The sequence below is a fragment of the Oncorhynchus nerka genome, linkage group LG13 (genome assembly GCF_034236695.1).
Source record: "Oncorhynchus nerka isolate Pitt River linkage group LG13, Oner_Uvic_2.0, whole genome shotgun sequence".
NCBI lineage: Eukaryota > Metazoa > Chordata > Actinopteri > Salmoniformes > Salmonidae > Oncorhynchus > Oncorhynchus nerka.
The window spans coordinates 47,855,142-47,999,320 of record NC_088408.1 but is presented as its reverse complement, the minus strand read 5'-3'; the positions used below and the strand labels follow the sequence as shown (position 1 = coordinate 47,999,320).

General features: G+C 42.5%; 3 protein-coding genes across 14 annotated transcripts; 1 reads left to right on the top strand and 2 right to left on the bottom strand.

The window, feature by feature from the left end:
• The first annotated feature begins 69,179 nt into the window (after window positions 1-69,179).
• Window positions 69,180-91,526, top strand: LOC115139608 (5'-nucleotidase-like). Its single transcript, XM_029677181.2, has 9 exons — window positions 69,180-69,549; window positions 82,864-83,086; window positions 83,572-83,760; window positions 84,867-85,064; window positions 86,470-86,624; window positions 86,716-86,824; window positions 87,008-87,157; window positions 87,377-87,577; window positions 87,962-91,526. Exons 1-9 carry the CDS (start codon window positions 69,217-69,219, stop codon window positions 88,126-88,128), a joined length of 1,725 nt encoding a protein of 574 aa, XP_029533041.1. The 5' UTR covers window positions 69,180-69,216; the 3' UTR covers window positions 88,129-91,526.
• Window positions 89,386-124,599, bottom strand: LOC115139605 (sorting nexin-14-like). 7 transcript variants are annotated; one of them, XM_029677165.2, is made up of 30 exons: window positions 124,368-124,599; window positions 120,948-121,097; window positions 120,607-120,727; window positions 120,365-120,441; window positions 107,417-107,495; window positions 107,294-107,337; window positions 107,105-107,192; window positions 106,824-106,908; window positions 106,539-106,695; window positions 106,207-106,282; window positions 106,011-106,055; window positions 105,842-105,922; window positions 105,466-105,580; window positions 101,684-101,839; window positions 101,381-101,505; window positions 101,168-101,226; window positions 100,730-100,756; window positions 97,254-97,383; window positions 96,779-96,953; window positions 95,124-95,219; window positions 94,865-94,965; window positions 94,526-94,637; window positions 94,195-94,235; window positions 93,868-93,987; window positions 91,799-91,922; window positions 90,984-91,148; window positions 90,657-90,752; window positions 89,831-89,922; window positions 89,689-89,745; window positions 89,386-89,539 (listed from the first exon to the last, which is right to left on the bottom strand). In XM_029677165.2, the coding sequence occupies exons 2-30, from the start codon at window positions 121,082-121,084 to the stop codon at window positions 89,495-89,497; spliced, it is 2,826 nt and encodes a 941-aa protein (XP_029533025.2). In that variant the 5' UTR covers window positions 121,085-121,097; window positions 124,368-124,599; the 3' UTR covers window positions 89,386-89,494. The 7 variants fall into 7 exon arrangements, with proteins under 7 accessions (XP_029533025.2, XP_029533023.2, XP_029533027.2 ...); XM_029677163.2 differs by lacking the exon at window positions 124,368-124,599 and adding an exon at window positions 121,249-121,437; XM_029677167.2 differs by lacking the exon at window positions 124,368-124,599 and adding an exon at window positions 121,249-121,437 and having other exon boundaries at window positions 95,124-95,207.
• A 684-nt stretch (window positions 124,600-125,283) lies between these two features.
• On the bottom strand, window positions 125,284-137,273 carry LOC115139606 (heterogeneous nuclear ribonucleoprotein Q-like). 6 transcript variants are annotated; one of them, XM_065026451.1, is made up of 13 exons: window positions 137,150-137,237; window positions 135,143-135,283; window positions 131,555-131,602; window positions 131,130-131,307; window positions 130,315-130,433; window positions 130,124-130,231; window positions 129,731-129,844; window positions 129,327-129,503; window positions 129,049-129,184; window positions 128,750-128,955; window positions 127,877-128,026; window positions 127,652-127,773; window positions 125,284-126,396 (listed from the first exon to the last, which is right to left on the bottom strand). In XM_065026451.1, the coding sequence occupies exons 4-13, from the start codon at window positions 131,305-131,307 to the stop codon at window positions 125,820-125,822; spliced, it is 1,887 nt and encodes a 628-aa protein (XP_064882523.1). In that variant the 5' UTR covers window positions 131,555-131,602; window positions 135,143-135,283; window positions 137,150-137,237; the 3' UTR covers window positions 125,284-125,819. The 6 variants fall into 6 exon arrangements, with proteins under 6 accessions (XP_064882523.1, XP_029533033.1, XP_029533034.1 ...); XM_029677173.2 differs by lacking the exon at window positions 135,143-135,283 and having other exon boundaries at window positions 137,150-137,207; XM_029677174.2 differs by lacking the exons at window positions 131,555-131,602; window positions 135,143-135,283 and having other exon boundaries at window positions 137,150-137,240.
• Between the last annotated feature and the right edge of the window lie 6,906 nt (window positions 137,274-144,179).

Below are 144,179 nucleotides of genomic sequence, written 5' to 3'. Positions count from 1 at the left end.
TCAAGTGTTTCAGGTAGCCTTCCACAAGCTTCCCGCAATAAGTTGGGTGAATTTTGGCCCATTCCTCCTGACAGATCTGGTGTAACTGAGTCAGGATTGTAGGCCTCCTCGCTCGCACACGCTTTTTCAGTTCTGCCCATAAATTTTCTATAGGATTGAGGTCAGGGCTTTGTGATGGCCACTCCAATACCTTGACTTTGTTGTCCTTAAGCCATTTTGCCACAACTTTGGAAGTATGCTTGGGGTCATTGTCCATTTGGAAGACCCATTTGCAACCAAGCTTTAACATCCTGGCTGATGTCTTGAGATGTTGCTTCAATATATCCACATAGTTTTCCATCTACAGTTGAAGTCAGAAGTTTACATACACCTTAGCCAAATACATTTAATCTCAGTTTTTCACAATTCCTGATATTTAATCCTCGTAAAAATTCCTTGTTTTAGGTCATTTAGGATCACCACTTTATTTTAAGAATGTGAAATGTCAGAATAATAGTAGAGAGAATCATTTATTTCAGCTTTTATTTCTGTCATCACATTCCCAGTGGGTCAGAAGTTTCCATATTCAATTAGTATTTGGTAGCATTGCCTTTAAATTGTTTAACTTGGCTCAAACATTTTGGGTAGCCTTCCACAAGCTTCCCACAATAAGTTGGGTGAATTTTGGCTCATTCCTCCTGACAGAGCTGGTGTAACTGGTTTGTAGGCCTCCTTGCCCGCACACACTTTTTCAGTTCTGCCCACAAATTATCTATGGGATTGAGGTCAGGGCTTTGTGATGGCCACTCCAATACATTGACTTTGTTGTCCTTAAGCCATTTTGCCACAACTTTGGAAGTATGCTTGGGGTCATTGTCCATTTGGAAGACCCATTTGCAACCAAGCTTTAACTTCCTGACTGATGTCTTGATATGTTGCTTCAATATATCCATATAATTTTCCCACCTCATGATGCCATCTATTTTGTGAAGTGCACCAGTCCCTCCTGCAGCAAAGCACACCCACAACATGATGCTGCTACCCCGTGCTTCAAGGTTGGGATGGTATTCTTCGGCTTGCATGCCTCACCCTTTTTTGTGACACAGTGAATTGTAAGTGAAATGATCTGTCTGTAAACAATCGTTGGAAAAATTACTTGTGTCATGCACAAAGTCCTAACCGACTTGCCGAAACTATAGTTTGTTAACAAGAAATTTGTGGAGTGGTTGAAAAACAAGTTTTAATGACTCCAACCTATGTGTACCTTGAGGATCTGTTTGGACAATTTGTACATTTGGATCAAAATTACTGTTAATTAATATCATCACCCCTTTTGAATTTCTTTGCCCATGGGAGAAATATATTTTCGCCCCCACAGTCCTTTTTCCACACAACTTTGTTGAATGAGTTTCCTGTAAACAATATATATTATATTCCTTCTCTTTTGGCCCGTCTTTTCTTATTATCTGCTAAGCCATTACAATTATAACTGGCTATACTTATTACACCATTTAACATAATGAAATACAAGTTTCAAATCGATTTTTCATCATATATGTTTGTAAACTCACCATTAAAAAGTACCATAGTGATTGAGTGTCCATATATCTATGCCATGATATATGCATTGCTACTAAGTAAACCTCCAACTGCTCAGATGTTCAACAGTTGTTTCCTCCCAGAGCCCAACTCAAGAAAGGCCTTGATTTAGTAATGCATATACAGTTGAAGCTGTATGAGAAGGCATGTCAAATCTAGTAAATATTTGCAAAAATGGGGAGATTTGATAACCATTGTCAAGTCCTAGGTGATGGAGATCAGATATACCCCCCTAGGTGATGGAGATCAGATATACCCCCATCCCCTGAAACACCCACACGCGGTCCCCCGTTGTGACCATATTCTCGAGCATCTCTGTGCAGTCAAACCTTTAATGATTTTGTGCCACCAGAGCCACAATAATATGCCCCCTCTCTGAATGTTCAAGTGTGACCCCCTCCCCATGGGTTACTGCAGCTAGTGTTGCCAGTACTGCCACTGCCTGGGTGGTGGCACCCCACCGAATTCCCCATCGGCTAGGTTCAAGGTCATCAAAGTTCTCATTAGGAGCTTTGACAATTTCCTGTAAGACCAACCCTGCCAGGCAGGCTCAGAATCTTGAGGGGGCGGTACTGCTTTAGTGGGTCTCTGACCACATACATCTTTCTGATTTTGGCTGCGTATAGGCTACTTAAGGTAGCTGTGGTGACCTGTGGTTAAAAACATTTTTAAATCCACCCTGGTCATAGGCCTAAGCCGTGTCAAATGACGTATTATTGCAGGAAATGAGCTTTAAAACAGTCAAATGTTTCAGTCCCCCGTCTAGGGGTTGTGCCAGGGGGCAAGGAAATTCAAATAGCAAATCTCACTCCAAGCCTTGTTGAAAAGTTGGCAGGCCTGTTCCTATTCTATGCTCCAGTCTGGCTACAGTATGCCACCACATACCCGCGGTGGCTCCTCAGTCCTCACTCAACTAATTGAGGACATAGTAGAGCGCGGTGATATGGACAAAAATCTGTATTAAGATAAATTGACTGAATTATCACGATAATTATATATTTAACGATAAGTTTATTAATGTTATTAATAACATTAACACTGTTCTTTTTTTATATTAACCTTAAAACTACTACTACTACTACTTTAAGTGTTGTAGCTATCAATTGTCCCATCAACAATCACCCATATTAGCAAACTTTATTCATTTATACATCACATTTCTCTAGTAGGGCCCGATAGGTTATTTATCATAATGAACGATATCAGCTAAATGTCCACGATAAGTGGTAAGTTTGGTCGGTGTTAATTCATTTTGGTTCATCGTCCCAGCTCTAGGAGAGAGCACTAACAATGTACGCAGATATATAAATTAGACTGCTCAAGAACACAACGGCAGGGGAACGGTGGAGACTAGTAAAGACAGAGGCGGCATTCCAATAGCACCCTATTTTAGCATCAAAGTAGTGCACTATATATGGAATAGGGTGCCATTTAGGACACAAACAGAGCACTCTAACTGAATGGGGATGTGCCTGTAGCCCTTTCCTGCAGTTAAATTACCTAGTGGCCTCATGGGTTGAATGTTATTCATATTTTTCATAATTAATCAACTTCTTTTTTTTTTTACACAGGAAATACGGTGTTTCTATGTGAAACAATTTTGTTATATTTCAGTCTTCTGTGGTGTAATATTGGGATGCAAACTAAAAATTCAATACATTTCAACTATCTATTTTTTAAACCCATATCCATATGTGTGTGAGGTGTATTATTTTGTTTTAAGACTACCAAGAAACACTCTGTGTGACCCTGATTTAGGGTCAGAAGTGTACTAATTGAGGTTTATGGTTGGTGGGGGCATCCATGTCAACTTATGGATGTGTTTCACTTAGAGGTATTTACAGGTTGAAATGTTTATGAATCAGACGGATAACCCTATTGTTTGATCTCTACAGTCAACCGCACAAACAAAAACATGGTATGGTAATTCAAAATAAGTTATAGCATCATACATGATAAGTTCTTTATGAATAACTGTATTATAGGTTGTATGTTGTCAAACCTGTGCATAGCCGCGGGAAGATGTTTTGAGTGCTGACCCCCCTCAATTTCGATCCGACCTCTCCCGTACACACACGCGTGCTGCGTACCCAACCTTCCATTAGACCTGCAGAAATTACTGCCTATAAAAACGGATCTAACTAATGGGATACACAAACAAGACAAGCTACATTCCTTGCCAAATCACGACACTTTTATCAAACATTCTAAATGGACTGGATGATTAAAGTAGGGAAATAGCTGCAGTTTTGGAGTAATAGCTGCATCTCGTCTCTTTTAGGCTTTTTGGCAAACTGCTAGTTGGCCATTTAGAATAGGTTACAACCCCCCCCCCCCCCCTAAACCTAGGCAGGTTCCAGACTAAAATATGCAACAAAAACATTTGTCTTGATGAAGGCAGATGGCGTATTCCTTAGTCTACTACTTTGTTTCATGTTTAACAGAAGCCTGCCCATCATATCACGTTTAAGCACCTAAATCAAACACAGGGCAAAAGAAAACACACGCCAAATGTGGGTATCTAATAGTTAAAAAGGGATGCATTTTTGCTTTTTAATGCTTTTAACTATGTCTCGACTACAAATATTAAGAAAATGACACCCTCTTAAATATCAAGTATATTTTCCCTCAACAAAGTATTTTTCAGCCAAGTCAGTGTTCCTGGGAAAACAGAAGTGGCTTTATTTTTAAATTTAAAAAAAAAAAAAAAAAAAGTTGTTTTGGGGGGGGGGTAGTTATTTAAGATACTCTTCAAAGAGCTAGGGTTTCAGAGGTTTTCGAAAGATAGGCATGGACTCCAATCTCCTGAGGGCCAAGAGACTAGAGGTGGGGGAACGGAATGGTCGGGTTGGGATGTAGGGTTTGAGCATAGCCTGAAGACGCAGACTCTGCATGGTATAGAATGCCAAATCATTTAGCCACACATGTCCTCAGGCTTTACCAGCAGCCCATCATTGATTGACACATCATATCTCAGCTTGCTAGATATCATCTAATTGAGATAACTTGTACAACAATGCATCTTGGAAATGTGCCCTTTGCTTGGCCCCTGCCTGGCAGACTGAGGCAGTGCTTGAGGGGTGAACAGGCAGGCTCAGGATGGGTGGGGTTTCTCTCACCTTCTCACCTCGCTCTCTCTCGCTCTCAATTCAATTCTCAGGGATTTATTGGTATGGGAAACATATGTTTACATTGCCAAAGCAAATGGAATAGACGATAACGAAAATGGAAATAAACAAGGGAAATAAAAAAATCAGTAAACATTAAAAGAATATAGACATTTCAAATGTTATATTATTGGCTGTTGTAACAATGTGCAAATAGGTAAAGTATGAAAGGAAAAATAAATAAACAGATACATATAGGTAGTATATACAATAATGTGTGTGCTTCACTAGTTGCCCTTTTCTCATGGCAACAGAACACAAATCTTGCTGCTGTGAGCGCACACGTCGGTATTTTGCCTAACAGATATGGGAGTTTATCAATGTTTGATTTGTTTTCAAATACTTTGTGGGTCTGTGTGATCTGTGGGAAATATGTGTCTTTAATGTGGTCATGTAATGATAATGTAATAATGTGCCCTCTCTCTCTCTCTCTCTCTCTCTCTCTCTCCCTCTCTCTCTCTCTCTCTCTCTCTCTCTCTCTATATATATATATATATATATCACTGAGCACCATATAAGATCCACAGCTCAGCAGCATCAGATCCACTCATCTCATAAAAAAATATTTGCTTCTCCAGCACCTAATAAATTCTTTGTCTCATTAGCCCCTCTTTTTATTTACAAGGGGCAGTCCTCTTTGTTCCCCCAGACGCCTCCAGCACCACAAATGAGCCCAGGCTACTGTTAAATGATCACAATCTTTCATGAGCCATTCTGAGCCAACAATGACAAGAACCACTTCAACTCATGTGTGTTCTTCTTTCATTCTGGCTGGCTGTCCTCTTAAAACCATGGTAATGTGGGGATATTTCTATAACAAAGTGCATTGTTATTGCGTTGGAGTGACACAAGAAGGAGTGAGCCACACCAGAGATCAGTCTCTTAAAGGCAGAAACTTACAGGAAACAAACCCATCAAGCTTACTCCATCATGACCATATCCCAAATAGCGTCCTATTTGCTTTATAGTGTACTTCTTTTGAAGGGTCCGTAGGGAATTGGAGGCCATTTACTTGGGGTTCCACAACTCTTCTAATTAACTCTCTGGTGAGAGATAAAAGATGGAATGTAATTTACAACTACTCTGATGTTGGCACTATCCCTTCATAATGACTTGCTGTGGAAAATAACCAACTTATTGGAATACATAAATTAATCATTAGTCTTTCTATTCAAGGCATTCTCTGTGTGGGTGGAGTATCTGTCCACCTATACAGAGAAACAGAGATTTACAGTTAATTTCCCTCAATCGAAAGTAGCTGCAACTGCAAACTAGTAATTGTGGAGCTGCTTATGCATTTCTTTATGGAGGACAGATGATACATTATCCCAATTGTAACTTTGAGCTGATTCATAATTACCATTTGAATCTGAGTTTGTGCTGGCTGAGGAGGACTTCTTCATGCATACAATGGGCCCATCCCAAATTATACCCTATTCACTTTATAGTACACTGCTTTTGACCAGGCTCATAGGGCTCTGGTCAAAACTAGTGCACCACATAGGGAATAGTGTGCCATTTAGGATGCATACCATGTGTCTCTCTGTAAAGTGACTGATGAGGAAAATCTCACTCTGCCTGTGGATACAGTTCCTTCCACAGCACGACAAAATGTCATAAGGGCAGCATGTACCCCAGGCTGTTGGGGAGAGCCCATCACTCAAAAGAGGCTCATATGCACGTAAACACACTTCAAAACAACACGGGCTATTGCCACTGCATGTGTCTGTCCTACAGTCAGACTTCAGTGTCTCTATCACATTCTGTCATGCCGCTCCCCAGAGTCCCTCCCTTTGGCCTACTCTCCTCACTGACAAGCAACATACTTCTTTGGCTCTAGGGAAGAGTGGGGTAAGTCGAGCCATTTTTTACATTCAGTATCTCTCCGTCAAGGGAAATATATAACTATTATTTCTAATAAAGATATCTACATATAATTCAGAATATTGTGTATTCCTGTAAAAATCTGAATTCATGTAAACATTACAGTTTTGAAAACATAGCTTGTTTCTTTGCACAACTTATGTGGTGTAGTTTGAGACATGGGACAGGGTAAGTTAAGCCACTTACACATTTCTATACCGAATTAAATATTAAAACTACTTTTTTTTAAACCATGTCTATCTTTATTTCCCAAACACAATTCAACACAATCACAATCGCTTTTAATCATTTTAAGCATATTTTAACACCACACAAACACTTTGTACTTTGCCCTGTTATTACCTCATATTCCAGCGATAATGCCTTGCATTATACCTAGGAAAAAAACACTTACATTTGCTTAACTTGCCATTGGCTCAACCATTGGCCCAACTTATGCACTGTCATAGTGGACCTCATATTGACGCTTATAAAGACCACAGTTGATGTACAGAACAATCTTAAAAGTATCTACTTCGGTGTAGATACCAACATCATGAAACCTCAACACAATCAATACATTTTGACTTGGTGAAAAGTGGTAACTTGCTTAGCACTTTTTCCATGTGGTTTCTTCCTTCACAGACTCACGATGACCTCTTCTAAATATTTGGTCAAACTATACATTTTGTGTATGGTTTCCGAGAAACAAGGTTGACTCACCTTACCCCACTCTACCCTACAACCTAATCAAATCCTGTAGTTTTGTGTGTGTGTGCTTGGTGTGTGTGCTTGGTGTGTGTGTGTTTCGGATGTATCCATCTCTTGTCTTCTAAACTTCACAAATTAATCAATCGCCTTGTGAACTTTAGAAGTTGGCTTTTGTCCAAATAAAAGAGTCGCGTATGTCCCTGTGGAGGCCATTGTGATTGAAAGAGTAAAAGTCAAATAAATAAGAGCTCCCTGCAGCTTTATCAAACGGTTTTAAGTCCATTTGAAATTGTGCTCATTTTCTATCTAGTGATTGGTCATGCTGTGGCGTCTCTAAGTAACAGCTTCATGAAATTCTTTGAGCGTTAGCCTGAGGGGATATGCCCATATTTCCCCTCCTCCTCAAGCAGTGACCAAATTGAAACCATTTTTCCTCAGGTTTTCCTAGAGGGCCACAAACATACTGACATCTCAAAAAGCTTTGCCTCCAAGTGATGACTAAATCACAGAGCTGAAGACGCAGTGTTGTTGCTATCTATTGAGAACATAAGGTGGGCGGTAGCTGTCTGCTGGTTTGCCACTCATTTCCCTCGGGCAGTGGTCACCAAACCTTTCTGAGTCGAGATCACTTTCACAGTCAAAAACAAGCAGAGATCTACCGCTCAGATTTGTTTCAAATATATAACAGAATTTTAAAAAACATTAACCTAATAAAAACAGTTATGTAGGAAAGAGGTTTGGGCAGTAGGCCTAAAACATTATCACAGCATATTGGCTATATGCCTAGCCTGCCAATATTGTTATTCTCACATCATATTATAGGCTATTTCAAAGCTCAGGCTTTGATAACAAAATAGATCGGTTGGTGTAGGGCTTGAGAGGCACTGCAGAGCATAATTTGAAATAATTAGCTTATTTATTTTACTGTACTGATGGTACCTGCATCTGATGGTCATGGTGCTTTCAAGACAACTGGGAACTCTGTGAGGGGGGGGGCGAGGTCAAATCATGACCAGTGATCTTCCGGTTGTAAAGTCGGTGCTCTAGAAAGATGCCTGAGTTTCCGACATGGAATTCCGAATTTCCCAGCCGGATCCCTTTCTTTTTCATTTTTTTTTTAGATCTCAGTTGTCTTGAACACACTGAAGTCGGAGATTTCCGAGCTCCCAGTTGTTTTGAACAAGCCATTAGTCTCAGTGGAGGGCGGGAAAGAGCAGCAGAGGGTCCACCTCTTACGGTCCCTGCTATCTCCTTCCTGTCCTCCGGTGAGAATGACCAGGACTGACTTGCTGCTTTCATGACAACTGTGAACTCGGAAAAATACAAGGTCCAATCACGCCAGCTTTTCCGACTTAGTTGGAGCTCTTTTTTTTCCCCTGAATTCCCAATTGCCTTGAACGCACTGAAGTCGGAAGTCAGAGATTTCCGAGTTTAAAGTTGCTTCGAGCGCAGCAACTGTCTTCCACTTGATGGCGAAACTCGAGTCGCACCACATCTGCCTCATGAACAAATTCATGTTGTTCCTATGATCAGAAAAAGTGAAATATTCCTTTCATATTATTATAGACAGGACAAGCTAACAATGATACAAATGCAGGGCTATCGATACACTTGGCTACTCAAGCAGGTTTTATATTTTGTAATAGTGTTGAATCAAAACTGTTGACAGTGTTGAATAAAAACTTAAACGTGAATTCACTCGTGAAAACAGCAGCTCTTATCTGATCAGTATCATGGTCATGGTTTTAAAAGTTGTTAAATCATACGCTAGTCACTTTAATTATGCCACTTTAAGAATTTTTGCATATCTCACATTACTCATCTCATATGTATATTCTGTATCCTTCACTATCTATTCTTTACTATCTATTGCATCTTAGCCGCTCTGTCACTGCTCATCCATATATTTTATACTTCTATATTCTTATCCCATTCCATTACTGGATTGTGTGTATTATGGTTTGTTGTGGAATATGTTAGATATTATGTTTTGTTTTGGAATTTGTTAGATATTGTAAGGGTTTTCCTGTGGTGAAGGAGAAGCGGACCAAAATGCAGCGTGGTGGTTATTCATGTTCTTTAATCAAGGAACTAGACATGAAATAACTAGCAAAACAACAAACGTGTGAAAACCTAAAACAGCCCTATCTGGTGCAAAACACAGAGACAGGAACAATCACCCACAAACACACAGTGAAACCCAGGCTACCTAAGTATGATTCTCAATCAGAGACAACTAATGACACCTGCCTCTGATTGAGAACCATACTAGGCCGAAACATAGAAATACCCAAAACCTAGAAAAACAAACATAGACTGCCCACCCAACTCACGCCCTGACCATACTAAATAAATACAAAAGAAAGGAAATAAAGGTCAGAACGTGACAGTTATTACCTGTTAGATACTGCTGTCGGATCTAGAAGCATAAGCATTTCGCTACACTCACCAAAACATCTGCTAACCATGTGTATGTATGTGACCAATAAAATTTGATTTTTACATAGGCTAGTAGCAATCTTTGCTTTGGCCGGTCGTGGAAGCTTCGTAGGCACAGTGATTTGAGCTATCTGATTGGCCAGCACAGTAGGGGCAATCGATTTATTCACAGATCTCCTGGTCCGCCGGGTAGGCAGAGTCATCAAATCTAATTTATTTATGAAGCCCTTTTTACATCAGCCTATGTCACACATTGCCTATACAGAAACCAAGCCTAAAACCCCAAACAGCAAGAAATGCAGATGTAGAAGAATGGTGGCTAGGAAATACTCTTGAGAAACACCCGTCTCTGAGGGGTGGCCAGGCCTCTTCTGGCTGTGCCGGGTGTAGATTACAAGAGTACATGGCCATGAAAGCCAGATCATTCTTCAAGATGTTCAACTGTTCATAGATGACCAGCAGGGTCAAATAGCAGGGTGCAACAGGTCAGCACCTCAGGAATAAATGTCAGTTGGCTTTCCATAGCTGAGCATTCAGAGGTCGACACAGCTGGTGTGCGAGAGAGAATGAGAGGGTCGAAAACAGCAGGTCCGGGACAAGGTAGCATGTCCGGTGAACAGGTCAGGGTTCTATAACCGGCAGGTGGAACAGTTGAAACTGGAGCAACGGCACGACAAGGTAGCACGTCTGGTGAACAGGTCAGGGTTCCATAGCCACAGGCAAAACAGCAGAAACTGGATCAGCAGCATGACCAGGTGGACTGGGGGCAGGGACAGCCAGGAGTCATCAGGCCAGGTAGTCCTGAAGTGTGGTCATAGGGCTCAGGTCCTCCGAGAGAGATATATGGAAGAAACAGAGGGAGCATACTTATGTTCACACAGGACTCCAGATAAGACAGGAGAATTTCACCAGATAGGAAAAACTGACCCTTAGCCCCCTGACAGACTATTGCAGCAAGATCTCCACCAGACGAGCCCGAGGGGTCGCAAGTGACTCAACCCACTCAAGTTGAGTGTAGTGAAAAAAGCCTGTCACAACGTGAAGTAACCCTCTTAGGGGCGGCATGGAATAACACTAGTAAGCCTGTGACACAGCCCCCTTAAAAGCCCCCTTTTTAAAATGTTCACCTAAAATGACATACCCAAATCTAACTGCCTGTAGCTCAGGACCTGATGCAAGGATATGCATATTCTTGATACCATTTGAAAGGAAACACTTTGAAGTGTGTGGAAATGTGAAATTAGTGTAGGAGAATATAACACATTAGATCTGGTAAAATATAAAAAACTAAAATTCCATCATCTTTGAAATGCTAAAGAAATGGCATAATATAATATCGCTATTTTAGGCGAAATTTAGATTATGGCTTGAAGATGGCAGCAGTGTTTATGCAAAGTTTCATATTGATCCAGTGAAGCGTTGCAATAATGCACAGTATTTTGTATCAAGTCTGCCCAAATGTGCCGAATTGGTCAATTAATACATTTTCAAGTACATAACTATAGAGAACATACAAAAATGATATGGTAATACAAAATGTAGGTTAATAACACACTCCCAGGAATGTCATACATGATGGATCATTAGCTTATACACTAACTTTCACACATCTAAGATGGCTGGACGGGGTGGGTGTAGAACCAGAGTCGGCAGGGGTTCAAACTGTTGAACCCAGTTCCTACATTTGAAAATAAAAATGAATTATATCAAACAAAACCATGCTACATTTTATTTATGGGACCCTCATGACAAATCAGAGCAAGATTACTGAATGTAAGTACATTATTTACCTTCAGAGGTGAATGTATCAAACCAGTTGCTTTCATAAAAGTTGTTGTTGTTGTGCACTCTCAAACAATAGCATGGTATTTCACTGTAATAGCTACTGTAAATTGGACACTTCAGTTAAATTCTTAATCTAAGCTTTCTGCCCATATAAGACATGTCTATGTCCTGGAAAGTTTGTTATTTACATCATTCTAGTCACATTAGTGCACGTTAGCATCAACCGTCCCGGTATAGGGACACCGATCCAGTTGAGGATAACAGGGTCAGAGAATCCCAGTTGAGAGGGGGGAACCAGGCAGAGATGGCAAGGACAATTCATCACTCCAGTGCCTTGCCGTTCACCGTTGCACCCCTGGGCCAGACTACACTCAATCATAGGACCAACTGAAGAGATGAGTATACAGTGAAGACTTAAAGGTTGAGACCAAGTCTGCATCTCTCACATGGATAGACAGACCATTTCATAAAAATTGAGTTCTATAAGAAAAAGCCCTGCCTCCTTTGATGTTTGCTTAGACATTCTAAGGACAATAAGGAAGCCTGCATCTGTGTATCCATAACGCACGTGTAGGTATGTACGGAAGGACTAAATCGGAGATATACACTACATGGTGAAAAGTACGTGGACACCCCTTCAAATTAGTGGATGTGCTATTTCAGCCATACCTGTTGCTGAAAGATGTATCAAATTGACAAAAGTCACCTTGTCCGAGAGAGATCTACAAAGGTATCAAAACGTCACACCAGGGTAAGCCTACATGAAACACTGTCCTTATTTTTTAAAGTTTTTCTAAAATCCCCTATGGAAAAAAGTAATGGTGGAAAAACCATTGGAACCATTTCCCTGTTTGACCACTAGGTTTTATGGGTATTATGACTCATACCGTGGTAGTTGATGCAACTGACTACACAACACCTTAGTAGAAATATACATGTTTCATTACAATTGTAACATCTACACGCTAGAAAGGTTCTGGGCCCATTAAAGGGAAACAGTGTATACAGATAAAGAACAAGGAGAGTTGATTAAAGCTTAAGAGTATTAGGTTTACTTCAAAATAACACATTAACAAGAGTACACCAAAACAACTTCTTAGATCTTACTTCTACTAGATAGCTTTCTGAAACAGTGCTTTCAGAGATTCAGCTGACCAAGTTCACAAGATGACCAAAAATAGTGACAAACAATACTCTACCTTTGATAGTAGAAATGAAACAGTGAACTGAATTTACAAACAACATATATTTTAGAAATGCAAATTACTTTACTTAAAGACAGCCACCTTATTGGAGGGTGCTACCAATAAACTGTCTGGACCTAAAACCATCAAAGTCTCTACAAACAAACCAACTGAAAATAAATGCAGTGATTTTACCTAATGCAAATCTTAAATATTGTCACACCTGAATAACTTACTGGTGGTCAAACTCAAAACAATCATCCACACCTTCAAGACAGCATGGTCACAAAAGGGTTTCTCACATAAATAAACCAACCACATCAACACCATACAGCTTATATACACAAATGACCTTCCAGGAAACAAATAATAATAATAATTACAAATATATATTAAAAAATGAAAAAGAATTAAACTAAATATAAAATTGTTATAAAAAATTATCTCACCTGAACATGCTTTTATACATTTTCTGCATGTCCTCCCCTAATAATGGTGCCCAGGGAAACACTGACCAAAACTTTGGTTCCTAGCCTGTCACAATATTCTTCAGTTACAACATTGTAATTGAATTAGGTTCAGGTGAGTGTTATGGTGATGCCCATCTACTGTGGGACTCAGGTTAAAGAGCAGGCCAGAGGCAGAGATACAGTTCAGTTTAAGAGTCTTTATAGATTCAGGTAATGGAGATGATTTACAGTTGACATGAGGCATGTCTTGAATTGAGACTTGGTTTGCTAGCTAGCCAGGTTTCCTGGGTAGTTTGAACACAGTCCGTGACGCGGTTAGCCCTTGTGGCATGATAGTCCAGGGCTTGGGTCTGTTTAAATCTCTGCTTTTTGTTGCTGATTTCATCGGCCCTGCGAGCTGGGCTGGAATTGCGTGGAGTACTTTTTTCTCTCCATGTTATATATATATTCAATAAGCCTTGAGAAAATTGAGACATGGATTGTGTATGTGTGCCACTCAGAGGGTGAATAGGAAAGACAAAGTACTTAAGTGCCTTTGAACAGGGTATGGTAGTAGATGCCAGGCGCACCGGTTTGTGTCAAGAACTGCAATGCTACTGTGTTTTTCATGCTTAACAATTTCCTGTGTGTATCAAGAGTGGTCCACCACCCAAAGGACATCCAGCCAGCTTGACACAACTGCGGGAAGCATTGGAGACAACATGCGCCACCATCCCAGTGGAACGCTTTCGACCCCTTGTATAGTCCATCCGATGAATTAAGGCTGTTCTGAGGGCAAGGGGGGACTCAATATTAGGTAGGTATTCCTAATGTTTGGTATACTCAGTGTATGTAGTCTTAGATATAAAGTTAATGAAGTCAATAACTTGCTAACATCTGGCCATCTTTGAAATTTCCTTAGATAATTATTTGATGATACAGCAATAGCAATACAAGGATATAACATCTACAGAAAAGACAGGAATGCCTATGGGGGAGGTGTTGCAGTACATGTTCAGAGTTATATTCCTGCAAAGCTTAGAGAGGATCTCATTTCAAATGTTGTTAAAGTATTGTGGTTCACCTGCACCATCTAAACTTATTATGGGGTGCTGCTATATGCCACCAAGGGCTAACAGTCACCATTTGGATAATATGTCTATAATCAAATCAAAAGTTTTTTGTCACATGCGCCGAATACAACAGGTGTACACCTTACAGTGAAATACTTACTTAGAGGCCCTTAACCAACAATACAGTTAAGAAAAATACCTTTAAAAAAGTACAATTAAAGTAACAAATAAATTAAGAGCAGCAGTAAAATAACAACAGCAAGGCTATATACAGGGGGGTACCGGTACAGAGTCAATGTGCGGGGGTGCCGGTTAGTCGAGGTAATTGAGGTAATATGTACATGTAGGTAGCGTTATTAAAGTTACTTTATTAAAGTATAATGCTTAACAGATGTCTGTTTTCTGGGTGACCTGAACATTGACTGGTTTGCAACTAGCCGTCTTCTCAAGAGGAGGCTTCTAACTGTGACTAATTCCTGTAATATGACCCAGGTTATCACTCAACCAACTAGAGTGCATACCAATAGTGTTGGATATGTGACATCCATTTGTATTGATAATACAAAATTATTTCTCAGGACTCTTTTGATGAAGATGTAAAACAAATTATGTGGGTCTGATGTGTATGAGGAAGTGAATCCAGATGCAGCCCTGGAAGTATTTGTAAAATGATTCATGCCAATTGTTAACAAGCTTATAAAATCATTTAAATGTTGAAAGATAATGATGAAATAATTCCACTCTGAAACCTTATAATTGTATGAAATTGATTAGAATCATAAAATGATTAATCTGATGATGTGTGTAGTTTTAGTCAGAATTAGGGTAAAACAATATATCTGTATAGTGGAAAAACTGTCTGAGCAAAATTCGGTGCTGACCTGGCTAGGCTGCTGAGAGACTTGGGAGAGGACAGGGAGTACTTCTCAAGGTCTCAGGTCAGCTAGGCCTCTGAGAGATTTGGGAGAGGACAGGGAGTACTTCTCAAGGTCTCAGGTCAGCTAGGCCTCTGAGAGATTTGGGAGAGGACAGGGAGTACTTCTCAAGGTCTCAGGTCAGCTAGGCCTCAGAGACTTGGGAGAGGACAGGGAGTACTTCTCAAGGTCTCAGGTCAGCTAGGCCTCTGAGAGATTTGGGAGAGGACAAGGAGTACTTCTCAAGGTCTCAGGTCAGCTAGGCCTCTGAGGAACTTATGAGGGCATAAGGAGTACTTCTCAAGGTTTCCCTAATCTCGGGGGAATGGAACTGTCAGCTGGGTAGTGATACAGTATGTGCGTAGGATACCTACTGTTTGTGTGTGTAGGTATGTGCATAATGAGCCAGTATAAAATGGATGGTTTTGTACAACGGGGGGGGGAGGGCGCTCTCATTAATAAACATTTTGGCTATTGTAGCTGGGCCTCTGTTTCATTCAACCAGAATCTTACAAACTCTGGGCTGCAGACTGAGTAGTTTAATTTAAGTGGTTTATGAACATTGAGAACACACAAGCATGCTCCTGTTAAGAAATGAACTGTGAAAACTGTTACAGCTCTCTGAATTGATGATGAATTGAACAATTGTGGTTCAAAGAAAGTATGCAAAAGAGGTGGCAAACAAGTCAGGCTGCTCAGCTGATTGGTTGACATAGTGTAAATTGAGACATTTCATGACTAAACTTAACAAAAACAATAAGAAATTATACTACCAACAAAATATAAATTACATAGAACCCAATGGAAAAAGACTTTGGAGTACCTTAAATATCAAGGGCAGAACACCCAATTAATCTACATTGTTCATTGAAGTTGATGGTTCATTTGTAACAAATTGTTTTGATATTACCAATCATTTAAATAACTATTTCACTAGTAAAGTGGAAAAGCTCAGAAGTGATATTGTAACATTGAACCATCATATTTGTGTATAAGATATTTAATAATGAAAGATATTGAAATTTGGTCAAGTTTGTGTGGGAGAGATGGAAAAGCTATTGTTATACATAAATAATTCTAAGCCGCTAGGTACTGTATAGACAACCATGATGGGAAACTATTGAGAATGGTAGCAGACTGTATTGCCACTAGTGCTGTTGCGGTGACCATATTACCGCCACACCGGCAGTCATGAGTCGTGACCGCAGTAAAATTCTATGTGACCATTGAGTCATCATAATTTCCTCTTATGCACTTTGGTCTTGCATTGGTAGTACCAGCCACTAACGGCCTGGTACTCAGGGCTCTATTGTCCCTCCATCAGGTCCTAATGGCCTGGTACTCAGGGCTCCATTGTCCATCTAACCACTCTGACATCAATGCAAATGAATGTAAAAAATCACCTAAAAAAATTCATCAAAACAGGGCCTCCCGGGTGGCGCAATGGTCTAAGGCACTGCATCGCAGTGCTAGCTGTGCCACAAGAGACTCTGTTTTCGAGCCCAGGCTCTGTCGCAGCCGGACGCGACTGGGAGGTCCATGGGGCAATGCACAATTGGCCTAGCATCGTCCGGGTTAGGGAGGGTTTGGCCGGTAGGGACATCCTTGTCTCATCGCGCACTAGCGACTCCTGTGGTGGGCCAGGCGCAGTGCACGCTGACCAGGTCACTAGGTGTATGGTGTTTCCTCCGACACATTGGTGCAGCTGGCTTCCGGGTTGGATGCGCGCTGTGTTAATAAGAAGCAGTTGGGTTGTTTCGGAGGACACATGGCTCTCGACCTTCGTCTCTCCCGAGCCCGTACGGGAGTTGGAACGATGACACAAGACAGTAACTACTAACAATTGGATACCACGAAATTGGGGAGAAAAGGGGGGGATTCATCAAAACAAAATGTGCTTTTAAAACTGTGATTGATACATTTGAATAAATGATTGAAACTGAGTGGAAAACATTGCCTTTGTGGGTGTTGTTTCAAAGCCTAACACAACAAAATGGACAGCGCTTTCTATGGTGATGAATAATTAAAAACACCCATATATATGCATAAGTATGCATATGAGCCCAAGCCCCCCCCAAAAAAACTGAATTAAAATAATGATTGTGTACAAAAGCATACAGCATAGCATGGCATAAAACAAAACTGATTTAAGATCTCATAATTCGTCTAGCCTATACTCCAAAAGCTACAAAAGTAAGTAAATAGCCGTATTAGACTGAAATATGTAAAGGTAATTTAGTCAAATTTGTGAGGCTCTCAACGCTCATTAGTTGCTCATTCAACATATTTGCTGCTCCTGTTTTAAATGTCTCCCATCCTAACTGTTTTATATTCCCTGAGACCAACCAGAAGTGTTTCCTTGGCCACATATTTCCAGATTTTCATAAAAACAGCCACACATGTGGTCTCTCCTTTCGAGGTCACCAAATTACACTAGAGTAAAAAGAATAGGCTAGGTGCTGCTGGTGCGCTTAAATCAGCTTGTTCAATGCAGGGTTGCAGTGCTGCAAGTGTCACTCCGCCACTTCTCACTCATCTGACTGCTACACCAAGATGGCGTAGCAGTCAGACGTCTTGTCGTGTCGTGTCCCTTGTATATATTGTTTTTTTTTTTTAACATATTTTTCTTCGCATATCTTTTAAAACATTTTGCTAAACCTCAACATCTAAATACTCTCCTGCAACCCGCCTCACCCAATGTAGCGTGGATCTGCTTTTTTTTCTAAAGTATTTATATTTACTTCGGATCCGGAACCCCTCAACTGAAGCTAGCCAGCTAACTACCAGCTATCAGTCAGCAAACCATCGCTAGCGGTCATCAGCTAACCTTTAGCTCTGAAAGCTCTTGCCAGTTCGAACAACGCGACTCTAACCAGAGCATAACGGACCTATTATTTTTATCCCCGGATTCCCACTGCAAACGGAACATTTTCATCTGGATCTTCACAACTAGCTAACCGCAACCCCGGATGACTACTCCTGGCTAGCGTTTCCATTCACTTAGCTTGAAGCTAGCCCGGCCAGAGCTCCTGTGCTACCACCGAAGCATACTCCTGGGCTACAATATCCGGACCCACGACCGGTCTATCGATGTCACCACATGAAGAGGCATAAACAGACTTAACCCCATCGCGACGTCCCCCAAAGGCTAACTTTCTAGCCCTTGCTATCTGCTTGCTTGCTAATTCGGCCTGCTAACTGCTAGCTTGTTTAGCCCCGGTCTGCTAACTGCTAGCTTGTTTAGCCCCGGCCTACTAACTGTTAGCTTGTTAGCACAGGGCTGCTAACTGTCTGAATCGCCGCCTCCCCAGCCAGCCCAACCACTCACTGGACCCATATTTACTTTCAATCTCTTTTCGATTTTTAATTTGATTATACCTTCCGGTAAGCCTCACCCAATGTGATACGGAATCGCTATTATTTTTAATTTTTAGAACACATTCAAGAACCTCCAGAAGCTAACCAGCTAACTAGCTACAAGCTATTTAGTCATTGTTAGCCACTGCTAGCGGCTTCTACCTTCTGCACAGCCAGCCAGTTTTTTTATCCTGGATAATACTCGCCAGTCTAGCTTCCCTGTCCCATCCACCGCTGCCCCCTGGACACTGTGATCACTTGGCTACATAGTTGATGCCTGCTGGACTGTCCATTAATCACGGTACTCCATTCTGTTTGTTTATGTTTTATCTGTCGGCCCCAGCCGCACTCAGGCGCTGTGTGTAGTTAATCCGACCCTCTCTGCCTAGTCAACGCCATTTTACCTGCTGTTGTTGTGCTAGCTGATTAGCTGTTGTTGTCTCACCTACTGTTTTAGCTAGCTCTCCCATTCAACACCTGTGATTACTGTATGCCTCGCTGTATGTCTCTCTCAAATGTCAATATGCCTTGTATACTGTTGTTCAGGTTAGTTATCATTGTTTTAGTTTACAATGGAGCCCCTAGTTCCACTCTTCATACCCCTGATACCTACTTTGTCCCACCTTCCACACATGCAGTGACCTCACCCATTACAACCAGCATGTCCAGAGATGCCACCTCTCTTACCATCACCCAGTGCCTGGGCTTACCTCCGCTGTACCCGCACCCCACCATACCCCTGTCTGCGCATTATGCCCTGAATATATTCTACCATGCCCAGATATCTGCTCCTTTTATTCTTTGTCCCCAACACTCTAGGCGACCAGTTTTGATAGCCTTTAGCCGCACCCTCATACTACTCCTCCTCTGTTCCGCGGGTGATATGGAGGTAAACCCAGGCCCTGCATGTCCCCAGGCACCCTCATTTGTTGACTTCTGTGATCGAAAAAGCCTTGGTTTCATGCATGTCAACATCAGAAGCCTCCTCCCTAAGTTTGTTTAACTCACTGCTTTAGCACACTCTGCTAACCCTGATGTCCTTGCCGTGTCTGAATCCTGGCTCAGGAAGGCCACCAAAAATTTGAGATTTCCATACCCAACTATAACATTTTCCGTCAAGATAGAACTGCCAAAGGGGGAGGAGTTGCAGTCTACTGCAGAGATAGCCTGCAAAGTAATGTCATACTTTCCAGGTCCATACCCAAACAGTTCGAACTACTAATTTTAGAAATTACTCTCTCCAGAAATAAGTCTCTCACTGCTGCCGCCTGCTACCGACCCCCCTCAGCTCCCAGCTGTGCCCTGGACACCATTTGTGAATTGATCGCCCCCCATCTAGCTTCAGAGTTTGTTCTGTTAGGTGACCTAAACTGGGATATGCTTAACACCCCGGCAGTCCTACAATTTAAGCTAGATGCCCTCAATCTCACACAAATCATCAAGGAACCCACCAGGTACAACCCTAAATCTGTAAACAAGGGCACCCTCATAGACGTCATCCTGACCAACTGGCCCTCCAAATACACCTCCGCTGTCTTCAACCAGGATCTCAGCGATCACTGCCTCATTGCCTGTATCCGCTACAGATCTGCAGTCAAACGACCACCCCTCATCACTGTCAAACGCTCCCTAAAACACTTCTGTGAGCAGGCCTTTCTAATCGACCTGGCCCGGGTATCCTGGAAGGATATTGACCTCATCCCGTCAGTTGAGGATGACTGGTCATTCTTTAAAAGTAACTTCCTCACCATTTTAGATAAGCATGCTCCGTTCAAAAAATGCAGAACTTAGAACAGATATAGCCCTTGGTCCACTCCAGACCTGACTGCCCTCGACCAGCACAAAAACATCCTATGGCGTTCTGCATTAGCATCGAACAGCCCCCGTGATATGCAGCTGTTCAGGGAAGCTAGAAACCGTTATACACAGGCAGTTAGAAAAGCCAAGGCTAGCTTTTTCAAGCAGAAATTTGCTTCCTGCAACACTAACTCAAAAAAGTTCTGGGACACTGTAAAGTCCATGGAGAATAAGAACACCTCCTCCCAGCTGCCCACTGCACTGAAGATAGGAAACACTGTCACCACTGATAAATCCACCATAATTGAGAATTTCAATAAGCATTTTTCTACGGCTGGCCATGCTTTCCACCTGGCTACTCCTACCCCGGTCAACAGCACTGCACCCCCAACAGCAACTCGCCCAAGCCTTCCCCATTTCTCCTTCTCCCAAATCCATTCAGCTGAAGTTCTGAAAGAGCTGAAAAATCTGGACCCCTACAAATCAGCCGGGCTAGACAATCTGGACCCTTTCTTTCTAAAATTATCTGCCGAAATTGTTGCCACCCCTATTACTAGCCTGTTCAACCTCTCTTTCGTGTCGTCTGAGATTCCCAAAGATTGGAAAGCAGCTGCGGTCATCCCCCTCTTCAAAGGGGGACACTCTTGACCCAAACTGCTACAGACCTATATCTATCCTACCATGCCTTTCTAAGGTCTTCGAAAGCCAAGTCAACAAACAGATTACCGACCATTTCGAATCTCACCATACCTTCTCTGCTATGCAATATGGTTTCAGAGCTGGTCATGGGTGCACCTCAGCCACGCTCAAGGTCCTAAACGATATCTTAACCGCCATCGATAAGAAACATTACTGTGCAGCCGTATTCATTGATCTGGCCAAGGCTTTCGACTCTGTCAACCACCACATCCTCATCGGCAGACTCGACAGCCTTGGTTTCTCAAATGATTGCCTCGCCTGGTTCACCAACTACTTCTCTGATAGAGTTCAGTGTGTCAAATCGGAGGGTCTGCTGTCCGGACCTCTGGCAGTCTCTATGGGGTGCCACAGGGTTCAATTCTTGGACCGACTCTCTTCTCTGTATACATCAATGAGGTCGCTCTTGCTGCTGGTGAGTCTCTGATCCACCTCTACGCAGACGACACCATTCTGTATACTTCCGGCCCTTCTTTGGACACTGTGTTAACAACCCTCCAGGCAAGCTTCAATGCCATACAACTCTCCTTCCGTGGCCTCCAATTGCTCTTAAATACAAGTAAAACTAAATGCATGCTCTTCAACCGATCGCTACCTGCACCTACCCGCCTGTCCAACATCACTACTCTGGACGGCTCTGACTTAGAATACATGGACAACTACAAATACTTAGGTGTCTGGTTAGACTGTAAACTCTCCTTCCAGACCCATATCAAACATCTCCAATCCAAAGTTAAATCTAGAATTGGCTTCCTATTCCGCAACAAAGCATCCTTCACTCATGCTCCCAAACATACCCTTGTAAAACTGACCATCCTACCAATCCTCGACTTTGGCGATGTCATTTACAAAATAGCCTCCAATACCCTACTCAACAAATTGGATGCAGTCTATCACAGTGCAATCCGTTTTGTCACCAAAGCCCCATATACTACCCACCATTGCGACCTGTACGCTCTCGTTGGCTGGCCCTCGCTTCATACTCGTCGCCAAACCCACTGGCTCCATGTCATCTACAAGACCCTGCTAGGTAAAGTCCCCCCTTATCTCAGCTCGCTGGTCACCATAGCATCTCCCACCTGTAGTACACGCTCCAGCAGGTATATCTCTCTAGTCACCCCCAAAACCAATTCTTTCTTTGGCCGCCTCTCCTTCCAGTTCTCTGCTGCCAATGACTGGAACGAACTACAAAAATCTCTGAAACTGGAAACACTTATCTCCCTCACTAGCTTTAAGCACCAACTGTCAGACCATCTTACAGATTACTGCACCTGTACATAGCCCAAACAACTACCTCTTTCCCAACTGTATTTAATTTATTTATTTATTTTGCTCCTTTGCACCCCATTATTTTTATTTCTACTTTGCACATTCTTCCATTGCAAAACTACCATTCCAGTGTTTTACTTGCTATATTGTATTTACTTTGCCACCATGGCCTTTTTTGCCTTTACCTCCCTTCTCACCTAATTTGCTCACATTGTATATAGACTTGTTTATACTGTATTATTGACTGTATGTTTGTTTTACTCCATGTGTAACTCTGTGTCGTTGTATGTGTCGAACTGCTTTGCTTTATCTTGGCCAGGTCGCAATTGTAAATGAGAACTTGTTCTCAACTTGCCTACCTGGTTAAATAAAGGTGAAATAAATAAAAATACAATTTTTAAATGTGGTCAACCTACCTGCGGGAAAGTGGCCTACATGATGACATGTCTTTTTTCCCCGCTGCCCCGGTTCCTGCCATTCTGAATGAAAACTATTTTTCAGACATTAGTATTTCCAAATTGAGTTCCAAATTGAGCAGCTGCTGAAAAATGAGCTCCTGTATATATTGAGATTTAAATGGTTTTTTAGAGTGAAGTACATCGAAAAAATCAAGAGAAAACTGCAAGACTCAATAGAAGACAAAACAAGGAACAAACCAAAAAGACAGGCTTTTGAAGAAGTAACTATTTTTCATAAAATTGTACAGTTATCTTAGCTAGCTGAATTGCTAGCTGAATTGTTTACTTGTTGCTAAGCAGTTGCTAGGGACTCTCCTGGAAGAAGCTAGCTAGCTTACAAAGAATAACAACAAAAAATATCTAGTTAACAGAAGAAAGGAAGACAAAATAAGGACAGAAGAAAAAGGAAAAGAAAAAGGACAACAAAGTGAAACCTCTAAAGAAACAAGAGACCATAATACAAGAAACAGCACTATAGAGAGATAGAACAACAACAACGCAGCCACTGCCAGCTAGCCTACTTCAGCAGTACTGTATCATTTGAATTATTTTAGTCAATAAGATTCCTGCTACGTAAGCAACTTTCTGAACATTCGAGACGTGTAGTCCATTTGTCATTCAATCTCCTTTGCATTAGCGTAGCCTCTTCTGTAGCCTGTCAACTATGTGTCTGTCTATCCCTGTTCTCTCCTCTCTGCACAGACCATACAAACGCTCCACACCGCGTGGCCGCGGCCACTCTAATCTGGTGGTCCCAGCGCGCACGACCCACGTGGAGTTCAAGGTCTCCGGTAGCCTCTGGAACTGCCGATCTGCGGCCAACAAGGCAGAGTTCATCTCAGCCTATGCCTCCCTCCAGTCCCTCGACTTCTTGGCACTGACGGAAACATGGATCACCAGAGATAACACTGCTACTCCTACTGCTCTCTCTTCGTCCGCCCACGTTTTCGCACACCCCGAGAGCTTCTGGTCAGCGGGGTGGTGGCACCGGGATCCTCATCTCTCCCAAGTGGTCATTCTCTCTTTCTCCCCTTACCCATCTGTCTATCGCCTCCTTTGAATTCCATGCTGTCACAGTTACCAGCCCTTTCAAGCTTAACATCCTTATCATTTATCGCCCTCCAGGTTCCCTCGGAGAGTTCATCAATGAGCTTGATGCCTTGATAAGCTCCTTTCCTGAGGATGGCTCACCTCTCACAGTTCTGGGCGACTTTAACCTCCCCACGTCTACCTTTGACTCATTCCTCTCTGCCTCCTTCTTTCCACTCCTCTCCTCTTTTGACCTCACCCTCTCACCTTCCCCCTCTACTCACAAGGCAGGCAATACGCTCGACCTCATCTTTACTAGATGCTGTTCTTCCACTAACCTCACTGCAACTCCCTCCAAGTCTCCGACCACTACCTTGCATCCTTTTCCCTCTTGCTCTCATCCAACACTTCCCACACTGCCCCTACTCGGATGGTATCGCGCCGTCCCAATCTTCACTCTCTCCCCCGCTACTCTCTCCTCTTCCATCCTATCATCTCTTCCCTCTGCTCAAACCTTCTCCAACCTATCTCCTGATTCTGCCTCCTCAACCCTCCTCTCCTCCCTTTCTGCATCCCTTGATTCTCTATGTCCCCTATCCTCCAGGCCGGCTCGGTCCTCCCCTCCTGCTCCGTGGCTCGACGACTCATTGCGAGCTCACAGAACAGGGCTCCGGGCAGCCGAGCGGAAATGGAGGAAAACTCGCCTCCCTGCGGACCTGGCATCCTTTCACTCCCTCCTCTCTACATTTTCCTCTTCTGTCTCTGCTGCTAAAGCCACTTTCTACCACTCTAAAGTCCAAGCATCTGCCTCTAACCCTAGGAAGCTCTTTGCCACCTTCTCCTCCCTCCTGAATCCTCCTCCCCCCCCTCTCCTCCCTCTCTGCAGATGACTTCGTCAACTATTTTGAAAAGAAGGTCGACGACATCCGATCCTCGTTTGCTAAGTCAAACGACACCGCTGGTTCTGCTCACACTGCCCTACCCTGTGCTCTGACCTCTTTCTCCCCTCTCTCTCCAGATGAAATCTCGCGTCTTGTGACGGCCGGCCGCCCAACAACCTGCCCGCTTGACCCTATTCCCTCCTCTCTTCTCCAGACCATTTCCGGAGACCTTCTCCCTTACCTCACCTCGCTCATCAACTCATCCCTGACCGCTGGCTACGTCCCTTCTGTCTTCAAAAGAGCGAGAGTTGCACCCCTTCTGAAAAAACCTACACTCGATCCCTCCGATGTCAACAACTACAGACCAGTATCCCTTCTTTCTTTTCTCTCCAAAACTCTTGAACGTGCCGTCCTTGGCCAGCTCTCCCGCTATCTCTCTCAGAATGACCTTCTTGATCCAAATCAGTCAGGTTTCAAGACTAGTCATTCAACTGAGACTGCTCTTCTCTGTATCACGGAGGCGCTCCGCACTGCTAAAGCTAACTCTCTCTCCTCTGCTCTCATCCTTCTAGACCTATCGGCTGCCTTCGATACTGTGAACCATCAGATCCTCCTCTCCACCCTCTCCGAGTTGGGCATCTCCGGCGCGGCCCACGCTTGGATTGCGTCCTACCTGACAGGTCGCTCCTACCAGGTGGCGTGGCGAGAATCTGTCTCCTCACCACGCTCTCACCACTGGCGTCCCCCAGGGCTCTGTTCTAGGCCCTCTCCTATTCTCACTATACACCAAGTCACTTGGCTCTGTCATAACCTCACATGGTCTCTCCTATCATTGCTATGCAGACGACACACAATTAATCTTCTCCTTTCCCCCTTCTGATGACCAGGTGGCGAATCGCATCTCTGCATGTCTGGCAGACATATCAGTGTGGATGACGGATCACCACCTCAAGCTGAACCTCGGCAAGACGGAGCTGCTCTTCCTCCCGGGGAAGGACTGCCCGTTCCATGATCTCGCCATCACGGTTGACAACTCCATTGTGTCCTCCTCCCAGAGCGCTAAGAACCTTGGCGTGATCCTGGACAACACCGTGTCGTTCTCAACTAACATCAAGGCGGTGGCCCGTTCTTGTAGGTTCATGCTCTACAACATCCGCAGAGTACGACCCTGCCTCACACAGGAAGCAGCGCAGGTCCTAATCCAGGCACTTGTCATCTCCCGTCTGGATTACTGCAACTCGCTGTTGGCTGGGCTCCCTGCCTGTGCCATTAAACCCCTACAACTCATCCAGAACGCCGCAGCCCGTCTGGTGTTCAACCTTCCCAAGTTCTCTCACGTCACCCCGCTCCTCCGCTCTCTCCACTGGCTTCCAGTTGAAGCTTGCATCCGCTACAAGACCATGGTGCTTGCCTACGGAGCTGTGAGGGGAACGGCACCTCAGTACCTCCAGGCTCTGATCAGGCCCTACACCCAAACAAGGGCACTGCGTTCATCCACCTCTGGCCTGCTCGCCTCCCTACCACTGAGGAAGTACAGTTCCCGCGCAGCCCAGTCAAAACTGTTCGCTGCTCTGGCCCCCAATGGTGGAACAAACTCCCTCACGACGCCAGGACAGCGGAGTCAATCACCACCTTCCGGAGACACCTGAAACCCCACCTCTTTCAGGAATACCTAGGATAGGATAAAGTAATCCTTCTCACCCCCCTTAAAAGATTTAGATGCACTATTGTAAAGTGGCTGTTCCACTGGATGTCTTAAGGTGAACGCACCAATTTGTAAGTCGCTCTGGATAAGAGCGTCTGCTAAATGACTTAAATGTAAATGTAAATGTAAAGACAAGCTTAAATTATGTGAAAATATGATCACTTTATGAGAGAAAAAAAAACTGTGTGTGCAGCCTGAGGTAAGGAACAGAGCAAGCTATTTTTGCGGCTTTCTCAAATCATCAATAGCCTAAAGTCGCATCATGAAGCCCATATATCTTTTGATTTCTAAGGCATTCTAAGGTTTGCATTATTCACAACTAAAGTTGCCAAACAACTCTAAATCTAGTTTAGGACTAGTTTCAAATGACCACTTTTATGCTCAACATAGCCACTTCATACCACTTCATACCTTGCACTGGAATGCAAAAAGAAAAATCCCTTTCTATTTCATAAATCTCAGTTAAATTACGTTCTTACTACAAAGTCATGTAATATAAAATAACGGCACAAATATACACATATCTTGTCTGCTAAATGAACACGCCTACAGCCTATGGCATGGCGCATAGCCAGAAAACATACAGTAGGCCAACTCATATTCTGTTCTTCTGAAATACATTTCCTTCATATCATATTGTTTCTTTAGACCTGCCTAAAATATATAATGGAATTATTGACTTTTTTTAAATGTAGGATGTTCCAAAGGCATGCATCAGCAGCTTGTATGCATGGAGGCCTGGAGATGCTACACGTGTTTACGTGAATTACAATTACTGTGAGACTTTCAGCACGTACATAGAGAAGGGCACTCAACTTGTACTACACGGACTCCGATGACAGATGATTGGTTAAAATAAATGGATAACAAGATGATAGTTGGAGCTGTATTGCTGGATTTCAGTGCAGCCTTTGTTGTTACTGATCATAAATTGTTGTTGAAGAAACTCACTTGCTATGGCTTTACATGACCTGCCATCACATGGTTGGAGATTTACTTGTCCAATAGAACCCAGAGAGTGTTCTTCAATGCAAGCTTCTTTAATATCAGATATGTATAGTGCTGTGTCGCTTAGGGCAGTTGCCGTGGGCCATTACTCTATTTTTACAAGTGATTCGCCACTGGTCTTAAACACAAAGCCAGAATGACTATGTATGTGGATGATTCCACACTCTACATGTCAGCAGCCAGTGAGCTCACCGACATTCACAATCAGGAGTTTACAGACAGTATCAGAATGGGTGATTTAATAATAAACTGGTCTAAAATACATCCACAACTAAAACCATTGTATTTGGTTTAAAACGTTCGCTAAGACCTAATTCTCAACTGGAGTGTATAAAGGATGTGACCATTGAGCAAGTTGACGAAGCTAAACTCCTAGGTATAACATTGGATGGACAATTATAATGGTCAAGTCATATTAACAAAGTTGTTGTGAAGATGGGGAGGGGTATGTTCTGCACACAAAAATCAACTGTACTAGTTGTTCAGGCTCTGGTCTTGTCCCATCTTGACTGTCTGGTAATATGGCCAAGTGCAGCAAAGAAAAACTGCAGCTGGCTCAGAACAGAGCAGGACACCTTGCCCTTAACTGCACATACAGAACTAACAACATGCATACCAGTATTTCCTGGTTGAGGGTTGATGAGAGATGAACTGCTTATTTTCTAGTTTTTATAAGAAGTATTACTTTAATGAAAATTCCAGATTGTCTGCATAATCAAATAACATTCAGCTCAGACACCCATACATACCCCACAAGACATGCCACCAGGGGTCTCTTCACAGTCCACAAGTCCAAAATAATTCACGGCAACGCACAGTATTATACAGAGCTCACTTCCATCTCCAATTACTCAAGCAAACAGCAAAATTACCTTTAAAAAAAGATTAAACAACATCTCACAGCAGGGACTGCGAGGGAACACATGTAAACACACGCACACAGAGACACACTCTAATACACATATTATATATATATATATATATATATATATATATATATATATATATATATATATATACACACAGTTGAAGTCAGAAGTTTACATACACTTAGGTTGGAGTCATTAAAACTAATTTTTCAACCACTCCACAAATTCCTTGTTATTAACAAACTATAGTTTTGGCAAGTCGGTTAGGACATCTACTTTGTGCATGACACAAGTAATTTCTCCAACAATTGTTAAAAGACAGATTATTTCACTTATAATTAAATGTATCACAATTCCAGTTGGTCAGAAGTTTACATACACTAAATTGAATGTGCCTTTAATCAGCTTGGAAAATTCCAGAAAATTATGTCATGGCTTTAGGAACTTCTGAAAGGCTAATTTACATAATTTGAGTCAATTGGAGGTGTACCTGTGGATATATTTCAAGGCCTACCTTCAAACTCAGTGCCTCTTTTCTTGACATCATGGGAAAATCTAAATAAATCAGCCAAGACCTCAGACAAAAAATTGTAGACCTCCACAAGTCTGGTTCATCCTTGGGAGCAATTTCCAAACGCCTGAAGGTACCACGTTCATCTGTACTAACAATAGTACGCAAGTATAAACACCATGGGACCATGCAGCCGTCATACCGCTCAGGAAGGAGACGCGTTCTGTCTCCTAGAAAGGAACGTACTTTGGTGCAAAAAGTGCAAATCAATCCCAGAACAACAGCCAAGGACCCTGTGAAGATGCTGGAGGAAACAGGTACAAAAGTATCTATATCCACGGTAAAACGAATCCTATATCGACATAACCTGAAAGGACGCTCAGCAAGGAAGAAGCCACTGCTCCAAAACTGCCATGAAAAAGCCAGACTACGGTTTGCAACTGCACATGGGGACAAAGATCTTGGAGAAATTCAAATGTTTTGAGAAATTAAACAAAAATAGAACTGTTTGGCCATAATGACCATTGTTTTGTTTGGAGGAAAAAGGGGGAGGCTTGCAAGCCGAAGAACACCGTCCAAACCGTGAAGCACGATGGTGGCAGCATCATTTTGTGGGGGTGCTTTGCTGCAGGAGGGACTGGTGCACTTCACAAAATAGATGACATCATGAGGTAGGAAAATTATGTGGATATATTGAAGCAACATCTCAAGACATCAGTCAGGAAGTTAAAGCATGGTCGCAAATGGGTCTTCCAAATGGACAATGACCCCAAGCATACTTCCAAAGTTGTGGCAAAATGGCTTTTGGACAACAAAGTCAAGGTATTGGAGTGGACATCACAAAGCCCTGACCTCCATCCCATAGAAAATGTGTCAGCAGAACTAAAAAAGTGTGTGCGAGCAAGGAGGCCTACAAACCTGACTCAGTTACACCAGCTCTGTCAGGAGGAATGGGCCAAAATTCACCCAACTTATTGTGGGAAGCTTGTGGAAGCCTATCAGAAACGTTTGACCCAAGTTAAACAATTTAAAGGCCATGCCAACAAATACTAATTGAGTGTATGTAAACGTCTGACCCACTGGGAATGTGATGAAAGAAATAAAAGCTGAAATAAATCACTCTCTACTATTATTCTGACATTTCACATTCTTAAAATAAAGTGGTGATCCTACCTGACCCAAGACAGGGGATTTTTTACTAGGATTAAATGTCAGGAATTGTGAAAAACTGAGTTTAAATGTATTTGACTAAGGTGTATGTTTTTTATTTATTTTATTTAACCTTTATTTAACTAGGTAAGCTGGTTCAGAACAAGTTCTCATTTGCAACTGCGACCTGGCTAAGATAAAGCATGGCAGCTCGACACATACAACAACACAGAGTTACACATGGAATGAACAAAACATACAGTCAATAATACAGTAGAAAAAAAAGAAAAAAAAGTCAAATAAGGGAGTTAAGGCAATAAATAGGCCATGGTGGCGAAGTAATTACAATATGGCAATTAAACACTGGAATGGTAGATGTGCAAAAGATGGATGTGCAAGTAGAGATACTGTGGTGCAAAAGGAGCAAAATAAATAAATACAGTATGGGAATGAGGGAGATAGATGGGCTGTATACAGATGGGCTATGAACAGGTCCAGTGATCTGTGAGCTGCTTTGACAGCTGGTTCTTAAAGCTAGTGAGGGAGATGGGAATCTCCAGCTTCAGTGATTTTTGTAGTTAGCTCCAGTCAGTGGCAGCAGATTACTGGAAGGAAAGGCGACCAAAGGAGGAATTGGGTTTGGGGGTGACCAGTGAGATATACCTGCTGGAGCGTGTGCTAGGAGTGGGTGCTGCTATGGTGACCAGCGAGCTGAGATAGGGCGGGGCTTTACCTAGTAGATACTTGTAGATAACCTGTAGCCAGTGGGTTTGGCGACTAGTATGAAGCGAGGGCCAGCCAACGAGAGCGTACAGGTCGCAGTGGTAGGTAGTATATGGGGCTTTGGTGACAAAACGGAGGGCACTGTGATAGACTACATCCAGTTTGCTGAGTAGAGTGTTGGAGGCTATTTTATAAATGACTTTGCCGAAGTCCATGATCGGTAGGATGGTCAGAGGGTATGTTTGGCAGCATGAGTGAAGGAAGCTTTGTTGCGAAATAGGAAGCCGATTCTAGATTTAATTTTTGATTGGAGATGCTTAATGTGAGTCTGGAAGGAGAGTTACCAGTCTAGCCAGACACCTAGGTATTTGTAGTTATCCACGTATTCTAAGTCAGAGCCGTCCAGAGGAGTGATGCTGGATGGGCGGGCAGGTGCGGGCAACGATCGGTTGAAGAGCATGCATTTAGTTTTATTTGCGTTTAAGAGCAGTTGGAGGCCACGGAAGGAGAGTTATATGGCATTGACGCTCATCTGGAGGTTAGTTAACACAGTGTCCAAAGAAGGGCCAGAAGTATACAGAATGGTGTCGTCTGCGTGAGCTCTATCAGAGAAGTAGTTGGTGAACCAGGCGAGGCAATCATTTGAGAAACCAAGGCTGTTGAGTCTGCCAATACAATGTGGTGATTGAGGTGGATTAGAGGATCACCAGCAGCAAGAGCGACATCATTGATGTATACAGAGAAGAGAGTCGGCCCGAGAATTGAACCCTGTGGCACCTCCATAGAGACTGCCAGAGACCCTGACTGCCAGTGAAGACTGCCAGTGAATACTATAGTATACTACAGCCATGTCTGCAAAAACACTATAGTGAATACTATAGTATACTACAGTTATGTCTTCAAAAATAATACAGTGAATACTATAGTACACTAAAGTAATGTCTGCAAAAACCCTATAGTGAATAATCTAGTATATAGAGTAAAGTTCGCAAAAACACTACAGTGAATACTATCGTATATAAATATAGTAATACTACAGTATTTAGACCATAGTATGCTATAGCATTTTTTCATGTGTTGTTTGATGTGGTACTGTTTTCAGGGCTAATATCATTTGGAAGTGGATGATTCCTTCAAAGATGAAGTCTCCATTCCATTCCATTCTCTCTATGGAACCTCTCGATGTGTGCTTGGAGAAAGTAAGTGAAGTAGTGCCAATACATCTTGGATTCGACACATACCAATGGCAAAATAACCGCAGAACAACAGTTGGAGCATGATATAGAGATTTAGTTTTATTGATTGTTTTTTCCCTTTGAAAATATGCATGCGGTCCTTTGGCCCAGGGAGAAGTTTTTCAAAGCAGGTGTGACACAGAGTGGAAAGAATTTAGAGCGTTCCAAACTCTGTTGTCGTCATGCGGCAAACTTTTTTTAATGACAAGGCATTTTTTATCAACCATTCTCTCGCAAAAGCCTGCGGTCACATGGCTGGAGAAGTACATTTATGCTGACTGATATTCCGAGTCATGGAAGTAAATTTCAATTTCATGACAGTTTGAGATCTGAGCTGCTCTTATATCAACGGTCCGCCATAAAACCAAGGTCAAACCATTCTATTTATTTTGTTGCTGAACAATTTATCTTTTGAAAGTTATTTTGACATCAGCTGATCTTTCATCTTACAGTTAAGTCGACATTAATATATGCATATTAAGAACGCAGTGTGTGTGAGGTGTTGTCACTCATCCACTCTAGCCAACATCCAACAGAAGAAGAATGACATCCTTGATTAATCAGTGCAATTGCTGCCGTGGGGAGATTGATGTGTCTTGTTTAGAATTTACCTTGGCTATAGCAGCACTTCAAAGATTCATGAGGGAAGAAGGGAGACGGGATCAGAGGGGCAATCAAGATGCTGGGGTCCGTCTCTATTGAAATAGACTCTTAGTATTCCAGCCACATCCAGACAGAGGAGAGAAGGCAGCGCCAGTGTCTGCACCCACCCATATGAGGGCAGCAAGCTCCTCTGATGAGCTCAGCCCTCGTCTGAACTCAAATCTGGGCTAAATCTCGTGGCCTCCACACAGGTCAGTCGATGACCAGGGGATGGGATGGTTGCAGTGACAACGAGTGTGAGGGAAACACTTTTTGAAGCCCACCGACCGACCGTTTGCTCTGAAATAGAAACGATTAGGATGATGCTTTCAGCAGCTGAGAGTAAAAAATGTGATGGTTTGAGACAGGTCTTTGCGTTTCTCCAGAACTACAGTGCCTTTATGAAGTATACCCCTTGATTTATTCCACATGTTGTGTTAAAGCCTGATATCAAAATTGATTAAAACATTTTTTTAACTCTCACCCATCTACACACAATACCCCGTAACAACAAAGTGAAAATATATTTTTAGAAATAAAATACAGAAATATCTCATTTATGTAAGTATTTACATTCACACCAGAGTCAAAACTTTGTGACCTTTGTCAGTGATTACAGCTGTGAGTCGTTATGGGTAAGTCTCTAAGAGCTTTCGACACCTGGATTGTGCGACAATTGTCCATAATTATTTTCAGAATTCTTCAAGCTCTGTAAAATTGGTTTTTGATCATTGCTAGACAATAATTTTCAGGTCTTGCCATACATTTTCAAGTAGACTTAAGTCAAAACTGTAACTCAGCCACTCAGGAACATTCACTGTCTTCTTGGTAAGCAACTCCAGTGTAGATTTAGCCTTGTGTTTTAGGTTATTATCCTGCTGACAGGGGAATTGATCTGCCAGTGTCTGGTGAAGAGCAGACTGAACCAGGTTTTCCTCTAGGATTTTGTCTGTGCTTAGCTCTATTCCATTTCTTTTTTATCCTGAAAAACTCCCAGTCCTTAATGATTACATGCATCCCCAGAACATGATGCAGCCACCACTATTGCTTGAAAATTTGGAGAGTGGTACTCAGTAATGTGTTGAATTAGATTTGCACCAAGCATAACACTGTATTCAGGACAAAAAGTTAATTGCTTTGCCACATTTTTTGCAGTATTACTTTAGTGCCTTGTTGCAAACAGGATGCATATTTTGGAATATTTGTATTATGTACAGGCTTCCTTCTTTTCATTCGGTCAACTAGGTTCGTACAATATTGTTGATTCATCCTCAGTTTTCTGCTATCACAGCCATTAAACTCTGTAACTGTTTAAAATCACCACTGGCCCCATGGTGAAATCCCTGAGTGGTTTCCTTCCTCTTTGGCAACTGAGTTAGGAAGGACGCCTGTATCTTTGTAGTGACTGGGTGTATTGATACACTATCAAAAGTGTAATTAATAACTTCACCATGCTCAAAGGGTTATTCAATGTCTGCATTTTTTTTTACCCATCTACCTATTGGTGCCTTTCTTCCCTGGTCTTTGTGGTTGAATCTGTGTTGGAAATTCACTGCACAACTGAGGGACCTTATAATAATTGTATGTGTGGGGTACAGAGGTGAGGTAGTCATTCTAAAATCATGTTAAGCACTATTATTGCACACAGAGCTGGGCTGGCCACTCATCAGGCAGGATTGGCGGCAGATTGACGAGGGCTGCATTTTCTGAGCTAAACTGACCAAGACGCACCTCCGACAACACATAAAACTTCACAGAATCCTGCCCAAAAACAATGACAATTTCTCTCAACCAGTGGCATATGGGCTTTTTAGATGAGTGCTGATGCCGTCCTGGGATACGCAGTGCCCACTTATTTATCTTGTCCATTCCCAGCGCGCCTCTCCAAGGTGCTGTTGGAGAGACACATCGCTGCGGTGCTCCACCAACATTCCGTCAAAAAAATGATCTAACATGAAGCAGATATAGCATATGGTAGAAAGAATATGTGGCCTTTTCTGTAGCCTACAGGCTGGAGATAAGATGTATGACAATGTAATAAGACGAAAACTTTTTACATCCAATCAAATAGCTCAACCTAAATGGCATCCAATCAAATAGCCCAACCTAAATGGCATCCAATCAAATAGCCCAACCTAAATGGCATCCAATCAAATAAAAAATGGACTGACATGGTCACAAACAACATATCCTAAAAACAGGACATGTCAAAGTTAAATGGACAGTATGAAATTGACAATCAGGCTACTCACAACTGAAGTCCAGGAGTTTCATCCCGTGGGCTAAGTTGTCATGATGAATGGTTTGAAGTTTGTTTCCGTACATTTTTTAAAAGCTGATCATAGCGAAAAAGAAAATACTTCTGCACCTCCCGCTGTGTAAACACATTGCTACTCCTACTGATAAAGTTGGATAGCTGATATTCAGAGCTTAAATAGCTAAATTGATTAGTCACAGGAATCAGGACTAATAAAGCCAATGCAATGGCTTATTTTACAGACGGTGGCCCTACTACATGGATGGGAATTCATAAAATTCCATTACGGCCGACATGGTAGTCTACACCCCTGTAAGCACGGACCAAATGTGAACCAGTGATAGACGTCTATGTTTAGTTCAGATTTTGATCGGTCTGGACCAGCCTTGATTTGGCCCAAACATAGACGTCTATAAATGACATCTTTTTAACTTACAGTCCTGAAAATAAGTATTTTCAATGTTCAGAAAATAGGTATGTTCAACTTTCATTCAGAACCAAAAATGTACCTGATTTCATCACCTGGAAAATACATATTTTCACCTTTCATTCAGTATCTAAATGAAACGTAACTTCAACATAATTTTGCTTACTGGGACTATTCTAGTAGTTGCTCAATTTTGGGGTCTCTCTAGAGTGGCAGAGTGGGCAGGACCATGCAACTTATGTGTTTCACATTTTTACTCCTAAACTTATTTAGGCTTGACATAACAAAGGGGTTGAATACTTATTGACTCAAGACATTTCATCTTGTTCTTTTTTATTCGTTTGAAAAACATAATTCCATTTTGACATTATGTGGTATTGTGCATTGGCCTGTGACAAAAAAAAAATCGAAATGTAATTCATTTTAAATTCAGGCTGTAACATAACAAAAAGCGGAAAAAGTGTGAATACTTTCTGAAGGCCCTGTATGTCTTCCTTCTGACCTCGACTTTGAGGAGGTCTGTAATGTTCCACTTTTCTTAGGATCCTTCTTTTGTTATGCACAGTGTCATGCTGGAAATCTTTAAAGGGACATTATCATGTAGTTCCAACTGTGGTAATAGGCACATTTTTGAAATAAATAAATGTTTCTTATAATCCCATGTACTGTTTGTTATTGTATTTATTTTCTGTTTATCAGTTGCAATTATGTACTCTAAATGCTTCCAGACAAATAAATAACATATTATAACTCAGGGGGATGATCGAACCAGCAGTGTTTGAGAAACATTAAGAAACATTTGCACAAAGTCTCTTTGTTTGATGAAGTGTTGATGTACACCCACTTCTCCAGTGAGAAACAACAAACAATCCTTCTGCTGTGCATCCCTGTTTATAATTGAATGGGCGACCCATAGCCAACATTAGAGCAAATAATAGGCGGTGCCTTGGTGAATTATGCCGTGGTGGTCTGAGAGGAACGGCTATCTGGACAGCTCAGGCCTGGCTGGAACAGACGGGGAGTTGTTTGATTGCCATGCTCTGTCCACAACAGTTGTCTTAATAATAATCAGTAGGGGAGCAAGAGCAGCAGTCGGAGAAGAGGCTCTTCCATCACTCAGGACTGGGAGGGGAAGGGGGAGGGGATGATAAGGACATCGTGTTTGTGTGGCTTGTACGGGTTCTGAATACACACCAGGCACCCAAGGAGTTACAATCAAGTGTTGGTGTTTTTCCTCATACCGAGAGTATCTAGTCATGCTTTAAAGCTAAAATCCTTAGGTTGCTAAATCGATTTTCGGACGGAAGGAACACCTTCCTAATATTGAATTGCAACCCCTTTTGCCCTCAGAACAGCCTCAATTGGTTGGGGAATGGACTCTGCAAGGTGTCGAAAGTGTTCCATAGGAATTCTGGCCAATGTTGACTCCAATGCTCCATTCCAAAGGTGTGTCAAATTGGCTGGATGTCCTTTGGGTGGTGGACCATTCTTGATACACACGGGAAACTGTAGAGCGTGAAAAACCCAGCTGCGTTGCAGTTCTTGACACGGTCGAACCGGTGAGCCTGGCACCTACTATCATACCCCGTTCAAAGGCACTTAAATATCTTTATTGTCTATTCACTCTCTGGATGGCACACGTACATAATCCATGTCTCAATTGTCTCAAGGCTTAAAAATCCTTCTTTAACCTGTCTCCTCCTCTTCATCTACACTGATTGAAGTGGATTTAACAGGTGACATTAATATGAGATCATAGAATGACCAGGTGAATCCAGGTAAAAAGCTATGTCATGGAAAGAGCAGATGTTCCTAATGTTTTGTACACTGAGTGTAGATTTGTGTTGACCGTGATTAGGGCACAGGAATAGAATATGATCTACTAAGCTAAATGAACAAACTAGGCATGCATAGCTCATCACGTGATCCTCAAACCAAAGACTGGCTAAACTCATGTTTCTACAAGTAAATTAACTAACCTAAATGACTATATAAATCAGGTACATAATTGTCTTAAGCTAACAAGGGGTAGCCCTATGCTTTTGGCCATTTTCCTTAACAAAAGCCAAGACCCTCACATACCCCCTCAATTCGAGCCCTGGTTTTAACTTAACACATAAACCAAGCCCTTCACTCACACTGAGATATGAAAGGAGTGCATGGAGACTGAAGGAATAATATAGATTATTGTGAGGTCAAAAGCTCTGATAAATGCAGTGCCTTCAGAAAGTATTCACACCGCTTGACTTTTTACACATTTTGTTGTGTTACGGTCTTAAATTAACATGTATTAAAATGAGATTTTTTTTTTTACAAATTAATGAAAAATGAAAAGCTGAAATGTCTTGAGTCAATAAGTATTCAACTCCTTTATTATGGCAAGCCTAAATAAGTTCAGGAGCAAAAATGTGCTTAATAAGTTACATGGACTGGTGAAGTTATTAATTACATTTTTAAGGTGTATCAATATGATGGGGGTCACCTTGGGGTCATGATAGGGGCTGCACCAAATTGTTGTATTAATAGAAGGGGAAGGGCTATAAGACACTCCCCCACTACATTCATAGGGTCCTGGACCACAGATTAGCAATATAGATTAATATATGCATTATAAATTAAACACTAAAGTGCCATTCACACTCAATCTACCCTCCACTATAGCCTATATATCCACCAACTTTACAGAGGAGGTGAGGGTCTGGGAATGGTGAGCTAAAATGTGACCATACGCTTCAATACATTTGTCTACTCTTTCTCATACGGTGTCTTATTTAATACTGTTCCACGGTTCTTTTCTAGTCTCTGTGTCATGGCCGTTGAAAGAAGAGGACCATGGCGCAGCGTGGTGAGCGTACATTCTCTTTTTATTAGAACAAGACTCAGAACAAAACAATAAACACTACCAAACAAACCGTGAAGCTAAAGGCTATGTGCCATAAACAAAGTCAACTTCCCAAAAAATACAGGTGGAAAACAGGGCTACCTAAGTATGGTTCTCAATCAGAGACAACAATATACATCTGTCCCTGATTGAGAACCCTACCTGGCCAAACATACAAATAATAGAACATAGAATACCCACCCCAAATCACACCCTGACCAAACCAAATAGAGACATAAAAAGGATCCCCCCTCCCCCACCCACCACTGGCTCACCCCGCTTTGGTGGCACCTCCGGTGCGGGGACCCTCATCGCCGACCCGGACTGGGCACCCTCGTTGCAGGCCCCGGACTGGGAACCCTTGTTGCAGGCCCCGGACTGGGAACCCTCGTTGCGGGCCCCGGACTGGGAACCCTCGTTGCAGGCCCCGGACTGGAGACCGTCGCTGGAGGTTCCGGTCTGGAGGCTGTCGTTGTAGGCTTCTTGCCATGGATCATCACTGAAGTGTAGAGACACACAGGAGGCCTGGCTCTGGGAGCAGGCACAGGACTCACCAGGCTGGGGAGACATACAGGAGGCTTTGTCCTTGGCAGAGGCACCGGATACACTGGGCCGTGGAGGTGCACTGGCGGTCTCGAGCGCATAGCTGGCACAACCCGTTCTGGCTGGATGCCCACTTCCACCTGGCAAATGCTGGACGCTGGCACAGAGCACACCGGCCTGTGAATGCTCACTCGAGACACCATGCGCATCACCCCATAGCACAGTGCCTGACCAGTCACATGTTCGCCACAGTAAGCACATGGAGTTGGCTCAAGTCTGAATCCTGACTCTTCCACACTCCCCGTGTGCCCCCAATTTTCTTTTGGGGTGTGCTGCCTCTCGTGCCTGCATCGATGGTTAGCCTCCTCATAGCACCGCCGCTCAGCTTTAGCTGCTTCCAGTTCCTCTTTCGGACGGTCGATATTCCCCAGCCTGCCTCCAGGGTCCTTTCCCGTCCAGGATTTCCTCCCAAGTCCATGAATCCTGAACACGCTGCTCTTCCTTACCACGCTGCTTGGTCCGTTTGTGGTGGGAAGTTCTGTCACGGCCGTTGAAAGAAGAAGACCAAGGCGCAGCGTGGTAAGCGTACATTCTCTTTTTATTAGAAAAAGACGCAGAACAAAACAATAAACAGTACCAACAAATACACCCAGTCACTACAAAGATACAGGCATCCTTACTATAACTGAGTTGCTGGGGAGAAAGGAAAATGCTCAGTGATTTCCCCATGAGGCCTGTAGTGACTTTTTAAAACAGTTACAGAGTTTAATGGATGTGATAGGCGAACTACATTATAGTTACTCCACAACACTGACCTAAATGACAGATTGAAAAGAAGGAAGCCTGTATAGAATAAAAATATTCTAAAAGATGCACTGAAGTAATACTGCAAAAGAAATGTGCAAAGAAATTAACTTTATGTCCTGAATACAAAGCGTCATGGTTGGGGCAAATCCAACACAACACATCACTAAGTACACTCTTCATATTTTCAAGCATGGTGGTGGCTGCATCATGTTATCGGTAAGCTTGTCATTGGCAAGGGAGTTTTGTGGGATAAAAATAAACAAAATAGAGCTAAAGCACAAGCAAAATCCTAGAGGGAAACCTGGTTAAGTCTGCTTTCAAACAGACATAGGGACACAAATTCACCTTTCAGTAGGTCAATAACCTAAAACACAAGGCCAAATATACACTGGAGAACACAGGAGGCTGCTGAGGGGAGAATGGCTCATAATAATGTCCGGAACGAGGCATATGGAATGGCATCAAGCACCTGGAAACAACGTTTGATGTATTTGATACCATTCCACTCGTCCTGCTCCAGTCATTAACATGAGCCCATTCTCCTCAATTAAGGTGCCACCAAGCTCCTGTGCTGGAGTTGCTTACCAAGACGACATTGAATGTTCCCGAGTGGCCTAGTTACAGTTTTGACTTAAATCGTCTTGAAAATCTATGGCAAGACTTGAAAATGGCTGTCTAGCAATGATCAACAACCAACATGACAGAACTTGAAGGAAAGAAAAGTATTGTATGTATGAGTGTGAAAAGCTCTTACATGCTGACCAGACCGGACACGTCGCGTGCGTGAGCGTCGCAAAATACATTTAGAAATTAATGTTATTCAATTATTGCACCCACACTGCTCACACGCGTCAACGAGCGTCTGCGATGCCAAGGGCTAAAATAGAACTCATTTCTATTTCTGACGCAGATTGCGCTGGAAGTCCTGCCTCTCCCATCTCCTCATTGGTTTATAGAAGCAGGTACCCACGTGCCATCTCCTCATTGGTTATACCCACGTGGGTGATTGAAAGACTAACTGTTTTGCCGGTAGTCGTGGTAATACTATGAAAGTTTAGATGCCAATCACTGTTTCAAATATTTTTATTAAACACACACAAGAATGGTGTATAGGTATACATGACAGGTATACAATTCTTATCTAAACATAAAAGAGCATACAGGAACAACAAGACCCAGAGTTCTGGGTGCAGAACAAATAATACAAAACACGACATACAAAACAAGGACACGTAGAAAGAAAGAGGGAAGATGTCCCCCCTATCTCCCCCCCCCATCCCCGATTCCCCAACCCCTCCCAACTGCTCGGGTGGCAGGGCCAGCACATGCTGCCCAAAGGTAGATTAAAATATTACAATTGAGAGTGCGTTAATAAGTACAAATTCACAGCGCCGACTCGTCCAAGTAGGAGAGGAAAGGCTGCCAGATTTTATCAAATGTTGATCATTTATTGTTCAGAATATATCCAATTCTTTCTAAGTGTACAGTGTTTGCCAATTCACTGAGCCATAATTTGGTAGAGGGCGCTTCCCTCCCTTTCCAAAACAACAAGATTATTTTTTTTGCCGAGATGAGACCATACGAGATTAGTTGTTTTTGGGGGTTGGTTAATCCGTTTAGGGACTCAGATACTCCCAGAATTATCAGAAGCGGGTCTGGATCTATTGAAGTCTCCAAAACTTCAGAGAGGATCCTAAAAATTCCACACCAATAACCATGCAAGCTAGAGCATAGGGCAAAGCAGTGGAGTAGTGTACCCTGCGTAGCCTGAAATTTATCACATGTAGGGGATGTGTCAGGAAATATCCTATGCAGTTTAGTTTTGGAATAGTGTAATCTGTGTAATACCTTGAATTGTATGAGACGATGTCTGGAATTAATGGAGCATGTGTGGATATACTCCAAGCTCTCTTCCCAGTCTGCCACCGAGATGTCAGTCCCTATTTCTTCCTCCCATTTTGCCTTGATGGCATCAGTAGAAGGTGTGCTAACAGATTGAAAAGCATCATATAGACGCGATATCAGTTTATCCGAGGTGGGGCATATTTTTATGCATCCGTCAAACATGGAAGGTTTAGCATTCCCAAATGTTGTGAGGTGTTTTCTAACGTAGTCTCTAATTTGTAGGTATCTGAAAAAATTACTTCTGGGAAGATTATAAGTTTCCCTCAGCAACTCAAAGGAAGCAAAGGTCCCTTCTATGTATAAATCCCCTATGGTACTTATCCCCAACTCTCCCCATCGCTCAAAGGTGTTATCAAGGTTAGAAGGGGCAAAGGAGGGATTCCTGGCGACAGGGAGCATGAATGATATTGGTCTAAGCTCAAAGTGGACTTTAATTTGTTTCCAGATTCGGACTGTGCTATGTATAATAGGATTGTTACAATAAAGTGACATCTCCAGATTGACAGGCGACAAAATCACAGCGCCAATAGAGAAGGGGTGACACTCCTCACACTCCATACTAAGCCAGCTGGATGCCGGGAGTACGTCATCCAACAGAAACGTAACAATGCGGAGGTTAGCGGCCCAGTAATAAAATAAAAAATTTGGGAGAGACAATCCTCCTTCCATCTTGGATTTACAGAGGTGTTTTTTACCTATCCTGTGTGTTTTATAATCCCAGATGAAAGGATTGATTATTGAGTCCAGTTGTTTATGAAAGGATTTAGGTATAAATACTGGGATGTTCTGATATAGGTAGAGCAGTTGTGGGAGGAAGACCATTTTAATGGCATTAATTCTTCCGAGCAGAGAAATTGGGAGAGTTCTCCAAAATAGTATGTTTGCTTTGAGTTTTTGTATCAGAGAGGGGAAATTCTCTTTAAATAGTAAGGAGTATTGTTTGGTAACTACAATTCCTAGGTAGGTACATTTTTCTGAAGATAACTTAAATGGGAGATGTTCTAGCCAGGAGGTATTTTGCGACCGTATGGGCATTAATTCACTCTTGTTCCAATTTATTCTGTATCCCGAGAAGGTACCAAACAAATTGATCACATCAAGAATAGCTGGGATACTAGCCTGGGGTTCTGTTACATAGAGGAGGATGTCATCTGCGTATAGGGAGATCTTATTTAGAGTATCTTTAGTATTATAGCCGTGTATTGCTGCATGAGATCTAATCGTCTGAGCGAGCGGTTCGATAATTAGGGCGAAGAGCATAGGCGACAGCGCACAACCCTGCCTTACCCCCTGTTGAGGTTAAATCGGGGCGACAATGATTGGTTAGTGAGTATTCTGGCACAGGGGTTCCTATATAAAAGCTGGATCCAATTTATGAACCTATCTCCAATATTAAATTTCTGTAGGACCTTGAATAGATAGGGCCACTCAACTTGGTCAAAGGCCTTTTCGGCGTCAAGAGATATGACGGCAAGGTCCACGTTGGGTAAACTCTGAGAATACATAATATTGAAGAGGCGCCTGAGATTGAAGAATGAGTTTCTGTTATGGATAAAGCCGGTCTGATCCGAATGGACCAATTTGCCAATTAAAGTGCTAAGCCTGTTAGCCAGAGTTTTTGCTCAAATCTTTTGGTCTGTATTAAGGAGAGATATTGGTCTGTATGACCCTACCTCTTCTGGATCTTTACCCTTCTTATGTATAACTGTAATGAACGCTTCGTCCAAAGTAGAAGGGAGAGCTCCATCCTCATTGGCCTGAATCAACATTTTGTGCAGATAGGGAGAGAGCATGTTGCTGAATGTTTTATAGAATTCACCAGGGTATCCATCTGGGCCCGGGGTCTTGCCACTCTTTAGAGATTTAATTGTTTCTCGAACTTCATCAAGAGATATTTCCTTATTCAGGCAGTTAGAATCTTCCTGGTTCAGGGCAGGAAGATTACAGTCCTCCAAAAATGTTTGCATAATTAAGGGGTTAGGATCCGCTTTAGATGTATATAGAGTCTCATAAAACTGCCGGAATCTGTCATTGATGTCTTTGGGGGAAGAGAGTAATTCCCCAGATGCAGATTTAACCCTGTGAATCATTCGGTCACTCACATTTTTTCGAAGTTGTCTGGCGAGTAATTTGTGTGGTTTGTCACCAAACTCAAAATATTTTTGCTTGGCATAGAGAAAAGATTTAGCAATTTTAGCTGAGAGAATCTGATTATATTCAAATTTTAAAGAGGTAATTTTTTATGTTTCTCCATAGATGGGTGGTTAGCATTCTCCCTATCCAGTAAGTGAATTTGTCCCTCTAGTTCTTCCAGTTTTCCTCTGTTTTGCCTACTCCTGGCAGCCTGAAAGGAGATGATACAGCCTCTCAGATAAGCCTTCAGTGTTTCCCACAATAATGCTGGGGAGGTCTCTGTGTTGTCGTTGGTATCAAATAAAAATGTAATTTGGTCTTTAAGATATTCACAGAATGTTGGTTCTGTGAGGAGCTGAGGATTCAACCTCCAGACCCTCTCGTTTGGTACAATGTCACCCAATCTCAGGGAGAAGGTGAGTGGACTGTGGTCAGAGATTATAATATCATGATACCTCACATTACAGGTATAGGGGAGTAGTCTAGCATCCAACAAAAAGTAGTCAATTCAAGTGTAAACCTTGTGAACATGAGAGTAAAAGGAGTATTCCCTACCCGTAGGGTTAGCGATCCTCCATATATCAAATAAGTTTATTTTTTATGTAGGTATTCAAGAATTTGCTTGAATAGGAGGTAGGGGTTCGCCGGGTAGAGGATCTATCCAAATATTGGTCTAGCACACAGTTAAGGTCCCCTCCAATGACCAGGTTAGTATGGGAGATATCTGGAATCAGGGCAAGGACTCTTTTGAAAAAAGAGGGGTTGTCAATGTTTGGCCCATAGATATTTAGTAGAGTTACTGGGGTAGAGTGGATTTCTCCTATTGCGATCACATACCGACCCTCTTTATCCGCAATAGTGGTTTTATGTAGAAAGGGAATTCCTTTCCGTACCAGAATCGCTGTGCCTCTCGTTTTGGCAGAGAAGTTAGAGTGATACACTTGCCCCACCCACCTACACTTAAGTCTGCTATGAGAGTTATTCTTCAGATGGGTTTCTTGCAAAAATATAATATCAGACGAGAGTGCTTTCAAGTGGGCTAGGACCTTGCCCCTCTTAATTGGTTCGTTTAAACCCTTGACATTCCAGGAAGTGAATGTAAGCCCCGCCCTCCTCTCGTTTGTAGTTCCTATGGTGGCCTGCATACCATGTAACTTGATAAAAGGTAAGAAAGCGCACTAAACCATCACGATCAGCATATGTAGCACCTACACCCGAGCAGTATCCAACCCACCCCTCCCCCTGCAAGCACCTTTACTTCGCACCCTGTTCCCCTAATTTCCCCAACACTTACCCCCCCATCAACCCACATTTAACAGGCATGTACAAACAGGAGAGAAAAAAAGGAAAAATAAAAATAATAAACACATTGTCTGGCCGATGCCAAAAAAGCACGGCGCGACCTCGAACAAGAGGTAAAACAAAAATAAAATCCCAACTATACGTTCACCTCTCACTATCCTAGAACTTCTACTAACATATGAACTGAGGAGGCTCCCGCGAGTTAAGTGTTCCGTTAGCATCTAATAAACCTAAACCGAATAAGTTGCAACTTAAACATATTGCGCATTTAAGCGTCATCCTGGGTCAATCCCAGAGATAAGCAAGATATAGCCTCAAGATTATATTGCTAAGCACTGCCGGTCAAAAAATAAACCATCCGCAACCGACATAGTCAGCCGTACCTTTACATACTGTGGGTCAGGAGATCGGAACAAGGATTTGTTAAATTAAACGTTCCCCCCATAAAAAAAATATGTTTAATAAAAAATTTATAAAAATACCTTATATATATATATATATATATATATATACACATATATATACACATACATATACATACATACATACACATACACACACATATATATATACATACATACACACACACATACATACACATACACACACACATATATATACATACACACACATACACATACCTACATATACATATATATACATACACACACACACATATACATACATATACATGTATGTATACATACCCTCACAAAATAATCATATATAAAAATATATATTTAAAGAATATGTATATACATCCATATGCACACATACACATACAAACATTCATACCCCAGAATAACAATCTACACTGATTTAAAATATACACATACATAATACTAAAATGCTAAGAGAAAATAGTAACAGAGTACAAATATTATTAAATACACCATCCCAAACTCGGGAAGAAATATAACTTTGCCCTGTGCTACTCTTCTCTGAGCATGCTATTTGATTGAGACCACTTGATATTGCGCACCCAGTAGAGAATCAGGAATGAGGAGAAAATGACATGACCCTCCCCTGGACTAAAAAAATTAAAATACTAAACGCTAATTGAAATTGAATAAGAATGACCACCATTTTCCTCTGGGAAACAATTGTTCACGTTTCGACCGCTCTCTTACTGTTCCCAATTAAAATATATAAGTATTCTGGCTTTCTGTAATTTCACTAGCCACATTGTCTTCAGTGAAGAGGCACTGTCACAGTGCATTTCCACATAACACGATCATTTGGAAAGCCACGCTAATTTCGGCCCTCATGTGGGTGCTAGCAAGCAGGCTATGTAGTGCAAGGTACTGTATCATCAGCCAATACAGTAGATGCTGGAAGCTATAGTAAGCTTTAGTGGAGTGCGGGTCAGCGGTTTGTCACCCGCACCTGCCCGCAGTTCCTAATAACCCATCCGCAACAGCCCAACTATATGCTCTAAAGTGAAAATCTGAGGCCCACACCCAACCCTAACCCGCAAATATAGAACATTTTAGAAAGTTAAAGAAAGTTTCTGACAGGGGGTGCAGGATTTTTGTTCTTTTTCCTGATTTAGATAGGTTTCTGCTTATAATTTCTGACATTTTGGTTGTCGATTTGTTAGTCAACTTGTCTATAATAGATACATGTAGCTTCTCTTTTGTCATTATACACTGCTCAAAAAATAAAGGGAACACTTAAACAACACAATGTAACTCAATCACACTTCTGTGAAATCAAACTGTCCACTTAGGAAGCAACACTGATTGACAATACATTTCACATGCTGTTGTGCAAATGGAATAGACAACAGGTGCTTCCTGGCTGATGTTTTGGTCACTTTTGAATGCTGGCGGTGCTTTCACTCTAGTGGTAGCATGAGACGGAGTCTAAAACCCACACAAGTGGCTCAGGTAGTGCAGCTCATCCAGGATGGCACATCAATGCGATCTGTGGCAAGAAGGTTTGCTGTGTCTGTCAGCGTAGTGTCCAGAGCATGGAGGCGCTACCAGGAGACAGGCCAGTACATCAGGAGACGTGGAGGAGGCCGTAGGAGGGCAACAACCCAGCAGCAGGACCGCTACCTCCACCTTTGTGCAAGGAGGAGCAGGAGGAGCACTGCCAGAGCCCTGCAAAATGACCTCCAGCAGGCCACAAATGTGCATGTGTCTGCTCAAACGGTCAGAAACAGACTCCATGAGGGTGGTATGAGGGCCCGACATCCACAGGTGGGGGTTGTGCTTACAGCCCAACACCGTGCAGGACATTTGGCATTCGCCAGAGAACACCAAGATTGGCAAATTTGCCACTGGTGCCCTGTGCTCTTCACAGATGAAAGCAGGTTCACACTGAGCACATGTGACAGACGTGACAGAGTCTGGAGTCGCCGTGGAGAACGTTCTGCTGCCTGCAACATCCTCCAGCATGACTGGTTTGGCGGTGGGTAAGTCACGGTGTGGGGTGGCATTTCTTTGGGGGGCCGTACAGCCCTCCATGTGCTCGCCAGATGTAGCCTGACTGCCATTAGGTACCGAGATGAGATCCTCAGACCCCTTGTGAGACCATATGCTGGTGCGGTTGGCCCTGGGTTCCTCCTAATGCAAGACAATGCTAGACCTCATGTGGCTGGAGTGTGTCAGCAGTTCCTGCAAGAGGAAGGCATTGATGCTATGGACTGGCCCGCCTGTTCCCCAGACATGAATCCAATTGAGCACATCTGGGACATCATGTCTCTCTCCATCCAGATGCACCACAGACTGTCCAGGAGTTGGCGGATGCTTTAGTCCAGGACTGGGAGGAGATCCCTCAGGAGACCATCCGCCACCTCATCAGGAGCATGCCCAGGCGTTGTAGGGAGGTCATACAGGCACGTGGAGGCCACACACACTACTGAGCCTCATTTTGACTTGTTTTAAGGACATTACATCAAAGTTGGATCAGCCTGTAGTGTGGTTTTCCACTTTATAATTTTGAGTGTGACTCCAAATCCAGACCTCCATGGGTTGATCAATTTGATTTCCATTGATAATTATTGTGTGATTTTGTTGTCAGCACATTCAACTATGTAAAGAAAAAAGTATTTAATAAGAATATTTCATTCATTCAGATCTAGGATGTGTTATTTTAGTGTTCCCTTTATTTTTTTGAGCAGTGTATGTTGCCCTAGAAGACTAAATAAACCCATACTCAACAGAATGTAATTGATCGATTGAATGAATGCTTCAATCTAGTTGACATTGGTGAAGTTTTCTCTGTCGTCTTTCACGAAGCAAAGATGTTTAGGGACAGGGGAGAAAATACAATAAAGCAACAAAAAAAAACAGGAAAGATTTTCTGTGCAAAATATCCAAATGACATCAGTTTTACAGGTTTTAAGGAAAAGGTAAGCTGTGAAAACGACCCAACGTGTTTCTGATCAAATATTCATCGAAGCCAAACTGAAATCTTATGTGTTTGAAATACTATTAGCTTTTATGATGCTTTTATGATGAAGACAGCACCTCTACAGATGGTATCTAACTGAGCATTGCATTCTCTCAAGATGCAGGGTAAGTCCCATCTTGTGACTGTCAAATATTAATAGAGCCTCATAATCATCACACATAACATCGCTGGCACTGCTATCATCCTCTTTTACCACTTCACCAAATCTTTTCCAAACATGACTTTTCTGGTCCTCCCTTCTCTTTATTTTCAACTGTCCTTTCACAGTTTTTATCTTATTGAATTCAACTTCGACAATGTCCTTTTTGTCTCTGTGGATTGACGTGAACCTTTTCTGCTCTTCCCAAAAGCCTTATATGGCCATTAGCAGTGTAGGCTACTTGGCAAGCGTACAGTTAAACCCTGAAGTTTAGGCTTATGCAGTAATACCAGATAGCCTGAAATAATGACAATGTAGCCTATATAAATTGCACAATAATTATACATTTATGGATTTTTTTTTTAAAGGTATTGTTTCTCTTTATTCAACCCACCCACCCTTCAGCCACACACTATTTAATGACCCTAAACACGTCCGCCCCGCAGATATAACCGCGGGACTGTGGGTTATGAGTCAACCCGCGCATCACTAGTGAGCTTCAATTGGTCAATAGTGTCGCAATATCGCAGAGTATTTGCATAAAGTTCAGCTTTCTCCAACTTTGGTCCCACCTTGTTCACGCTCTCTCGTCTATGCTTGCATTACCCAACAGCCCCCCCCGCCCACTTCGCTTCCCTCCATTGAAAATGAATGGCCTCAGTTGTTTCATCGCCCCCATCGTGTTATGTAGAAATGCACTGTCAGGGAAGAGCTGCGTTCTACCCTAAATCAATTGTCTCATGTATTTCTAGTCAATCCACCATTCATACAGTTTTGATCCACGGTAAACGCAGCGGTACAGATTGAATCGAGCCCTTAAGCTCTCACGGTGAGCGACAATAGGGGTCAGAAAAAAACAAAAGGGAAATAGGTGGATAGAACCACAGAACTGGAAGGAATATACTGTAACTTAGAACTCCCAACCCCAATGAAGAGATGCATAGAGCAAGAGAGAAATTCTCTTTCAGGACATAAAGGTAAGGCTATTTATCAGATGCTATTTCAGTCAGCATGAAACGAAATAATACCCTCCCGAGTTCAAATTCACTTTTTGACTAGATGAGAAAAGATACCAATATCATACTCCATTTTTACGTTGGCTTAGAAATGAATTTGAATCAACATTGTCATACGACTTTGTCTCAATCCTCATGTGTAAGGATTTATGCTTAGAATTGTTTAAAGTTTTTATGACAATGACAATAAAAATATGAGAGGGGGTAACAGGATGCTGTTCCAGTGGAGTTCTGAATCCTTTTCAATCACAGATCTTTCATTTTTAGGTTTCTGATAGCATTTTACTCTGGTTCCTTGAAAGTAATCCTGGGAGGTTTTATTAATGCTTTGAGAACAGAAATTATAGGTTATTTGGATAACTTCCTTAAAGTGTTTTAATAACACTGCTAGCTTTATGGGTTAACTTTTTTGACCCCCAAGCACACATGGAAATTAATTTCCTTAGGCATTAATCATGCAAACACATTTTTTAATTTTTTATTGTGACACAGCATCAGTGAGACTTGAACCTATAATATTTGTTCACTAGTCATGGAATTAGTCCACTGCACCACCAGGATGGAGACAGCATTCTTACGAATACAAAGCTGATCATTTTAGTCTAATCAAACAGACCCCATTTCAAAGGAAATAAGCACTAGTGGGTGCGGCCAACACACCTGATCACACTTAACAAGATAGAGTTTTGTTGATGCTGAGAACAGAAGGGATACGATTTTAAATATCATTCTTAGAACGTTCTCTGAACGATCTTGGAACAATTTGAGAACATGACTAAATAGAACCATGAGGAAACGTTATGTACTGAAAGTCCCACATAAGATCATTGTTTGCAGTTAATAAAACATGTTTTTACTGTAATTTTTGTATATTTCCACACTATGAGGTTGAAGTAACACTGAAATTGTGAAAATGATGATAATGGCATTTTGTGTAAGAGCTGAAACACCTGACATTTTCACCTGTGTGTGGGATTTAATTTTGGCCCACCCGGCGATCTGATTATAATAGACCAATTTAACATTCATTGTCTATTTACATATTCCCTCTGTTTCGGGTGCGGGTCCAGCCCAAAAGCAAGAGAGATTGTTCAATATGGCTGCCTTGGTACTGTATTCCATTCGAACAATCAGTTTATCTGATTTGGCTGTGAATGATTTTTCATAATCAACTGTCAGAGAAGTTCAGTCAAACCTCCTGTACAACACACTTTGAATCGGACTACATTGTAAATCAGGCTAGGTACATGTGAATTTCCCAGCAACTCCATCAAGTATCGCATGGATCTTAAAATCGGCAGCATCAGTAGCAACCATTCATGAAGTAAATGTCTAGATAGTTATTTTTCTGTTATAAGTGAAGGACATGCTATTCATGGGATGCATGCGTTGTCACAAAATTGCTTTGACCGTTCTCTTGAGGAGCAATAACAGAATGAATGTTCTCCTAGATACTCAATGGCATTCTCTGAGCCGCCATATGTTGATGAAGATTTGATCTCATGTGCATTATAGTGACTTTTCTAAAGGATGACAAAACAATGACATTTATAAAAGGAGGCAAATCATTAGTAGGAAAACCTTTTGTCATCACTGTGATGTCGCCAGATTGACTTTAGATGGAGTAAACTTTAGCTAGCTAGCTAAAATTGAGGGGCAGGACCGGATTTTAGCTAGCTAATTTATCTCCAGCTCTTCCTTCAAAGACTCAATCATGGACACCCTTACTGACAGTTGTGGCTGATTCGTGTGATGTATTGTCTCTACTTTCTTGCACTGTGTACTGTTGCCTGTGTCCAATAATGTTTGTACCATGTTTTGTGCTGCTGCCATGTTGTGTTGCTACCATGCTAAACTCAGAAAAAAAAGAAAACGGCTTTTTTTCAGGACCCTGTCTTCAAAGATCATTTGTAAAAATCCAAATAACTTCACAGATCTTCATTGTAAAGGGTTTGAACACGGTATTCCATGCATGTTCAATGAACCATAAACAATTCATGAACATGCACCTGTGGAACGGTCGTTAAGACACTAACAGCTTACAGACGGTAGGCAATTAAGGTCACAGTTTTGAAAACTTAGGACACTAAAGATGCCTTTCTCTACTGACTCTGAAAAACATCAAAAGAAAGATGCCCAGGGTCCCTGCTCATCTGTGTGAACGTGCCTTAGGCATGAAGACTGCAGATATGGCCAGGGCAATAAATTGCAATGTCCGTACTGTGAGACGCCTAAGACAGGGCTACAGGGAGACAGGACGGACAGCTGATCGTCCTCGCAGTGGCAGACCATGTGTAACACCTGCACAGGATCGGTACATCGGAACATCACACCTGCGGGACAGGTACTGGATGGCAATAACAACTGCCCAAGTTACACCAGGAATGCACAATTCCTCCATCAGTGCTCAGACTGTCCGCAATAGGCTGAGAGAGACTGGACTGAGGGCTTGTACAGTAGGCCTGTTGTAAGGCAAGTCCTCACCAGACATCATCGGCAACAACGTTGCCTATGGGCACAAACCCACCGTCGCTGGACAAGACAGGACTGGCAAAAAGTGCTCTTCACTGACGAGTTGCGGTTTTGTCTCACCAGGGGTGATGGTCGGATTCGCGTTTATTGTCGAAGGAATGAGCGTTACCTGTACTGTGGAGCGGGATAGATCTCACAGCAAGAACTGGCAAATCTGGTGCAGTCCATGAGGAGGAGATGCACTGCAGTACTTAATGCAGCTGGTGGCCACACCAGCTACTGACTTGTACTTGATTTTGACCCCCCCTTTTTTTCAGGGACACATTATTCCATTTCTGTTAGACACATGTCTGTGGAACTTGTACAGTTTGTCTCAGTTGTTGAATCTGGTTATGTTCATACTGTCAAGTGTCAGTGTGCAGCGGTGAGGACAGAGTCAGGCGCAGGACACAGAACGGAGTTAAAGAAAGAACTTTACTCGAAAAGAAACAACCATAAATTCCACGCAGGGAGAGCACACCAAACCACAGCAGTCTAACACTCAACAAGGAACAAACACACACAAAACATATTGGGAACCAGAGGGTAAATGTGGAAAATAATATTAACGTAATGGGAACCAGGTGTGTACAATCAAGACAAAACAACATAGAAAAAGAAACGTAGATCGGTGGCAGCTAGAAAGCCGGTGACGATGAAGTCATGACAGCACCCCCCTCCTGACGCGCGGCTCCAGCAGCGCGCCGACGCCGGCCTCGGGGACGACCCGGAGGACGAGGCGCAGGGCGATCTGAGTGGAGACGGTGAAATTCCTCCAGTAAGGAAGGGTCCAGGATGTCCTCCACCGGCACCCAGCATCTCTCCTCTGGACCGTACCCCTCCCATTCCACGAGGTACTGAAGAAGGCCCCTCGCCCGATGCCTTGAGTCCATGATGGCTCGCACAGTATAGGCCGGGACCCCTCGATGTCCAAAGGGGGCGGAGGAACCTCCCGCACCTCAGACTGCTGGAGCGGACCAGCAACCACCGGCCTGAGGAGAGACACATGGAACGAGAGGTTAATACGATAATCAGGGGGAAGCTGTAACCTATAACATACCTAGTTCAATCTCCTCGGGACTTTAAATGGCCCCACAAACCGCGGACCCAGCTTCCGGCAGGGCAGACGAAGGAGCAGGTTTTGGGTCGAGAGCCAGACCCGGTCTCCCGGTGCATACACCGGAGCCTCACTGAGGAGGCGGTCGGCGCTCGCCTTCTGTCGCCTGATGGCCCGTTGCAGGCGCACATGGGCAGTGTCCCAGGTCTCCTCCGAGCGCCGAAACCATTCATCCACCGCAGGTGCCTCAATCTGGCTCTGATGCCACGGTGCCAGGACCGGCTGATAACCTAGTACACACTGAAACGGAGACAGGTTAGTGGAGTGGCGGAGGGAGTTTTGGGCCATCTCTGCCCAGGGGATGAAAGCCGCCCACTCCCCCGGCCAGTCCTGGCAATAAGACCACAGAAACCTACCCACATCCTGGTTAACTCTGCAGCTGAACTGAAATGGAGGAAAACTCGCAAACTCGCCTCCCTGCGGACCTGACATCCTTTCACTCCCTCCTCTCTACATTTTCCTCTTCTCTCTCTGCTGCTAAAGCCACTTTCTACCACTCTAAATTCCAAGCATCTGCCTCTAACCCTAGGAAGCTCTTTGCAACCTTCTCCTCCCTCCTGAATCCTCCTCCCCCCTCCTCCTCTCTGCAGATGACTTCGTCAACCATTTTGAAAAGAAGGTCGACGACATCCGATCCTCGTTTGCTAAGTCAAATGACACCGCTGGTTCTGCTCACACTGCCCTACCTACCCTGTGCTCTGACCTCTTTCTCCCCTCTCTCTCCAGATGAAAATCTCGCGTCTTGTGACGGCCGGCCGCCCAACAACCTGCCCGCTTGACCCTATCCCCTCCTCTCTTCTCCAGACCATTTCCGGAGACCTTCTCCCTTACCTCACCTTGCTCATCAACTCATCCCTGACCGCTGGCTACGTCCCTTCCGTCTTCAAGAGAGCGAGAGTTGCACCCCTTCTGAAAAAACCTACACTCGATCCCTCCGATGTCAACAACTACAGACCAGTATCCCTTCTTTCTTTTCTCTCCAAAACTCTTGAACGTGCCGTCCTTGGCCAGCTCTCCCGCTATCTCTCTCAGAATGACCTTCTTGATCCAAATCAGTCAGGTTTCAAGACTAGTCATTCAACTGAGACTGCTCTTCTCTGTATCACGGAGGCGCTCCGCACTGCTAAAGCTAACTCTCTCTCCTCTGCTCTCATCCTTCTAGACCTATCGGCTGCCTTCGATACTGTGAACCATCAGATCCTCCTCTCCACCCTCTCCGAGTTGGGCATCTCCGGCGCGGCCCACGCTTGGATTGCGTCCTACCTGACAGGTCGCTCCTACCAGGTGGCGTGGCGAGAATCCGTCTCCACACCACGTGCTCTCACCACTGGTGTCCCCCAGGGCTCTGTTCTAGGCCCTCTCCTATTCTCGCTATACACCAAGTCACTTGGCTCTGTCATAACCTCACATGGTCTCTCCTATCATTGCTATGCAGACGACACACAATTAATCTTCTCCTTTCCCCCTTCTGATGACCAGGTGGCGAATCGCATCTCTGCATGTCTGGCAGACATATCAGTGTGGATGACGGATCACCACCTCAAGCTGAACCTCGGCAAGACGGAGCTGCTCTTCCTCCCGGGAAGGACTGCCCGTTCCATGATCTCGCCATCACGGTCGACAACTCCATTGTGTCCTCCTCCCAGAGCGCTAAGAACCTTGGCGTGATCCTGGACAACACCCTGTCGTTCTCAAATAACATCAAGGCGGTGGCCCGTTCCTGTAGGTTCATGCTCTACAACATCCGCAGAGTACGACCCTGCCTCACACAGGAAGCGGCGCAGGTCCTAATCCAGGCACTTGTCATCTCCCGTCTGGATTACTGCAACTCGCTGTTGGCTGGGCTCCCTGCCTGTGCCATTAAACCCCTACAACTCATCCAGAACGCCGCAGCCCGTCTGGTGTTCAACCTTCCCAAGTTCTCTCACGTCACCCCGCTCCTCCGCTCTCTCCACTGGCTTCCAGTTGAAGCTCGCATCCGCTACAAGACCATGGTGCTTGCCTACGGAGCTGTGAGGGGAACGGCACCTCAGTACCTCCAGGCTCTGATCAGGCCCTACACCCAAACAAGGGCACTGCGTTCATCCACCTCTGGCCTGCTCGCCTCCCTACCACTGAGGAAGTACAGTTCCCGCTCAGCCCAGTCAAAACTGTTCGCTGCTCTGGCCCCCCAATGGTGGAACAAACTCCCTCACGACGCCAGGACAGCGGAGTCAATCACCACCTTCCGGAGACACCTGAAACCCCACCTCTTTAAGGAATACCTAGGATAGGATAAAGTAATCCTTCTCACCCCCCTTAAAATATTTAGATGCACTACTGTTCCACTGGATGTCATAAGGTGAATGCACCAATTTGTAAGTCGCTCTGGATAAGAGCGTCTGCTAAATGACTTAAATGTAAATGTTCCCCCTAACCCTCCTAGGCTGATCCTGGTGGTGGCTGCTGTACATACCAAGCTGGTGGTGCAGGTTGTAGAAATGCTATAGCCTGATCTGTTTATTATGTCTTGCTAACTCCTTCTGTATGATAGTTGTCATGCCATGTTACCATAGCAGTTGGCTTGGCTATACACACAGTGCATTCGGAAAGTATACTGGGGAAGGGTACCAACATTTTTTGCCAGCATTGAAGGTCCCCAAGAACACAGTGTCCTCCATCATTCTTAAATGGAAGAAGTTCGGAACCACCAAGACTCTTCCTAGAGCTGGCTGCCCGGCCAAACTGAGCCATCTGGGGAGAAGGTTATTAGTCAGGGAGGTGACTAAGAACCCAATGGTCACTCTGACAGAGTTCCTCTGTGGAGATGGGAGAATCTTCCAGGAGGACAACCTGACAGAGATTGAGAGGATCTGCAGAGAAGAATGGGAGAAACTCCCCAAATACAGCTAGCGTCATACCCAAGAAGACTCAAGGCTCTAATCGCTGCCAAAGGTGCTTCAACAAAGTACTGAGTAAAGGGGTCTGAATACTTTTTCTTTGTACTAAGTTAGAAAAAACTTCAATTTTTTGTTGTTGTTGCTTTGTCATTATGGGGCATTGTGTGTAGATTGATGAAGAAAAAAATGATTTAATCAATTTTAGAATAAGACTGTAATGTAATAAAATTTTGAAAAAGTCGGGGGGGGTCGGAGTACTTTCCGAATGCACTGTATACTGTACCCCCCAGAGCTTCAGCTGTAAAACAATAACTTGAAAAGATACTTACATGCCATCATTATAACCTTGTTTACGATCAGCCAATCAGACTGTCTATGTAAATAACTCATTTCATATTCAATTTTGTTTCCTAATGCCCACACGATCAAACTGAGCATTTCAGTGGCCCAATGAGGCTCATGGAAATAAATTATTAAACATATATTTTGAAATTATATATAAAAAAAATAATCTATTAGTTATCTCTGAACTATTTGAGAACATTGGCAATGTCAAACCAGTTGGAAAAGGTTCCTAGAACATTACCAAAATAAATATAAATGAAATGTAATCCTGTTTGAGTTTAGGAAAACATTCTGTTAAAGTAAATGAAATACCAAGATTTTTTTTTTTTTTTGGCAAGTTCCTTAAATGTGCTGAGAATATACCAAAGCCAAGCAACTATCCTGCACCATTCCCAGAAAGTTGTGGGATGGTTGTATGCAAAATAACCATAGGACAACCATGCTCTCACCAAGCTCAAAGAAACATATCCCACTGGGCAGTGTGATTTCCACATAATTTCAACCCAAAAGATCTTTGTGATGACGTTGAATCAACGTGGGCAACTAATTGGATTACCAAAAATCCATCAACGTAAAGGGCATTTAGTCTTCTTTTTTTTTACCCAACTTTTAACCTAAATCCAATGACATGGTGAAATTATTTGTTGATTTCACGTTCAATTCATATTAGTTGACCACACAAATGTAAATCAAAACTTAGACGTTGAACTGACATCTGTGCCCAGTGGGATGGTTTTCATAACATTATGTACAAGCTTGGATCTGTGTACCAGAGTCTCACTGATCCATGCTGCTACCCACAAGGGCGCTTGTGGGTAGCAGCATGGATACACTTGGCAGGAGGATCGGGCAAGGCAAGAGGGCTGGTTTCCCACACCACCAGCCCTCTATTCTGTGGTTGTGATGATGCCAAATTCACTGCTTATTTTCTCAACCTTCAGTCAAACACTAAAAGTCTCAACTCAGTAATGATTTGAGAGGTCCAAAATCATGCAACGCTTATGGATTTGCTAACACTGTATACATTTACACCACCCATACGGTTGTGACCATTTCAAATTAAAACAGGAACTGTTATCACATAACTTCTCCACATTGCAAAAAAACAAGGCTACCTACTTGTTGTGTTCATCAACTCACAAGGAATCAAACAAAACTTCTTCCAATGGTTCCAAGCTGTAATGAAGTGTCATGAATGTCACAGTTGGCATGTTGAAAACATATTTTCAAATGCTTTCTTGAAGAATAGGCACTAAATTCCCTCCATTTCAATCCATCTAGAGAAGAAAATCAGTATAGAAAAGGTTGCCATTGGCATGTTTACACTTAATTGAGAGGCAAATATAATATTTTGATAAAGCTATTGTGCCAAAGGTTTTCAAAGAATTCTCAGTCTTTATGGGGGGGAAAAACAGAAAAAGGCAACACAAATGACTTCTCTTTTGGAATTATGAATGTGCCCCTCAGAACAAATTGTATAATAATAGATTTGTGTTTTCCCTTTGACGGCATCATGTTCCTTCTCAACTCCTCCTGTCTCAATCTCACACCTCGGTCCCCTCCAGCTATAATTTCTTGACAGTCTCAGAACCTCATCATTCTATCAATTCCTCCAACCCCCTTTACTTTTAGGTCTGGATGGAGGACAAGAACACGCAGTACTGGCACAGTAGGTAATTTTATCACTCTATTTCAACCCACAGTTCCCTAGGAGCCCAGGGAAAATGTCATTTCCCACCCAGAGCTCCTCATCCTTTGGCCTCATCAATCCCCATTCATTTCGAGCAGGTCCACTTCCTCACCTATTCAAAACAAGGTGTTATTCAGAGAGCATCTATGATTGAGCCTCTTCATGTCAATGGGTCCATGGGCTGCGTTCCAATTAACATCCTATTCCCTATATAGTGCACTTCTTCTAAACAGAGCCTTATGGGTCCTGGTCAAAAGTAGTACTCTATATAGGGAATAGGGTGCCATTTGAGATGTACCCCATGTCAACTACATGGGTCTCATCCGTGACTGAGGACATGCAACGGGCATGCGAGGATGAGAAGCCAGCTCTTGACTGATAAGCCCAGTCATGAGTGGCACAAAAGGCCATGACCAGTCATGTCTGTCGGATTGGATCCTTCAGACCCTTATCACCAACACTATCATCATAGGTATCATCATATTAAGCCTGGTGTATGAGGTTGGCCAATGGCCATCAGACATGAAATAGAAGAGAGTTGCTTCTAATGGAAGGCCTCCCTCTCCCCATGTAGTGCCTCCACTCTCGCTTTCAGCCTAAAAATGAAACTCACTCATGCAGGTCTACGGTATGTTGCGGACGTTTGTCATTGGGTGTTGAACGTGAAGTGGAAAGGCGAGAGAGATCGTCAGTGTGCTTTCCCCAGTTCAAGCCCACATAAACACAGAGATCCGCATTCATTTTGTGAGCAGCTGTCATTTAAAAAACAGAGGACTTCTCTTGAGAAGCTCTCAGATGTTCTGCGAAAAGTTTCATCCATTTCATTTTTCATCCAACCTCAGGCGTGGCTTTTATTTCAAATAATCAGTGAAGTAACTGTTACCATGTCTTATGGTTGGAGAGGTGCTGATACAACACACGTATTACAAGAACTGAGTATTATATTACTACAAAATACTGCCACATGCAGCTTGCCTACCTCCTCTCTGGGTATGGCTACATATCGCCATTATTTAATGTGTACTGCCCCCTTGTGCATCTAAGGTGTCCCTGCAGAATGTCTAACTAATGAGAACTTTTCACTCCAATTTTTTGAAGCATTAAAAACATACCAAATAAAGGCTTAGTAAATGTGTAATGAACAACCAAGAAAGAGGTAAAATACATGTATCACTGCTCAGAGTTCATGGGAATTCAGTGGACTTTGTGGAAGGATAAAAAAAAATCATATTTAAAACACAGGATTGTTATGGGAGCAATAATGTGAATTGACACTTAATTCATGGGAAATTCTCCTTCATATTACATGACTTTGAGTACAATGTTTAATTTGTTCAGCATTTCATAATCATACACTTTAATGGACCCTAGGGGTCAGATCCTCAGACAGAACTAAGCCCTATCTCTAGTCTAATAAGAATGTCCAATGGAGAATCTCCATTGAAATTGTTAAGGAAACTGGCCATAAATGTCTACCACATCGGGCCCTGAGGACAAATCTTCCTTGCAAAAATGAGCCTTTCCACGGAAACTACTAAATGTCTTGCTGTTCTCAGTTGTTCTAGAAAACTTGTACGGTACCTAGAAAAGAATGGATGACGACACCCACTTACATAGAGCTTTTAATGTGACGCTACAAATACTCAGGCTACTGTATGTCCCAAATGGTCACAGACATATACTGTGCAAGCATTCTGTAGACAGCCATGCTGTTATCGCCTCTAGCCCATTACTGGGCGTTCTGGCCCCTGTATAGTGTACACACTGCCAGCAGACATGAGAGTGAAATTGTTTCATAAGTGTAGTCTTTATCTCTTACGTTGTGGAACAGGCTTACGGCAGAATATACAGTGCATTCGGAAAGTATTCAGACCCCTTCCCTTTTTCCACATTTTGTTACATTACAGCCTTGTTCTACAATTGATTAAATTCAATTTTTCCTCAATCTACTCTACACATAATACCGAAGCGAAACAGGCTTTCGGAAATGTTTGCAAATGTATTAAAATTAAACACATTTACATAAGTATTCAGACCCATTGCTATGAGACTCGAAATTGAGCTCAGGTGCATCCTGTTTCCATTGATCATCCTTGAAATTTTTCTACAACTTGATTGGAGTCCACCTGTGGTAAATTAAATTGATTGGACATGATTTGGAAAGGTGCACACACCTGTCTATATAAGACACCACAGTTGACAGTGCATGTCGGAGCAAAAACCAAGCTGAGGTCAAAGGAATTGTCCATAGAGCTCAGACACAGGATTGTGTCGAGGCACAGATCTGGGGAAGGGTACCAAAATATTCTGCAGCTTTGAAGGTCCCCAAGAACACAGTGGCCTTCATCATTCTTCAATGCAAGAAGTTTGGAACCACTAAGACACTTCCTAGAGCTGGCCTCCTGGCCAAACTAAGCAAGCTGGGGAGAAGGGCCTTGGTCAGGGAGGTGACCAAGAACACTATGGTCATTCTGACAGAGCTCCAGAGCTCTGTGGAGATTGGCGAGCCTTCCAGAAGGACAACATCTCTGCAGCACTCCACCAATCTGGCCTTTATGGTAGAGTGGCTAGAGGGAAGGCATTCCTCAGTAAAAGGCACACGACAGGCCGCTTGGAGTTTGCCAAAAAGGCAGCTAGAGGAATCTCAGACCATGAGAAACATTCTCTGGTCTCATAAAAGCAATATTGAACTCTTTGGCCTGAATGCCAAGCATCACATCTGGAGGAAGCATGCTGTGGGGATGTTTTTCAGTGGCAGGGACTGGGAGACTAGTCAGGATCGAGGGAAAGATGAACAAGCTTGAGAGGATGAAAGAGCTTGAAAGGTTCTGCAGCAAAGAATGAGAGAAACTCCAAATACAGGTGTACCAAGCTTGTAGCGTCATAGGCAAAAGTCTCAAGGATGTAATCGCTGCCAAAGTTGCTTTAGAGTAAGTGGTCAGAATATTTACGTTAATGTGATATTTGTTGTAAAAAAAATTAAAAACTGTTTTTGCTTTGTCATTATGGAGAGTATTGTGTGTAGATTGAGGGGGGAAAACAATGTAACACATTTTAGAATAAGGCTGTAACGTAACAAAATGTGGAAAAAGTCTAAATGATCTGAATACTCCGTGAGCAGTGATTATAGCCTCCTCCCTTTGCGGTGATGATTTCGCAGACTTTGTAGTTTTCTTCTCACTTAGTGTAAGTCAGGGGAAAACCTCCCTTTTCCTTCAAATTATTGGCAAACTATCTTTTGGTTCAAAACGGATGTCAAAATAGTCAGACTATTTTAACACAGCAGACATGGCACAGCGTATTTTGTGTTTGTGTGAAACAGAAATATTTATTGGGAGATGTAAATAAATAAATAAAACAAAGTGAAAGCTCTCTTATTCTCCCTGTACAACATGTTCCAAACGGTCATCTATCATTCGAAATGAGGATACCAGTAACAGCCCACACAGATACAGATGGGTTAGGGGAAGGAGAGAGAGGATTGACAAATTCCTCAGTGTACTTTGCTATCATCCAGTGGGTGGTGACTAAATTCAGCAATAGGGAGAAATGTCCTCGATCTTTATGAAGTATAATCATCTCTCTGTCTCTCAGCTAGCACATTATATGTTTCTTAGAGCTTGGTGAGAGTGTGGTTGTCCTGTGGTTATTTTGCAGACAACTTTCTGAAAATGGTACAGGATAGTCTATATAAGGCACTGGATGAAAAGGCACACCTGTCTATATAAGGTCCCACAGTTGACAGTGTATTTCAGAGCAAAAACCAAGCCATGAGGTCGAAGGAATTGTCCATAGAGCTCCGAGACAGGAACCTTCCAGAAGGACAACCATCTCTGCAGCACTCCACCCATCAGGCCTTTATGGTAGAGTGGCCAGAAGCCACTCCTCAATGAAAGGCACATGACAGCCCACTTCGCCAAACAGTTTGCCAAAAGGCACATAAAGACTCTCAGACCATGAGAAACAAGATTCTCTGGTCTGATGAAACCAAGATTGAACTCTCTTTAGCCTGAATGCCAAGCTTCACGTCTGTGCCAAGCTTGTAGCATCATACCCAATAAGAATCGATGTTGTAATCGCTGCCAAAGATGCTTCAACAAAGTACTGAGTAAAGGGCCTGAATCCTAACGTAAATGTGATATTTCCGTTTTTTTTACCAAACATTTCTAAAAACTTGTTTTTGATTTGTCATTATGGGGTATTGTGTGTAGATTGATGAGGGGAAAAAAAGATTGAATCAATTTTAGAATAAGGCTTTAATGTAACAAAATGTGAGAGAAAAGAAGTGAAGGGGTCTGAATACTTTCCGAAGGCACTGTACACTTCTTGAAGGATGACAATTAATTTAAGTAGAGCAGGAGAAAGCGGGTAATAGCATCTGCATTTAGGCTAAGCAGGACCTGAAACTAAAGTAACCACCGAGGAGGCTAACTCTGGGCCAAGCTGGATGATTCCTGCCAGTATTTTGTGCGAGTCTTTTAAACTCATTAATCTTTGAATTTCGAATGTGGTGCTTTACCTGCCTATATGGGTTAAAGGGGCTGAGGGGTATACCTCATATGGAGGAATATGAACGAGCCAATTCCCAGGGCAAACCTCCATTTGGGGTGCTATAGTGTTGAGAGATGAGGGGTCTCAACACTACATCACCCACAAACACCTACCCAAATGTCATTATGATCAAGCAATGATGGAAAAAGTACTCAATTGTCATCTTGAGTAAAAGTGAAAGTATTTGGTTTTAAATGTACTTAAGTATCAAAAGTAAATGTAATTGCTAAAATATACTTACAGTGGGGCAAAAACGTATTTAGTCAGCCACCAATTGTGCAAGTTCTCCCACTTAAAAAGATGAGAAAGGCCTGTAATTTTCATCATAGGTACACTTCAACTATGACAGACAAAATGAGAAAGAAAAAAAATCCAGAAAATCACGTAGGATTTTTAATTAATTTATTTGCAAATGATGGTGGAAAAAAGTATTTGGTCACCTACAAACAAGCAAGATTTCTGGCTCTCACAGACCTGTAACAACATCTTTAAGAGGCTCCTATTTCCTCCACTCGTTACCTGTATTAATTGCACCTGTTTGAACTTGTTATCAGTATAAAAGACACCTGTCCACAACCTCAAACAGTCACACTCCAAACTCCACTATGGCCAAGACCAAAGAGCTGTCAAAGGACACCAGAAACAAAATTGTAGACCTGTAGAAGCAGCTTGGTTTGAAGAAATCAACTGTGGGAGCAATTATTAGGAAATGGAAGACATACAAGACCACTGATAATCTCCCTCGATCTGGGGCTCCACGCAAGATCTCACCCCGTGGGGTCAAAATGATCACAAGAACGGTGAGCAAAAATCCCAGAACCACACGGGGGGGACCTAGTGAATGACCTGCAGAGAGCTGGGACCAAAGTAACAAAGCCTACCATCAGTAACACACTACGCCGCCAGGGACTCAAATCCTGCAGTGCCAGACGTGTCCCCCTGCTTAAGCCAGTACATGTCCAGGCCCGTCTGAAGTTTGCTAGAGAGCATTTGGATGATCCAGAAGAAGATTGGGAGAATGTCATATGGTCAGATGAAACCGAAATATAACTTTTTGGTAAAAACTCAACTCGTCGTGTTTGGAGGACAAAGAATGCTGAGTTGCATCCAAAGAACACCATACCTACTGTGAAGAATGGGGGTGGAAACATTATGCTTTGGGGCTGTTTTTCTGCAAAGGGACCAGGACGACTGATCCGTGTAAAGGAAAGAATGAATGGGGCCATGTATCGTGAGATTTTGAGTGAAAACCTTCTTCCATCAGTAAGGGCATTGAAGATGAAACATGGCTGGGTCTTTCAGCATGACAATGATCCCAAACACACCGCCCGGGCAATGAAGGAGTGGCTTCGTAAGAAGCATTTCAAGGTCCTGGAGTGGCCTAGCCAGTCTCCAGATCTCAACCCCATAGAAAATCTTTGAAGGGAGTTGAAAGTCTGTGTTGCACAACAACAGCCCCAAAACATCACTGCTCTAGAGGAGATCTGCATGGAGGAATGGGCCAAAATACCAGCAACAGTGTGTGAAAACCTTGTGAAGACTTACAGAAAACGTTTGACCTCTGTCATTGCCAACAAAGGGTATATAACAAAGTATTGAGATAAGCTTTTGTTATTGACCAAATACTTATTTTCCACCATAATTTGCAAATTAATAAAAAATACTACAATGTGATTTTCTGGATTTTTTTTCTTATTTTGTCTGTCATAGTTAAAGTGTAACTATGATGAAAATTACAGGCCTCTCTCATATTTTTAAGTGGGAGAATTTTGTCCTGCTAAGCATCCTGCTAAGCATTTAAATATAACGAGTACTTTGGTTGTCAAGGAAAATGTATGGAGTAAAAAGTACAATGTTTTCTTTAGGAATGTAGTGAAGTAAAAGTAGTCAAAAATATAAATAGTAAAGTACAGATACCTGTTAAGGGATTTTTATGAATAATGACTAAATTATGTATACATTTAAATTAGAACTATAACTTAACAGAATACTACTATGTTACTGTATGGATGTATGAATCTTATTATAATCATAATACTGAATGTAATGTGTGTAGTTTTTGTCAAGAATTAGAACAAGGACTTTCTGTTCCTTGTTAGAAACTAATGGAGCTATCGTCAGACCGGCTGGAATACTGTGTTCCTTACAGGACATTCTGTCCCCACCCAGGGAGGGGAGAGGCCTTGGGGTTGTAGTAGATTGTTTAACAGGTGGCAGACAATGTGGGAAGGCTTGTGAACTATACTGCCATTGTATCTGAGAGGAGGAGAGACATTTATGACGAAATATGAGATATATAAACTAATGTTCATGTTATTATGGGTAGAGCTCTCGAAAATAAATGCTACTGACTAATTATGAGACTGGTCTCTGTCCATTTTATGCAAATAAGTATCTTACAAATTCTTAGAAACGGACAGTGTTTCAATTGAACATATAGGAAAGAAATTCCTCTAACAATACCCCAAAAAACGACTTAAGTTATACTTTAAAGTATGTTTACTTAAGTACTTTACACCACTGCAAGCAAACTACAAGTTTTGCATGTGATACTATCAGTGCACAGAGCTATAGGCATGTGAATTCAAGTGGGAAATGGAATTTTGGATAAAACCTGTATCAAACTCATGAATATGGTTATTTTCCAGTTAAACTGTCAATGCAGTTCTGATGAAGCAATTAGTTACAACAAATTACTGGGGGCTATAGCAGCCACTCTAGACCAGGTGGGTGGAATTCAATGTCTGTTTTCATTTTCTAACTTGAAACATGTAATATATAACTTGAAACATGGAATAGGGCCATGTATGCACTTTGTATTCCAAGGACAGGGAGTAATACAGGAGTAATACACCTAGTGTTAAACAGAAACTACTTTGACCTGTTCTCTACTCTGGCGACCCTTCTTTGCATGGTTCTCCAAGATTGTGTCCCGTGTTCTCTTGTAAACCGGTTAGTTACGCCCACCTCACGTTCTCACAATAGGTGGCACAAGAACCTGCATATAAGCATAAGGTTCATTTTATAGTGTTTTGGTGGCCAGGCCACCGGTGCAGAGCCTTGCTATCATATGTAAAAAATTTAAAAAGAGCATTAAGCATACCTTCAGAGAATCACTCTTTTTCTAGTGTTTGAATGAGAAAATTGAGTACAACATTAACATCCGGTGACGTGTTCGTGCTCTTTGACAATGCACAGACACATTGTGCTGGCATGTAAATCGGTGTCAGAGAGAACGCAAGTGTTACATTTGTGTAAATGTTATAACTCAATTGAACAATCTCAAACTCATGAGGAATTTGGCTAAACACCAGAGATCGGGATAAATTCCTTTTCTGGATCTAGTTGCTCTCGTTCGACTCACCACAATCCAAAGCCTTCATTTTTGGGAAAACAGGTCAGTCTGTTGCTAACTTTGTTGCTGAATTTCGTGAGCTCTCTGAACATTGTGAGTTTGGGGCTGTTAGATGACATGCTCCGTGACAGATTAGTCTGTGGCATTAATGAGGACAGCATATAGTGCCGCTTGCTGGGGGAAGTCACACTGACTTTCAAGAGAGCATTGGAACTATCTCAAGGGATGGAGATGGCCACTTGTAATGTCAAAAATATTAGAAAGGCCAACAGTGTAAGTTGTGCAGTGCATCAGGTGACAAAAGCGATGGCAGGAAAAAGAGGAAAAGCAGTGGAATGTTTCAGATGTGGGGGAACACATTATGCAAACAAATTTAACTTCAAGGTTACTGTCTGTCACAATTGCAACAAAAAGGGACATTAAGATAAAAGAAATGCAGGGGTCCTAGGAGCCAGCCAGAGGGTGGGCAGGCTGGGCAAGGCAAGTTCACAGCAACGAAGCCACAGTCAACACGCACAAAGGCTTGTTCAGGTACAACCGCGTGGTTTTCGGATTGGCATCCAGACCAGCCATTTTCCAGAGGACAATGGACAATCTGCTGCAGGGGATCCCTCATGTACCAGTGTACCTGGACAACATCCTGGATACAGAGGAGGAGCACCTCCACCATCTTTGTTAGAGAAATTCTCCAGTCAGGGCTGCACCTGAAGCGTAGCAAGTGCACATTCCAAGCACAGAGTGTGACATACCTAGTTCACACTATCACAGTGCAGGGTCTGTGTCCTGTGGAGGACAAAGTCAGGGCAATCAAGGATGCTCCAAATCCCAAGAACGTGTGTGAGCTCAGGTCGTTCCTGGGCATGGGGAACTACTATGGTAAGTTCCCCCCGGAGCTGTCAGTGTTGACACCACTTTATCAGCTGCTTCACAAAGACTGTAAATGGAAGTGGGGGCCAGCTCAAGTGAAAGCACTACTACAATCAGCACAACTGCTTGTTCATTTTGACCAAGACAAAGAGATCATTCTGTCATGTGACACCTCGCCCTATGGCGTCGGGGCAGTCCTCTCTCATCAGATGGAGGACGGGTCAGAGAAACCCATTTGATTCACCACACGCACGCTGACGAGTGCTGAGAAGGGTTATTCACAGTTAGACAAGGAAGGTCTGGCCATAGTTTTTGCTGTGAAACGCTTCCATCAGTACCTCTGCGGTCGTCATTTCACCATATGCACTGACCACCAACCACTGATGAGCCTTTTCAGTGAATCAAGATGCATTCCTCCCATGGCTTCAGCAAGGATACAGCGCTGGGCCATCACACTGTCAGCTTACCAGTACACTATCGTGTACAGAGTGAGGAAGGACAATGCAAACAAGAATGCAGATGAATGCAGATGCGTTCAGACGTCACCCGCTACCAGAGATGCCCGCCACAACTGTGGTGCCTCCCGAGACAATTTTCCTAATGGAGAGATTGTCAAACTCACCTGTAAATTCCAAACAGATCAAACAATGGACAGACCGGGATCCTATCCTGGCCCAAGTGCAAAGATTCCTTATGCAAGGCTGGCCTCCTGTAATAGAGGATGATGGACTGAGACCTTATGCCAAGTGCAAAACTGAGCTGAGTGTGCAGGATGACTGCATACTCTGGGGGTACAGAGTGGTTGTTCCACCCCCTGGCCGTTCACTAGTCATGGATGAGATCCATGAGGCTCACCCGGGTGCCTCCCGGATGAAAGGTTTAGCCAGATCTTACATATGGTGGCCTAACATGGATAAGGAAATAGAAAACAAAGTGAAATCATGTTCTGAGTGCCAGATCAACCCTTTAGATGGCGCCACTACATCTGTGTGAGTGGCCTGATCGCCCATGGTCCAGGCTGAAAATAGACTTTGCAGGCCCTTTTGTGGGCCACGTGTTCCTTGTCATGGTGGACGCGCACTCCAAGTGGCTGGAGGCTCACACCATGAGCAACATCACAACGACCACAACCATCGAAAAGCTGCGTTTGTAACCTATGGTCTGCTTGACTCTCGTGTCCGACAACGCCACCTTTACCTGTGATTTGTTCCAAGAATTCATGCGGAAAAACAGGATTCGCCATGTCCGAGTGCGCCATTTCATCCGGCCTCAAGCAGCTTAGAGCAGGCTGTGCAGACACTGAAAGAGGGGCTCAAAAAGATGACTGGGGGAACCATTACAACTAAGCTCTCTCAGTTCCAGTACCGCATCATACCACAAACAACAGGACAGGCTCCAGCTGAGATATTGATGGGCAGAAAGCCAAAAGCTCACCTGGATGTACTATGTCCAGACATCAAAGCACGAGTGGACTGGAAGCAGGAGAAACAAAAAGAAAGACATGACCACCTCGTGAGGGAGAGACATTTAAAACCCAATGACACTGTCTACATCCGCAACTTCACAAGCAGCCAACGTTGGTTGCCAAGTAACATTCTGAGTCAGAGTGGCCCAGTCTCCTTTGTGGTCAAACTGACTGATGGTCGATTCATGCGCAGACACCGGGATCACATTCACCTGCGCTATGACAAAGAAAATGCCATGTTTTCCGACGGAACAGCTACGGGTGGTAGTATACAAGTGGAAACCCCACAGGAAACAGTTCACGAGGAACAGGGGCATTCAGTGGTTCTTGCAGAGGGTAATGGACTTCCTCTAACAAACACCCAACCAGCTCCTGTGGCCTCAGACCCAGCTCCACTGGGACACGGCCTACCCGTGTGTTGTTGCACACCAGGAGTACAGCGCAGATCACAGCGTAGTCACGAGCCTCCTGAAAGACTAACTCTGTAGTTGAGACGAAGAGGCTTGTGGTGTTAGTGTTTGTTTGGAACAGCAGACTTAGTGGAAAATAAATGAGGAATGTCAATTTTCGTTTGTTTACATTTACAGTAACACTAGCAGAAGTTCTAAAATGTTGAAAAGAAAACACTGATGGGGTTTACTTGTTAATCATACATTCTTTTCTCACAGGGGGATTGAAATTAAGGGGGGAGAAGTGTTATAGTGTGGACATTATATAAATAATTACATTGAATATGTTATTGTACTTACCTGCAATATAGTATGATTACTATTCATGTGTCCATGGTTATTATTGACATTGGCCTTGACGTTTCCCATTTGATGATGTCATCACCCAGAGTTGTACCTGTTCAATGCGATGGTTGAGTGGGCTGTATAACTTTGCTGTGTTTGTGCATGGCTGTACACCTTTTAATAGGGTGGAAGTAATTGAATTGCGTGTGGGCATTCCTTGTCAAGTTACCGCACACTGTAAACACATAAACCAACCCAAGCTATGTAAATGATATGCTACGATTGGAGAAGAACACCCCTTCTTTTGTCCACGCCTTCTGGTGCAGTCAATGTACGGGTGAACTTCTGTGTTCTAATACAGTGCGCTGATCAACGACAAGATGGCAGTGAGTGAGTCTATGAAGGGTCTTCTACTAAACCTCTGCATCTGTAGTTATGTTTCTACTGTGGAAGCGTGGGAACTCACCCTGCTTCACACCAACGACGTCCACGCAAGGGTTGAGGAGACGAGCAACAGTTACGGCAAATGCACCAAGCCTCCGTGTTTTGCCGGTGTGGCAAGGAGGTTTACGAAAATACAGGAGGTCCGGAGCCGGGAGAAGAACGTGATGCTGCTGGACGCAGGCGACCAATTTCAGGGAACCGTTTGGTTTAATGTATATAAGGGAGCCGAGGCTGCCTATTTTATGAATAAACTTGGCTACGATGCGATGGTAAGCAGTTCACATCATTCCAGTAGAATATTAATGTGGGCGACTGTATCATTTCATAACGGAGGATGCTCTCTGGGTGACCACATTTAAAATACCCATATGCGGGACAACAGAATGATTTGGCACATTCTCCGGACACTATCACTATTTCAAAATAGGCCATCATCACTGTCAATCGTGAATGATAATTCTTCACGTTTTACGGTGAAACGGCCAAACATCATCTGCATGCCAGTTTCATGGGAATATCTGCATTTAGAATTTGTGAGCAAATTAGAGCAGATGGTTTTAAACTTCCAGTATTTTTATTCAGCTATCTAGCTTAACCATCCTACAATCTCATAACTGAGGTGGTGTTTTTGGTGTAACAGTAACGTTATACTATGCTGTTAAATTTGTATCCGATATGTTGAATACTAATGAATCATTATGATCTTCCAAGACATTGATTCAGCTTTGATCAAACTTTACTAAAGGACCACAATGGACCACAATTGTGAGAAGTGGCGGTGCGACGCAACCCCTGCTCAGCTGTATTGAACGAGCTAATTGAAGCGCACCAAGACTAGCCTACTCATTTGCCTCGGGCAAAATTTAGTGACGCAGAATATTGACCCCATGTGTGGCTGTTTTATGAGAATCTGGAAATATGTGGCCAAGGAAACATGTTCTGGTTGGTGTTAGGAAATTATCATTTTCGGCAGGGTAGCCTAGTGGTTAGAGCGTTGGACTAGTAACCGGAAGGTTGCGAGTTCAAACCCCCGAGCTGACAAGGTACAAATCTGTCGTTCTGCCCCTGAACAGGCAGTTAACCCACTGTTCCCAGGCCGTCATTGAAAATAAGAATGTGTTCTTAACTGACTTGCCTGGTTAAATAAAGGTAAAAAACATTAAAAAACGGGATTGAGTGAAGTAGCGGGAAATGATGATTGATCAACTAATTAGCTACCCTCACAAATTTGAAGAAATGACCTTATATACCATCTTTCAGTTACTTAGGTAGCTCTTCGTCACAAGCACGCGTTTTGTAAGTATTATTGTTAGGCGGAACTGTCCTCTCCATGCGTAGCTGGAATTTACCCTGAAAGGATTTGAGAAATGTGATTGGTTGATATTGTCTGGCCTACCTCTCCTCTTGCACTTTGCAGGATATCAGATCTCAACAATGATTGGAAAAGTCTAACACAGCCTTTCTTAAAGTATGGGTCGCGACGTGTCATAGTACATGTATAATTAGTTAGTGAATTGATTTGACAAAAGTGCAACTGCGGTCTCTGTTCAGTGCGCTCACTGCTTAGCAGCGGTCTCTGCTCAGTATGGCAGCTGCCGGTGTGCTTCGCGGTTTACCAGATCTTTTTTTCTTGAGTGTTCTTGACGTTCTTTCCGTGACAAGCTGCAAGCGCTGTCGTTTAACAGCAGATGCGCTGTCAGCCACTGACTTGTCATTGCCACTCCCCAAATGGACTCATGCTAGCAACAAGTTCTGATTGAGCTCAATCGTCACGAAAAGGCAATACACTGATAAGTTTCTCTCTTTCATACAAACTTTGAGAATTAACGAGGAGATCCCTCAATGTGATTTGTGCGGGGAAGTGCTTAGTTACTTAATGAGTTAATGAAAACGAAAAATTCCAATAACGATACGTCCTGACTAAATATCCACAGCATGGCGGTATACCTAGGGAATTTCAGAACAGGGCAGAATGCGTCAGGAAACAGTGTTTCGACAGTGGAAAGTAGGTAAGCTAGCAAGGCATTGTTGTAATTTTATAAAAATGTGATGATAAGCAGAAATAAGGGAGTACTGTCTCAGTATATGCGAGTTTCTCTTTCAAACAGTCCCCTGGCCTTGTACACAGCTAATAGCTAACGTTAGGCAAAGCGAGTTAGCTAGCTACTGATAGATCAACCCTAAGTAACAGTACAACTGAAGATGAAAAATGATCAAGCCTACTGTACATCTTACTGTAGAAATTGTTGGAAACAAGTCTAGGTTGGATCCGTTGCTGTCAAAATACAAGTCATTTTTATTCTGAACTGGAATAAACTGATTGAAGCAAGATACTTTGAGGCAAACACAGTTCTGGGTTGTTCATCTACAGCAGGAAGCTGTCTCCTGCCTAACTGAGAAAGCACAAGATGTTCTGGTCCTGTTTGACTCCACATGCCTATGTCAGTCAGGGTTCTCAACATTACCAGTACCACATTCTTATGATACACTGCTCAAAAAAATAAAGGGAACACTAAAATAACACATCCTAGATCTGAATGAAAAAATTCTTAAATACTTTTTTCTTTACACAGTTGAATGTGCTGACAAATCACACAAATTATCAATGGAAATCAAATTTATCAACCCATGGAGGTCAAAAATTATAAAAATTATAAAGTGGAAAACCACACTACAGGCTGATCCAACTTTGATGTAATGTCCTTAAAACAAGTCAAAATGAGGCTCAGTAGTGTGTGTGGCCTCCACGTGCCTGTATGACCTCCCTACAACGCCTGGGCATGCTCCTTATGAGGTGGCGGATGGTTTCCTGAGGGATCTCCTCCCAGACCTGGACTAAAGCATCCGCCAACTCTTGGACAGTGTGGTGCAACGTGGCGTTGGTGGATGGAGCAAGACATGATGTCCCAGATGTGCTCAATTGGATTCAGGTCTGGGGAACAGGCGGGCCAGTCCATAGCATCAATGCCTTCCTCTTGCAGGAACTGCTGACAGGCTCCAGCCACATGAGGTCTAGCATTGTCTTGCATTAGGAGGAACCCAGGGCCAACCACACCAGCATATGGTCTCACAAGGGGTCTGAGGATCTCATCTCGGGACCTAATGGCAGTCAGGCTACCTCTGGCGAGCACATGGAGGGCTGTATGGCCCCCCCAAAGAAAAGCCACCCCACACCATGACTGACCCAACGCCAAACCAGTCATGCTGGAGGATGTTGCAGGCAGCAGAACATTCTCCACGGCGTCTCCAGACTGTCACGTGCTCAGTGTGAACCTGCTTTCATCTGTGAAGAGCATAGGGCGCCCGTGGCGAATTTGCCAATATTGGTGTTCTCTGGCAAATGAAAAACGTCCTGCACGGTGTTGGGCTGTAAGCACAACCCCCATCTGTGGATGTCGGGCCCTCATACCACCCTCATGGAGACCGTTTCTGACCGTTTGAGCAGACACATGCACATTTGTGGCCTGCTGGAGGTCATTTTGCAGGGCCCTGGCAGTGCTTCTCCTGCTCCTCCATGCACAAAGACGGAGGTAGCGGTCCTGCTGCTGGGTTGTTGCCCTCCTACGGCCTCCTCCACATCTCCTGATGTACTGGCCTGTCTCCTGGTAGCGCCGCCATGCTCTGGACACTACGCTGACAGACACAGCAAACCCTCTTGCCACAGCTCGCATTGATGTACCATCCTGGATGAGCTGCACTACCTCAGCCACTTGTGTGGGTTGTAGACTCAGTCTCATGCTACCACTAGAGTGAAAGCACCGCCAGCATTTAAAACTGACCAAAACATCAGCCAGGAAGCATAGGAACTGAGAAGTGGTCTGTGGTCCCCACCTGCAGAACCACTCCTTTATTGGGGGTGTCTTGCTAATTGCCTATAATTTCCACCTGTTGTCTATTCCATTTGCACAACAGCATGTAAAATGTATTGTCAATCAGTGTTGCTTCCTAAGTGGACAGTTTGATTTCACAGAAGTGTGATTGACTTGGAGTTACATTGTGTTGTTTAAGTGTTCCATTTATTTTTTTGAGCAGTGTATATTTTTTATTTTATTTATTTTTATTTCACCTTTATTTAACCAGGTAGGCAAGTTGAGAACAAATTCTCATTTACAATTGCGACCTGGCCAAGATAAAGCAAAGCAGTTCGACACATACAACGACACAGAGTTACACATGGAGTAAAACAAACACAGTCAATAATACAGTAAAAAAACAAGTCTATATACAATGTGAGCAAATGAGGTGAGAAGGGAGGTAAAGGCAAAAAAGGCCATGGTGGCAAAGTAAATACAATATAGCAAGTAAAACACTGGAATGGTAGTTTTGCAATGGAAGAATGTGCAAAGTAGAAATAAAAATAATGGGGTGCAAAGGAGCAAAATAAATAAATAAATTAAATACAGTTGGGAAAGAGGTAGTTGTTTGGGCTAAATTATAGGTGGGCTATGTACAGGTGCAGTAATCTGTAAGATGCTCTGACAGTTGGTGCTTAAAGCTAGTGAGGGAGATAAGTGTTTCCAATTTAAGAGATTTTTGTAGTTCGTTCCAGTCATTGGCAGCAGAGAACTGGAAGGAGAGGCGGCCAAAGAAAGAATTGGTTTTGGGGGTGACTAGAGAGATATACCTGCTGGAGGGTGTGCTACAGGTGGGAGATGCTATGGTGACCAGCGAGCTGAGATAAGGGGGACTTTACCTAGCAGGGTCTTGTAGATGACATGGAGCCAGTGGGTTTGGCGACGAGTATGAAGCGAGGGCCAGCCAACGAGAGCGTACAGGTCGCAATGGTGGGTAGTATATGGGGCTTTGGTGACAAAACGGATTGCACTGTGATAGACTGCATCCAATTTGTTGAGTAGGGTATTGGAGGCTATTTTGTAAATGACATCGCCAAAGTCGAGGATTGGTAGGATGGTCAATTTTACAAGGGTATGTTTGGCAGCATGAGTGAAGGATGCTTTGTTGCGAAATAGGAAGCCAATTCTAGATTTAACTTTGGATTGGAGATGTTTGATATGGGTCTGGAAGGAGAGTTTACAGTCTAACCAGACACCTAAGTATTTGTAGTTGTCCACGTATTCTAAGTCAGAGCCGTCCAGAGTAGTGATGTTGGAAAGGCGGGTAGGTGCAGGTAGCGATCGGTTGAAGAGCATGCATTTAGTTTTACTTGTATTTAAGAGCAATTGGAGGCCACGGAAGGAGAGTTGTATGGCATTGAAGCTTGCCTGGAGGGTTGTTAACACAGTGTCCAAAGAAGGGCCGGAAGTATACAGAATGGTGTCGTCTGCGTAGAGGTGGATCAGAGACTCAACAGCAGCAAGAGCGACCTCATTGATGTATACAGAGAAGAGAGTCGGTCCAAGAATTGAACCCTGTGGCACCCCCATAGAGACTGCCAGAGGTCCGGACAGCAGACCCTCCGATTTGACACACTGAACTCTATCAGAGAAGTAGTTGGTGAACCAGGCGAGGCAATCATTTTAGAAACCAAGGCTGTCGAGTCTGCCGATGAGGATGTGGTGGTTGACAGAGTCGAAAGCCTTGGCCAGATCAATGAATACGGCTGCACAGTAATGTTTCTTATCGATGGCGGTTAAGATATCGTTTAGGACCTTGAGCGTGGCTGAGGTGCACCCATGACCAGCTCTGAAACCATATTGCATAGCAGAGAAGGTATGGTGAGATTCGAAATGGTCGGTAATCTGTTTGTTGACTTGGCTTTCGAAGACCTTAGAAAGGCATGGTAGGATAGATATAGGTCTGTAGCAGTTTGGGTCAAGAGTGTCCCCCCCTTTGAAGAGGGAGATGACCGCAGCTGCTTTCCAATCTTTGGGAATCTCAGACGACACGAAAGAGAGGTTGAACAGGCTAGTAATAGGGGTGGCAACAATTTCGGCAGATAATTTTAGAAAGAAAGGGTCCAGATTGTCTAGCCCGGCTGATTTTTAGGGGTCCAGATTTTTCAGCTCTTTCAGAACTTCAGCTGAATGGATTTGGGAGAAGGAGAAATGGGGAAGGCATGGGCGAGTTGCTGTTGGGGGTGCAGTGCTGTTGACCGGGGTAGGAGTAGCCAGGTGGAAAGCATGGCCAGCCGTAGAAAAATGCTTATTGAAATTCTCAATTATGGTGGATTTATCAGTGGTGACAGTGTTTCCTATCTTCAGTGCAGTGGGCAGCTGGGAGGAGGTGTTCTTATTCTCCATGGACTTTACAGTGTCCCAGAACTTTTTTGAGTTAGTGTTGCAGGAAGCAAATTTCTGCTTGAAAAAGCTAGCCTTGGCTTTTCTAACTGCCTGTGTATAACGGTTTCTAGCTTCCCTGAACAGCTGCATATCACGGGGGCTGTTCGATGCTAATGCAGAACGCCATAGGATGTTTTTATGTTGGTTAAGGGCAGTCAGGTCTGGGGAGAACCAAGGGCTATATCTGTTCCTGGTTCTAAATTTCTTGAATGGGGCATGTTTATTTAAGATTGTTAGGAAGGCATTTTAAAAAAATATCCAGGCATCCTCTACTGACGGGATGAGATCAATATCCTTCCAGGATACCCCGGCCAGGTCGATTAGAAAGGCCTGCTCGCTGAAGTGTTTCAAGGAGCGTTTTACAGTGATGAGTGGAGGTCGTTTGACCGCTGACCCATTACGGATGCAGGCAATGAGGCAGTGATCGCTGAGATCTTGGTTGAAGACAGCAGAGGTGTATTTAGAGGGGAAGTTGGTTAGGATGATATCTATGAGGGTGCCCGTGTTTAAGGCGTTGGGGGGGTACCTGGTAGGTTCATTGATAATTTGTGTGAGATTGAGGGCATCAAGTTTAGATTGTAGGATGGCTGGGGTGTTAAGCATGTTCCAGTTTAGGTCGCCTAGCAGCACGAGCACTGAAGATAGATGGGGGGCAATCAGTTCACATATGGTGTCCAGAGCACAGCTGGGGGCAGAGGGTGGTCTATAGCAGGCGGCAACGGTGAGACTTGTTTTTAGAGAGGTGGATTTTTAAAAGTAGAAGTTCAAATTGTTTGGGTACAGACCTGGATAGTAGGACAGAACTCTGCAGGCTATCTTTGCAGTAGATTGCAACACCGCCCCCTTTGGCAGTTCTATCTTGTCTGAAAATGTTGTAGTTTGGAATTAAAATTTCTGAATTTTTGGTGGTCTTCCTAAGCCAGGATTCAGACACAGCTAGAACATCCGGGTTGGCAGAGTGTGCTAAAGCAGTGAATAGAACAAACTTAGGGAGGAGGCTTCTAATGTTAACATGCATGAAACCAAGGCTATTACGGTTACAGAAGTCATCAAAAGAGAGCGCCTGGGGAATAGGAGTGGAGCTAGGCACTGCAGGGCCTGGATTCACCTCTACATCGCCAGAGGAACATAGGAGGAGAAGAATAAGGGTACGGCTAAAAGCAATAAGAATTGGTCGTCTAGAACGTCTGGAACAGAGAGTAAAAGGAGGTTTCTGGGGGCGATAAAATAGCATCAAGGTATAATGTACAGACAAAGGTATGGTAGGATGTGAATACAGTGGAGGTAAACCTAGGTATTGAGTGATGAAGAGAGAGATATTGTCTCTAGAAACATCATTGAAACCAGGAGATGTCATTGCATGTGTGGGTGGTGGAACTAATAAGTTGGATAAGGTATAGTGAGCAGGACTAGAGGCTCTACAGTGAAATAAGCCAATAAACACTAACCAGAACAGCAATGGACAAGACATATTGACATTAAGGAGAGGCATCCTTAGTCGAGTGATCAAAAGGGGTCCAGGGAGTGGAGAGGTTGGTTTGGGGGTCACAGCGATTTAGACAGCTAGCCAGGACATCGGTAGCAAGCTAGCATAGGATGGAGGTCTGTTGTTAGCCACCTCTTGCGTTCCGTCAGTAGATTAGTGGGGTTCCGTGTGGTAGAGGGGATTAGTCCAAATCACACAACAAAAAAATAAAAACAATAGATATAGTTATAGAGGCCCAAGAAGAAACATAATAATAATAAAAATAAATAAATTGTCCGATTGTCTATTCTGAGAGCAGCCGGTAAGACAGCTAACGGTTAGCAGGCCGCAGATGGGCGTTCAGGTAACGTCGCGACCGAGGAGCCAGCCGGATCTCCTTCGGGTAGATAACGTCGGCAGTCCAGTTGTGAAGGCCCGGTGGGGCTCAGCGTAGGCAGTAAAACGGGTCCGGATAGGTGACTGCAGCCCAGGAGTGATTGACGGAGCTGGCTAGCTCCGGAGTAATTGATGTTTGCTCCTGAATCGACGAAAGCAGATAGACACACGGATAGCAGCCAGCTAGCTGTGAGATCCGGGAGTGAATGTCCAGAGAGCAGTTGAAATCCAGGGACATTGAGAGAAAAATTGGTCCGGTATGTTCCGTTCCGAGCCGCTCTGCGCCGTACAAAACTGGCGATAGATTTTCGAGCTAAAGGATAGCTGATGACCACAAACCGTGGTTAGCTGAATACTAACGAGTTGCCAGTAAAGAAGCTAACTAGCTTCTGATAAGCTTCTGGCTAGCTCCTGGCTAGCTTCTGGCTAGCTTCTTGGAGTTTCTGGCTAGCTTCTTGGAGGATTGCAGATTTGAGGTAAATAATACTTATTTATAAATATAAATTGGTGAAGCGGGTTGCAGGAGAGTGTATTGAAGATGAGTTGATGGAAAATAAAATGTATGTGAAAAAAGTTGTAAATAAATATATATATATATATATACACGACACGACAAGACGAGGACAAAAGACGTCTGAACTGCTATGCCATCTCGGTCAACCCATTTAAGCAATATATGGACAATATGTGGTATATGGCCAATATACCATGGCTAAGGCCTGTTGTCAAACACAACAGTGCCTGGATACAGCCCTTAGCCATATGCCACAAACCCCCGAGGTGCCTTATTGCTATTATAAACTGGTTACCAATGTAATTAGAGCAGTAAAAATGCATGTTTTGTCATACCCGTGGTATATGGTCTGTTATACCACAGCTGTCAGCCAATCAGCATTCAGCGCTCGAACCACCCGGTTTATAAATATTTTTAATATTTTTAAATTAAGTGGACACTTCTGATGACGTTTGACAAGTATACACTGCTCGCAAGGGGGCGAGGTAGGAAGGAAGGATTTATTTTTAAATGAACCACCCTTTGCCGGAAATTCACCACTCGTTCATCCCTCTGATTGCATTTTCAGCCACTGGTAACTTGCGCTACAGTCAATTATGAGTGCATGTCTACTTATATTAAATATATAATTATTAATATACGTATAACGAGCAAATAAATTAGCTAACTAACGTTAGCCTGCCCAGTTGGAACTTCTGAAGGAAAATGTTTTATTTCTACACTTTCCAAAAGATAACCAAACAAAAACAAACTTTTTACATAGTAGCAACATTTCTAACTTATTGGCATTCGTTTTTACTTACACTTGCATGTTGACTTCTCCATTGATGTTTAAGTTTTCGCAGACTTTTCTTAGCGGAGGTACCATTGTCGCGGATTGAATTATGGGGCGTTTCAGGCCCGGAGTGAACATAATTGTACACTCGCAAAGCCGACTGAAAACGAGGACTGAGGGGCTTACTTTGCAAACTTCCCTTGCTTGGCTAATCATTTGGACCACCCTCCAAGATGGCGATGGAGATTCCCCCAAGGGCATAAGGCGAGGGTAAGTGGGTGTGTCTTAAGTGTTTGGACCACAGCCCTATAGAACGTTAGTTTTCCAGGAACAGGGTTGGAGAGCCCTGGCCTACACGTTCTCATTTTGAACTTCTAACGCGGGTGGGATGGGTGTGGCTTTGACTTTAATGCAGGCAAACTTAAATCAGTTTTACCAGCATGTCACATGTGCAACCAGAGGGAAAAAAAAAAAAGATTACAAATCTTGACCTACCTTTACTCTACACACAGAGATGCATACAAAGCTTTCCCCCGCCCTCCATTTAGAAAATCTGACCATGATTCTATCCTGGTTCCTGTTTACAAGCAGAAACTTAAGGCAGGAAGTACTAGTGACTCACTCAATACGGAAGTGGTCAAATGATGTGGATGCTACACGACAGGACTGTTTTGCATAAATTTTACTTATGGGTGGTCCCGGGAATCGACAAGTGCGTCGTCCCCACAGTGACTGTAAGTAACATATCCCAACCAGAAGCCATGGATTACAGGCAACTTCCGCATAGAGCTAAAGGCTATAGCTGCCACTTTCAAGGAGCGGGACACTCATCCGGACGCTTCTAAGAAATCCCACTACGCCCTCAGATGAACCATCAAACATGCAAAGCGTCAACACAGGATTAAGATTGAATCTTACTACACCGGCTCTGACGCTTGTCGGATGTGGCAGGGCTTGAAAACTATTAAGGACTACAAAGGGAAATCCAGATTGAAGCTGCCCAGTGACGCAAACCTATCAGACCAGCTAAATGCCTTTTATGCTCGCTTCGAGGCAAGCAACACTGAAGCATGCATGAGAGCACCAGCTGTTCCGGACGACTGTGTGATAAGACTCTCGGTAGCCGATGTGAGCAAGACCTTCTGTTACGCACGCCTCTATGAGGGAACGCAATACCCTGCTACAACTCAACTCTCTGTGAAGTGAAAGAGGTATTGGCCTGTAGATGTGAGTAAGGATGACAAAAGGCAGAGAATTTACAGTTTACTAGGAATTTATTCCTTCACACGGTAATATGGGGAAAAAGGGCTGGATGGAACCAAAGCAAAGAAAGTAAATCTCAAAGCACCCTCTCCTACCTTACCTGCCTACCCACTACTTACCTAATTTGGCACCACCTGGTGCCCTACCAAAATACAGGGGGTGGTCCGCCCAGGTCTTACCTAGTGTGCCAAGACGGTGAATATACTACGGGTATATGTATGCCCGCAGGCTTCTTGCCTAAGCACTCCCTAGGTGCTTTCCCCTTCCCCCTGGGAACAAATGAAACAGAATATTAAACAATCCACTTCACAACAAAACTGAGAAAAAAATACCTCAGGCCATTAAAGAAGCTCTGACAAAGCAACAAACACACCAAAGCTGCTACCACCAACAACAACTAACATAGTACATACCAACGACCACCATGCTATAACCCTCAGTCATCAACCTTCTCTCTCAGCAATGATCTATATCACAATCAATCGCTCCCCTGAACAACAGAACACTGGCTTTTATAGCTTCAGAAGGCATTGGAAATTGGAGACAGCTGCATCCTGACGAGGGGGCGGGGGCAGCTCTCCAAATAATCGTGGAGTCGACCAATCAGCTGCTGGGGGATTTCAGGAAGCCGTCTCCTGAAACACACAAACTACAACACAGAAACTGGGGAACGTAACACCTTCAAACAGGTCAACATTCACAAAGCTGCAGGGCCAGAAGCATTAACAGGACGTGTACTCAAAGTATGCACCGACCAACTGGCAAGTGTCTTCATTGACATTTTCAACCTCTCCCTGACCAAGTCTGTAATACCTACATGTTTCAAGCAGACCACCATAGTCCCTGTGCCCAAGGAAGTGAAGGTAACCTGCCTAAATGATTACCACCCCGTACCACCCCGTAGCACTCATGTCGGTAGCCTTGAAGTGCTTTGAAAGGTTGGTCATGGCTCACATCAACAGCATCCTCCCGGATACCGCCCCAACAGATCCACAGATGACACAATCTCAATCGCACTCCACACTTTCCCACCTGGACAAAAGGAACACCTATGTGAGAATGCTGTTCATTGACTACAGCTCAGCGGTCAACACCATAGTGGCCACAAAGCTCATCACTAAGCAAGGACCCTGGGACTAAGCACCTCCCTCTTCAACTGGATCCCGGGCTTCCTGACGGGCCGCCCACAGGTGATAAGGTTAGGCAACAACACGTCTGCCACGCTGCTCCTCAGTACTGGGGCCCCTTCTGTACTCCCTGTTCACCCGCGACTGCATGGCCAAGCACGACTCCAACACCATCATTAAGTTTGCTGATGACACAACAGTGGTAGGCCTGATCTATGATAACGATGAGACAGCCTATAGGGAGGAGGTCAGAGAACTGGCAGTGTGGTGCCAGGACAACAACCTCTTCCTCAATGTGAGCAAGACAAAGGAGCTGATTGTAGACTACAGGAAAAAGCGGGCCGAACAGGCCCCCATTCTCATTGACGGGGCTGTAGTGGAGCAGGTTGAAAGCTTCCTTGGTGTCCACATCACTAACTAACTATCATGGTCCAAACATAACAAGACAGTCGTGAAGAGGGCCCACCAAAACCTTTTCCACCTCAGGAGACTGAAAAGACTTGGCATGGGACCCCAGATCCTCAAAAAGTTCTACAGTTGCACCATCGAGAGCATCCTGACCGGTTGCATCACCGCCTGGAATGACAACTGTTCGGCATCTGACCGTGAAGCGCTACAGAGGGTAGTGCGTACGGCCCAGTACATCACTGGGGCCAAGCTTCCTGCCACCCAGGACCTATATAATAGGCGGCGTCAGAGGAAAGCCCATAAAATTATCAGAGACTCCAGTCACCCACGTCATAGACTGTTTTCTCTGATACCGCACGTCAAGTGGTACCAGAGCGCCAAGTCTAGGACCAAAAGGCTCCTTAACAGCTTCTAACCCCAAGCTGTAAGACTGCTGAACAATTAATCAAATGGCTACCGGACTATTTACATTGACACCCCCCCTCCATTTGTTTTGTGCACTGCTGCTACTCACTGTTTATTATCTATGCACAGTCACTTCACCCCTACCTAAATGTACAAATTACATCAACTAACCTGTAACCCCGCACACTGACTTGGTTACAGTACCCCCTATATATAGCCTCGTTATTGTTATTTTATTGTTTACTTGTTTTATTTTTTACTTGAGTTTATTTGGTAAATATTTTCTTAACTCTTCTTGAACTGCACTGTTGATTAAGGGCTTGTAAGTAAACATTTCACGGTAAGGTCTACACTTGTTGTATTCGGCGCATGCGACAGTTTGATTAGATTGAATTATCAGGTAGAACAGAAAACCAGCAGGCTCCGGACCGCCATAGGGTAAGAGATGAGTACCCTGCCCTATACAGTGCACTACCTTTGACCAGGGGCCTTTTTGTTAAAAGTAGTACACTATAAAGAGAATAAGAACAGGGTGCCATTTGGGATCCACCCTGGTGTGTAGAGATATATTTTCCGTAGGGTCTTTAGGGATAGGGTACTCCGCGGTGTATTCATCTGTGACGTACAAGGGACAAGTAGCCTGGAGCAAGGTGTCAATGTGGTGGACAAGACAAGCCCAGACAAAGGTCTTCAATTCTCAGTGTGACATTGTCTGGGAAAAATTGAAGCCATATTCATAATATGGTCAGGAAGCCTACCCCAGGAGGACGCTAATTAGTTATGTATAAAACAAATAATATATATTTTTTTCTTTCCATCAGTTGTTAGTGGACATGCACTTACGTAGCAATTAGATGAAGAAAAACATTAGACAAACTCATCTAAAATGGACTTGGCAGCACAATAACACCAGAACAGTGTGGTTGGTTGAACATTGTTGTTAATCGGGAAATATTGTGGTTGACCTTTGCCTTTGTTTGTAACTTTATAGGCTCTGGGGAATCATGAGTTTGACAATAACGTGGAGGGACTTATCAAGCCGTTTCTCCAGGAGGTGAAGTGCACAGTCCTCAGTGCTAACATCAAAGCAGATGACACACTTGCCCCACACATCAGCGGGCTTTATTTCCCATATAAGATATTTGATGTTGGCTCTCAGAAAGTGGGCGTGGTTGGATACACTTCAAAGGAAACACCTGCCCTGTCACAAACGGGTACAATTATGTTTTGACTTGATTACGGTTTTGATTGAAGTTTTAGCTTCTCCCCCCCCCTCTCTTAATGTATCTTCCTTCTCTCCTCAATCTTTTTTATTCTCCCTCTATTCAGTTTCATATTCATGCATTCGCTCCTCTCCTACTCTCGTCACAATAATCCATATTGATTGCTCTGTCCAGGTTGCTTCATGTTTGCTTCCAATATTTACACTATGATTTTAATAATGCCTTCCTCTAGATCAGGGTTTCTCAAACTCGGTCGTCGGGACCGCAAGGGGTGCACGTTTTGTTTTTTGCCATCGCACTACACAGCTGATTCAAATAATGAACTAATCGCCAAGCTTTGATCATTTGAATCAGCTGTGTAGTGTTAGGGCAAAAAACAAAATGTGCACCACTTGGGGTCATAAGGACTGAGTTTGGGAAACATTTAAATAATTTCCCTGATATAAAATGTATTTTTGTTCCTCATTCTGTTGCAGGACCTAACTTAGTGTTTGAGGATGAGATTGATGCCCTTCAGCCCCAGGTTGACAAACTCATCACCCTGGGGGTCAACAAGATCATCGCCCTCGGTCACTCTGGCTTCGTTACGGACAAAGAAATAGCCAGAAGGGTGAAGGGCGTGGATGTGGTCATTGGAGGACACAGCAACACATTTCTGTACACAGGTACGGTATGCAGTGTTTACCACAGACAACTTTTGTTTAGTATTTACAATCATAGTAATTTCATCTGTCAGCCAGGGCTCTCTCTGAGCTTGGGGACGAGGTTACAATCTCTATGATTGTATTTCATCCTAACACCATTTTTTAACTGTCATAAGTTTTTGTGGAACCTACAGTTGATTCCCGAACTGAACATGCATGTGTCCCTGGATGTCTTCAGTTTTCCTTCCTTACAAGCGATCCAACCATGAAATCATATAATGGAAAAACAGTCTGGAAATATAATTGGAAGCATCAGTGGTCTCACTCTAACCACAGCACCATAGAAACTCAAACAACAAGCACATAAATTCTGCCTTCAGTCCTGAAGGAAGAAGGCTTACTAATAACTCAACCAACAACCACACCATGCTGTTTTTACCACACTGGCAGTATATTACTTTATGCCTCAGCAGCTCTTGGTCTGTGATTTGAGGGATCCACATCCTTAATTAGTGCAATATCAAAAAGCTGGAACAATGAGTATCTGCCACCTGTCTTACCTGATGCCGATCCTGGCCTTTTGTTTTTGGGTGCGTCCCAAATGGCACTCCCTACAAAGAGATTAGGGTGCCATTTGGGATGTAGCCACAGTTAGCTTTTTCCACAACAGCAGCCATGATTCATATTGGTTAGAATCAGTGCACTGGCTGGTTCCCATGCTTGGAAGTTCAGTACCTATGCTATGCAGCTGCTTTTTTTTTTAAAGACCGAGGACTCTGTGATGGATATAAGGATTCCCTTTGATGTGAGGCCTACACTTTAGAACAGTTCACTAAACCACAAACAGTAAGCCCTTTGTTCAGTAATTCTGCCTGGAAAGTCAGTGTAGTTCAGGCTGATGTGGTGGGAAAGTAAGAACATAAGAATCCAAGAAGTCGATGGCCTGGATTCATTCTGTTATACAGCAGCTAATTGAAACCCAGTTGATATCTTAATGCATTCATACAGTTCATTTAGGCGTTGTTTAATTGCTAGGCTGTTTTCTTAAGCATGATTACAATGCAACTGATGCTTGATATGGAAAAACATTCATTTAATTCCATTGTTTACATTCACTGTTTCGATAGGAGAGAAACCTTCCTCTGAGGTTCCGGCAGGTCCTTACCCCGTCATGGTGGAATCCGAGGACGGGCGGGACGTCCCTGTGGTGCAGGCCTTTGCTTTTGGGAAATATCTGGGTTACCTCAAGGTGACATTTGATGAGGCTGGCAATGTGGTCCAGTCCACAGGCAACCCCATCCTGCTGGACAGCTCTGTACCAGAGGGTGAGTACAGTACTACTGAGTAAAATGAGGAAGTTGCCAGTAAGTGTGTCTTAAATGGCACCCTATTCTCTACAGTGTATAGTCCACTACTTTTGAACAGAGCCCTATTGGCCCTTATCAAAAGTAGTATAGGAAATAGGGTGCCATTTCGGACCTACACAGTGAAATGGGCATCCGTTTGCATCAGCAGTGCTACTGTTTATCTTATCACTTGTGAAAATAGCACGTTTGGTTTTCTTGACTCTGTGTAGCATGGTGAGACTGTCCTATGTTTTGTAATCATTTGAACTACTGAACATTACTGTGGACACATACCATTGACTTTCTACTTCAAGCTTTTATTTCATATTTACTAATTCAATGAGAATGTGTTTCGCTTAAGCACTGTTACCAATCTGCTATTTATTAGAATTTTAACGTGAAGACTACGTCAGTTTCAGTACCACTATCAGTATATTTTTTATTAATATATAAAAGTTCAACTTTATATAGTAGGGTTGTTCCACAAATTTAGTGCCTTTTGCGTCCCTTTAATATTATGTCTATCTCTGATAAGCTACCCGGGAAAAGGCTGAAAATAGCCCATATTGATATATGTAGCCATATAAGGTTCATGAAATCAATAACTTGGTATCATCAGATAACAGTCATGTATTAGCCATCGCTTAGATAATTAATTTGATGCATCAGTAGCAATACAAGGATATAACATGTATAGAAGAGACAGAAATGCTTATGGGGGAGGTGTTGCTGTATATATTCAGAGCCATATCCCTGTAATGCTTAGAGAAGATCTCATGTCAAGTGTTATTGAAGTGCTGTGGTTGCAGGTTCACTTGGCACATCTAAAGCCTTTTCTTTTGGGGTGTTGCTACAGGCTAACAGTCAGTATCTAAATAATATGTGAAATGCTTGATAGTGTATGTAAACCGAGAGGTCTACTTTCTTGGGGACCTGATTTTTCATCAAGCTGTCCGCTCAAGAGGAAGCTTCTCACTGTAACCAGTGTCTGTAATCTGGGCCGATTCTGGGCCAAGTCCAACACCCGATTCTGGGCCGACTCAATCAGTTCCAGCCCCCCAGAAGAGGTCTAGTTTTGGGCCGAATTGTTTGTAAAGTTTTTTTTCCCCCCATTGCTAGCTGGGCACCCATAAACTAGAAATGTTTTAAATCTGTATTTTGTGAAGCTTGCATTCAATTGACACTCTGTTGCACACAAGCTTCCATTCCCCGTGTCACAAGTTTCTTTATCATCAATAGTAATTTTATTTAACCTCTTGGGATGGGGAAAACAAGGCATTTTAAGATGTATCATGACCGAATGTTAAATTGAGATGAAACCAAGTTACACTTCTCAAAAGGCACCGAATTAACCCAGTAACTGCATCTGATTTCCTCTTGTCAGACCCCAGTATTCTTGCTGACGTAAACGAGTGGAAAAAGGCCCTGGCAAATTACTCCTCCCAGTATGTGGGGGAGACCCTGGTGTATCTCAATGGAACGTTTGAAGAGTGCAGGTTCCGAGAGTGCAACCTGGGAAACCTAATCTGCGACGCTATGGTGAGTTAGTAGTACCCAGGACAGCTACCCAAACCTGGTACCTTTCGGTCCGTCTGTAGCCTACTGATGAAATCCTGTTATTTTGCTGTAGGTACACCACAACATTAAATATGCAGATGAGCTTCAGTGGAACCATGTCAGCTCCTGCATCGTCCAAGGGGGATCAATCCGGTCATCCATAGATGAACGCAGCCGAAATGGTGCGTTTGCCTTATGGGGCGGTTTCCTGGACAACAGCAGAAAATTCAATGGAGATTCTCCATTGAGCTTGTGTTTTTGTTGTCCAGGACTAGGCTTAATCTGTGTCCAGGAAACCAGCCTTGTGTTTGCCATTTCTGGGGTTCTCCCTCAATGTGGAAACTGATTGAAATGTATTTTGTTAGGTTCCATCACGATGGAAGACCTGATTGCTGTGTTGCCGTTTGGAGGCACCTATGATCTGGTGCAGCTGAAGGGCTCCACTCTGAGGAAAGCTTTTGAGCACTCTGTCAGGAGATATGGAGGGAACACAGGGGAATTCCTTCAAGTATCAGGTATCAGTCTCCATTTCATTTTCATTGGTAAAGAGGGTCATAATGTAACCTAAACCAGTTGACATCAGGCACTTGTCTCCCGCTATCTATCCCCAAGAACCTGTGCACCTACATTGAATTTACTATTGTTTTGCTTTTCCCCTCTTAGTCAAACTACATGGAGAGGAATGAGGACAAGTGTTTTGGACTGACTTTATTTCACTCCTATAATCTCAATAGGATTCCATGTAGAGTATGATATGTCAAGGCCCCCAGGGGAGCGTGCCAGGAGTATCAGTGTGCTCTGTACGAACTGCCGGGTGCCCGTCTATGAGCCACTGGACAACAGCAGACTATACAAGGTGGTCCTGCCCTCCTACTTGGTGGAAGGAGGAGACGGATTCTCCATGATCAAAGAGGAGAAGCTGAAACACGACAGTGGTGAGCTCACAGAATTGAATAGATTAGAACACTAAGAGTACCATTGGAGATGACCAATTCCCTGTATAGTGCACCAGGATTGGGGTCAATTCAGAAAGTAAACCAAATTCTAAATTTTCCTCAAAGCATTAAGAGAATTTCAGTGTACTTCCTGAATTGTCTGCAATGTAATTGACCCCAACCCTGTAGTCCACTAAATAAGGAATTGGCCAGGGTGCCTTTTGGGACGCTGATAATATCTCTAGGGATGAGCTCCTTTCTGCAGACTCATAACTTATTTTATGAACAGGAACCCCTTGAGCATTTTCTGTTGCCCAACTATTATTTACCAGATAAGTTGTTGGTTAACTGGTTCATGGGGGTTGAAAATAGTTTATCTTACAGGTGACATGGACATTTCGGTGGTGGCCAGCTACATTACTGAGAGGAAGAAGGTGCACCCAGCTGTAGAAGGACGTATCAAGATTTCCAACTCAAATTCAGGAGGATCTGGATACACAACTCTGTTAATCCTCATAGGGCTGGTGATGGCTCTGTCTAGGAGCCTATGAGATCCCTGCCTGCAACGCTAGCTCGCCATTGGACGTGTTCTTCTCAGCATCCAAGGGAAGAGCTCAACTCTAGTTAGTCTAGTGAGTACAAATTAAGGACATTGGTGAAATATCCATTAACAAGGCTCTTAGATATTTCTATATAAATACTGTAAATGACACACTGGACTTCTCTAGACAGGTTTTGCTTTGTCAAGTCTCATGTACAGTAACTGCTGTCAAGCTCTTGCTCGGAATTTTGTTTATATAATAGTACCACATACATAAGCAAACTTCAACAGAGATGGAAACAGATGACTACTGGCTGTTTTAATGTGTGCACTGTGCAGAGTATGCTTGCTCAACCAGCATTAGTTTATGGGAGAAGATATACGAGCTCTGTTAAGCTCTTTGGGACCAGAGAGGTATCTAGAAAGGAGATAAATGAGTTGGTCAACCTTTTGTAAATATTTATAGAATCCTTTACTATGGTCATGAATGCTATACTACTGTTTTTTATTTATAGGATGGTATAAAATCTGATCAGGACTTTCCTAAAGTTGGTTAGCTTGTTTCAAATCCCTGTTAAATCTAAAGAAATACATTGAGAACCAGAGGTCATAAATTGAGTTTCTGTTGTAATTTGTAAATGGCCTATGTGAAATGTTTTATTTGGCTTAGTTGTGATATTGAAATAAGCTTGGTAGTAGTACATTTAGACAGATGTCAATGTACGTCTAGCAGATATGTGATTTAAAAGCTGATCTTGAACTAGCTCTCATGCAAAAAAAAAAAAAAGTACACTGCCTCATTCCATCTAATGTAGCGTTTCAAAAAGGAAACAATGAAATCCCTCTGACTCAATGGTGTGGCTTTGCTGCTCTCACCATTGATCAGAACTGTTTAAGGGCACAGGAGTATTCTGAGGAAAAGGAACATTCTCAACCTCCCAAAGGCTTTATTCTTTACAGGGGCCAGCCATTCATCTCCACCCACCGCTGGCACCGGGAATGCACGTGGTATTACCATGGAAAGTATCTCCTTTCCACAGTGAGAGAGCAGATGGAAATCGTATTAGGTCATATGCAGGACAACCTCAATTTAGAAAACTGAGAAGCTGACTTTAAACATGCTCCTAACCACAGGTCTCAGCTCATTGCTTCAGCCTGCATCTCTATTTTTACAGCACACAAATTAAACCATAGTTACGGTCGGGGAAGACCTCTTACATTGACACATCAAGGAATTATTTAAGCCAGATGACATTTGACCACCCAGTAAAATCAATAAATATATTTTATTTTTGTACATTGGAATGTTGATATGATCCCAGAGACATTGGAATTTTCACTGCACTTTCCTCCAGGGAAGGGTAGCGTGCTGTTATCTACATCCACTGGCTACTATCGGCCGATGGCTCTCTCTGTCCCTGCTGAATAGACAACATTATCACGGTATCCGCAGGAAGGTACACAAACTACATCCTGGTACCTTCCTACTTTATAAATAAGCGTGTCTTAAACTTCTAAATAGTTTGGAAAAGACATGGTTGGCTTGTGTATCCGATTCTTAGGAATTTACCTTGCCAAGCTCTGGAAACAGTTCTTCGACAGCAATATCCATCAGAACGTAAGTCATCTGAGGGGCAGAAACAAGAGAGAAAACAGATAATGCACCATGAAACCTTGGCTGCAGAGAAAATTGTCTCCTTGTTTGGCTTTACCTGCTTGTTAAGAAGTGGCTGCTGAAAACCGTCAAAGAGAAGCCCGATGCCCTCGTATTTGGCCTCCTGTCCAATGCACTTTTCCACAAAGTCTATGAGGTGAAAAGACAAAGACATCAATACAGTACAACGGAGGCCCACTTAATCCATAAAAACTCAAACTATACCTTTGGCAGGTGATTCCATCAAAATATTATGACTATTTCCATGGATGATGCCATTGCACTTGTTCAACATGCAGCGTTTCTGCCAGGACATGCTTTCAAAATTAGGACCAGGCTTCCAGAGATCAGAATGAAACCGATAAATCAGGGAGTGTTCACCAGACACAGGTTGTGTCCCAAAATGGCATCCAATTCCCTTTATAGTGCACTACTTTTGACCAGGGCCCATATGCACAGGCAATGGGACTTGATGAAATGGAAAATATCTGGGCTTGGTGAAAACTATTCTGTGTCTGGATGTCATTAGTTAATACAATGTAACAAAACGGAACTTGCTTGGTGGCTAATGAACTGTGATTAAGACATGAATCCATCATGCTGAGAGCTAGATATCTTGTGTAGAGAGTGCATACTGGATCTGTGCAGCACATGAATACAGCAAAAGAATACTAGAGAACATGTTAGCCTGAGTTCCAGTCTGTTTGTATAATAACAATTTGGTGGGTGCTTATATTTTCTTATTTCACACGTGTGATTTGGAAATGTTTTTTTGCATATCCCAACTCACCGTCGGCAAGTGCCAGTCTGTTTCTGCTATCATACCAACTCCTTGTCATATCATGTTTGTCATGCCATGACCAGGCTAAAAGCTTGGGTCTAACCTGGCACATAATTCATCATCTCTTTAAATGCCTTCTTGGCTCTTCTCTGCTTGTCTCCTGTAGTGAGTTCCTCACTGGTCTCACAGAACACAGCATCTAAGATAGGGCAGAAAACATCATCATGATCTGGGAGAAGTGGAAGGCAATTCCAGAACTTAATGGACAGTAATTCACAACAACAACAACAGTGAGATTGGCTAAGCACTGAAGTGGAACAGCAACATCTACAGTGATTGTGTGTATTCCCCTAAAACCCTTTGGTGGAGCCTTAGGAAGGAAATAGGAGGGGTCGGGGAAGAAAAACATTACTGAAGCAATTCACCGTACCTCTGAGCATGGTGATGAGAGAGACGACGTGGTGCTCCTGCAGGATCACGTCCAGTTTGTGCTGGATGTAGTTATCCATGTAGGCCTCCAGCGTGTTCTTGAACAAGATCCGTCCCCCCGACAGGATGTGATGCAACCAGTCTGGCATGTGGAACACCACTCGACCTGTCGGGTCAAGCAATCTTTTCATCAAATGTATTTTGTTACATGAGCAGTTGTCACAAGCACAGTACCAAACATAATGAGAAGAATCATGGCTGGGTAATAGGTGTGGGTCTGACAGTCCTGACCTTCCTACAACTAGCACTGTGACGGTCACAATTCTGTTTGTACACTTGCTTGCATGAATATGGTTCTTAATAAAAGCTATTTTAAAAAGACATTACACTTTGTTATTATCATCATGCCATTTCATTATTATTATTATTTCAGGTTACTTATAAATATGAATCAACAAATTAAGAAATGCCAGGTTGGAGAGTGTCATTTTCATATTGACATCGCTAATGGAGTCAAAAATAAATATACTACTTTGTCCTTGTTTTACTTTCATGTTGGACTTCATTCATTACCATCAGTTACTAGGTTATTCAATTACAGTTACAGGCCTACCTACGACCTTCATATACAACTACATACATACACACACACGTACTGTAGTGGCCATCACTGGAAATACTAAAACCCTCCATATTCTTTCACTAGATTCACTTCTAATGACAGCCGTATTATGCTCAAGATATTTGTGTGACTACCATATTTCAAATCATGGTTCAGTCACGGGACTACTTCTTCCCTGGTGCCTGGTCACTTACCCATGAACATCATGTAGTCATACATCCCTTCCACTGAGATCACCTCCATAAAGCAGTTTCGGTTGTGTTTCTTCTCCAGGCCCTCGGGCAGGTTAGCGTTGTTTTTGTACAGGTCAGTGAATAGCTAGGGAGATAGAAATCTTTTATATTGACGAGAAATGGACTACAAAACACACAACTCAGCCTTTCAAGGAAGTTCAGAGTGAGTCAAACCACACAGTTAACACAGTCTGCCACACTTACTTAATCATTTAAATCTGAGATTACACATGCAACATTTCCATGGAATATGTTTTTTCAAAAGTGCTAAACTCTGGAATGACCGGAACATTCTCTCATTACGGTTAGTGGAAGGAACATGCAAATATTTATCATTGTGACTGAAATGAGCACATCCTGTCAAAGAGCAGGGCTAAGGAGTATTTGACACTGACAAAAACACTTTTTTTTTTTTTTCAAACGGAAGATAGTCAAATATTTGGTTCCAGCATTCACCGTGGGGTCATTTGTAAAAACACCTGAGAGTTACGAGGAATGGTTTTAATTTATTAGTTGGGGTCAAGGCCAATGCTCCTTCAAATGTTTTGTGTCACTGAACAAGTTTCAGGCCTGCTGAGCACAAGCTTCTACGTTGTGAAAATGCAGTGCAACTTCCAGCGGTCGTTTACTGTGAACACAGGCTGTACCCACTTTAAGTTAGTTTCAGACAGAGGTCAAGTAGGCTACTGTGGCTATTTGATCATAATGTAGGCCTACCAGAAGGGCCTACCATCAAAAACAACAGAAAATGCATCCCATAACATTTTAACACAGAAATAGCTGTTCTATCATTCAGCCTACAGTAGCAGGCAATGTTTGGTGTTCAATGTAGGACCACATTCCAGGAGCCTCTTGGGAAAAAAAACCTGTAGGCCTTGACATAAACCTGTTTATGCAGTTGTCCTTTTGTTAAGGGAATTTTGATCAATAATGACTAATTATGTATACATTTCAATCAGGACTGACTAATCAGAATACTATTATGTTACTGTATATGTACTAATCAGAATACTATTATGTTACTGTATATGTATGAATTTTCTTTTTAATCTTAGTACTGAATATAATGTGTGCAAATATAATCAAGAATTAGAACAATGACTGTCTGTACCATGGTAGAAATGAATGAACTCATAGCCTGACTGGCTAGAATGCTTATCTACACCAGCTGTCCTAAGTTCAAGTCATATATCATCTTAATAGGGAAGACGATGTGAGAATCATACAGCCTTTGTATTAGAGCGGAGATGTCACGGGTTGGTACTGAAACTAATGACGTCATTTTCAGTTTATAACCTGTGGTAAAATGTGTAAGGAGGAGTACTCTCGTGAATAATATCTGCTGTTTGACTTTAAGACTGGGCTCTGTCCATTACTATAAAATAAGGGTCTTACAAATCCTTATGAATTGACAGTGTTTAATTTTAATTGGGTGTTAAAACAGAGCAATTTAATTCCTGCAACACCTTTAGACAAGGAAGGTGACTGAAAATTAAACCACTTTACAAATTAAAATTTATTCTTGTTCCCATAATTATAGAGAATCAGAAATATTATGCTACCCTCTGCCTATTGGCTACTTAGCCGGTCTCAAAATACAACACTGCCCCTTTAAGACAAGAAAAAGCTCTTTACCCTACTCACTTTTCAAAGATGCTCTTGTAGGAAGCAATCACTCCCCCATTGCGGACTACAAATTATCTAGGCTAATAACTCCCTAACTAGCAAAGGATATGAACAAATGGGCACGTGGCTACATGCAGAGCTCGCTTTGTTCTCAAAACAAGACTTAGAGGGAACATTGGTCAAAGTTGTCCACTGAAGCAGGACACATCCCTAGATATATCTGAGATTGATGGGAGGGATGTATACAACCAGTGTTCACTGTGAAGTGTGTACGTGGTCCCAGGGCAAATGGGGAGCTTTGCACAGTAAGTGTAAAGGTAAAACTAGGGAATTTGGGGAAAATGTGACCCTATTATAGGCTTTTTTTTAGGTTACTTTGGGGAATTGTGCAACCCTAGCCTCACCTTCTTGTTCTTCTCAGCAGTAGGGCTGAGCATGGTCATCTCTGGTCTGCTAGGTTTGGCTTTGGGAGATTCACAGGAGTTGAAGAAGGACTGGATGAAGGGCTCCAGGTTCTGTCCTTTCTGGCAGGCAGAGATGCAGAGGAAAACAAAGAGAGAACATTGTGAATAATATCAGTCGACTGAGCCGGAATATTGTCTGATCATATCTACTTCCTTTTCCAGTTAAATTGAGTCTCAGAGATTAACTATGACATTGATATATTGGTATTGGCCAGAACCCCAAGAGATATTCTACTATTAAAAGCACGTTGGAAAAATGCCTCTTACCTCTTTAATAATTTTTCCAGGGACAGACCTGAATATTTTACCTGAGAAGGAATAAAATCAATCAACACAGATCCACATGGCGCTACATAGCTAATCAATGATGAACTTCTCATGTATTTTACCATGGCATTTTTAGTCCTATAAATTCTGTATGAACGCATGGTCAAAAGTAGTGCACTATATAGAGGATAGGGTGGCATTTGGGACACAGAACATGTACTTCTCCAGGGCATCTTTAGCCCTCCTCGTGTTATAATGTATGAATATGTTAGAAAATGCTCCATAGATGTTAATGATGTACTGTATGAATGTGTTAGAAAATGCTCCATACCGAGGTTGACATCAGGCAACATCTTGTCCATGAACTGAGACTCCATGCTGTGAGGCGATAGGAAGTCTGCCAACAACTGACTGTTACTTAGCTCTGGGTGCTGCATCAGTCTCTGTTCCCAACACACGCACATAAAGGCATGGATGCAGGCACGGATGCACGCATAGATGCGCACACACACATACAATACAAATATGCATATGCACACACGCACAGGACTCACCAAAAGCGAGAGATGACGATATATTAGAGTAATTTGATTGTTTGTTGTTTTTTTAAGCCTTGAATGCACTACAGTTACTTCACACTATGCAGAGGAACAGGCCTATGAATCATTACCTGCAAATATTCCTCAAATTCTTCCCTTTTGGATGACAAGAACTCACAGTTCTTTGGTCCAATAATTCTTTTGGAGGGAAGCTGTGCATCTGCAAATGAGCCTGTGCAAAAGTGAACAAGGTCAATTTACTAGTGACATTTACAGTGTCAAAAAAGGAAACAAAAGTTCTGTCTGAATCCACCAGCCACAGGACTGAAATGAAGCCAAAAGGGTATACTTCCTCTTAAAATGTGTGAGAAAGTATAAATGACATCTTACCATGGAACTCTGTGAGTTTATTTTCTAGAACGTAGAATTCCATGTATCTTCTGAAGATGGACCAGTTCTCCGTTTCTTGCCACACTGAGAAAACCGCTCAAGAATCAACAGAATTGAAAACCAACATCAATACTGCAGTTTTATATTTCCCAATCCCCACTGTCATAATTCATCAAATGTATGGCTGCTTCCCAAATGGCACTTCATTCCCTACATAGTAGGTAGGCCGATATATAGAATTCATTAGATTGATTTGAATTTATGTTTTCGCGCGATGTTCCAAATGCTTGTATCGCAACAATCAAAAGTACGTTTTTCCCCTGTCTTTATGAGTGTTTTTGTATTTTTGGTCTCATCTCTTTCGCTCCTTCTGTGCACCTTCTCACTCGCACACAGACACTAAGTCCCTCCCCATGCCACTCACAACAATGACAAACGATAACTTCTTGCTCTCTGACAACAAGCAGTCTAAACTTGCTATTTGCATTTGAGGTTTGGGTGAACAGAATCGGTCATATGGACACCGAAATACTTAAGACATTATTTTTCTGTAATAGAGGAGAACGATACTCTTTTTATATGTCTCAACTCCCAACATTCATAACATGGATGGATTCAAAGACCTCACTGTCTTGCCAGGAGGGTGCAGGGTGTTCTAGAGTTCTGGTAGACATGTTTTGCTGAAGTATTTACAGCTCAGGATCTCATATCTTGGGTATAGAGTTCGAATCAACTTTCTGAAACAGTCTTTCTCCACAGTTTGATTTGTTTCCATGTCTTTCGCTATGTGATACGTAATTGCATTCGTTATTTCATTCCGCTTCTTGTCATACGGATTACCACTAATGATTGGTGCGTTGAGTGATAGCTGAGTGCGGGTCTGGCTTGAAGATGTCTTGAGACTTGTTCTGCTGCTCCGGGGGTTTGTTGCACGCATTCTGGTAGATTCTTCATATTCGCGCACATTTCAGATGGTGAAAAAGATTGTGCTTGCCAAAGGTGGAAACACCAGCAATGAGTCTACCCAACTTACACAATACTATTTGTTGGTTGAGGTCCAATATCTGAAAGCCAAACCAGTTCCAGTCGTCCTGAAAATCAACCTCAATAGTGTCATTTTCCTCATCTTCAGTCATCCTCAATTCTTGCTTACACTTTTGCGCTTGTGTTTCGGACACTTTTGCTAACGAAAGGAGTTTACTTCACTAAATGTTTGCTTGCATGTTTCTTTTGTTGACTTTGATTGATAGGCAGATTGCGTGTAACGTCCATGCTCCTACTTTTTTTCTTTGCAAAAAAAAAAAAAAAGCTATGTAAAAGATAAAACTATTTGAACTAGCCCACTAAGCTGTATCACTCGACTGAAATTTTGAACAAAACAAAAACGCCTTATTTCATACATTTATTAATTTAATTAAATATGGCAAAATCCACATCATGGCACAACATCATACCAGTATTCACATTCATACCAGTACACCACCCAACCCCAATATATCTTGAATCACTCATAACTATTTTTAGGCCATATCCCCCAGCCCTACTACATAGTGCCCTACTTTTGACCAGGACTCTCTGATCAAAAGTAGTGCATTATGTTGGTAACAGGGTGCCATTTGGGACTAACTCATAAACACCTCTGGTCGTGCCCTCACCTTCCTTCCTGTCGTTGCGTTCCACTTCGATACAGAACACAGGGACTCTCTCCCTATTGAGCTCATCAACGTAGGGGATGGTGATGCTCCAGGCTGACAGGTTCCTCAGGACTCCTGGAGTACTGCTAGCCTCCACTGGGGTGTTATCCTCCACCACCATTGTGGCCTCCTCAATCTGCAACACATGGGAGGTGTGGGACCACAGTTGAACTAAGCTCATGAGGCACTTATAAGTTATATTCTTTTAGAATCAAAGAATTTACATAAGTAAAAAATATATATATATGCACCAATAGCGTCCCTTTAAATTGTACTAAGCCAAAAAAATATACCCTTTGGTGATAAACATGAAAACCACCTATTCATATACAGATAGTGGAGGATGAGGAAGTGATATTGGTTTCTCTTTTGGTGTCCGTTTTAAATTATTGCACTATATCAGGAATAGAGTGCCATTTGGAGGGGAAGCGCTCACCGCTTCATCTTCAGCGTTGACCATGGCGTACGGCAGCATAGTCCCCTCCATGGTAGTGCTTTTGAAGACACCTTTGATTTTACTGCCGATCCTGCTTATCCCGAAGGACTCCCCTCGTTTTGAGATATTCCTTCACAGGCACAAACAAAAACATAAAGTCGGAAAGGGAGCTGTGAGCGACTGCATGTGTTCCTGCCAACAGTTGAGGCCACTTATGCAAACGTCTGATGTTAATGCAGTCTTGCCTCATGTCAAAATGCCATGCTGATTTCCATATCCGAACAACACACAACGAGAGAACACATGAAACGCTGCACATTCAACTAACGGACAGACGAAAACAGATGAGAGGTACTTTGAAGTTGTGTATTAAAGGAGTACATGCTTACAGACTAAGGCTCAAAGCTAGCCACACACAAAGCATCCTCCATTCAAGCACTCGCATCTTTGTATTAGAGGTCGAGCGATTAATCGGAATGGCCGATTAATTAGGGCCAATTTCAAGTTTTCAGGAAACTGCGCCAGGAATGAGCCGGCCTAGGAACGGTGGGTTAACTGCCTGTTCAGGGGCAGAACGACAGATTTTCACCTTGTCAACTTGGGGGATTCAATCTTGCAACCTTACAGTTGAACTAGTCCAACGCTCTAACCACCTACCTCTCATTGCACTCCACGAGGAGACTGCCTATTACGCGAATGCAGTAAGAAGCTAGCTAGCATTGAACTTATCTTATAAAAAACAATCAATCAATCATAATCACTAGTTAACTACACATGGTTGATGATATTACTAGTTTATCTAGCGTGTCCTGCGTTGCATATAATTGATGCGGTGCGTATTGTTGCTCCAATGTGTACCTAACCATGAACATCAATGCCTTTCTTAAAATCAATTACACAGAAGTATATATTTTTTAAACCTGCATATTTAGCCAAAAGAAATCCAGGTTAGCAGGCAATATTAACCAGGTGAAATTGTCTCACTTCTCTTGCGTTCATTGCACGCAGAGTCAGTGTATATGCAACAGTTTGGGCTGCCTAATTTGCCAGAATTTGATGTAATTATGACATAACATTGAAGGTTGTGCAATGTAACAGGAATATTTAGACTAATGGATGCCACCCCTTAGATAAAATACGGAACGGTTCCGTATTTCACTGAAAGAATAAACGTCTTGTTTTCGAGATAGGACATTAATATGGTCGAATCCAGAAACTAAGGCTCGTAATTTCTTTGTGTTATTATGTTATAATTAAGTCTGATTTGATAGAGCAGTCTGACTGAGCGGTGGTAGGCAGCAGCAGGCTCGTAAGCATTCATTCAAACTGCTCTTTCGTGTGTTTTGCCAGCAGCTCTTCGTTGTGCGTAAAGCATTGCGCTGTTTATGACTTCAAGCCTATCAACTCCTGAGATTAGGCTGGTGTAACCGATGTGAAATGGCTAGCTAGTTAGCGGGGTGCGCGCTAATAGCGTTTCAAATGTCACTCGCTCTGAGACTTGAAGTGGTTGTTCCCCTTGCTCTGCATGGGTAACGCTGCTTCGAGGGTGGCTGTTGTCGTTGTGTTCCTGGTTCGAGCCCAGGGAGGAGCGAGGAGAGGGATGGAAGCTATACTGCTACACTGGCAATACTAAAGTGCCTATAAAAACATCCAATAGTCAAAGGTTAATGAAATACAAATGGTATAGAGAAAATAGTCCTATAATTCCTTTAACTTCTTTGAGATAGGGGGCGCTCTTAATTTTTGGATAAAAAACGCTCCCGTTTTAAACAAGATATTTTGTCACGAAAAGATGCTCGACTATGCATGTAATTGACAGCTTTGGAAAGAAAAAAACTCTTGACGTTTCCAAAACTGAAAATATATGATCTGTGAGTGCCCCAGAACTAATGCTACAGGCGAAACCAAGATGAAATTTCATACAGGAAATGCCCCAGATTCTGAAGGTGCTGTGTTCCAATGTCTCCTTATATGGCTGTGAATGCGCCAGGAATGAGCCTGCCCTTTCTGTCGTTTCCCCAAGGTGTCTGCAGCATTGTGACGTATTTGTAGGCATATCATTGGAAGATTGACCATAAGAGACTACATTTACCAGGTGTCCGCCCGGTGTCCTGCGTTGAAATTATTGCGTAATCTCTAGGTCCATGCGCGTTCCATTTCTTCAGAGGAGAAAGTGAACTGCCACGAATGATTTATCATCGATAGATATGTGAAAAACACCTTGAGGATTGATTCGAAACAACGTTTGCCATGTTTCTGTCGATATTATGGAGTTAATTTGGAAAAAAAGTTAGCGTTGTAATGACTTAATTTTCGGGTTTTTTCTTACCCAAACGTGAAGAAAACGGAACGATTTGTCTACACAAATAATCTTTTTGTAAAAACTGAACATTTGCTATCTAACTGAGAGTCTCCTCATTGAAAACATCTGAAGTTCTTCAAAAGTAAATGATTTTATTTGAATGCTTTTCTTGTTTTTGTGAAAATGTTGCATGCTGAATGCCAGGCTTAATGCTATGCTAGGCTATCAATACTGTTACACAAATGCTTGTTTAGCTATGGTTCAAAAGCATATTTTGAAAATCTGAGATGACAGTGTTGTTAACAAAAGGCTAAGCTTGAGAGCTAATATATTTATTTCATTTCATTTGCGATTTCCATGAATAGTTAACGTTGCGTTATGGTAATGAGCTTGAGGCTGTATTCACGATCCCGGATCCGGGATGGCTAGAATCAAGAGGTTAATAACTACAACCTAAAATGTCTTACCTGGGAATATTGAAGACTCATGTTAAAAGGAACCACCAGCTTTCATATGTTCTCATGTTCTGAGCAAGGAACTTAAATGTTAACTTTCTTACATGGCACATATTGCACTTTTACTTTCTTCTCCAACACTTTGTTTTTGCATTATTTAAACCAAATGTAACATGTTTCATTATTTATTTGAGGCTAAATTGATTTTATTGATGTATTATGTTAAGTTAAAATAAGTGTTCATTCAGTATTGTTGTAATTGTCATTATTACAAATACATGTAAAAAAAAAAAAAAAATAAATGTAAATCGGCATCGGCTTTTTTTGGGGGGGTCCTCCAATAGTTGGTATTGTATCGGCATTGAAAAATCATAAAATCGGTCGACCTTTACTTTGTATATTCAAAAGGTGCAACTAAAATAAAGACCAATACATCTATCCAAAATGTAACATAGGCCAATAACCCCAATTCTTGTTCAGTTAGCGCAATTCAACACGGCAAAGGTAAGTCAATACAAAAACACATACAAACACTAGATTGCAAAAGCCTACTGAAGACAAGTGCTTATTGCCCCACAATGCTTTTGTTCTCAGGCAAATTTTGGTTCCATTCACTTCATTCTGGGCATATTAAATAGCATATCTTGCAAGCAGCTAAATCAACGGCAGCCAGCCGAGGGACATTAGCTTGGCCTGCATCATTCAAAACACATACTCACCTCATATCATCCAAACTCAGACTATTCCTGGAATAATAGGCACAATGAATCACAGGCTGCCAGGATAAACAGGAGCAGCCCACAAATAGTACAAATTAGCCTCAGTGCCCTTTGTGGGGATGTGGTGGGCGTCAACAGGTCTGTTACTGGGGCCAAAAATAATACACCACCCTAATGTAGTGTTGATGTGAACTTGATTTAGACTTGGAGGCATTCTGTGTATTACATGAATGACATAATGAAACTAGTCTTAACACTTCTGTTTGGAAGAATATTAAAGCTCTCCAATTAAGTCTCTATTTAGATGTAAAGGGAACATTTGTGGGCTATATTATGACAACACCAAAAAACCTATAAAACTAACTACACTAAACCACTTAAGCTTAGAGTAATATTAGACATCTTTCCAATGTAGTCATTGCCATCAGGAGCACAAACCTGTTCATTCTGGAGTCCATTTTTGGAGACTCCACCCCCCTCAGAAGGTGTCTGAAATACTGCAGAGAGAAAGAGAGCTATAAATGTGGGAAAATGTTATCCATTTGTCAACTTGCTTTTGTATATCTTTTGACTCTGTCATAGTATGTTTGCCCTATGTGTAATTTAGAACAGACGATAGTATAGTAGTGTAGGTGCTGTACTTGGGCTCACCTCATCGCTGTGGCAGAACATGGGGGTGAAGACGCTCTCCAGCAGAGACAGCACATGCTCATAGGCCTCAAACAGGCAGTGCATGGTCTGCAGCTTCACCACACCCTCGTACGGCCCCTGTGCAACTAGTGCCAATTATGACAGAGTACAGTAAAATAAATAAAATATATTAAAAAGAGCAAGTCATATATATTTTCAAGGTTTGTGGACTTTGAGAAAATAGCACATATCTGAACAAAAAAGGCTGCGTACTTCACACTATGTTGAACAATGATTGTGTACTGAGAATCTAGCAGAGCTTACTGTTTCGTATTTCCTCGATGATGAAGGGGTCAAAGCTGATCTTGTCGATGCTTTCTTCCAGGCAGTAGGTCTCATAGAGGTGCTGCACCTCTCCATGCAGGCGCTGCAGCTCAGAGTCACTCAGCTCCGGACACAGGATCTTATCATTGAACTCCTCTGGAATGACATGAAGGAGAAGAAGATGAATGCTGTTACAGTGTTACTTGATTGATCAATGTTTTAGAAAACTTCCAAATTCACAGTAGAGGTGCGTGGGTAAAATCACTGGGGAAAAAAAAGCCATATTACGACCTACGTGTTGTGATACTTGCGTTGTTTGTTCTATACCGTTAGTTCATATGCCTTGCGACCCCGATATATAGGCTTAAAGGTCGGGACAATAAGGCACAGTGGCAGAATAAATTCAACCACACCTTTGTTTCAACACAAAACCAGAGAGTGGACATATTATGGACTTCACCGGACATATGTCCGGTGAAGTCCACAAAACATATTGCATGTAACAAACAGTCACATGACCTACAGCATGGTTAAGCAAGTTAACGTTTCTGACATTTTCAGACTACTAAACAACTATTGATTTAGAACACCGTAGGGTTAACACAAGTCACAAAGAGAACAGGGAGCTGCCTCCACTATTCCAGCACCATTTCAACATCAAATCACCTATGCTTAGTCTAATATAGTGACAACTAAAATATTTCAAAAACAATTTAGTCCAATCAACATAAGCTAGATATGTGGCTGTCCATGGTTCTGATGTGTGCGCGCGTGTAAGTAAGTTTAAAAAAAACATGTTGACTCACCCTACGTGTAGAAAAACGCTAATGCCATCCTCCTCTCTTTCATGTTGCCGAAACGGTCTATGATTTTCATACAGTACACACTTAGTTTTTGTTGTCTTCGGCTCCCTGGCTAAAATGCTGGCTGGCTAGTCTGACTTCATGGGCAACGATTAGCCTGCTAGTTAACATTAGCCTACTACATCTAGCTACATATTGAACTTCCATCCTCTCAGGCCTGAGGCACAATGTATGAATTTATGGTTAGATCAGAATCACCGTTATAATCACTGGCCAGTACAGAGAAGTAAGTAAAGCCACAAGTTGAAATTCCTACCTCTGTCCATGGCTAATTTAGGAAAGGGCCAATTTCAGCTAGCTAGCCACCGGAGGACAACACAACGAGATGCAACAATTCAAGTTGTTTTCTGTCAATTAAGTTTGGCTTGATGTGCTTGGTGTTAAGCCAAATCCAAACTGTCTTCCCTTGATAGGTCTATTCACAGCTGAGCTCACTCAGTTTAGCTCAAAGCTGATTGCGCCCATTATTGTATAATTGTTTATCAAGGGAGGACAAATGCTACAGGCAGCAACAGAGCGGTCACGAAATGTAGTCAGCCTGTGATTGTCAAGCAAATAACTGTCGGGCTCACATTTAGCATTTCCTGGCTTCCACACATGGATTTATTAGACTTTAAGGCTACGTAATACAGGTCAAAAGAAGCATTATATGAAGAACATCTAATCTATTTCAGAAGAACAGAATAGCATACTCTTCAGTTGTCCTTATGTTTGGTCCTGAACTGGCTATGCCAAATGGCTGTGGGCTACACTAGTTCATTTAGTAAACAAGACTTAAAATTCCATGGCATTATTTTATTGTATGAAGAATAAAATTTAACCAAGCTAAACAAAATCCCAATATTTTTTTCCAAACGATTTGAGGGTGTGCGCACATGTGGCTATTATTAATGAGTTATTAATGTAACTTAAGTTGTTCTACAAACGTTAGGCTACATGTTTTGATTTTTAATACATTGTAAGGCTGCATGATGCAACTAATGATTTGAAAAAAGTTGCTTGAAAGGCATGAGCTCTGCTTTGTTTTTTTTGCGCAAGCTGCACACTTCATTTGTCTCTCATTCTCTCACAATTAGACAAGCACTTGATAATGCCTCGAATTTCACGCCGGCACCCTTTGTGTCCGTAATGCCCCCTAAAAAAGACATTTTGCGGCCAGTGGCCATTGTGCTACATTGTACCCTTCACCCTGAGTGCTGTACGCTCCTAAGCACCGCTCACTCACATGGCTCTCCATCACGTGATTGGGTCTTTCTCACAGGCTACAAGTGAAGACCGACACATCCGGGACGCAACTGCGCACGTCCTTATCCAATTTCGAGGTGCATATTGAAGATATTGGAAGAACTGTCCACATTTACTTTTTGTCAGCCAACAAGATGAATAGGCCTAATGAACAGCAAAAGCACTAGCCTATGTCAATCTACTATCCCCCATAGTACAAAAGTCAACATATTCTATTCTGTGCGAGAACTAAATATTCCAAACATAGTCTGGGACAGTTCTGGTATGCAATAAAAGTGATAATATATAGGTTAATATTGCCACCCATCAGACTATTCTTGACTTAATCATGTCTTTACGTGTACTAAATAATATATGTGTAAAATGTGTTTTGATTTAGAATGACCCATTATCATGCACCTGTCTCGAAACAGGGGCAGTGGTAAAACATACATGTAATCTATGAACTTCAGTAGCGAATGGAGGGCGCTTTTCCCATGGTTAATTTTATAAATGCCAGCCAGGTAGGCTATACTCCTGTTGTAAAGATAAACAATGTGCTTAATATTAGGAAAGTTGAGAAATAAATATAGTAGGCCTAGCCTATAGAAAGATGGGATCCTCTTTTTAAAATAGAGGCCATCACTCTGTTTTCTCATGCAATTGCATAGCCTATAGAAATGTTGTGTAACAGGAGCTCATTGGCTCTCATGAAGTGTTTGATTAGATTTTCAAACACATTTGCATTGATGTTAGAGTGATTAGAGGGACAATAGAGTGCTGAGTCCCAAGCAGTTAGCAAGTTTGGTAGACTACTAATGACCATCAGCAGCATTAGAACTTGGAGAAGCCTAATTACCGTGACTAAACGGTCACGTGGAATTTGACTGCCTTTTGACTTGTGACCGCTGGTGTGGCGGCAATACAGTCATCGCAACAGCCCTAGGTGGCAACAATATCAAACTATTTTTGACCAGACATCATCAGATAGATGGGCTACACATACAGAGGGGCGCATTTTGAATTGCTACCTCTGTATTCCTATGGGTTTCATTCAAACTCATGATTATTTATACACATTTGAAACGGTTATAGTTCAAAGATTATATATAGTACCAACAGGTTTTTGACAAGCAATCTAAGTAGGGTCAGTCTGAACATCTCAATGTTGGTTTGGAGTTGATAGCTTAAACAGTAAAATGGTTGATAGGTCTAGATTATTATTTAAAACATTACCATTTTAGTCTATGGGAGCTCATTTAAATATTGCAGTAATAAAAAAAAAGTAGAAATGCTATCAAAAATATTTTCTCAAACCATCTAAACTGGGGCAATCTGGTTTCGTGTTAATAGCTAACATATTTTAAGCTCTAGAGTGGGCCTGAAGAAGTCGAATAAGAAATAGTGTCTTGCCTTCAGCAAGCACACTAATAAAGAAAGAGAAGTGGGGTTGAGTGTTGTGACTCTAGACATCACCGACTATGGTTACTCTGTCATCATGGACTTATGGTCTTCAATATACATGCCTCTCAATATGGGAGTAGCATGCAGAAAAGATGGCAATACAAATGTATTTCTGCCATGACAAACAACTCAATTCAAAAAATATTTTAAGGGGTGAGAATGTGGTAGGAGGCAAACAAAAGGCCTTTTATAGCCTTGTATGAGGATCTCTGAAAGTAGTGCTGTCCGTACCCACAGTGAGGCAGAACTGAAGAACCTGCACGGCCCCCTCCTGCTTCAGGAAGTTCATGAAGCGGAAGAGCAAGTCCTGTTGCTCCCGGATCTCCTTCAGCTCCAGCTTCAGCACCTGGGAAACCACAGGCGGGAGGACAGCCACAGAGTTCAGAAACTGTGCTTGTCTATGCAAAACTCTAAACCAATACTTTAACTATTGCCTTTTTTTAACTATTATTTTGTCATGTCTTCGGTTTTAGTTCACCGACTACCTTTCTATTTGTGCTTATTAGAACTAGGAGGGTACAGTAGTACAGCTATTAATTGTCAGTGGAATGGATACATAACTAACAAGGGCTTTCTGTTCCAAATGCTGAAGGGACTAAGTACTTACAGATGTCTTCTTGGTACGAGGGTCAGCGTATTTCTGCAGGAATGGAACCAGGGCATATGGTGGATCCATGGCCAGCTCAGGCTGGGCAAACAATTTGAGGAATAAATCACAAATGCATTACAGCATGATGCTGCCACATGAGGTTTGGTAAAACGCCCAATTTACTTACTGGAGAGTCATCAACAAATATTAGAACCATGTGGTTCACAGTATCCTGAAAAGCAACAGGAGGAATGCATCAATAAGATGGAATATGTCAACCACCGCTCAGTTAAATTGCTACCATTCCAGAAGTACATGTTCTGCTCTTTTATATCCGTTCGTATTCATATCCTATATCACTAAGCACACAACATTCTACTTACAGGATCAGCCATGAAGTCCAAGGTGGGGAGGAACACAGACCCTACCATGACCTCTCGCATCAGCAGAGCTAAAGATCTGACAATCAGGAAGACATAGGATTCAGATAAAGTGCCTGATTTCAAATGAATTTAAGAGTAGTGTTCAGTTTTTCCTTGAGGAAGATCTGACAGAAAAAATGTTCACTCAGTATATTTAGTGGTTAAGATCAATAATAAACAGTTAAATGTCAATCATTTTGATAACAAGATAGTGATAAGAATAATAAAATATATATAAAATATACAATTGTGACTGACAGAGGTGCATGGACTGCCTGGTTGGGTGGGCCTACCTGCAGTCAGTAGCTTTGGGTGGCATGAGATAGGAAAAGAGCATCTCCGTCAACTTCCGGAGATAAAGCAGCTCCTCTCTGCGACTGCGCAGGGCAACATGCAGGTCAGGGCCATACTCATCCAGAGCAGCCTGCTGCAAACCTTCAGTGTTCTTCACTAGAACACAGAGTATTAACCCTTGCACAGCCAGTACACATTTTGTTTTCTTTATTGACCAACATCTTGCAGTGCAGAATACTACTGTGAGAATGAAAATGTGCAAATCCACAAAACAAATTGTAAACCTTTTTGTTTGGCCTTTGCAATGATTTCAACGTGCTTCATGGCAGCTTTCATCATTTTGCCAGAAATAAGTGAGGGGACATCAACCTGTGTGAAACAATTACACAGTTAGCGTAGAGTCTGAAAAACAGCCACAGCACATTAACACGGTATTAACCATTAGCAATATGTGGATTCAAATGACATACAAAATTCTAATATATGCTAAGGTGTCTTGATAAAGGTTACTATTCGGAGAACAGAATGTGGGTGAAAGAGATTAATAGACAGAACTATATATCACCTTCTGAGCGCGTCGAACTAACACAGATGCAAAGAAACGAAAAGTAATTCTCAGTTCATCTACGCATGCCTCATCATCGGTGATGTCCCTATAAAGTAAAGTAATAAAAAGCATAATGAAATACGCATTCCAAAATCCAGACAGAAAACCCAAGTCAAATTGTTCAAAACTGTGGTAGAAACTACTCACCTGTACCAGGGATATACAAAATTCTCCAGAACCAACTCGAGCAACTAAGGGCCAAATATCAATAATTATTCATTTAATTTGTGATTTTCAAAATTATATCTTTGAAATGACCCATTACTGTACCTCTGACATAGAAGCATCCACTTTTGAGTAGACTTTCAAGTCCAACCATGGCTGATAGTTTTCTAGGAGTAATGTTGGTCTGTGAAGGACACCATATTTCAAGTTTTTTTATTTTAATTTTTACATTTCAAATCACAATTCAGTCATATTTATCACAATAATTTGCATAGTGATGTGTGAATGTGTCAGTCGGTCCTGTGCAACACATTTTTTTTAATTTCACCTTTATTTAACCAGGTAGGCAAGTTGAGAACAAGTTCTCATTTACAATTGCGACCTGACCAAGATAAAGCATGAGTACATACTCAGAGTAAGTTTACATGCAAAGTAATAATTCAATAATAAACTGATTATGGCAGTAGGCAGATGACGCAAGTCAAGTAAATGCCTTACTCTGCTCATCTTAAAATCGGCGTACGGTCAAAATCAAAGTAAGCATACGACAATTAAATCACCTGGTTTTCTGAGCAATCTTTCAAATTATTAGGACATGTAAACACCTTAGAAATCGGCATTCCAGCAGTGTTTTTGATCTGCGCATGTGCTAACACAAACTTCCTCTAGCGTGAGTGAAGTGAGTTCGGAACAACTGAATGTATGAGTCTTAGAAGTAGTTTTCACAAACAAACTTTATATGTCTGAACTCAATGTGAAACGCGTCCCAAAAATAAGATGGTCATAGTGGTAGAACTTTTATTTTGATTGCCGATTTTCTGCCATCAGGTAGCCTGATTTCAGATGTGTCCATGTAAACAGGATTATTTATGAAATCGGTCTTTCGGCAAAGCATGTAAAGGTTATATTCAAACTACGCTATAACAAACGCTATATTAATCTGACAATTCACAATCGCATAGTGTTAATGTAACCGTAATCTTGTGTCCACTAGATGGCAGATTAACTCCAACACCTCTAACCAATGGGGCAAAAATCCTTCTTGGCATGTTACTCATCAATGCCACTGCTGTTCATTACTCAACACAAGATTTATTCTTAAGCATTCACAATGTAAACGTGAGTGGTGAGCTGTAGTGATGCGCGTGTCAGCCGTTTGCTCACCCCACCTGCACACAATTGCTAATAACCCAACTGCAACTGCCAGACTATGTGATAAAGTGAAAAGTAACAGGGTTGTGGGATTATCTTTTTTTTTTTTTTACCAATTTAGATAGGCTTACAGTATAAGTCAAAAGTTTGGACACACCTACTCATTCAAGGGGTTTTCTTTATTTTTTACCTTATAGAAAACTAGTGAAAATATCAAAACTATGAAATAACACATACAGAATCATGTAGTAACCAAACAAGTGTTATAAAATATATTTTGATTTGTTTTATCTGAGATTCTTCAAAGTAGCTACCCTTTGCCTGGATGACAGCTTTGCACACCCTTGGCATTCTCTCAACCAGCTTCACAGGGAATGCTTTTCCAACAGTCTTGAAGGAGTTCCCACATATGCTGAGCACTTATTGGCTGCTTTTCCTTCACTCTGTGGTCCAACTCATCCCAAACCATCCCAATTGGGTTGAGGTCAGGTGATTGTGGAGGCCAAGTCATCTGATGTAGCACTCCATCACTCTCCGTCTTGGTCAAATAGCCCTTACACAGCCTGGAGGTGTGTTGGGTCATTGTCCTGTTGAAAAACAAATAATAGTCCCACTAAGCCCAAACCAGATGGGATGACGTATCGCTGCAGAATGCTCTAGTAGCCAGGCTGGTTAAGTGTGCCTTGAATTCTAAATAAATCACCAACAATGTCACCAGCAAAGCACCCCCACACCACGCCCTCCATGCTTAATTGTGGCAAGCACACATGCGGAGATCATCCGTTCACCTACTCCACGTCTCGCAAAGACACGGCGGTTGGAACTATAAATCTCAAAATTTGGACTCGGACCAAAGGACAGATTTCCACCAGTCGAATGTCCATTGCTCTTGTTTCTTGGCCCTAGCAAGCATCTTCTTATTGGTGTCTTTAGTAGTGGTTTCTTTGCAGCATTTCGACCTTGAAGGCCTGATTCATGCAGGCTCCTCTGAACAGTTGATTTTGAGATGCGTCTGTTACTTGAACTCTTGTGAAGCATTTATTTGGGCTACAATTTCTGAGGCTGGCAACTCTAATGAACTTATCCTCTGCAGCAGAGGTAACTCTGGGTCTTCCTTTCCTGTGGCGGTCTTCATGAGAGCCAGATTCATCATTAGCGCTTGGTTTTTACAACTGCAATTGAAGTTCTTGAAATGTTTCCGCATTGAATGACCTTCATGTCTTAAACTAATAACTAATGATATTGACTTGGTCTTCTACCAAATAGGGCTATTTTCTATATACCACCCCTACCTTGTCACAACACAACTGATTGGCTTAACTGCATTGAAGAAATTCCACAAATTAACTTAAGGCACAACTTTTAATTGAAATGCATTCCAGGTGACTACATCATGAAGCTCGTTGAGAGAATGCCAAGAGTATGCCAAGTTTGCAAAGCTGTCATCAAGTCAAAGGGTGGCTACTTTGATGAATCTCAAATTTAAAATACACTTTTTTGGTTACTACATGATTCCATATGTGATATTTAATAGTTTTGATATCTTCACTATTATTCTACAATGTAGAAAATAATACAAATAAAGAAAAACCCTGGAATGAGTAGGTGTGTCCAAACTTTTGACTGGTACTGTATATGTGCGCATGATCAACTTTACTTGGTGGGTTTGCAGTTGTTCTGAAGTTTACACAGTGTTGTGAATGTATTTGCAGATCCAAAGAATTCAAATTTGATGGAGAATAAACCGTGAAAGAGAACAGCACTGTGCCCTTTGTCAATGACCCATACAAGAGCCGTTACACTGGTGCCGTGACCCGGATGATCCTCATGATCAGCCTGACGCAGATCACCGGGGGAAGTGAAGATCAAGTGTGCTCTTCTGGTCAGATGTTTGGTTTCATGCCATAGGGCTGCTGTTTTGTCATTTCAGTGTTGTGATTTTCCAGTTTGTCAATTTTTCTTTAACTTTTTCTTTGACATTTAATTTGTTTCATCTAAGGGCGATGTCAGGGATCACAAATCTTCAACTGATAATGAAATAGTTGACTATTTTATTACTCCTAATATTGCCAAGGGGAGGGGTGTTTGGTTTAGCAAACATACAGGTAGCAATGCAATGTCCAGTGGGATTCATGGTCGGGGAGTGGGGATATATCAGTCATTAGCTGATCGTGTTAGGAGTGCGGGTACACAGTTCAGGAGTGGGTTGATATGACAGACTATTTGAAAAAGCAAAGATGTGATGTGCCTGATCAAGCAGCAGAGATCATGAGCAGGTTAATGGGAAAAGCCAGGAATGTTGTAAAGAGTCGTTGGACGTCAAACAGAACCTGGATCTAATCTACCCCATCCTCCTGCAATACTTCCATAACTCCTGCCTTGGTCAATGCACAGCAGCAGCCAGATGAGATGGACATGTTGGAACTAATGGAGAAAGTGCAGCGACAAAACAGTGGTTCCCGTGAACACAACCCCCCTGCACACAACCCAAGGTCTCAACATCATACCAGTGACCAGGCCTGCAAGGTCTGTAATGATACTATAGGCACTCAGTCTCATTGCATGGGAGAGCGTATGTGCTTCCTCCGTTTCACTCCTGGTCACACGAGAGATGCATGCCCCAGGCTTTTGTCGTGTACAATGAGTGAGATGACTGAGCTGAAGTTAATAGATGCTGGGGTAGTTGGTGTGAAAAGCCAGTTTAACTCAGATGTCGTACTTTGTGTTCCGGAGTTCTAAATTGAGCAGCTGCTGAAAAATGAGCTCCTGTATATATTGAGATTTAAATGGTTTTTTAGAGTGAAGTACATCGAAAAAATCAAGAGAAAACTGCAAGACTCAATAGAAGACAAAACAAGGAACAAACCAAAAAGACAGGCTTTTGAAGAAGTAACTATTTTTCATAAAATTGTACAGTTATCTTAGCTAGCTGAATTGCTAGCTGAATTGTTTACTTGTTGCTAAGCAGTTGCTAGGGACTCTCCTGGAATAAGCTAGCTAGCTTACAAATAATAACAACAAAAAAATATCTAGTTAACAGAAGAAAGGAAGACAAAATAAGGGACAGAAGAAAAAGGAAAAGAAAAAGGACAACAAAGTGAAACCTCTAAAGAAACAAGAGACCATAATACAAGAAACAGCACTATAGAGAGATAGAACAACAACAACGCAGCCACTGCCAGCTAGCCTACTTCAGCAGTACTGTATCATTTGAATTATTTTAGTCAATAAGATTCCTGCTACGTAAGCTTAACTTTCTGAACATTCGAGACGTGTAGTCCACTTGTCATTCAATCTCCTTTGCATTAGCGTAGCCTCTTCTGTAGCCTGTCAACTATGTGTCTGTCTATCCCTGTTCTCTCCTCTCTGCACAGACCATACAAACGCTCCACACCGCGTGGCCGCGCCACCTAATCTGGTGGTCCCAGCGCGCACGACCCACGTGGAGTTCCAGGTCTCCGGTAGCCTCTGGAACTGCCGATCTGCGGCCAACAAGGCAGAGTTCATCTCAGCCTATGCCTCCCTCCAGTCCCTCGACTTCTTGGCACTGACGGAAACATGGATCACCACAGATAACACTGCTACTCCTACTGCTCTCTCTTCGTCCGCCCACGTGTTCTCGCACACCCCGAGAGCTTCTGGTCAGCGGGTGGTGGCACCGGGATCCTCATCTCTCCCAAGTGGTCATTCTCTCTTTCTCCCCTTACCCATCTGTCTATCGCCTCCTTTGAATTCCATGCTGTCACAGTTACCAGCCCTTTCAAGCTTAACATCCTTATCATTTATCGCCCTCCAGGTTCCCTCGGAGAGTTCATCAATGAGCTTGATGCCTTGATAAGCTCCTTTCCTGAGGACGGCTCACCTCTCACAGTTCTGGGGGACTTTAACCTCCCCACGTCTACCTTTGACTCATTCCTCTCTGCCTCCTTCTTTCCACTCCTCTCCTCTTTTGACCTCACCCTCTCACCTTCCCCCTCTACTCACAAGGCAGGCAATACGCTCGACCTCATCTTTACTAGATGCTGTTCTTCCACTAACCTCACTGCAACTCCCCTCCAAGTCTCCGACCACTACCTTGTATCCTTTTCCCTCTTGCTCTCATCCAACACTTCCCACACTGCCCCTACTCGGATGGTATCGCGCCGTCCCAATCTTCACTCTCTCTCCCCCGCTACTCTCTCCTCTTCCATCCTATCATCTCTTCCCTCTGCTCAAACCTTCTCCAACCTATCTCCTGATTCTGCCTCCTCAACCCTCCTCTCCTCCCTTTCTGCATCCCTTGATTCTCTATGTCCCCTATCCTCCAGGCCGGCTCGGTCCTCCCCTCCCACTCCGTGGCTCGACGACTCATTGCGAGCTCACAGAACAGGGCTCCGGGCAGCCGAGCGGAAATGGAGGAAAACTCGCCTCCCTGCGGACCTGGCATCCTTTCACTCCCTCCTCTCTACATTTTCCTCTTCTGTCTCTGCTGCTAAAGCCACTTTCTACCACTCTAAATTCCAAGCATCTGCCTCTAACCCTAGGAAGCTCTTTGCCACCTTCTCCTCCCTCCTGAATCCTCCTCCCCCCCTCCTCCGTCTCTGCAGATGACTTCGTCAACCATTTTGAAAAGAAGGTCGACGACATCCGATCCTCGTTTGCTAAGTCAAACGACACCGCTGGTTCTGCTCACACTGCCCTACCCTGTGCTCTGACCTCTTTCTCCCCTCTCTCCAGATGAAATCTCGCGTCTTGTGACGGCCGGCCGCCCAACAACCTGCCCGCTTGACCCTATTCCCTCCTCTCTTCTCCAGACCATTTCCGGAGACCTTCTCCATTACCTCACCTCGCTCATCAACTCATCCCTGACCGCTGGCTACGTCCCTTCTGTCTTCAAGAGAGCGAGAGTTGCACCCCTTCTGAAAAAACCTACACTCGATCCCTCCGATGTCAACAACTACAGACCAGTATCCCTTCTTTCTTTTCTCTCCAAAACTCTTGAACGTGCCGTCCTTGGCCAGCTCTCCCGCTATCTCTCTCAGAATGACCTTCTTGATCCAAATCAGTCAGGTTTCAAGACTAGTCATTCAACTGAGACTGCTCTTCTCTGTATCACGGAGGCCCTCCGCACTGCTAAAGCTAACTCTCTCTCCTCTGCTCTCATCCTTCTAGACCTATCGGCTGCCTTCGATACTGTGAACCATCAGATCCTCCTCTCCACCCTCTCCGAGTTGGGCATCTCCGGCGCGGCCCACGCTTGGATTGCGTCCTACCTGACAGGTCGCTCCTACCAGGTGGCGTGGCGAGAATCTGTCTCCTCACCACGCGCTCTCACCACTGGCGTCCCCAGGGCTCTGTTCTAGGCCCTCTCCTATTCTCGCTATACACCAAGTCACTTGGCTCTGTCATAACCTCACATGGTCTCTCCTATCATTGCTATGCAGACGACACACAATTAATCTTCTCCTTTCCCCCTTCTGATGACCAGGTGGCGAATCGCATCTCTGCATGTCTGGCAGACATATCAGTGTGGATGACGGATCACCACCTCAAGCTGAACCTCGGCAAGACGGAGCTGCTCTTCCTCCCGGGAAGGACTGCCCGTTCCATGATCTCGCCATCACGGTTGACAACTCCATTGTGTCCTCCTCCCAGAGCGCCAAGAACCTTGGCGTGATCCTGGACAACACCCTGTCGTTCTCAACTAACATCAAGGCGGTGGCCCGTTCTTGTAGGTTCATGCTCTACAACATCCGCAGAGTACGACCCTGCCTCACACAGGAAGCAGCGCAGGTCCTAATCCAGGCACTTGTCATCTCCCGTCTGGATTACTGCAACTCGCTGTTGGCTGGGCTCCCTGCCTGTGCCATTAAACCCCTACAACTCATCCAGAACGCCGCAGCCCGTCTGGTGTTCAACCTTCCCAAGTTCTCTCACGTCACCCGCGCCTCCGCTCTCCACTGGCTTCCAGTTGAAGCTCGCATCCGCTACAAGACCATGGTGCTTGCCTACGGAGCTGTGAGGGGAACGGCACCTCAGTACCTCCAGGCTCTGATCAGGCCCTACACCCAAACAAGGGCACTGCGTTCATCCACCTCTGGCCTGCTCGCCTCCCTACCACTGAGGAAGTACAGTTCCCGCGCAGCCCAGTCAAAACTGTTCGCTGCTCTGGCCCCCCAATGGTGGAACAAACTCCCTCACGACGCCAGGACAGCGGAGTCAATCACCACCTTCCGGAGACACCTGAAACCCCACCTCTTTCAGGAATACCTAGGATAGGATAAAGTAATCCTTCTCACCCCCCTTAAAAGATTTAGATGCACTATTGTAAAGTGGCTGTTCCACTGGATGTCTTAAGGTGAACGCACCAATTTGTAAGTCGCTCTGGATAAGAGCGTCTGCTAAATGCCTTAAATGTAAATGTAAATGTACTTGTTGGCTGTGGAGGACGCCTTGTGAGGCCAAAGTCTGCATTCAACATAAACATTGAAGTCTATGGATGCAAGATGGTTGTTCCAACCTCGGGAGTAGAAGGTCAACATGATGAACTAATACTGGAAACCAAAGTGATCAAGCACATCCGTGTATCAAAACAATGTGACAATTATTGGAAAGCAGACTCGGCTCCCTGCATCACAGATGACACGGAATCTGAGCAGTTTCTCACCATGTTAGCTGGAATCAACCACTGGAGAGGCGACAACATCTCTAACGAGATAGGAAGAGTGAGATGTGACCACGGTCAAGGCAAATGGCTGAGTTACGAGTATCTGGTTCAGGGAAAGCTAAACAAAAACTAAACTAGTGTTGCATCTCCTGGCAGCTCAGTGATGACAGAACCTACTACGTCTCGCTCAGCACTATGGGGGATCATGTTGGGAAGGATTGTTATGCCTGTGTGGGGAGACAGATGGGTCCCACTGAAGCTGATCAACACGTCTGGCCGTCCAGTGTGGCTGAAGTACAATGTAAAGCTTGCAGACATCTTCCCATGTGTAGCAATGGAGGACATACAAGACACCGAACCAGAACAGTGTAGTCCACCAGGTCAGCTGTCCTCAAGCCACGTCTGAGGCCGATCTGACGGGCCACAAGAGACACGTTCCACGGAAAAGAAGCTAAGATTGCTGGAGTTGAGTGCTTTGGACCTCAGCCCCTGTGATGTGAATGAGAAGTGCAAGAGTCAGCGGCTGACCTAGTAGTGTGCTATGAGGATATCTTTTCACGTCACCATCTTGATTGTAGAGAAGATGAAGGATTTGTTCACAGAATCCGCGTGACTGACAATAGACAGTTCCGGTTTCCGTTCCAAAGAGTGCCTCCAAGTCAATACTAGAAGATGCGCCAGGTCTTGAGTGAGAAGGGGGGGAAAAAATATATTTGGAAAATGGACAAGCAAGTAAGCATCTCCCCTGGTGCTAGTCTAGAGGAAAAATTGAGACCTTTGTATCTGTACAGACCTCCGCTGGTTGAACAAGAGGACCCTGAAAGATGCACATCCTCTCCCGCACTAGATGGACTGCTTGGCTGTGCTCAGCGGCAACTCTCTCTTCAGCACACTGGATCTCACCTCTGGGTTCTATAACATGCCACTGCACGAAGATGACAGGAAATATTCAGCCTTCACAACACCTATGGGGCTCTTTGAATATAACCGTATACGTCAGGGTCTCTGTAACATCCCTGGAAGCTTCATGCGCATGATGGACAGTATCTTCGGAGATCAGAACTTCATGTATTTGCGGTGTTATTTGGATGATCTGTTGGTCTTTGGCCCAGACGAGAAGACTGCCTTGGAACCCTTGGAGATGGTCACAACATGGAGTTGGCCCCATAGAAGTGCTTTTTCTCTGGAAGTCTGTCAAGTTCCTTGGTCATATAATTTATGAAAATGGTGTGTATACAGATCCTAATAAAGTTGACAGCATCCCTAAGATAAACATTGGTGATCTGATGGAATTTTATGGTGACTCCTTCACAGAAACGGGTAAGGTCATTCCTTGCCATGGTAAACTACTACCAACACTTTGTGCCTGGTTTCTTCGCAATAGCCAAACCTCTTCTCGTTGACTGGATCAAAGAGAAAACCCAAGGGTCGTCAGAAAGTAAAGCACTCCTCAGCGTCGAAAGTTGAGCGTCGCAGACTGGACACCTGAACATGAGAAGGCCTTCAAAAAATGTAAGACCTCTCTGGTAGACACGGTGGTGTTGGCACATCCTGACCTCTCCCGCCTGTTCATGTTATCGACAGATGCGGCATTGGTGCTGTCCTGTCAGTTGCAAGACGGGGAAACTTGTGCCAGACCCATTGCATTTGCAAGCAAGTCCTTGTCTGCCTCAGAAGAACTACCCAGCTCAGCGGTTGGAGTTCCTGGCAATGAAGTAGTCGATCTGTGACAAGTTCAGTCACTGGTTGAAAGGTCATGTCTTCACTGTTTGGACTGACAACAATCCATTTACTGACATTATGACCAAGCTGAGGCTGGACTGTTGCGAGCAACGCAGAGTGGCCAAGTTAGCCAGTTATGATTTTGACATCAAGGACGTGCCAGGTCCTCAGAATATGGTTGCTAATGCTCCAAGTCAAGTGCCCTTTATCAAAGCTGTTGGCAACAGACTGCTTTGTGAGCCCAATGGAAAAACTCCTTAGTGACGTTCAGGCAGTGTCAAACACTTCAGTCCAAGATGCCTTCAGGAGGTCAAGCGATCTCAAAGGTAGCCCCAAATGTGTAAGCTCACAGAACTTCCATGTCTGTTTACATGTGTTCTCAGTCCTTGGCAGTGAATACATCAGCCATACTCCAGTCACATGACAACTAGGAAACAGGAGCTAGAACACGTGCATCATTTACCTCAACTGATATCTCCTGGTCAAGACACCTTACCTGCCTACTCTGAGAAGGAGCTTTGTGATGAGCAACAACGACAGGACCATTTCTCGTGTGCTATTCTATGTGGAGAGACAACGCAGGTCTTCAAAAAGGGAAAGAGCAAGAGAAACAGTTACAGCCATCAGACACTTGAAGAGCTGGGAGAAGCTTGTTGTCAGTAATGACATACTGTACAGAGTCTCACGAGATCAGATATCAAAGACAAAGTGGTTCCAGTACGTAGTTCCTGAGTCTCTCAAAGCAAAAGTCTTGAAGGGTGTTCATGATCATGCAGGTCATCAGGGTCAGTTCAATTGCCTTAGCTAGACAGAGATTATTCTGGCTGCACCTTGACAGAGATGTTAGGGATTATGTCCGTGGTTGCCACTGTTGCATCGTCAGCAAGACAGTTGAGCCCGAGGGCAGGGCTCCACTGGAAAGTATCACCTTGACAGGGCCGCTACAACTGGTTTGTATCAATTTCTGGTCTGCTGAATGATCAAACAACAAGTTAATTGACATACTAGTGACAACAGATCACTTTACAAGAATGGCTCAAGCCTTTCCCTGCAGAGACCAATCAGCTAAGCAGGTGGCAAGAATCCTGTGGGACCGATACTTCTGTGTGTATGGATTTCCTGAGAGAATTCATAGTGACCGAGGAGCAAGTTTCAAGAGACAGTTGATCAGCGAGTTACTGAGAGTCTCTGGTGTGAGGAAGTATCACCTGATGGGGAATGGCAGCGTGGAATGTTTCAATCAGACACTTGGCAGCATGATCCAAGCTCTAGCACCAAGCAAGACAGGCCGAGGCACCTGCAAACATTGGCGTTCATGTACAATTGCACCACCCATGAGAAGACAGGGTAAGCCCCCTTCTACCTGATGTATGGAAGGATCCCTCGTCTGCAAGTAATGTGCTTTTCAGAAACACTGAACGATCCAGCTGTTACCAGTTACGACGAGTATGTGGTGTCGCTCTCCAAGGATGTGAAGGATGCTATGGTGATAGCACTGGAACATGTTGCAAAAGAACAGAACCGAAAAACAGATTTTATAACAGAAAGATCAAGGGGCCACCATAGAAGTTAGAGATCAAGTACTGTTGGCAAACAAGAAAGAAAGAGGCAAGTGGAAGACCGATGGGAATCGACAATATACACTACCGGTCAAAAGTTTAAGAAAACCCTTGAATGAGTAGTTCTTTATTTTTACTATTTTCTACATTGTAGAATAATAGTGAATACATCAAAACTATGAAATAAGATATGGAATCATGTAGTAACCAAATTATATATTTTATATTTGAGATTCTTCAAATAGAGACCCTTTGCCTTGACAGCTATGCACATTCTTGGCATTCTCTCAACCAGCTTCATGAGGTAGTCACCTTGAATACATTTAAATTAACAGGTGTGTCTTCTTAAAATTAAATTTGTGGAATCGATTTTCTTCTTAATGCATTTGAGCCAATCAGTTGTGTTGTGACAAGGTATGGGGTAGTATACAGAAGATTTACCAAAGAGGGCTAAAACTAAGTCCAAATTTTGGCAAGAAAAGCTCAAATAATCAATGAAAAACAAAAGACCATCATTAGTTTAAGACATGGACGTCAGTCAATGCGGAAATTTTCAAGTGCAGTCGCAAAAATCATCAAGCGCTATGATGAAACTGGCTCTCATAAGGACCGCCACAGGAAAGGAAGTCCCAGAGTTACCTCTGCTGCAGAGGATAAGTTCATTAGAGTTACCAGCCCAAATAAATGCTTCAGAGTTCAAGTAACAGACACATCAACTAATCAGAGGAGACTGTGTGAATCAGGCCTTCATGGTCAAATTGCTGCAAAGAAACCACTACTAAAGGTCACCAAGAAACACGAGAAATGGACATAAGACCGGTGGAAATCTGTCCTTTGGTCTGATGAGTCCACATTAGAGATTTTTGGTTCCAACCGCCGTGTCTTTGTGAGACACAGAGTAGGTGAATGGATGATCTCCAGATGTGTGGTTCCCACCGTGAAGCATGGAGGAGGTGTAATGGTGCTTTGCTGGAGACACCGATTTATTTAGAATTCAAGTCACACTTAACCAGCATGGTAAAAGCATTCTGCAGCAATACGCCATCCCATCTGGTTTGCGCTTAGTGGGACTATAATTTGTTTTTCAACAGGACAATGACCCAACACACCTCCAGGCTTTATACGGGCTATTTGACCAAGAAGGAGAGGGATGGAGTGTTGCATCAGATGACTTGGCCTCCACAATCACCCGACCTAAACCCAATTGAGATGGTTTGGGATGAGTTGGACCGCAGAGTGAAGGAAAAGCAGCCAAGAATTACTCAGCATATGTGGGAACTCCTTCAAGACTGTTTGAAAAGCATTACAGGTGAAGCTGGTTGAGAGAATACCAAGAGTGTGCAAAGCTGTCATCAAGGCAAAGGGTGGCTACTTTGAAGAATCTCAAATATATTTTAATTTGTTTTAACACTTTTTGGGTTACTACATGATTCCAACTTTGATGGAGATTGCTAGGTGGGTTTGCAGTTGTTCTGAAGTTTACACAGTGTTGTGTATGTATTGCAACCCATCTGAACAGTACAGTTCCTTTCATGTACCATATTTGATGACCCGGTCTTGTGACTGTCCAAAACATTAGGCTATTGTTCTGATGCACCCTTCGCTTTATTTTCAACTCTCCATTTCGCAGCTTTCATTATTGAATTAAACTGTGACAAAGTCCTCTTTGCCTCAGTGGATCAACGTTAACTTTTCTGCCCAAGTTCCCAAAAGCATTTGGCAATTGGAGTGTATTTGGCTTTTGGGCCTAACACCAAATAAAAATAAATCAAGAAAAACATCAATGTAGCAAACCTCAATGTAGCCGATAGAGATGAATTGTACAATAATTATACATTATGAATTTATGCGTTTTTTTCTCTTTATAAAACCTTGCCGCGACCCACCCTTTACTTACACAATATTTAATGACCCTTAACATGCAGGGACTGCGGATTATGAGTCAACCTCAACATCACTAGTGTGCTGACATACCTGTGACGTTTGCACTTTACTTTCCCACACACTGCACAGCTGTGTCCCAATGGAAACAGCTCCTGTTGCTCCTGCTGCTGTAGAAATAGAGGGAGATTCTAAAGCTACAAAACTTTTGGATATCCTGCTGACAAATGGGAACTGACCCATTAGAAAAGTTAAGCAACTGAGTCACTTCACCACTGGAGTGACACTGCATTGCCCCCAACTACTGGTATTTGCGTATTTAACATTCAACTTACTTTGTTCTTGGGCTTCATGGTGAAGAGGATGTTGGGCAGGAGGGATTCTGTGCCGAGGGAGCAATAGAATGTAATCATTCCAGCCAGGAAGGACCAAAACACCATCAGAATGTGGAGATACCTGGAAGAAAAACCTGGTCAGACACATATAGCTAGACGTCTGGTTATTAATACCGGAACTAAAAAAAATAAACATTCTGAAATGATGAGTTTAGACAGTGTGCTGAACTAACTTTTCCTGACACTCCAGAATGAGCAAGATAACTTTAAACCACAGGTACTTCAAATGACATTTAACATCCCACATGAACAAATATCCATTGTATGTCCACAAAACCTACCTATTAAGAAGTATAGTTGATGAAAGCATGAAAACCAGAAGAAAGCAAAAGACAGGATATTGACGTCCAACTTCCCTCAGGACATCAATTTGCAGTCCTTGCTTCAGATTCTCCAAATAAACTCGAATACGTTCCATTTTACAATGGGGTCTGTTGAAGTAAACATTAAAAAGCTAGATGGATACCCTAAACAAGTGACCCATAACACCAGCTAAAAATGTACTAGCTAGCTCTAACGTTATATAACGTTTGATGCGTATGCTAAAGTTAACAAGGAAGGCTCGCGACTTTAGATACTTACTAATACACAATATAATCCCATCAATTAGTACTTCAAACAGCGAACCATGTCATAATTTTGTTCAGGTTTCACAGTTTTCTAATTTCTTCAACGATAGATCTTCCTTTTAATTATGGTTCGCACTTTTGTTATTCCCCATTTCAGAAAGTATTGTGATTTCCTTGACAGATCGAGTTTCCTTAATCCGATGGTCGTCACTTCCGGTTCTAATCCTCACCACAGGAAGTGCCAGTAGACCAGAGAGGGAGGGATAGGCGAAGCTACTGGAAAATCTTTAGTACTGTAGTCTCAACTGGTAATTGCTTGTTATTCATAATCATAAACTATTTCATTTCCTAAACGAAATAGTATGTTTGAAAGTAACACGAACTTTAGTGAAATTAAATTCATACCATTGCCGTAAATTCCATACCAAGGTGTGGTGCACAAAGCAGAATGTTGAATTGTTTGCGTTATTCCATAACATCTACATTTAAATATATACAACTATGTTGGACGAATAATCATAAATTGATCAAATATATTTTTATTTTGTAAGACAGTGATGAAAATCAAGACCTTTATTTTAAAAATAAGTTACATGCGCCTCACTTTACAGTATAAAACCATTTATTTGCAAGAATGCAAAAACAATTGTTAGCCACCAACAATTGTTTAAACTGGTAACAGCTTTTCAGAGTCAACTGTGTACAAAACCTGATTAAGTTGTCTCCTTTATGCGATCCAGGAAACATTTTTATTTTATTTAAGCTGCAGTATCCCATTTGAACTGGATATACCAAGTCATATCCAGCTAACTCTGATACTAAATTACATGCTCAACATGATGCAGATTCAAGACACTTGTCACATGTGACAATAAGGCAGCTCATAGATGTCGGATCGACATTCATGTTGTACATCATGATTAGGCAAATGTATGTACACAAAGTAGACTGATGTCTCTTAAACTTAAATGTGTATGCAACCTTCCAAATGGGTTGCCTGAAAACCCAATGTTGAATGGCATATAATGCTACATTGGGTTTCCAGGCAACCAAAAGGAATGGATCATATACAAAATACTTACTATCCTATCCCAGAAAGAAAAAGTGACACTGCAATGCTTCCTTCAAGCTTTTACAAGAAGTACCATTTTCCTAAACTATTATACAACCTATAACTACATTATATGAATAAGCACATAGCCAATGCAGTTCAAACCATATGAAAGCAAGGTTTGTTCCTTCATTCGCTCATTATATGAGATTATTTAACATGCTCAGCTTGACTGTTGGCAGTGTTAGAATAACAGCATGCAGCACCTATAATAAACAAACTACATGGAACAAGCCCTGCTTTCCTCAATTACGTTTCCATACTTAAAGTAGACAGGGCAGTTTTATCCTCTGTACTGAGGTATTTAACCAACCCTTTAAAGACAAGTTCTGAAAATAACCACTTTCCTGGAATGCCTGACCATTATGCCAGTTGGTTAAACCTAAAACCCTCCTAAACATATTAAAACCAATCAAAATAAAAACAGAATTAAATAGGTATATTCCATCGTAAAGCTGCATTATTCATCAAAATATACATTGGTGTCAAGCTCCTCTGAGCCACTTCAAACTTAGACAAAGTGCAAAAGGAATTACTACATTTCGGGATGAACATTCCACTGGGAACTCAACATCTTCAATAGTAATTTTAAAATGGCATATTCTTTGGAGACATGGGGTAGGTGGCAAGCTTATAATAACAATGGCATGGCTGTGGTTTTGGATTTTGCCATGGATAATGAGCAGTATTTTTTTTTTTTTACTAAACTTGCTGCCCACAGTAGTGTCTGCTCAGTGTTCCACTGCTGCGTCCACTTAATGTTGTAGCCTACACTATATACATACACGTTTTTTTAGTCTATGCTTAAGACATGGTCAACATGTTCAAACTATGCTTTCCATGCCTCAAGCGTGACTTAATGTAATTCTTTTCAGGAGGTGGCGTTACATGCAGCCATCATGCTTTGTACAAACTGTGTCGGTTGGAACAGTTGTCTGTTGCAAACATAAGCAGTCTAGCAAGTCCATGTTCTTTTTAGCTGCCGAGTTAACATGCAGCTACTTAGGCAAGAATATCAAACACGAGCAAGACACAGTCAAAATAGTGATTTAATGTTAATTTCTCATCGCAAACATTGGCTAGTTATTTTTTCCAGCAATCATTGATATGGCAGCATACTATGAAGATTATGACAAATAGTAGGCAGTCTAAGCAGTAGTTGACAAAACGACACAAGCAATAATAGTGCGCCGGGCGATGCAAAACACTCGCCCATTGTCAGACACTGGTTAACGGGTTAAAATACATGCTCACCTGTCCAGAGTTGGAACAGCTAGGACGCGTACTCGTGCGGTACTTGCATTATCATTGAAAAGCAAAATAGTAGTTAGTAGAGTCTGGGTGTGGTTGAAACGCAGATAATCTTTTGCCCCAAAGCAAAACTCAAGTGGGGAGTTCTAGTTCTATGCAGCTATTTAGGCAGCATATGAAACACAAGCAAGACACAGAGACGCAGTCTAATTAGCGATTTAATGTTATTTTCTCATCACAAGCATTGGCTAAGCAGGAGGCAGACAGGCGGTCAAAGTAGTAGTAGTAGTAGTGCCCCCCCCCCCCCCCCTCACACAAAAACCTGACTGTTTTTTCTCCAATGGAATGAATGTGTAAGGACTGCTTCCTGCTTGTGCAACTGCAATATCCGTTACAACAGACAATGGTTGTAATAGCCTTAATATATTTTGGGGGAACGTTAGATCAAATCACTTTGGGGTTATTTCAGCTGTTCAGAAATATGAGAAAGTCATAGGCTACATCAGCATGGTCCAGAAGAGGGTGATTAAAAAGAAAAACGGGAGGGGAGTGTGAGCAGCAGCTACAAAGTGTGCATAAAATAACATGCGCATAATATGATCTGGATCGTTAGCTTTGAGAGGTTTTCAGAGGTGTGAAAACTATTTGCAGCAACGGTCTAAAAAGTCCAAGCAACAAGTGTCTTGAGTTTGCCCTTTTGATTATCTTCTAATTTGGCAGATATGCTCCTGTAAAGTTGGAATATCATTGGACCATTGAGTTGACCTTACCATCACTTCAATTGGCAGCTTCCAGTATAACCCCACATAGCAGGTCAGTCTTCATAGTGACAGGTCAGGACCGGCCTCGACCACTTTTCCCTGCTAGTCAGGTAACAAAAGGACGCAATTAGAAGATAGATCACAACAGATGACCACATAACATCCAGCTAGCTACCCACAAGTAACTACAGAACACAGTCCAATGCACATTAAAGACAAGCAAATTAACTTGAGTAAGGAAAAAGCAAAGGGGTTTCTAGACATTCACCAAGACCTCTACACCCTTCAACTTCACATGCAACAAGGCTATGCCATCAGGAAAAGGTAGAGCAGAACAGTGGCCTTGTGTTATTTTAAGGTAACCAGAGTCGAGTGGTTGGGATATGGAAAGATTGGTGGTTATGTCCAAACTACAAGCACTACGTACAGACAGTTGATGCATGCCAATTATTCCCATCATTGCTTATTTTGATTGAGAAACATGTAAGATCAGTGTTAAGGCTACCAATGACTATGTAGAGCCTTCGGGGACAAGAACATCTTCAGACTAATTTCGTAATAGCCAAAGGGATACATTTCAACTGGCCATCGGAGAAAGACTCCACTTTATGACATTTCTTTAAAACGGGAATCCATTTAATTTGGGCTACGAAATTGTGAAATCTAAATTGAGAATGTTCGAGATACGGTCTCAAATTTTAAAAAACAACTCAAATGGAGTATGTCTCTACACATACTTAATACTTGAATTGTGGAATATGCCAACTACTGAAATAAGTGATAACATTTTTTTATGGCATGCAAAAGTGAAGTTGCTGCATGTGGCAAACATAAGCAAACCTTTAGTTATTTTCTTCCACAAGGAGCCTTAAATTTGAAGGCAATTTGAAGAGAGAATTTTCCGAAACATGAATTTGAAACACAATTTGAGGTTTTGTACACTTCTGCGTGTATGTTTATTAAAGCAGACAAATAGCAAAAAAAACACAAGCCAAAATGTAAAGCCCAATAAATAGGACTAGTCTTTTTTTTCTTCTTTTTTACAAGACACGCCATTTCCTAGCATTATCTTCTGTAACATACAAATTGTGGTGTCATTTGTTTTAAGTAGGTACATGTTTAGGAGACATAAGTTTAGTTGCTGTTAGCTACTTAAAACATGGAATCACTAAAAACATACATAAAACTACAGCCAAATAAAATAGCTGGATCACATGATTGCACATTTTTTAATCTTTAAACCTGATTATGGAAATCGCATTAATCAACTTTGAAAAAAAAACCAGTTAGTCAAAAACAGTTGGAAGTGTGACTACTGTTCAAGTACAAGCAGATTATTAAAATATATACAAGAAATCTTGCCAGATGTCACCAAATTGGAAAAAAAGTGAGGCAACCATATGGATTTAGGGCCAATCAGATCAAGTCTAAAAAAGGATTTGGAATTAAAGCCCTAATGTTCTACTTCCACTGTTGCCCAAAATAATCCTGATAAAACTCCTGGTTGTCAGATTTGTAACCATAGTTACCAGAATGATCACCACCTTGGAGCGGTTGCTGAGCAATGGGTTGAGAGCCCCAGTTCTGATTATTGGTTTGGCACCGCTTGGAATCTGGCTGATTGTACCCATCAGCTTTGCGCTTTCCTCCTACATTTCCACTGTGGTCACCCCTCACACCACGTACCCCGCCGCGGCCTCTCTGTTGCACACCTCCTCTGCTTGATCCTGGACCACCACGCGGGGAAAAGCCACCTCTTCCCCTGGGAGCGCCTGGCCTACCTCTGGCTGGGGATGCCCCCCGTGCACCTCTGCCACCTCTTCCTCTAGCGGGAGCCTGAAAGTCATCATAGCCGTAGTAGTCGTAGTCATAGTCGTATCCCCCGCGGTAGTTGGGATAATCATAACCATAATAATCGTCGTAATCATCATAGCCATAATAGTCGGGTGGGTAAGAATAACCTCCCCTACCCCGGCCGCCTCTTGTGGGAGGGGGCAACTGAGGGGGGCCGTAGTTGTAATAATAATCATCATCATACCTATGGGAGAAACAAGCAGAACCTGGCAAAAATGTTCAAGGCACTGAACACACATGGACTCATTGTTCTGATTTGATCACGAAAGCCTTGTTCACACTGGCAGCTTAAAGTGACTCAATTAGAATCCCATTAGAATCGGTTACTTTTCCTGCAGTCTGAACAGCCAAAAATCACATGAAATCAGATAATTCAAACACACATTTCAAACCTTCATGTATATACTACCTCAATTGGCCCGACCAACCAGTGCCCCCGTACATTGGCTAACCGGGATTGTGTCCTGCCACCCACCACGCCAACCCCTCTTTTACGCTACTCTCTGTTTATCATATATGCATAGTCACTTTAATCATATCTACATGTACATACTACCTCATTCAGCCCGACTAACCGGTGTCTGTATGTAGCCTCACTACTGTTATTTTACACTGTCTTTTTACTGTTGTTTTTATTTCTTTACTTAACTATTGTTCACCTAATACCGTTTTTACACTGTTGGTTAGAGCCTGTAAGTAAGTATTTCACTGTAAGGTCTACATCCGTTGTAGTCGGCGCACGTGACAAATAAACTTTTATTTTAAACCACCTTCGTAGGTGCAAATCTGATTCCTGGCCATGCGACTTTTCTGAATGGTAAAATATGATTTATTTGCCCCCAAATGTTTTTTTAGACTGTTATTAGGCATATATTGTTGCTTGTTAGCTGCTCTGTTGACCGTTTGACAAGATCAAACTGTAGGTAACTTGCTTGTTAATGGTTTACAAACAAATGAGTGAATGTGCTAGAAAGACAAACAGCTACACAACTACCTGCTGTGGCTAGCCAAAAAGGACTCATTTTAAAAGGCTTTAAGTGTTATTACACTATGACACTATTTGAACTTTCAAAGCAACTGGGAAACATCCATGGCAGGCATTGTTGTTACCTTAGCCTGCTACATAACTTCTGATTGATAGGAAGCACAAGCACCACCAATCAGCCTACATCACTGCACACACACCCATAATTACTATGACAACTAGCATAGCCATATCAGCAAATAACTGCCATCTGAACACCCACAAATCTGATTTGGTCACTTGTACCTTTCCATTTTGACAGTCAGTACTCCAAAACGGATTTGAAAAACAAAACGGATTTGAACATGAGGGCCTTCAGTGTAAACAAGGCTTTAGAGTCAGTCATGCACCAATTTAAAATTGGGCCTTGAAAAGTGGAGCGCAAAAAAATATATTTTGTAAAGCCATGTCTTACATGTTTGTTCTGGCTGCTTGTCTCTGAGCTTTGCGTTCCTTCCTCTTCTGATCAGGGGGCTTTGCAAAAACTATGTCAATGTGCTCTCCTTCCAGAACTTTGCCATTCATTTGAGCCAACGCCTGTGGAGATTGCAAACTACAGTCATCATACAATTACACTGTACACAATGTAATTTACTTACCACAGTGTTTTCTCATTATATTACCACTCAATATAAAGTACCTTGACTGCAGCGTCCCTCTCATCAAAATGAACGAAGGCGTAATCTTTCAGCTTTTTCACTCGCTCCAGTTTACCAAACTGTCCGAAGGATTTTTCAAGTATTTCTTCCGTAACACTGTTCGCAAGGTTTCGGACAAACAAAACTTTGACCTGTGGGTTGAAATGCACAATGAGAAACGTGTTAAGAACTTCAACTACATGGGTTACACACAGGCATCAGTGTGATCTGCACCCACTTAAAGACTAGTGGTTGTATTTTGTTAAATTAAAGACATCAAAGGTTGATCAAGCATCAACTGCAAGCCTATAAAGCGAGACTTCAGGTTGGCAATATATCAAATGAAAATCTATGACAAGACTTGAAAATGGCTGTCCAGCAATGATCAACCAACTTGACAGAGCTTGAAGAATATTAAAAAGAATAATGTGCATATATTGTACAATCCATGTGTGCAAAGCTCTTAAGAGACTTACCCAGAAAAACTCTCAGCTGTAAATCTGTGCCAAAGGTGATTCTAACATGTGTTTCTTACATGGGTGCGACTACATATGTAAATGTGATAACGGCTTTCATTTTCAATAAATTTGCAAACATTTCTAAAAATGTGTTTTCACTTTGTCATTATGGGGTATTGTGTGCAGATGGGTGAGAAATCTATTTAATCCATTTTGAATTCAGGCTGTAAGAAAATGTGGAATAAGTTGAGGGGTATGAATACTTTCTGAAGGCACTGTATATAGTGCAATACTGTTGAGCAGGTCCAATGGGCCCTGGTCAAAAGCAGTGCACTATATTGGGAATAGGGTGCCCTTTGGGACATAACACCTTGTTTCTCCAGTGTTGCATCACTTTGCAGTCAGCAGATCACTTACCTTGGCCATAACCTCTGGATCTGGGTCCTCGATGGGGTCTGCCCATTCCACAGTAACCACATTCCCCCACACTTTCACCTTGCCACTCATTAGCCTGCGTCTGGCCTGAGCAGCAGTTTTATGGTCCTCGTATTCCAAAAAGCAAAAACCTCTGTTCTTCTTTTTGTCATCTGGCTGATGGTACAGTATGACATCATTAAGACCCTCTGTTAGAAATAGAAAATGTTAAGCGAGGTTTGAGCAAAATGTGATCATGTATTTAGTTACAACTACAATACATGTCATTAGTTCTTTCTTACCTGTGACTTTAGCAAACTCCTCCACAATCTGTTCTTTCGTTTTACTCTTGGGGATGGAGCCGACGAACAGCCGGTTATTGGCAACAGATATACACACTCCAATGTGTTTGCCGGGGCGTATTTCATGATTATTACACTGGGGAAAGAGGAACTCAACCAGTGTGACAAGGATAAATATGAAAAAGCCATGGCACAGACTATGCCAAAGTTCATACTTCCAAACTGACTGATAAGGCTGAAGAGACAGACCATAACTGGAAGCATGGGGAGACACTGACCAGGTTTACAGCCTCCGAGGCAGCCTCTTTAGTGCAGAAGGTGACAAAGGCGTAGCCCCTGTTCAAGCCACTTAGGGGGTCCATCATTAGACGTAGATCCCAGATAGGTCCCGCCTTCTCAAAGAGGGGCACCAGCTCATCCTCAAACAAGTCTCGAGGAATTTTCCCAACAAATATCTGCAAAGGGAAAAACATTTGTGAGCAGCTAAGTGGTCAGTTCTGGAAATGTAAAATATTTATGGGAATCTTTTACAATTTGGACCAGTCAGATCTTAGCGGTAAGCTCTCAGTGCAACAAGAGTCACTCCAGAATTACAAACGTCATCATAAGGCCAAACAGAGATTTGTCGACATTTGATGGTCTTATTCTAAAGTGTTTGTTCGCTGAAAGATAAAGACCTTACCTCTGTTCCAATAGTGGGTTGAGCACCTGAATACACAGACTCTGGGGGGGGGCCTCCATACTTCCGCTGACCCGTTGTCACATCAAGTGTATAGATGGTTCTATCAAGCAGAGCCTGTCATTATCAAAATAAAAATATTTTATGTTGCTGTAACCACACACAGACACCGCTTGATTTTCACACAACCACAATAAATCAGCTATGCAAAAAATGTGACCGCGTAGCCTAAACTGACAGACTTTTGTAACATTGGTATAATACTCAGACAAGCTAAGTCAAGATCAAGTCTGCCAACAAATGAGCAAGACTTACAATTGGCTATGCCAAGATATTGGAAAAGAGGCATGCCTTCATCTCTACAAAGAGTAAACTTCATTCCTGGTGTTGACATACTTTTATTTTCGCCTCATCTGGTCCTTTCGTGGAATCTAAAACTTTGGTTCCTTGCTTCTCCCTCTGTCTATAAGTCTTCATTACTCCACAGAGGAAGGCACTTTTGTTCTGAAAAGGAAAGTTGAAGCTTTTAGTACTCCCTGCGTTTCATTAAATCATCCTCAATTAAGTGTAACGCAGTGGCCACTTACTTGCACGTGCGACAGATCACTTTCCTTAAATTCAAGCAGGACTTGTAGAGCACCTTCTTCGTTAAATTCTTTCAATGCTTCAATAGCCCTTTCATCTAGGTCACTGTGCGATACCAAGCCTGTAGAAGGGTGACATTTCAAATATAACCACTGTTTGCCAATGAAATCACAAAGAACTCATGGGATTATGTCCAATCAGATCTTAGCGGTAAACCATCACAGCAATGTTGAGTTGCTCCAGTATTTGAGTATAGAGATCATCATGTGGACAACCAAAACCCCCCAAAATTGTCAACATTGCTAGAAATAGTAACCAGACAGGTTAGTTGTACATTATAAAATATGAAGAATAATGATTTATGCTTACAGAAACCAAGGAAATGCACACGAACAAGCTAATCAAAGGAGGGAAAAAGTATCTTGCTAACAGCACCCACACCCAAAGCATTAATCCTACTGCATGAACCAGGTCAGCTGTACATGCACAAGTCAATTCAGACATCTGAACACCCCCACTACGCTTTTCTTTTGCCCCCCCAAAGCTCCCGCTTTGGGCTGGATGTGCAAATGTGTAGTTTATACATGCATAACCTATTAGCAGAATTAGTGTTAGCCATAGCAAAGCTCGTCAACTCAACCCAAACACAATGGAATCAAATTCACAGTTCTTTGTTATGGTGGGGATAGCTTAGTTTGTAAATATATCACACAAAGTTGCTACGGTAAATAAATAAAAGTTTCTAATAGATATACAAACTAAAAAAGGAAGAACATGACAACAAAAAACAGTTAGGTTATGCTTAACATGCACTTACCTGCTATGTAAATTGCATCTAGTTTTTCTGCAACTTTCTGTGGTAAACCAGCATCTAATAAAGTCTGGAAATTGTCTGAATGGATAACCTCAGCTGTAGTTTTGTCCACTTCAGTTATGTCTATTGGTTCCTCTGTACCATTCCCATTTACATGATCAGTTGTCTGATCGGTCGCCATCTGTTTAATGCAATGATGAGTAAAATTATTTGAATGACTGTTCCAATAACAGTTAAGCACCTACTGCACTTAGCCAATTCAAATAAGCAAAACATAACTTTCAGGCATAACATCATTGCTTGCCTGGAAATCCGAAGTTGAATTGCATTGAATATTATGTCGGGCAGAAATTAGTGTTTGACTCGGGAAAGTTTCCTCCCTCTACAAGCCAGAGTGTTTAATAAAATGATATTTTAACATACTTTACCGTTTGTCTGTGCAGTTGATCCTTTTGGCGGTAGCAATGTGAGACAATCTATTCACAGGAATGTACAATTACATCAACTCTGTAAAGTGCGGGTAGTGTTCAGATCTCTGAAGCATGCACAGAACCATGTAAACGAGCTCGACAAGTATGCATGCATCTCCTGCATATATATTTTATATTGTGCGCAAGCTTTCAGGTGAATGATTTCTTCATTTCAGACGAATGGTACTGCTATTGGATCCCCCATGGCTCCTAACTATGCTAATTTGTATGTGGGTTACATGGCGAAACAGTCTATTTTCAATCCTCTCAAAAATGTTTTCTTGCCTACCATCAGTATTTGGAAACGGTATATTGATTATATTTTTGTTCTGTGGAGCGGTGATGCAAGACAGCTCCAAGCGTTCCATGCTTTTCTTAACTCCTGTTCTGAGCATCTGAGATTTACTATGCAATCTGATACATGTCAAATTAGTTTTCTTGATCTTCTGATCTTGTGTGAAGAGAATGTTCTATACACTGATCTTTACAGGAAACCTACCGATCGTAAGTTTATTGAGGGCTGATAGTTGTCACCCACTTATTTCCCTTGAAAAACAGTTTGCCCTACAGCCAATTCTGTCGAATCAAAAGAATTTGTAAAAAAACAACCAGATTGACAGAAATATGGCTGAGACGCAAAGAAAATTCAAGGGGAGGGGGTACAAAAATGGTCAGATTAATAATGCCACTGAGAAAATTCAAAACAAGTCCTTTTTCAAGGTCAGTCTTGCAAAAATAAGCATTCTTGCATTCTAACTACCCGCTATTCAAAGTAGAGGTTGACCGATTATGATTTTTCAACACCGATACCGATTATTGGAGGACCCCCAAAAAAGCCGCCGCCGATTAAATTGGCCGATTTGTTAAAATGTAATTGTAATAATGACAATTACAACAACTGAATGAACACTTAATATAATACATCAATAAAAATCAATTAATCCTCAAATAAAATGAAACGTTCAATTTGGTTTAAATAATGCAAAAACAAAGTTTGAGAAGAAAGTAAAAGTGCGATATGTGCCATGTAAGAAAGCTAACGTTTAAGTTCCTTGCTCAGAACATGAGAACATATGAAAGCTGGTGGTTCCTTTTAACATGATACTTTAATATTCCCAGGTAAGAGGTTTTAGGTTGTAGTTAATATAGTATTTATAGGACTATTTCTCTCTATACCATTTATATTTCATATACCTTTGACTATTGGATGTTCTTATAGGTACAGTATAGCTTCCGTCCCTCTCCTCGCCCCTACCTGGGCTCGAACTAGGAACACATCGACAACAGCCACCCTCGAAACAGCATTACCCTTACCCATGCAGAGCAAGGGGAATAACTACTCAAAGTCTCAGAGCGAGTGACGTTTGAAATGCTATTAGCGCGCACCCCGCTAAATAGCTAGCCATTTCACATCGGTTACACCAGCCTAATCTCGGGAGTTGATGGGCTTGAAGTCATAAACAGCGCAATGCTTGAAGCACAGCGACGAGCTGCTGGCAAAACGCACAAAAGTGCTGTTTGAATAACGAGCCTGCTGGTGCCTACCATTGCTCAGTCAGACTGCTCTATCAAATCATAGACTTAGTTATAACATAATAACACACAGAAATACGAGCCTTAGGACATTAATATGGTCGAATCCAGAAACTATCATCTCGAAAACAAGACGTTTATTCTTTCAGTGAAATACGGAACAGTCCCGTATTTTATCTAAGGAGTGGCATCCATAAGTCTAAATATTCCTGTTACATTGCACAACCTTCAATCTTATGTCATAATTACATAAAATTCTGGCAATTTAGGCAGGCCAAACTGTTGCATATTCCCTGACTCTGCGTGCAATGAACGCAAGAGAAGTGACACAATTCCACCTGGTTAATATTGCCTGCTAACCTGGATTTCTTTTAGCTAAATATGCAGGTTTCAAAATATATACTTCTGTGTATTGATTTTTAACTTCTTGGTGACAGGGGGGCAGTATTGAGTAGCTTAGATGAATAAAGTGCCCAGAGTAAACTGCCTGCTACTCTGTCCCACATGCTAAAATTATTAGTAGTATTGGATAGAAAACACTGAAGTTTCTAAAACTGTTTGAATGATGTCTGTGAGTATAACAGAACTCATATGGCAGGCAAAAACCTGAGACAAATCCAACCCGTGGGAAGTGGGAAATCTGAGGTTTGTAGTTCCATTTAAGTGATTGCCTATCCAATATGCTGTGTCTATGGGGCCAGATTGCACTTCAAGGCTTCCAGCAGATGTCAGTCTTTAGAAAGTTATTTGAGGCTTCTATTGTGGAAGGGTGTCGAATAAGAGCCGTTTCAACAAGTGGACTAGGCTGAGGCCAATCAGTTGTTTACTGCACGGTCACACCGTTCCTTCTTTTTCCTCTGTAATGAATACGCTATTGTCCGGTAGGAATATTATTGAAGATTTATTATAAAAAGACCCTAAGGATTGATTGTAAACATTGTTTGACATGTTTCTACAAACTAATGGAACTCTTGACTTTTTGTCTGGATTTTGCACTTGCACATTGTGCCTTTGGAATAGTGAACTAAACACGCGAACAAAACAGAGGTATTTGAACATAAATATGGACGTAATCGAACAAAACGAACATTTCTTGTGGAAGTGGGAGTCCTGGGAGTGCATTCCAACGAAGACCAGCAAAGGTAAGTGAAGAATTAGAATGCCATTTATGACTTATGTTGACTCCACAATTTGGCAGGTAACTGTATGGCTTACTTTTGTGGCAGAACACTGTTCTCAGATTATTGAAAATTGTGCTTTGCCGTAAAGCTTTTTTGAAATCTGACACAGCGGTTGCATTAAGAACAAGTTTATCTTTAATTCTATGTAAAAACATGCATCTTTCATCAAAGTTAATGATGTTATGTTATTTGATGCGGCTCTCTGCAGTTTCTCCGGATGTTTTGGAGGCAGTTCTGAACATGGCGCCAATGTAAACTGAGGTTTTTGGATAAAAATATGAAATTGATCGAACAAAACATACACGTATTGTGTAACATTGAGTCCTGGGAGTGTCATCTGATGAAGATCGTCAAAGGTTAGCGATTCATTTTATCTATATTTCTGCTTTTTGTGAACTCTTTGGTTGGAAAATGTCAATGCTTTCTGTGACTAGTTGCTGACCTAACATAATGATATGTTCTGCTTTCGCCGAAAAACCTTTTTGAAATCGGACACTGTGGTTGGATTAATGAGAAGTGTATCTTTAAAATGGTGTAAAATACTTGTAATTATGAGATTTGTTTTGAATTTGGCGCCCTGCAATTTCACTGGCTGTTGGCGAGGTGGGACGATAGCGTGCCGAACGATCCCAAAGAGGTTAAGAAAGGCATTGGTGTTTATGGTTAGGTACACATTGGAGCAAGGACAGTCCTTTTTTGCGGATACACACCGCATCGATTATATGCAACGCAGGACACGCTAGATAAACTAGTAATATCATCAACCATGTGTAGTTAACTAGTGATTATGATTGATTTTATAAGATCAGTTTAATGTTAGCTAGCAACTTACCTTGGCTTACTGCATTCGCGTAACAGGCAGGCTCCTCGTGGAGTGCAATGAGAGGCAGGTGGTTAGTGCGCTGGACTGTTAACTGTAAGGTTGCAAAATCGAATCCCCGAGCTGACAAGGTAAAAATCTGTCCTTCTGCCCCTGAACAAGACAGTTAACCCACCGTTACTAGGCCATCATTGAAAATAAGAATGTGTTCTTAACCTACTTACCTAGTTAAATAAAGATTAAATAAAAAGGTCAAAAAAAAAAACACGCAAAAAACACATCGGCCAAATCGGTGTCCAACAATACCGATTTCCGATTGTTATGAAAACTTGAAATCGACCCTAATTAAAATCGGCCATTCCGATGAATCGGTCGACCTCGAATTCAAAGTGCTCTGAACAAATTGAGGGAATCGTTCAAACATTGGCACATTCTAAGATCCGATGATAGTATCAGTAATGTGGTTTCTGCCCCCATATTCTCGCAGGGCAGAAACCTCAGAGATCAATTGGTAAACTCTGATTTACCACCCCAAGATATCCCTGCACAACGTGTATTTGCTCCCTTTACTGGATGGAAACTACAAGTGTAATGGCTGTGCTCAATGTAATGGCACTTATAAATGTAGATCCTTCAAACACCCCCAAACAGGGAAACCGATCCCAACCAAAGGTGTTATCACGTGCTCCACTAAGGCAGTTATTTATCTTATAACTTGTCCCTGTAGTAAAAAAATGATGTGGGTAAAACAGCATCGTAGCACCATTAGGCGCAAAAGCTAGATTTACACAGTTGCGAGGCTCTCCTTAATTTTTAAAAAGTGTTCCACTCCCCTAGCCAGCACCTCGCCTAAATAGGTGTGCGTTTCTTTAGCCTCTAGAATCTGAATGCACTACCAGCGCTCTGAAAAGTTGATGTAATTATACATTCCTAATGGCAAAAATACCAACCGGTAAAGTATGTTAAAATATAATTTTATTCAACATTCGAAACTGATTCAAAAGCTAATTTCTGTCCAACATAGAATTCAACGTTAGGTTTCCAGGCCACATTGCATACAAATAAGCATTTAATTAATTGTCCTGGCAAGTTTAGTGCACAGGTGACAAATCAACCCGCCTATGCTGATGCTAATCACGAAACTACTACAATGAAGACATAGCTAACGTTATGATAAAAGCCATCAGTTATGTTACGTCGATGATCTTGTTTTAGCTAGCTACTATAGGGCCTGAACAATTTGTCAGGACACCAGGCATTATACTGATACTTAACTGAATTGGGAGTCATTGGTTTACCATTAACTACATTCAGTTAGCTAATTAACATTTGGTTTGAGTTGTTGGACTACCAATTCGAGTAGAAACAGCTAGTTACTTACTGTAGTTAACGTTACACGTGCTTTTGTGCACAACGATATTTTTTTCTGGCGAAGCTCTTACGGTCTGCTACTTAATTAGCTTCCAATGTATTGTTAAACAAGCCAGCCAGTGCAGCTTAACTACGTTAGAAAACGTTACTGTAACGTACATGGAAACAATTAACGCTAGTTAAATAGTTGCCAAGAAATGCTTGAATGTCAGTTAAATGTTAACGACTTAGCTAACTATGTTAAGACTTCAGTGTTTGCAATCCCGTTAACCAGCCCATGCGAGACATCCACGCCGTGTAGCCAATGCTAGCCATAGTTCTACGTAACCGGTTACTAGCTAAAGCGAATAACAAGTTAACGTTAGCTAGTAAACGTTAATTAACCTTTGTCATGCGTTTCACGTCTGCAATGTCTCACCGCTTCCGCATCGCTAGTGGATCTACTCCATTGGCGCCGGCCTGGTCTCCAGGCGCAAAATAGCTAGTCAACCCTGGAATTCATTTTCAAAATGTCGAGTAGGACTCTTAGGAGTAACGTTTAACGTTACTTAGCTAGCTAACCACTTTCCACATTGTTTAAAAAATACAGCCAGAACAAAAGTCACCTATACGCGTGAATTCACCAGTTAACACCATGTAAATACTTACCATTCGATAGTTCACCAAGGTGCACGTTGCTGATTTTGTCAGATTTCAGGGTGTTTAAAAAAATAAAAAAATACGATTCCCGGCATAAGGTTGGGTCAGGCTCCTGTCCGGATAATGAAAAATGGCGGCTACTTGACTGTAGATGCGAGTGTGTGGTCACTAGTTACCTCAGCCACAAAGTCAAAACTGACTAAATAATAAGAACAAAATTAGTTTTTTTATCTTAATTTCAAATAAATATTTGGTCAATAACAAAAGTTTCTCTATATTTTGTTATATTACCCTTTGTTGGCAATGACAGAGGTCAAATGTTTTCTGTAAGTCTTCACAAGGTTTTCACACACTGTTGCTGGTATTTTGGCCCATTCCTCCATGCAGATCTCCTCTAGAGCAGTGATGTTTTGGGGCTGTTGCTGGGCAACACAGACTTCCAACTCCCTCCAAAGATTTTCTATGGGGTTGAGATCTGGAGACTGGCTAGGCCACTCCAGGACCTTGAAATGCTTCTTACGAAGCCACTCCTTCGTTGCCCAGGCGGTGTGTTTGGGATCATTGTCATGCTGAAAGACCCAGCCACGTTTCATCTTCAATGCCCTTGCTGATGGAAGGAGGTTTTCACTCAAAATCTCACGATACATGGCCCCATTCATTCTTTCCTTTACACGGAACAGTTGTCCTGGTCCCTTTGCAGAAAAACAGCCCCAAAGCATGATGTTTCCACCCCCATGCTTCACAGTATGTATGGTGTTCTTTGGATGCAACTCAGCATTCTTTGTCCTCCAAACACGACGAGTTGAGTTTTTACCAAAAAGTTATGTTTTGGTTTCATCTGACCATATGACATTCTCCCAATCTTCTTCTGGATCATCCAAATGCTCTCTAGCAAACTTCAGATGGGCCTGGACATGTACTGGCTTAAGCAGGGGGACACGTCTGGCACTGCATGATTTGAGTCCCTGGCGGCGTAGTGTGTTACTGATGGTAGGCTTTGTTACATTGGTCCCGGCTCTCTGCAGGTCATTCACTAGGTCCCCCCATGTGGTTCTGGGATTTTTGCTCACCGTTCTTGTGATCATTTTGACCCCACGGGGTGAGATCTTGCGTGCAGCCCCAGATCGAGGGAGATTATCAGTGGCCTTGTATGTCTTCCATTTCCTAATAATTGCTCCCACAGTTGATTTCTTCAAACCAAGCTGCTTACCTATTGCAGATTCAGTCTTCCCAGCCTGGTGCAGGTCTACAATTTTGTTTCTGTTGTCCTTTGACAGCTCTATAGTCTTGGCCATAGTGGAGTTTGGAGTGTGACATTTTGAGGTTGTGGACAGGTGTCTTTTATACCGATAACAAGTTCAAACAGGTGCCATTAATACAGGTAACGAGTGGAGGACAGAGGAGCCTCTTAAAGAAGAAGTTACAGGTCTGTGAGAGCCAGAAATCTTGCTTGTTTGAAGGTGACCAAATACTTATTTTCCACCATAATTTGCAAATAAATTCATTAAAAATCCTACAATGTGATTTTCTGGATTTTTTTCTCATTTTGTCTGTCATAGTTGAAGTGTCCCTATGATGAAAATTACAGGCCTCTCTCATCTTTTTAAGTGGGAGAACTTGCACAATTGGTGGCTGACTAAATACTTTTTTGCCCCACTGTACCTGTCTTTCAAGATAAATACTTGGTACATTACCAGTACCCTACTTTCACCCCTTCAGGTCTTCTATTGAATTTTACTAGCACCTAAGGTACACAATTTAAGAAACATTTTTAGGGGTGGTTTCCCAGACACAGATTCTTCATTGAAAGTGCATTATAGTCCAGTAAGCTGTCCCTTTAAATAAAATAAAGCTAAAATGTATTTACTTTAAATTTGTAGCTGTGGTTAAAAACAGAGAATTACGTCAACAGGAGGATGTTCCTGGATAGGTTCGGCCTGATGTAGGACTTGCAACCTCTGGGGGACTATAGTCCCATGCTCTCCACCTGCCACTGTTCGGTTTTTGGGCCTGACCACAGCTACCTGGGGAGGGAACACAATTTGCATTGCTTCAGTTGTGCTGCTACAGTAAAATGAAAAACATAGCTACATTATTGCAAAGTGATGGAGGCCCTCCCCTATAACCTTTTCTAATGGCTTTTGAGAAGGATGGGGAGAATTGAGGAAATATGAATTGACGAAGGGTCAAAGGTATTACCTTTCTTCTTACATCTCTCCTCTAGCTCCATGGGTCAGGGCGACTCTTCGAACCCAACATCACATGTGGTTCATGCATGTCATTACGACTTGCTCCAAGTGCAGCAGCATCTCTAAAGTCTATGGTAAGGTCCTTGGTGGAGAGGAGGGGACAGGACAAATGTACCAATTACAACTGGAAGTATTAGTCTAATATCTTGTAGATCTCCACACTGTGGATTATTTTTATTTTTTTAACCTTTATTTAACTAGGCAAGTCAGTTAAGAACAAATTCTTATTTTCAATGACGGCCTAGAAACAGTGGGTGAACTGCCTGTTCAGGGGCAGAACAAAATATTTGTACCTTGTCAGCTCAGGGATTTGAACTTGCAACCTTAGGCTACCACTAGGCTACCTTCCGGTTACTAGTCGAACACTCTAACCACTGGGCTACCCTGCCGCCCCATAATATGCAATGCTGTGGAAAACTTTCACCCTTGAAACATGTTTTGATTGATAAGGTCCATGTTGAGAAAGCCATGTGCAAAGCATTTTAAATATCAGTTGTCAAACCTTACCTCTACAGAATAGTCTTTCTCCATTCTCTCAAATGACAATTGCTCCCTCACCTTGAGCCAATTATGCCAAATTCATTAGAGCTGTGTGATAATATAATTTAAATGTTGAAAGATAATGATTAAATAATTCCACTCTGAAACCTTATAATTGTAGGAAATTGATTAGAATCATAAAATTATAATCTGATGATGTATGTAGTTTTAGTCAGAATTAGGTTAAACAATGTATCTGTATAGTGGAAAAACACAGACTGTCTGAGCAAGGCTTAGCTCAGGATTTGAACTTGTATGTGGGGGCCGAAGAAAGATACCGAGAACAGTGAAACTGTGTTTGGACGGACCTGGCTAGGCTTCTGAGGAATTTATGAGGGCATAAGGAGTACTTCTCAAGGTCTCCCTAATCTCGGGGGAATGGAACTGTAGGCTGGGTAGTGATACAGTGGTGAGAAGTATGTGCGTAGGATACATACCTACTGTTTGTTTGGAAGTATGTGCGTAGGATACCTACTGTTTGTGTGGACGTATGTGCGTAGGATACCTACTGTTTGTGTGGAAGTATGTGCGTAGGATACCTACTGTTTGTGTGGAAGTATGTGCGTAGGATACCTACTGTTTGTGTGGACGTATGTGCGTAGGATACCTACTGTTTGTGTGGAAGTATGTGCGTAGGATACCTACTGTTTGTGTGGACGTATGTGCGTAGGATACCTACTGTTTGTGTGGACGTAGGATACCTACTGTTTGTGTGGAAGTATGTGCGTAGGATACCTACTGTTTGTGTGGAAGTATGTGCGTAGGATACCTACTGTTTGTGTGGAAGTATGTGCGCAGCTATAAAATGGATGTCTTTGTATAATAGACTTCAGAACGTTCTCGTGAATAAACACTTCGATTTTTGTAAGCTGGGACTCTTGTCTGCTTCATTCAACCAGAATCTTACAAACTCTGGGTTGCAGACTGAGTAGATTAATTGAAGTTTATGAACATTGATAACAAAATTCTCATAACACTGTGTCATACCACTATGAAATTGAACATGGTGTGTTCCTTAGGAATTACATATCCCCAATGTGATTCTTTAGAGAACTTAGCTCTACAGAATAGAATTGAAACAATGACACATTTTGTCATTATAAGATCAGACATGGTGTGGTCATAAGATTACACAAGCCATCATTCTCAGCCAAAGGCGTCAAACGCCTAAGCAGTGAAACAAAAACCCAAGACAGAATGCACTTGGCTAAATTATCTTTACTAAAAGAAAAGTTAATACAGTTCATCCAAAAAACACTACAGTCAATATGAAAAAACTCAACGCTAATTTAGGACTTTGTCATTTAACTTTGTAAATTAAAATAAGTCAAAGCTGTGGTCTCTGCATTGCCCGTGATTTCCAGCCCAGTTTCTGATACAGATCACAATGAGTATGGTTACATGCACACAATAATTATACGATTATTGTGGATAGTCAGATTAATATAATAGTTTAAAACATTTACATGCTTTGCAAGAAGATCAATTTCCCTAAAAATCCTGTTTACATGGACACATCTAAAATCAGTCTACCTGATGCCATGGAACTTAAATAAATGCCGAAATCGGCAACCAAAATAAACATTCTATCACAGCGACCATGTTTTTGTTTTTTTGCAAAGCCTATTTGATTCTTGAGTTCGGACATAAGCTATAAAGTTTGTATGTGAAACCTATTGCTACACTGTACATTGCCGTGGAAAAAGTATTTGCTCCTTTCTGGCTCCCACATTGTGTACACTTTTTTTTCAACCAAAACCTAATATTAGATAAAGGGAAGCTGAGTGAATAACATGATTTGATGTGTTATTTCAAAGTGTTGATGTCTTCACTATTATTCTACAAAGTAGAATAAAGAAAAACCATTGAATGAGTCGGTGTGTCCAAAGTTTTGACTGGTACTGTACTTCCCCAGAGTCAGATGAACACGTGGATACTATTTTTATGTCTCTGCGTCCAGTATGAAAGAAGATGGAAATGCATGTGAAAAGCGAGATCATGTGGGAATATTCTAGCAAATGAGAGGGCAGATGCACGTGTGAACAACAGACACAACTCCGCTATAAAATAGCTTTTCTCAAAGTTGCCAGAATGTCATGTGCGTTACACACCGAGTATACCAAACATTAGGAACACCTTCCTTAAATTGAGTTTCACCCCCCCCCCCTGCTTTTGCCCTCAGAACATTCTCAATTCATCAAGGGATGGACTATACAAGGTGTCGAAAGCGTTCCACAGGGATGCTGGCCCATGTTGACCAATCCTTCCAGCAGTTGTGTCAAGTTGGCTGGATGTCCTTTGGGTGGTGGACAATTCTTGATACACACGGGAAACTGTTGAGCATGAAAACCCAGCAGCGTTGCAATTCTTGACTGGTGCGCCAGGTGTAACAGTATAACTTTAGACCTTCCCCTCGCCCATACCCGGAGCGAACCAGGGACCCTCTGCACACATCAACAACTGACACCCACGAAGCATCGTTACCCATCGTTCCACGAAAGCAGAGCAAGGGGAACCACTACTTCAAGGTCTCAGAGCAAGTGACGTCACCGATTGAAACACTATTTAGTGCGCACCACCGCTAACTAAGCTAGCCGTTTCACATCCATTACACTCACCCCCCTTTTGACCTCCTCCTTTTCCGCAGCAACCAGTGATCCGGGTCACGGCACCAATGTAACAGTATAACTTTAGACCGTCCCCTCGCCCATACCCGGGCGTGAACCAGGGACCCTCTGCACACATCAACAACTGACACCCACAAAGCATCTTTACCCATCGCTCCACAAAAGCTACAGCCCTTGCAGAGCAAGGGGAACCACTACTTCAAGGTCTCAGAGCAAGTGACGTCACAGATTGAAACGCTATTTAGCGCGCACCACCTCCGTTACAATGGCACCTACTACCATTACCTGTTCAAAGGCATTTAAATATTTTGTCTTTCCCATTCACCCTCTGAATGGCACACATACACAATCCATGTCTCAATTGTCTCAAGGCTTAAAAATCCTTCTTTAACCTCCCATTCATCTACACTGACTGAAATGGATTTAAATTAGTAGTGGAACTACATGTAGTTCACTACTCACCAACACTGACCACAATGCTAACCTTATCCCTGACTTTAAATTAAGACCAAAAAGCACATTTTTGTTGTCATTCATTTTTAAGATACAGCACTATTTCATTTGCACGTTTTGTAACATATTTACAAACGACATCCGATCCTCGTTTGCTAAGTCAAACGACACCGCTGGTTCTGCTCACACTGTTTTCTGACCTAGATGAAATCACGGCCGGCCGCCCTATTTACCCTATCCCCTCCTCTTCTCCAGACCATCGGAGACCTCCTCCCTTACCTCACCTCGCTCATCAACTCATCCCTGACCACTGGCTCAAGAGAGCGAGAGTTGCACCCCTTCTGGAAAAACCTACACTCGATCCCTCCGATGTCAACAACTACAGACCAGTATCCCTTCTTTCTTTTCTCTCCAAAACTCTTGAACGTGCCGTCCTTGGCCAGCTCTCCCGCTATCTCTCTCAGAATGACCTTCTTGATCCAAATCAGTCAGGTTTCAAGACTAGTCATTCAACTGAGACTGCTTTCTCTGTATCACGGAGGCGCTCCGCACTGCTAAAGCTAACTCTCTCTCCTCTGCTCTCATCCTTCTAGACCTATCGGCTGCCTTCGATTTGAACCATCAGATCCTCCTCTCCACCCTCTCCGAATCTCCGGCGCGGCCCACGGCGTCTGATTGGTGGCGTGGCGAGAATCCGCTCCACACCACGTGCTCACCACTGGTGTCCCCAGGGCTGTTCTAGGCCCTCTCCTATTCTCGCTATACACCAAGTCACTTGGCTCTGTCATAACCTCACATGGTCTCTCCTATCATTGCTATGCAGACGACACACAATTAATCTTCTCCTTTCCCCCTTCTGATGACCAGGTGGCGAATCGCATCTCTGCATGTCTGGCAGACATATCCGTGTGGATGACGGATCACCACCTCAAGCTGAACCTCGGCAAGACGGAGCTGCTCTTCCTCCCGGGGAAGGACTGCCCGTTCCATGATCTCGCCATCACACAACTCCATTGTGTCCTCCTCCCAGAGCGCTAAGAACCTTGGCGTGATCCTGGACAACACCCTGTCGTTTCAACTAACATCAAGTACTTGTGGTTCATGCTCTACAACATCCGCAGAGTACGACCCTGCCTCACATGCGCAGGTCCTAATCCAGGCACTTGTCAT

What these genes read in the sequence shown, in the direction of transcription:
- LOC115139606 (XM_029677173.2), bottom strand. An exon ending in ATCAACTGCACAGACAAACG is followed by an intron (nt 131,308 to 131,554) that starts GTAAAGTATGTT and finishes TGCATTAAACAG; the next exon opens with ATGGCGACCGATCAGACAAC. An exon ending in AGAGGGACGCTGCAGTCAAG is followed by an intron (nt 127,774 to 127,876) that starts GTACTTTATATT and finishes CAATCTCCACAG; the next exon opens with GCGTTGGCTCAAATGAATGG.
- LOC115139605 (XM_029677165.2), bottom strand. Translation starts at nt 121,084, where the DNA reads ATGGAACGTATTCGAGTTTATTTGGAGAATCTGAAGCAAGGACTGCAA. An exon ending in TCAGTTCTGCCTCACTGTGG is followed by an intron (nt 101,840 to 105,465) that starts GTACGGACAGCA and finishes ATGTCATTCCAG; the next exon opens with AGGAGTTCAATGATAAGATC. An exon ending in CTGCTGAGAAGAACAAGAAG is followed by an intron (nt 91,923 to 93,867) that starts GTGAGGCTAGGG and finishes CTATCTCCCTAG; the next exon opens with CTATTCACTGACCTGTACAA.
- LOC115139608 (XM_029677181.2), top strand. Translation starts at nt 69,217, where the DNA reads ATGGCAGTGAGTGAGTCTATGAAGGGTCTTCTACTAAACCTCTGCATC. An exon ending in CAACACATTTCTGTACACAG is followed by an intron (nt 83,761 to 84,866) that starts GTACGGTATGCA and finishes CTGTTTCGATAG; the next exon opens with GAGAGAAACCTTCCTCTGAG. An exon ending in GGACAGCTCTGTACCAGAGG is followed by an intron (nt 85,065 to 86,469) that starts GTGAGTACAGTA and finishes TCCTCTTGTCAG; the next exon opens with ACCCCAGTATTCTTGCTGAC.